Source organism: Phoenix dactylifera, chromosome 1 (genome assembly GCF_051530095.1).
Source record: "Phoenix dactylifera cultivar Ajwa chromosome 1, Ajwa_hap1_PhDact_Kaust_v1.1, whole genome shotgun sequence".
NCBI lineage: Eukaryota > Viridiplantae > Streptophyta > Magnoliopsida > Arecales > Arecaceae > Phoenix > Phoenix dactylifera.
Window position 1 is genome coordinate 44,405,888 of NC_143190.1, and position 122,058 is coordinate 44,527,945.

General features: G+C 44.2%; 5 protein-coding genes, 1 long non-coding RNA gene and 2 pseudogenes across 6 annotated transcripts; 7 read left to right on the forward strand and 1 right to left on the reverse strand.

Annotated features, from left to right (window-relative positions):
• The first annotated feature begins 6,743 nt into the window (after window positions 1-6,743).
• On the forward strand, window positions 6,744-9,915 carry LOC149768689 (uncharacterized). The gene is made up of 3 exons (XM_089925151.1): window positions 6,744-6,839; window positions 7,015-8,203; window positions 8,660-9,915. Exons 1-3 carry the CDS (start codon window positions 6,744-6,746, stop codon window positions 9,913-9,915), a joined length of 2,541 nt encoding a protein of 846 aa, XP_089781277.1.
• Window positions 9,916-18,720: 8,805 nt separating this feature from the next.
• Window positions 18,721-19,586, forward strand: LOC148715315 (LEAF RUST 10 DISEASE-RESISTANCE LOCUS RECEPTOR-LIKE PROTEIN KINASE-like 2.1; annotated as a pseudogene).
• Window positions 19,587-35,781: 16,195 nt separating this feature from the next.
• On the forward strand, window positions 35,782-37,600 carry LOC120110545 (LEAF RUST 10 DISEASE-RESISTANCE LOCUS RECEPTOR-LIKE PROTEIN KINASE-like 1.2). The gene is made up of 2 exons (XM_039125808.3): window positions 35,782-36,627; window positions 37,455-37,600. The coding sequence occupies exons 1-2, from the start codon at window positions 35,790-35,792 to the stop codon at window positions 37,592-37,594; spliced, it is 978 nt and encodes a 325-aa protein (XP_038981736.2). The 5' UTR covers window positions 35,782-35,789; the 3' UTR covers window positions 37,595-37,600.
• Window positions 37,601-38,586: 986 nt separating this feature from the next.
• Window positions 38,587-39,791, forward strand: LOC103712812 (PR5-like receptor kinase pseudogene; annotated as a pseudogene).
• Window positions 39,792-53,213: 13,422 nt separating this feature from the next.
• Window positions 53,214-67,862, forward strand: LOC103712815 (LEAF RUST 10 DISEASE-RESISTANCE LOCUS RECEPTOR-LIKE PROTEIN KINASE-like 2.1). The gene is made up of 3 exons (XM_089924127.1): window positions 53,214-54,330; window positions 64,015-64,050; window positions 65,206-67,862. Exons 1-3 carry the CDS (start codon window positions 53,526-53,528, stop codon window positions 66,237-66,239), a joined length of 1,875 nt encoding a protein of 624 aa, XP_089780253.1. The 5' UTR covers window positions 53,214-53,525; the 3' UTR covers window positions 66,240-67,862.
• A 7,507-nt stretch (window positions 67,863-75,369) lies between these two features.
• On the forward strand, window positions 75,370-80,714 carry LOC148715317 (LEAF RUST 10 DISEASE-RESISTANCE LOCUS RECEPTOR-LIKE PROTEIN KINASE-like 2.1). Its single transcript, XM_088702655.2, has 3 exons — window positions 75,370-76,330; window positions 77,159-77,194; window positions 78,343-80,714. Exons 1-3 carry the CDS (start codon window positions 75,385-75,387, stop codon window positions 79,374-79,376), a joined length of 2,016 nt encoding a protein of 671 aa, XP_088558781.2. The 5' UTR covers window positions 75,370-75,384; the 3' UTR covers window positions 79,377-80,714.
• Window positions 80,715-86,803: 6,089 nt separating this feature from the next.
• Window positions 86,804-106,933, forward strand: LOC103712814 (LEAF RUST 10 DISEASE-RESISTANCE LOCUS RECEPTOR-LIKE PROTEIN KINASE-like 2.1). Its single transcript, XM_039125809.3, has 3 exons — window positions 86,804-87,999; window positions 105,481-105,516; window positions 105,762-106,933. Exons 1-3 carry the CDS (start codon window positions 87,138-87,140, stop codon window positions 106,787-106,789), a joined length of 1,926 nt encoding a protein of 641 aa, XP_038981737.3. The 5' UTR covers window positions 86,804-87,137; the 3' UTR covers window positions 106,790-106,933.
• Window positions 106,934-108,508: 1,575 nt separating this feature from the next.
• LOC113461946 (uncharacterized) lies at window positions 108,509-111,529 on the reverse strand. Its single transcript, XR_003384203.3, has 2 exons — window positions 111,046-111,529; window positions 108,509-110,910 (listed from the first exon to the last, which is right to left on the reverse strand). It is a non-coding gene; the product is annotated as an uncharacterized LOC113461946 (long non-coding RNA).
• Window positions 111,530-122,058: the final 10,529 nt, after the last annotated feature.

Consider the following 122,058-nt stretch of genomic DNA (forward strand, 5'->3'; position numbering starts at 1 on the left):
TACTCCTCGTCAACCTAGAAGTAAGGGTCCTGCCACTTCTGGCTCCCAGGCCAACATGGTGACCTGTGGGGCTGACTCCTTTGAGACTGCTAGAAGGTCTGTTTTCTTCATACCTGAAGTTAACATGACACAATTAGCACTTGACTGGTGGATTGATACCGGAGCTAGTATACATGTTTGTTCTGATCGCTCCTGGTTTTCATCTTATTAGATCTCATGTAGAGGAACTATGACCATGGGTAATAATGCTTTGGCGCGCATGGTTGGAGTGGGACGAGTGGATCTGACACTTACCTCTGGGAAGATCCTTACTCTGCAAGGCGTGCGCCACGTTCCAGACATCCATAGAAATCTAGTTAGTGGATCCTTGCTTGTCCAACAAGGATACCAAATTATTTTTGAATCAAATAAAGTTGTAGTAACCCATGGTGTCTCTTTTATCGAAAAAGATTTTCTTTGTGATGGATTGTTTAAACTCAATGTAATTATTCCATCTATGAATGAAAATTCTATTGTTCTTCATATTGACTCTCCTATTGTCTGGCATAGTAGGCTGGGACATGTAAACTATAGTTCAATTAAAAGATTAATGCACTTGAATTTAATCCCAAGATCAGAACTTAAGAATAATGATAAATGTGAGATATGTGTAGAGGCCAAATTACCTAAAAGACCCTTTCACGCTGTAAGTAGAGATTCTGATCTCCTTGAACTCATATATAGTGATGTATGTGACTCAGGAAGAACCTCAAGGGGTGGAAACAAATATTTTGTAACTTTCATAGATGACCTTTCTAGATACTGCCACCTCTATCTTATCAAAGCTAAAAATGAGGTCTTAAATAAATTCAAAGTCTATAAAGCAGAGGCTGAAAACCAACTAGATAAAAAGATTAAAATCTTAAGGTCTGATAGAGGAGGTGAATATACCTCATTTGAGCTGACCCAGTTCTGTGAAGAACATGGGATAATTCATGAAGTGACAGCTTCTTATTCACCCCAATCTAATGGAGTAGCTGAGAGAAAGAATAGAACCTTAATGGATATGGTTAACTCTATGTTAATTAGTTCAGGAGCACCAAAAAATCTTTGGGGGGAAGCACTAGTAACTGCATCTTATATCTTGAATAGAATTCCATTCAAATATAATGATAAAACTCCATATGAAATCTGGAAACATAGAAAATCTAACTTAAAATACTTAAAAGTGTGGGGGTGCTTAGCTAAAGTAAAAATTTCAGAAAATAAAAGAAAGAAAATTGGACCCAAAATAGTAGATGCAATATTTATAGGATATGCAATTGAGAGTAATGCTAATAGATTTTTAGTGTTTAACTCTCAAATAAATGAAATTAATAACAACACCATAATGGAAGCAAGAGATGCAATCTACTTTGAAAGTATATTTCCTTTTAAAACAAGGATAAATGATCAAATAAATACCAATAATAATTTAGGGACTAGTTCTAGCAGAACCAGATTTAGAGAAGAAGAAGAAGAAACTGAACCTAGAAGAAGTAAAAGAACTTTGGAGAAGACTACTACACATTCCTAATAGAAGACTCTCCTACTTCTTTAGAGGATGCCTTGAAATCTCTAGATGCCCCCTTCTAGAAAGAAGCAATAGATAATGAAATGCAATCCATAATCCAAAACCACACTTGGAAATTGGCGAACCTACCCCCAGGAAGTAAACCTATAGGGTGTAAATGGATCTTTAAGAAGAAACTTAGGCCAGATGGAACTGTAGACAAATATAAGGCTAGGTTAGTAGCCAAAGATTTTACTCAAAAATCTGGGATTGACTTCTTTGATGTTTATGCCCCTGTAGCTAGAATTACTACCATTAGGATTCTTATTGCATTGGCTTCCATTCATAAGCTGGTTATACATCAAATGGATGTTAAAACCGCTTTCTTGAATAGGGACCTAGATGTAGAGATCTACATGAACCAACCCGAAGGTTTCATTATCCCAGGTCAAGAGAAAAAGGTATGTAGGTTGATTAGATCTCTTTATGGTCTAAAACAAGCCCCTAAACAATGGCACCTTAAATTTGATGAAATAATCCTAACTAATGAATTTAAAATTAATAACACAGATGAATGTGTATATTATAAAAAGAAGAATAACAAAATTATAATCTTATGTTTATATGCAGATGATATCCTAATTTTTGGAACAGACTTAGAAATTATTAATGAAGTAAAACAATTTTTATCTCTAAAATTTGACATGAAAGATTTAGGAGAAGCAGACCTAATCCTTAATACTAAAATCATGAGGAATAAAAATGGAATAACTTTGTCCCAAAGCCACTATATGGAGAAAATTCTTAAAAAGTTTTACTACTCTGATTGTCATCCTGTATCTACTCCCTATAATCCATCTCTTCATCTAAAGAAGAACTTAGGTGATCCAGTCAATCAAAGCTTGTATGCCCAGATCATTGGTTCTTTAGGATTTCATGCAAATTATACCAGACCTGATATTGCATACTCTGTGAACCGACTGAGTAGATATACTCACAATCCTAATAATGATCATTGGACTGCTCTAGAAAGAATTCTCAGATACCTTAAGGGTACCATATCTCTAGGATTACACTATTGTGGTTATCCTGCTGTTCTGGAAGGCTATAGTGATGCCAACTAGATCAGTGATACAGTTGACACCAAATCTACCACTGATTTTGTCTTCCTTTTAGGAGGTGCAGCTGTATCATGAAAGTCTACCAAACAAACTGTAGTGGCTAGGAGCACCATGGAATCTGAAATGATTGCCCTAGATACCACTAGCATTGAGGCCGAGTGGCTTAGAGATCTACTGATAGATTTGCCTCTTGAGACTTCACCATTACCTTCTATATCTATTCATTGTGACTGCAGATCTGCTATAGATAAATGCAATCAAAAAAATGCAAATGTGAAAATAAATAGGCACTTGAAAGTGCACCATAAATCATTGAGATACAAATTAAAGAATAACTTGATTGCACTAAATTTTGTAAGATCCGAAAGGAATCTAGCTGATCAGCTTACCAAAGGATTGTCTAGAACAGTGGTTCTAGAGTTGTCGAGGGGGATGGGGCTAAGCCCATAAGTAAAGTCACCACGGTGGTAACCCAACCTGAAAAGGTTCAATGGGTAGAAACAAGCTAGATAGGTGACTAATGAGGAGCACTATTTATTTTTTCCATCCCTATGGTAACAGTGCTCATAAAAAGCAAGGGTTAGGTTGAGTTTTTACTCTTAATGGATCCGAGACCCATGAGGCAGGGTACCTACTTGCTCGTATCCTTTTTTAGGATTCACCTATATGCGTGTAGTCGTGAGGTCGCGACTGTGGAAAGTGGGCTGTTCCCTAATAACACACATGAAAAGTACCTGCACATGGCCGTAAAGTGCAAACCCGCTTCGAGCATGTTCACGCTATATTATGTGTGCTGTTGATGAAATCTGAGCCATGGACCAAGGTTCAAGGCCTAGTCCACCTTGGCTCCACAGAGGTAATCAATTGTCACTTAGTGAAGGTTCAAACAGAAAGGTACCTATACCTATTACATAATATAAGATACTCAGCATTTTATTTCAATTTTTTTTAATTTTATTTTGACTTTAAATTTTTTAAATATTTAATTTATGTGGGGGATTGTTGAATTAAATCAAATAATTTAAAAATTTAAAAACTAAATTAGTCAACGGCCAAGTGGCAAGCATCCGTGCACAAGCAAGAGAGCAAACATGGAAAAATTCCCAAAGAAAGCAAACCATGACAAGTGTCATGCATCCAGCGCAAGAGCAAGCATGGAAAGGCCCCTCGAAGAAGGAAGGAAACGTGGACGGCCAAGATGCAATAAGCCGAAGAATCAAAGGAGCACAAGAAGATACGTCATCAATCCGCGGGAGGGGAATCTTCTTCTTTTGACGTGCCTGAGCCTATATAAAGGGCTCTAGGGATCATTTCAAAGGACAATCAAAATTTTCTCTTCTCTCTATTTCAAGAGTCTAGATAAAAAGGGCTCTAGGGATCATTGGGGAGAAAAGAAATAATTTTTTTTTTCTTCTCCTCATAATTTTTCTAAGTTTCTTTTGAGGTATCTGCAAGTATAAACGTGCTCTACTTTCTTCCCTGGAGGCTCACTGACGGGGAAGACGTGGTTCTGCATTGGGTCGTCGTATCTCTAGGAGATCTGTGCCAGCAGACCCGTGCGTGGGGGGCATAAACTTTTCTGGGACAGCGCATCAGCGTGCTTCGATCCACAGGCCATCTTCTCTCTCTTTCTTCATTTTATTATTATATTGTCAAGTTAATTATTTGCTAGTTTATTCCTCTTATTTATTATTTTTTGAATATAAGAAATATTTAATTTATCAATTATATTTGTGCATCTAGGCTAACACTAAGCACCAGGGACATTCTACAAACAAAAAAATCAGCGCACGTACTTGCGCGGTTGTGTCTTAAATCAAAACTCTGCATTCTTCAACTATCATTCCATTGCTGCATTGAGGGGTCTGTCTTAAATATACTCTTCTGCTCGACGACTCTGTTCAAAGGCTGCAACAAACTTTTGGTCTCCAATGGTTGAAGCCAACAAGGACACGAATCTTTTGCAGTAACCTTCCGGGATTCATATCTCCTAATCCCCTCTTCGTTTCCTTTCCTTTCATATGGGTAGTGTTAGGGGAAAAACTAAGTTATCCCAGAACAACCGGAAGGCGCCCGATCTAGAGGCGCCCGACCTGGAGGCGCTCGACCTGGAGAACGCTCGACCTGGAGGCACTCGACCAGAAAGCGCCCGACCAGGAGAACGACCAATCTGGAGGCGCCCGACCAGAAGGCGCCCAGCTCAGCTCGGCATCATATCAGACGCTGGATTCCGAGATGCCCCACCAGGGCAGTCGATCTCAATCAAATCTCCTTCGGGAGTCCAACTTTTAAAGCCCAATTTCACCACTCGCCTGCTATAGTCACATCCCTCCGTAACTCGGTCAGGGACCATACCCTGCTTCGCCGCCTACAATTAATGCGCATGGCCTGAGCTGATCTCCAACTTACTCAACCATTATTGCGTGCGGTCTCCGCTGATCTTGGGTTCATTCAACAATCAATGCTCGTGTTATCTACAGACCTCAGGCCCTCCACGACAGACAGTTGAACTACGCCATGTCCGATCAGCCACGACGGCTCACTGACTCCGGTCTGATTTTCCACGACACTATTAATGCACACGATCGTGTTTAATTATGACAAAAAGAACCATCTGCCCTGTCACCTCACAGGTAATACAATCCCCCTCTATAAAAGGAGAACCCCTCCATCTTAGAGGGGGTTGGACTCTGAAACCTGAAAAAACATCTTCTATCTCCTCTTACATATTAGCCCCCTCTGACTTAAGCATCGGAGGGCCGGCGCCGGAAACCTCGGCCACCGACTCCTTGCAGGTCTCCCGGAGGACGTCGCCCGCCGACTGACCGCCACCCCCCATTCAAGCACCGGAGCTCCTCCTCCTCAGCCGATGGCCGCCTTCGGATCCAATTTCCAGCAACAGTTGGTGCTAGAGGAAGGGCCCGAGTCGTGGCCATGAAGTTGAGAAGTAAAGGAGCCTCCAATGCTTCCCGGCGTCTCCCATAAAGTCCCGGACACTCTGTCCGGAACTTGCCATCTCCGGCTGATCCAACTTCCCAAGTCCAACCGGAACAGTTCAACATCCTGGTGCAGCAAGTCCAGGCTTTTGCCGCCGCCGTCCAAGGCCTACGGTGTGAGGAAGCCCCACCAACGCTACCTCCGCAGGCCCAGGTCCAGTCGGTGCTTCCTCCGAATGGCCCGATCCCCTAGGGCCAAAATCTTCATGGCTCCTCCAGGGCTAACAATGAAAAACGAGTATCTCCCCGGAGAGAATTACCGGAGAGGAGCACAGACAGGAGGCTACAGTTTTCAGAGGCTGAGTCGGCCCCGGACCGCCGTGAGCCGGAGCAGACTACTGTGGCAACCCCCCAGGTTGGGGAACTTGACAAAAAGGTCGAGAACCTTGAGCGCCGGATTGAGGCGCTCCATAGCAAGAGGGCGAGGCGCGAGGGTGACTTTGAATTTACCACGAAGTCCTCCTTTTCCCACCAGATCGAGGATGAGCCGGTTCCACCCAAATTCAAAATGCCCCAAGTGGAGCTCTACAATGGGACTACCGACCCCCTCGATCATTTGGAGAGCTACCGAGCCCTTATGGCATTGCAAAGGTCTTCAGAGGCTGTGCTCTGCAAGGCCTTCCCAGCAACTCTTAGAGGAATGGCTCGGTTTTAGTTTTCTGGGCTAAAGCCGAGCACGGTCTCCTCTTTTGAACAGCTCGACTGGCAGTTTGCCACTAACTTTGCTGCCAGCCGGCGCTAGCGGCGAACGTCGGACTCCCTCCTAGATGTCAATCTGCGGGAGGGTGAATCTCTCAGGAAGTACCTCGACCGCTTCACTGCTGCGACCTGGGAGGTTTGCGAGCTCGACCAGTCGATAGCCATGTCGGTGCTGAAGACTGGGGCTGGCTCCTACAAATTCCTCTTCTCCATCGAGAAGAGCTTCCCCGCTGACTTCACCGAAATACTGGCCCGAGCTCGAAAGTACGCAAAGGCTGAGGAGGCCATCGCCTCCAGACGGGGTGCGACCGAGCAGGCTTCAAAGAAGCAAAAGAAACGCCGCGAGGAGCACGGCCGTCAGCGAAGCCCGTCTCCCCATCGAAACAAAATTTTGCCATGGCTAAGGAGTCCACCTCGGCAGCAGGGACAGCGCAGACCAAGGTCCCCGCCCCGACCAAGATCTCCAACATGGCCATGGGTTCCACCGGGGAGGTATGAGAATTACACTCCCCTCAACGCTCCCCGGATGGAGATCCCAATGGAGATCAAGGGCCGAGATTATTTCCAGCCTCCACCGCCGATAAGGGATTCCGGAGCTTACCATAATCCTAGAAAGTATTGCCGCTTCCACCGAGACCACGGCCATAATACGAAGGATTGCTTCTAGCTCCGGGACAAGATCGAGGCACTCATCCGTCGTGTAGTACTGAACCGGTTTGTACGGAACCGACGCGAGGAAAGGAGGCCAGCAGAAAACGCCGAGCAGCCCGAAGATCCAAATGCCAATAGACCCATCGCAGGCACCATCAACACCATCGGAGGAATCTCGATCGGAGGGCCAGCCGAGGAGAGGGACCCCTCGAAGCACCTGCGCACTTCTGAAGCCATCTCGTTCTCGGACGAGGACTTGAAAGGGGTTGAAACCCTCCACGACGACGCGGTGGTCATCTCTATGATTGTAAATAAGTTTGATGTAAAATGCATCTTAGTTGATAATGAAAGCTCGGCAAACATTTTGTATTATGACGCCTATCAAAAGATGGGGATAACAGAGAACCAGCTTCGGAGAATGAATGCTCCGCTGGTCGGATTTACCAAGGATTCGGTCCCGATGGAGGGCGAGGTTGGCCTCCTGGTCACGGTCGGGCTCGCCCCCCGAGAAAGTACTGTGAGGACGGGCTTTCTTGTGGTCCGCCTGCCTTCAGCCTACAACGCCATTCTTGGACGACCAGGGCTAAATGCCCTCCGAGCCATGGTCTCGACCTACCACTTGCTCGTACGATTCTCCACCGACCAAGGAGTAGGCGAAGTTCATGGGAACCAGCTGATAGCTAAGCAATGCTACATGGCGGCCTACAAAGCGAAGCGGCCGACCGAAGCATCAGGCCAACAGGAGCTACCGGCCGAGGTGCCAACTCAAGCAATGGACCGCACGCTGCCCATTGAAATCTTAAAGGTGCGGGACGACCTTTGGAAGAAGCGGGTGAAACCTGGTGAGCTTCTTACTCAGGTTTCTATACAAGAAAATTGCTCAAAGCTAACTGTGCAGGTCGGCTCCGACCTGAGTTTCCTCGAGAAGGAGCAGCTGATCGGATTCCTCCGAGCCAACAAGGACATCTTCGCCTGGTCGCCTGCCGATATGCCGGAAATCGACCCCGAGGTCATGGTTCGCCGGCTCCAGGTGAAACCAACCTGCAGACCCGTGAGGCAAAAAAAGTGGGGCTCTGCCCTGGAACGACAGCGAGCAGCGGCCGAGAAAGTAGACAGACTTCTCGAGGCCAGCTTTATCCGGAAGGTCTCCTATCCAGACTGGCTCGCCAACATGGTCCTTGAGAAGAAATCCAATGGGAAATGGCGTATGTGCGTGGACTACATCGACCTGAACAAGGCCTGCCCGAAGGATAGCTTCCCCCTCCCCAGCATCGACCAGGTCGTGGATTCCATTTCAGGACATCAACTGCTAACCTTCATGGATGCCTTATTGGGATACAATTAAATCCAAATGGCGCCAGAAGATGAGGAGAAGATGGCTTTCATCACCGACAAGGGCACTTATTGCTACAAGGTGATGCCGTTCGGGTTGAAGAATGCAGGAGCCACATACCAAAGGCTGGTCAGCCAAATCTTCAAAGACCAGATAGGCCGAAACATGGAGGTCTATGTGGATGACATGCTGGTGAAAAGCCAGACAGCCGAGCACCATGTGGCTGACCTCAATGAAATATTCTCCAAGCTCAGGAAGTACCAAATGAAGCTCAATCCGGCAAAGTGTGCGTTCGGAGTCACCTCGGGCAAATTCCTGGGCTTCATAGTGACCCAGCGCGGAGTCGAAGCTAACCCCGAGAAGATCCGGGCGCTGCAGGAGATGGTGCCACCAAAGACAGTCAAGGAGGTACAGCGGCTCACCGGGTGGATCGCGGCTCTGCGGAGATTCGTCTCTAGGTCGGCCGAGCGGTGTCTCCCATTCTTCAAAATTCTCAAGCGACCGAAGGACTTCTTGTGGTCGGAGGAATGCCAGCAAGCTTTTGAAGAGATTAGGCGCCTTCTCGCCTCTCCGCCGCTGCTCACCAAACCCCAGCAGGGCGAGCTTCTTTACTTGTACTTAGCTGTCTCTCCGGTCGCGGTGAGCTCAGTCCTAGTCCGGAAGGAGGACAAGCTTCAAAAGCCTGTCTACTATACCAGCCGGGTCCTCAGAGATGCTGAGACCCAATATTCTAAACTGGAGAAAATAAGTTTCGCCCTGATTATCTCAGCTCGGAGGCTCCGACCCTACTTCCAAGCCCACACATTGGCCATACTAACCGACCAACCAATGAAGCAGATTCTGCAGCAGTCAAATCGTGCCGGGAGGATTGCCAAGTGGGCAGTCGAGCTTGGAGAGTTCGACCTCGAATACCGTCCAAGGCCGGCAATCAAAGCCCAGGCGCTCGCCGATTTTATCGTGGAGTGCACTTTGCCGGACGACCCCGAACACCCACTCATGCCAACAGAAGAAACCCCGGGGCAGCCATGGGTCCTATATGTGGATGGCTCCTCGACTTTGGGGGGTAGCGGAGCAGGTCTCATCCTCACTAGCCCGAATGGGGTTGTGGCCGAGCAGGCCCTACGCCTCGAATTTTTAGCCTCGAACAATAAGGCAGAATACGAGGCGCTTATCGCCGGGCTCAAGTTGGCAAAGGAGTTGAAGGCCGAAGACCTAAAGGCCTTCAGTGACTCACAACTGATCGTGAGCCAGATTCTGGGGAATTTTGAAGCAAAGGAGCCGTCAATGCAGAAGTATCTCCAAAAGGTGCGAGACCTCACCTCTACCATGAGCTCCTTCAACATTCACCATATCCCCAGAGCGGAGAACCTCAGGGCCGATCAGCTATCGAAATTGGCAACCTCCCGTATGAGCGAGCTCTCCAAGGCGACGGTACTTGAATATCTCCAAACACCCAGCACAGAAGAGCCTGAGCCGGTCATGTGCATAGACACCGAGCTGAGCTGTAAGATGAGCTCGTCAACTATCTACAAAGTGAAGTTCTCCCCAACGATGAGCTTGAAGCTCGCCGGATCAGGCGTCTAGCTTCCCGGTTCATACTATATGAAGGCAAGCTCTACCGAAAGTCTTTCACCTCTCCTCTCCTCAGGTGCCTCCGTCCGTCAGAAGCGGACTATGCTATGTGAGAGGTTCACGAAGGGATATGCGGGAACCATCTGGAAGGCCGAGCACTGGCTCATAAAATCTTGTGCCAAGGATACTTTTGGCCCACACTCCAGAAGGATGCAACGGATTTTGTCTGAAGGTGCGACCGATGTCAGCGAAACGCCAATATTCAGCGCCAACCTTCGGCCCCGCTGAACTCGATCAGTGCACCTTGGCCATTCGCCCAGTGGGGCATCGACATCCTGGGGCCATTTCTCCTGGCGACTGGGCAGAAAAAATTTCTGATCGTCTCCATCGACTACTTCACCAAGTGGGTCGAAACTAAACCGGTGGCCCGGATCACCGAGCAAAAAATGCGAGACTTTGTCTGAAAGTCGATCATCTGTAGATTTGGACTCCCCCGCATCCTTATATCTGATAACGGTCGTCAGTTTGACAACATCCGTTTCAGAGAATTCTGCTCCGAGCTCGGCCTCGATCACCGCTTCACCTCGGTCGCTCATCCTCAGACAAATGGAGAAACCGAGGTGACGAATCGCACCATCCTTCAGGAACTCAAAGCCAGGCTGGACCGGTCCAAGGGGCAATGGGTTGAAGACCTCTACAATATCCTTTGGGCCTACAGAACAATATTTCGGCTCCCCACCGGCGAGACCCCCTTTAACCTGACATACGGAACGGAAGCTATTATTCCTCTGAAAATTGGGCTCCCCTCACCAAGAGTTGAACACTACAATGCAGCCTCCAACTCCTCCCAACTCAGAGGAAACCTGGACCTCATCGAGAAAATTAGGAAGGCGGCCCGGGTTCGTATGGCGAGGTATCAACGAAAAATGGCACAGTACTACAACTCCAGAGTAAAAGCCAAGCTCTTCAAAGTAGGAGATCTCGTCCTCAGGAAGGCTGAGGCTTCTCAGCCCACCGAATAGGAAAAACTAGCCCCGAACTGGGAAGGACCTTACCGAGTCGCCCAAGTCCAGCAGCCCGGAGCTTACAAATTGGAGACTCTTGAGGAAACTTTTATCCCTCGAAGCTAGAACTCCGAGAACCTTCGGATGTACTACCAATAAACCCTTCGGGGGTCGTCGACAAACAGGAATACAACTCTCCCTCCACTTATGATGATTTGCTTATGATTCTCCATTAATTATTTCATACTCCTGATATTGGGACACTCATAAATCTTAGAAAATCTCGACTAAGCTCGGATGCCCGACTAAGCTCGGATGCCCGACTAAGCTCGGATGCCCGACTAAGCTCGGATGCTCGACAAAGCTCGAATGCTCGACCAAGCTCAGATGCTCCAGTCAAGCCTGAAGCACCTCGTTGCACTGCTATCAAGCTCGGTCTTGATCTCCCTCAAATACCTCGATAAAGTTCGGGATGCCCCGTGAGTAGTCCCAAACTTCTTCGACCTCAGGAAGCGTTACAGGTCGACAGTGCGTTCCCAAACCCCTCGACCTTGCGCATGATCCCTCGACTAAGGTCGGGATGCCCCGTGAGTTGACAGTAGAGTTTCAAACTCTCTCGACCTCGGGAAGCATCGCAGGTCGACAGTGTGTTCCCAGACCCCTCGACCTTGCGCACGATCCCTCGACTAAGGTCGGGATGCCCCGTGAGTCAACAGTAGAGTCCCAAACTTTCTCGACCTCGGAAAGCGTCACAGGTCGACAGTGCGATCCCAGACCCCTCGACCTTGCGCACGATCCCTCGACTAAGGTTGGGATGCCCCGTGAGTCGATAGTAGAGTTCCAAACTTCCTCGACCTCGGAAAGCGTCGTAGGTTGATAGTGTGTTTCCAGACCCTTCGACCTTGCGCACGATCCCTCGACCAAGGTCGGGATGCCCCGTGAGTCGACAGTAGAGTTCCAAACTCCCTCGACCTCAGGAAGCGTCACCAGGTCGACAGCGAGCCCGAGCTCCCTCAACCTCATGCTCGATTCCTCGACCAAGGTTGAGATGCCCTGTGAGTCAACAACAAGCCCCAAACTCACTCGACCTCGGGAAGCATCACCAGATCGATAACAAGCCCGAGCTCTGCCAAATTTGCGCTCGACCCCTCGACCTCGGGAAGACAACAACGGGATGGAACCTTCACGAACCCTCCAACGCGCAGGCGCGCCTAAGACAAGATGACTACATTCTCCCCTGATCGGCTGGAATGGGCTACGCTGTTGTGCGAGGCCCTGACCAAAGTGCCGTCTCACTCTGCAAACGGACAACATTGCCCGAGGAAGCGGACTACAGCCAAAGAATGCCTCCAAAGAGCTGACCGCAGAGCGGAATCGGCTACCTCTACACAAAATACTCAAGACTCCCAATGGTGCGAAAGGTACTCCTCACCTAGCACCTATGTTATTGCATTTATTTGCATATATACCATAATGTTCGACAAAATCCCGACTAAGCTCGGAAGCTCCCACGATTAAGGTCGAGAGGTCCATCTGATGCCCGCCTGAACCAACTGTAAGCCGAGGTCTATTTGACCTCAGGCATGCTTTCACCACTAGTCTACAGGTTGATCTATGCAGATCCCTGAATGAAGACTCGGCCGAATTTAGATGTCGGTCTAGGCTGGTGCCTACTTGCAGTGACGACCTCAAGCCTAAACACTCTAGCCGAGCCTAGCAGTGCCGAGTCTTTACGTTTCGATTCTACTAGTTGGTATGCTAGCCGAATTCAAGGTTAATTACCACGAAGGCCTTAACGATAGCTTAACTCTGGTTCACGATCCCGTCGGGGACCGACTCTAAAATTTTTGCAAGCCTACATCAGGAAAGCCGAGCCTAAAAACTCGGCCAAGACCTTCCGGAAGATTAACCTAAGGCCTGACGAAACCCCTCCGGGGGCCAAAAATCGAGCTCGGCGCTCCAAAAATTTGGATCCAAGTTCAGGAGCTCGGCGGGATTCGATTCCAAGCTCAAGGGCTCGGCGATATTCGAATCCGAGCTCAAAGACTCCAAAATGTGAACCCGAGCTCGAAAACAATAAAGCTCGGAACGGATTCCTATCAAATTTAAGTTCGGAACGTTCCCTAGTGGGTCTATGCTTAGCAAGCGCGAATGGGGCTCGGCCAAGCCCGAAAAACTTGTCGAAGGGAACTTTAGTCTAAATGATCGAAAACTTAATTCATGTAGAAGGAAAAGACGGAACAATCGCAAATTTAGAAAAAAGAAATTTTCATTAATAAAAGCCCGAAGGCTAAGTACAAGACCAAGGTTCGGCCATACACTTTCAAAGGGCCGACCTTGCTTACAAGGAAAAAAAAAACAAAGAAACAAGAGGAGGGTAAACAAAACCCTAGGAGACGGGCGCAGCTCCGAGGTCATCCACAGCAGTCGGCCCCGCATACTCTATCGGAGCTCCCTCGAGTCCGCCCGCAGTGGAGGTCTCGGCCTGGGCTTCATCGACAGCTTGGAGGGCAGCATCAGAAGCTCCTTCTGGATCCCCCTCAGTGGGAACCTCACCCTCCTCGGCCGCCTGAACTTCGGGCCCAGCCGGGTCTTCAGGCGCCTCGAGCTCTTCGACTCCTGCCCCAGGCTGGAGCAGATTAAGGTCGAACTCGAGGCAGAGCTGCCTCAGCTGATTACCAAAGTCCTCGAAGCTGCGGCCGAGCCCATTCACGGCTTCCTCCTCCAGTAGATCACGGAACTCTTCCAATTCCCGGAAGAGTTGGACCCCGCGCGGAGCCGCGTATCGAGCCTCCTCCTGGGCTCTTTCCACGCAGACCTCGAGCTCCTTAACCCTGAGCTGAGCACCCTCCGCCTCCCGCTCGCGTGCAGCGAGCGCCGATTGGGCCTTGCTCAGATGTGCCTCGGCGGCGCGCAGCTCCGACCTGGCCAAGGCATGCACGCTTTTCTCCTCCTCGAGCTCCTCGGTCCGCGACCGGAGCTCGCCTTCAACAGCCTCTACTCTTGCGAGCAGCTCCTTCTGCAAGAGTTCGACCACGCCGAGCCTCACCTCGGCCTGACGAAGTTTCCTTTCGGCCCCCTCCTGCCCGCGTTGGTATCATCGGCCCCAATCCCGATAGTCCGATGCTATGTGCATCAGAGTCTCGACCTCGTGGAGACGCTGTTAACAAAGGGAAAAATGAGTCAAGGCTAAAAATTAACAGATGAAAGCGAGAATCCAAAGGTGAACTTACCCGGACCGCGGAGCAGTAGATCCCGTCCAAGAAGCTGTTATAGCTCTGGGACCGGATCTTGGCCTGGTCGGCCGGAAGCAGCGCGACTTGGAAAATTTACCGCGCCACTGCAGGATCGTCGAGGGCCGAGTCACCCTCGAAAACCTCCCACGAGGGGAGGTAAGGCCTCTTCTCCGGTTGGGGATCGGCCTTCGAGGGACCAGGGAGACTCGGCCTCACTGGACTAGGTGGGGGCGGGGGCGGCCTCAGGGCCCCCTGGCTGCTCCCCGGATCAGGATTTGAGCGTCGCTGCTCGACAGGATGTCGATCAGGGCGCTGAGAGATAGGAGCCGGGCAGGCCAACATCGCCGAAGCTCCCGTAGATCCCGAGCCCCTATGATCGGTGCTCGAAACCTCTCGAGCAGGCCTAGAAGGCCCGACCTGGGCCGTGCTCGTCTCGGGGCCAGAAAGCCTGGCCTTCTTCCTCGGCTCGGGCGAGATCCCACTGATCTCGGCCGCCCTCTTCCGGAAGCGAGCATAGAGGGCTACGTTTGTCGTCACCATCTTCGCAACGTCTGTAGACAGGAAAGGGATTAAGTCAGAACGACAGGGAATAGACGAGCAAGAGCAACGTAAGAAAGAAGAGAGGAAAAAGAGAGCACCACCACCCTTACCCTGAGGGCGCGCCGAGCTCAAGCCTACGTTGACCAAAGCGTCCTCGCTTACGAGGCCGTTCAGAAGAATGTTCTCCTCGAGGCTATAGAGAGCGTCGAGGATCTTCTGCTCGGACCCGGACAACTTTGGGAGTCTGTTGGCAATCTTGAGTCGAGCCTGCCCCCATCTAGGGTCGAACCCCCACGTCCGCTCGGAAGACAAAAAGAAGAACTTCTCCTTCCACCCGTGAATGGAGGTCGGAGCATCCCGAAAAAATGACCGACCACCCCGAAGGGCTAGGTACAGCCAATCTCCATCTCCCGGGTTGGACTTCAATAAGAAGCACCATCGGAAGACATTAACTGAGGTCGGTATCCCATGTGCAAGGCACAGGGATAAGAAACCGATTATCGTCCTCCATGCGTTTGGAGCGAGCTGCGCTGGGACAAGTTGATAAGTCACAAGCAGCTCATTCACAATCCCGTGGAAGGGGAACCGCAGGCCGGCCCAGAGTGTTTCCAAATACACCCTGATCCGACCAGGCGGAGGCCTCGTTATCCTATCCCCTGGCTCCGCAGGTTCCAAACGGAACCTATGCCAAGGGAAAAACCACTCCTCAACCATCTTCATTTCCTCCTCACTCATGGTGGACCCGAATTCATCCGGACCACGACCCATCCCAAAGAAATAATCAAAAAGGAGGAAGAATCGAAAAAACAAAAACTCTCCGAGCAGACAGAAGAAGGGGGGAAGCACCTACTAAAACCTTGCCGGAGATGACAACGAGCGGTAGGGAAGCCGGAGTAACCGCTTCGGGAGGCCGCCGGAAGAAGCAAGGGAGTACTGGAAAACACTAAACTATGGCAACCAGATAGAAGCCCTAAAACCGGATCAAGGGTTTATATAAACCTCTTCAACGGCTCGGATCGGCGAGAAAGAATCCCGCCTCCCGTCCGGATTATGCCACGCGTCGGCCCCAGGAGGTCAAAACGGCGTGTCCTATTCAGATCGACGCTTTGAATACCGAATCAAGGTGGCGTCCCATCGGATCGTGGAATCCCATCATGAGCCCATGATGCGAGGCCTACGGTGAAAAGAAGTCGTCCCACCTTCTCCTATTAAATGACACCTTGAAACATGCGGAGCGCCGTAAAAGCTCGAAATCTTCTGGCCCCCACCGATGCAGCATTAAATAATATGGAAAACTATTAAAACAACTACTTCCTGCGTCCGAGCTCGCAAGCGGCTCGAACTAGAAAGTCGGAGGGTAATGTTAGGGGAAAAACTAAGTTATCTCAGAACAACCGGAAGGCGCCAGATTTGGAGGCGCCCGACCTGGAGGCGTCCGACCTGGAGGCGCCCGACCAGGAGAACGCTCAACCTGGAGGCACCCGACCAGAAGGCGCCCGACCAGAAGCACGACCAATCTAGAGGCGCCCGACCAGAAGGCACCCAACTCAGCTCGGCCTCATATCAGACGCTGGATTCCGAGACGCCCCACTAGGGCAGTCGATCTCAATCAAATCTCCTTCGGGAGTCCAACTTTTAAAGCCCAATCTCACCACTCGCTTACTATCATCACATCACTCCGTAAATCGGTCAGGGACCATACCCTGCTTTGCCGCCTACAATTAATGCGCATGGCCTGAGCTGATCTCCAGCTTACTCAACCATTATTGCGCGCGGTCTCCGCTGATCTCCGGTTCATTCAACAATCAATGCTCGTGTTATCTACGGATCTCAGGCCCTCCACGGCAGACAGTTGAACTACGCCACGTCCGATCAGCCACGACGGCTCACTAACTTTGGTCTGATTTTCTACGACACTATTAATGCACACGATCATGTTCAATTATGACAAAAAGAACCATCTGCCCTGTCACCTCACAGGTAATACAATCCCCCTCTATAAAAGGGGAACCCCTCCATCTTAGAGGGGGTTGGACTCTGAAACCCGAAAAAACATCTTCTATCTCCTCTTACATATTAGCCCCCTCTAACTTAAGCATCGGAGGGCCGGCGCCGGAAACCCCGGCTACCGGCTCCTTGCAGGTCTCCCGGAGGACGTCGCCCGCCGACTGACCGCCACCCTCCATTCAAGCACCGGAGCTCCTCCTCATCAGCCGACGGCCGCCCCCGGGTCCAATTTTCAGCAACAGGTAGTGTTTGACTCTGTTACATTGTTATCTCCTTTCTCCCTTTTCTTTCTTTTACTGCATACTCTCTGTTCTTATCTTATACATAATTTTATCTTAATAAATTGGGTGGCCTAACCTCCCTTCATCTCAAACTTATAGATGCAATAGGCAATGCAATGATAATAAAAAAAGAGTAGACACCAACATCATACCTCTAGTAGATATCATTGAAAGATCAAGGGACTTCACTTCTTTGTATTTGTGTCCCTGCTAATTCTAGCAATATTGTCAGGTTTCTCATTCCTTCTTTTCAGTTTTCTCTAAAAGCACAATTATGTATGCACGTCTTATGTTCATGAAAAATGGTTGTTTTGACAGAATATTTATAGAATAACAGACGATGTAATTATATATTTTTCTTAATTAAGAGGGTTGAGCTCTAACAGTGGAGGTAATTATTTTCTGATGCTGCAGGAAGTCACGATCCAAGAAAGATGGGAATCATGATAGGTAACCAACATACCTCTCCTAAACCTACCATTTTAAGGCTTTCGTCTTCTTCTATTCCATTACAAAATATTTTTTCTGGTTTGTTTATTCATGATACTCAATGAAGTAAATGAAGCATTATCCAAATTACCGATTGGAAAATTATCTACCTAATAGTTTTTGGATAGCCTAGCAATAATCCACCCTCCCCTCATACTAGGGCCTACCATCTTGCCTAGTTCCGCGAGTCTATAAATTATAAGTTCCTTATGTCTCCCTTGCAGCCTTATTCTGAGTTTCAAAAACCTAACTTAGTCATTTTTATTTCTTTCAGTTAAGTCAACCTTGCTAGTTCACGAGTAAACTGAACTCAACTCCCAATTATAGGACTGCAAGACAATAACTCTGGGCACTTTAAATTCCTTTAATCCCTTCATTGAACCTTATTCCATATTTCCTGGGTTTGCCACCTTATTCATTACGATAATTGCATCAAGATTTCAATGGCGTAACTCAACTTTAAGAGAACCCAAGCCTCCTGACATCATGTTAAACCCCTAGAAGCTTTTTTCCTTATGGCCAATTGCTACATAATTTATGGCCAAGAAATAAGTGATAACAAATCCAAGAAAAGAGTTATGGGTCATCATATTGGAAATGATAAGGACTTCTTCAGATTAAATTGTATAGTTTAAAAAGAGTCATGGCTTAAACACATCTAGAAAACTATAGCCATAGTCTGCTCAAAATTATTGGCAATTTGCCAAGTGGTCAAAAGCTATAGTTAAGAGTTATAGCATTCATAAGTATGAGAGGTATATTAAACGGGAAATAGTGGACCAAGGGGGTGAAAAATCAAATGTTAAGGAGTGATAATTAGTTAATCACTTTAAAAGCAAGTGCATGATGAAAAATCTTAATATCAAAATCCCAATCATTGGATGCCTTTTTTCACAAGAATTATAGCCTTGGGTGCTCATAAAATTTTATAGATGTGAAACGATATGTTTAATGTTGCTTGTGTTTATATGCAAATTATGAGATTAATGCTAAAGTTTTGAAGTAATGTATGAAATTCTTCCATAGAAATTATGAGATTAATAGTAGTTATGCCTTTCCTCCTTCACAGGTGCCATTGCTGCCGCAACAGTATTTTTTCTGGGGTTCTTATTCCTTGGTCTCTATCTTGTTCGTTATGGAAAGTCTCACTCAAAGAATGCGCAAAGTGTTGAAAACTTGAAGTCTCACTCAAAGAATGCACAAAGTATGGAAGACTTGCTACATAAATATGAATCCTTAGTGCCAAAAAGGTACCAGTATTCAGAAATTAAGAGGATGACCAAATCCTTTAGTCACAAGTTAGGGCACAGTGGTTATGGTAATGTGTTCAAGGGTAATCTTTGTGATGGTCGTTTGGTAGCAGTGAAAGTTTTAGGTGAGTCCAAAGGTAATGGCGAGAATTTATCAATGAGGTAGCTAGCATTGGCAGAACTTCCCATGTAAACATCGTTTGTTTAGAGGGGTCGAAGAGAGCTCTTGTCTATGCATTCATGCCAAATGGATCACTCGAGAAATTTATATACACGGAGACACCAGATGCAAAGATTAAACTTGGTTGGGAAAAATTATATGAGATTGCAGTCGGTATTGCTCGAGGACTAGACTACTTGCATCGTGGGTGTAGCACTCGCATAGTATATTTTGATATCAAACCTCACAACATCCTACTAGACCAAGATTTTTGTCCTAAGATTTCTGATTTTGGGTTGGCAAAACTATGCTCTCCGAAGGAGAGCATCATTTCAGTAGTTGGTGCGAGGGGAACAGTTGGGTACATTGCCCCTGAAGTCTTCTCTAGAAAATTTGGAGTTGTCTCCAACAAGTCTGATGTTTACAGTTATGGAATGATGGTGCTAGAAATGGTCGGTGGACGTAAAAATATAGATGCAAGAGTAGAGAATACTAGTAAAATTTATTTTCCACACTAGGTTTATGACCATCTCGATCATTATGATACCCTAGAAGCTTGTGGAGTGACTAGTGAGACTGAAGAGATTGCCAAAAAGATGATAATAGTTGGGTTGTGGTGCATACAGACGCTGCCTGCAGATCGACCTTCAATAAGTAGAGTAGTGAATATGTTGGAAGGAAGCATCAATGACTTGCAAATGCCACCAAAACCATAGTTAATTTCCATTTTAGAATCATCAATGATTCTAATGATTCATCGGCCTATATTCCTTATGGTGCAAAACTCATTGTATTTTTCAGCTCTGTTAAACAATAATCTCTAAGCTCATATTTTAGCTGCCATGAAATAACATGTTTAATCTCATTTATTTTGCTTCTTCTATTGTTGCAATAAGTATATATTATATTATATTATATAAATGGATCTTAATATTGTTTTTCGAAGCTTTGTGTTTAAAAGAACATGGTTAGGAGAAAAAATGATTTGGTTTTAGGGCTGAAATTTGATCAAATATGGATGAGACATCATTATATTCATATCTATATATGTTTTTAATTGGATATTAATTGGATGCTAAAATTCATACGCTTATTTGCTTTAAATGGATATATATGCAAATCAGATATTGACATGGATATAAATGCAGATATAAGTGTCACGCCCCGAACCCATCACCCGGGTCCGGTACGCGACCGGCCGCATGAGCCCTAGAGCAGTGCACTAAAGATCATGCAAGGCCTAAGATAAACAACAATTCCAATAAATCCATAATTAATGTATTTAAACCAAACCAACTAAAATGTACTGAATGATTACATAATTTTAAATGTCCATAAGCAAAAGATAAATTAACTTCTAACTATCTAGCAGTTTGACTCCAGATCGATCTCACTTCTTGTCCCACCCGACAAATCCTACGAATCCAGTGCCTTTGAAAAAAAAATGTAAGTGTAGTATGAGCTTTTTTTCCAGCCCAGTAAGAATCCCAACAGCCACACACAATAATAATAATAAAATCATCAAAACATCAAATAAATGTCATTTCATCTTTTCAAAAGCTCAACAAACAACAAGTGTATATAATTAGCACATATACACAAATCCTTTTTCACATTATGTGATTCATTCCCGTATTACTCTGATTTCCAAGTTTTCAGATTTTTCACTTCTGGCTTTGGACTAATCAAGATCATGACCCAGTCCAAGACTGCACAAATCCCACACATAAGCTCGTGGCAGCTATCCCACGCGTAAGCCCGTGGAGGCTATCCTACGCATAAGCTCGTAGAGGCTATCCCGCGCATAAGCTCGTGGCAGCTATCCTACGCATAAGCTCGTAGAGGCTATCTCATGACAAGGTTAGTCCAATCCATTTTACATGTCTAGTTTTACATGTTTAATCACATTTCAATCACGTCACATATTTTCATAATTTCTCAAAATATGTTATTCCTTCCCAATTTAATTATTCCAATACTTTCATAATAAACAAAATGCACACCTCATAGTGTCATACAAGCTCAAAAACAAATAGCAACATACTGATAAAAATATATCCAACGATAAATCCTATATATGCATAAATAAAAGTGCTCAGATGTAGGGATTCTTACAGAAATTGTAGACTGACTCAAATACGGATCCGAATCACAACCTACGCGCTGGGGTGCTGAGTCCCTTGATCTAAATCTCTTGGCACTGCTGACTCTTCCCCTACAACATCAATTATAAATCACAAACTAAATTATTTAATATTTAAATATTCTAAACCATGATCCACATCTACTATGGTGTCCATCACCAGGTCCCCAAACATCTCAATTCCTCCAGATCTAGGGCAGTCAGGGTAGTCCGACTCCCACCTTGTACCACCGGCCTACGTCGTCGCCAGCCATGGCCGCTGCCACGCCGGCGATGATGGCCGGTCCCGGTAAAGAGACCAACATAAAGGGATGATTCCTCTCTCTTCATGGTTGGGAGTACATCACCCTCCCTCAAATTCTTTTTGATCCAAGGGCAACAGCCATGGTGGCTGTGCCCTCTCCTTCCCAACCTGACAACACCACTGGCCGAACCATCGCCGGCCGTCTATGTTGCAGTCGCCGGCGATGGTGGCCGACCAAGAGTGGGAGAGAAGAAGAAGTTTCTTCTCCTTCTTCTTCTTCTTCTTCCCCCAAAAACCGACACTGGGTCCCCTCCTTTCCTCCATCATCAACCGAAGACCCACTGACAGTGGCTCGGCCCCCACCCGACGGCAACCCCAGTGGCCTCTCCCCCCCCCCCCCCCCGCCGTCGTCGCCGCCGGCGGCCAACCGACGCGAGAGGGAGGGAAGAAGAAGGTGGAACCACGAGGGAAGACCTCGGTCCACCAATCCCCATCCCCTCTAAAACCCTAGAAATCCATCTCCGACCCTCACACAAACCCGACCAACCCCACCGCCATGGATCTCGACCAATCCGGTGGCCGGCGGCGGCGGAATCCGGAAGAGAGAGGCCGAAACAGGGGTACCCTGTTTCGGATCCCTCTCCGACGGCTTCACCGGCCAAAACCCCACCAACTCGACCCAAAAATCTAGCAAATGAAATGCAAGGGAAGGAGCCATGCTTACCTCAGCCCGATGGGGCGCTCCGGCGACCTTTCCGGCAAGAAATCGGAGGGAAGAAACACTCGGATATGCACGCACGGATCCAAGATCCCTTCACCTGAATTGTGGGGATCTTCTTGAAGGGATGAGAGGCTTTCCGGCTTCCTCCACGGCCGGTTGGTTCTCGGCTCCGGCGATCGACCTCACGCCGCCACCCCCCCCCCCCCTCTTTGCGTTTCCCCTTCCACGATCGTGCCTAGGGCACGATCGTATTTGATAGATGGGCCCGGCTTCTTCGGGCCAGCCCATCAATCCACACATTTTTTTTTTGGGTTCTCACATTCTCCCCTCCTAAAAAAAATTTCATCCGCAAAATTAACGTACCTGAAATACCAAAGAGTTGAGGATGTTTGGCTTCTATTTTTTCCTCGAGCTCCCAAGTGGCCTCTCTTTCTGAGTGATTGCTCCATTGTACCTTTACATAAGGAATGGTCCGTCGTCGTAATACTTGATCCTTTCTATCCACAATCCGTACCGGGTACTCTTCATAAGTTAGGTCCTCATGCAGACTTATAGGCTCAAAATCTACCATACGGTTCGGGTCCGGAATATATTTTCTCAGCATTAAAACATGGAATACATTATGTACACCTGATAAAGCTAGTGGTAGAGCCAAACGATATGCCACTTCTCCAACTCTGTCCAGGATCTCGAATGGACCAACATACCTAGGGCTCAATTTGCCACGAACCCCGAACCTCATCACACCTTTAGTAGGAGATGCTTTCAAGAAAACATAATCACCAACCTGAAACTCCAGTTCTCTTCTCCTATTGTCAGAATAACTCTTTTGTCTACTCTGAGCTATAAGGAGCCGTTCTCTGATCATCTTTATCTTATCCACAGTTTGCTATACTATCTTTGGTCCCAGTACTTTTCTTTCTCCCACATCATCCCTGAGATCTCAAATAGTCTCCCTCTCGGAGTACCTACTCACAAGATTTTGACATACAAAAATCACAGCATCTCAAAACTTGATCCTTTCTATTTACCACACGTAGTAAGTTCTTTTGATCTCCTCCAAAAGAATTCCAAACTCCCAACCTTGGATTAAAATGCCATAATTATATCCCAAAGAAATTAATTTCTCTTGATTCTACATAGAGATCATAATTGGCTTAATAGAAATAGGAGAAATCTTTAGTATCAAATGCTCTTAATATTCTATAATCAATTTTTTTTTTCTTAACTTTGCCTGTGATTAAATGATCAACCTTCATCCTAAGAAAACTGTAAACCTGTTCAAATAGGTATATTAACAATGTCAGAGCTAGGAGTCGAAGAACTATGTTAAATCATTCCAGGCCCAAGCTTAATCACAGAGCTATCAATCCATTAACGCTAAATTTGAGATGCCCCAAAATTCTTCTTAGAATTATCAAAAATAGGAGAGCCATAACTACTTCCAGTAGGCAAAGAATTAACGACATTCCCCTCTACTAGAAAACTAACTCAAGTCCTCCATAATAATACCTTTCAGATCAAGGTATTATTTTATTTTATTTTTTTTAATCGGTTTCAAAATAACTCAAACCACTATACTTCCGCTGCGCACTCTGATCTAACTCATCAAATTCTCTAAAGTCACAAAATGATTTCTGACCAAAGTATCACTTTGCATTGAGACTAATAAAATACAAATTTTAAATTTTCAAGTAGAACTAGAGCAAAACCTCTAGATTTTTTTGTCCTCAATTTATATAGAGTGTACTTACCATAACTAACCCCCAATCTTTTAGTCAAGTTTAAGGTCACTACGTGATCTCCACAACCTTCTTAGAATCCAAAAATATCTAGGTTTAATTTAAAAGGGTAATTCTTGTATTTCCTTAGCAATTTAATCAGAAAATCTACATTGATTTTCCTTCCAACAGAATTTACTTCAAATTCAATAGGTTAGAACTATTGAGCCAATATCACTATGAGTAGGAATTAACTCTATCAACCTCCAAATCCTTCTTCACCAAAATCCTTAATGTCTATGATCAATGCTACACATAATAACTCACATAAGCATCTCAAAATCGAAATCTTTACTCAATATTTATTTTACAATGACAAAGATTTCTGGTTAGATCATAAACCTAGACTTGAGTTCAAGTTAACATATCCAATAATCTCCAACAATTATAAGAAAAATTCAGGAGCCCAATCCAAATATACAAATTCAAATAATTAGAATACTCCACCAATTTGCATACTATATGGCCTTAAGAATTTAATCCACTAATACAAATATGCCAATTTACAATATTCAAACATGTCAATTCCAAATATAATCCCCATACAGATTTAACCTCGAAAACATTCTGCAATAATACTACGAAAAATCTTTCTTAGCCCACTTCAATAATACGGAAGATCAATATATAAATCACACTCTAATAATTAGTAGCAAAACCAAAAGTATGATCATATCACAACCCATACCAAGTTTGAACTTCCAAGTCATTTAAATAATATCTGAACATGGTATAACCGATATGCCATTGTTGACCTTCCTACAGTTATCTTAGGTCAAACCTCTCTTATCATGATCAAAGACAATTTATACTTTTCTTCCACACTCATCGAAAACCAAACCCGATAGATACATTTTATCATAATGCACAATGATCTTACACCGTAAGCACTGAATTTAATTATCATGTTTCAAGTAATCATAACCTTAAGCTATGATATATTTCTGTCACAATACCTAGTGATCTTAAACATATGCTCATATTCCGATTTTGTCACTATCCCCAGTGATCTTAAACCTCAAACTTTAATGCCACTAAGCCCACAGTCTCTAGTGATCTTAAAACTTAGATTACAATATCATTCCTGTTACAATCTCAAATGATTATAAACCAAGTCTCTGATAGTTTTCCTATCATAATTCCCCACTCACACTTACCTGAACCTAAACCTTAGGATATCTTAACCTTAAGCTCTGATACCAAATCTGTCATGCCCCGAACCCATCACCCGGGTCCGGTACGCAACCGGCCGCATGAGCCCTAGAGCAGTGCCCTAAAGATCATGCATGGCCTAAGATAAACAACAATTTCAATAAATCCATAATTAATGTATTTAAACCAAACCAACTAAAATGTACTGAATGATTACATAATTTCAAATGTCCATAAGCAAAAGATAAATTAACTTCTAATTATCTAGCAGTTTGACTTCAGATCGATCTTACTTCTTGTCCCATCCGACAGATCCTACGAATCTTGTGCCTCTGAAAAAAAAATATAAGTGTAGTATGAGCTTTTCCAGCCCAGTAAGAATCCCAACAGCCACACACAATAATAATAATAAAATCATCAAAACATCAAATAAATGTCATTTCATCTTTTCAAAAGCTCAACAAACAACAAGTGTATATAATTAGCACATATAGACAAATCCTTTTTCACATTATGTGATCCATTTTCGTATTACTCTGATTTCCAAGTTTTCAGACTTTTCACTTCTGGTTTTGGACTAACCAAGATCATGACCCAGTCCAAGACTGCACAAATTCTACGCATAAGCTCGTGGTAGCTATCCCACGCGTAAGCCCGTGGAGGCTATCCTACGCATAAGCTCGTAGAGGCTATCCCACGTGTAAGCCCGTGGAGGCTATCTTACGCATAAGCTCGTAGAGGCTATCCCACGCATAAGCTCGTGGCAGCTATCCTACGCATAAGCTCGTAGAGGCTATCTCATGACAAGGTTAGTCCAACCCATTTTACATGTCTAGTTTTACATGTTTAATCACATTTCAATCACGTCACATATTTTCATAATTTCTCAAAATATGTTATTCCTTCCCAATTTAATTATTCCAATACTTTCATAATAAACAAAATGCACACCTCATAGTGTCATACAAGCTCAAAAACAAATAGCAACATGTTGATAAAAATATATCCAACGATAAATCCAATATATGCATAAATAAAAGTGCTCAAATGTAGGGATTCTTACAGAAATTGTAGACTGACTCAAATACGGGTCCGAATCAAAACCTACGCGCTGGGGTGCTGAGTTTCCTGATCTAAATCTCCTGGCACCGCTGACTCTTTCCTTACAACATCAATTATAAATCACAAACTAAATTATTTAATATTTAAATATTCTAAATCATGATCCACATCTACTATGGGGTCCATCACCAGGTCCCCAAACATCTCAATCCCTTCAGATCTAGAGCAGTCGGGGTGGCCCGACTCCCACCTTGTACCACCGGCCTACGTCGTCGCCAGCCATGGCCGCTGCCACGCCGGCGATGATGGCCGGTCTCGGTAAAGAGACCAACATAAAGGGATGATTTCTCTCTCTTCATGGTTGGAAGTACATCACCCTCCCTCAAATCCTTTTTGATCCAAGGGCAACAGCCGTGGTGGCTGTGCCCTCTCCTTCCCAACCCGACAACACCACTGGCTGAACCATCGCCGACCGTCTATGTTGCAGTCGCCGGCGATGGTGGCCGACCAAGAGTGGGAGAGAAGAAGAAGTTTCTTCTCCTTCTTCTTATTCTTCCCCCAAAAACCGACACTGGGTCCCCTCCTTTCCTCCATCATCAACCGAAGACCCACTGACAGTGGCTCGGCCCCCACCCGACGGCAACCCCAGTGGCCTCTCCCCCCCCACCGTCGTCGCCGCCGGCGGCCAACCGACGCGAGAGGGAGGGAAGAAGAAGGTGGAACCACGAGGGAAGCCCTCGGTCCACCAATTCCCATCCCCTCTAAAACCCTAGAAATCCATCTCCGACCCTCACACAAACCCGACCAACCCCACCGCCATGGATCCCGACCAACCCGGCTGCCGGCGGCGGCGGAATCCGGAAGAGAGAGGTCGAAACAGGGGTACCCTGTTTCGGATCCCTCTTCGACGACTTCACCAGCCAAAACCCCACCAACTCAACCCAAAAATCTAGCAAATGAAATGCAAGGGAAGGAGCCATGCTTACCTCAGCCCGACGGGGCGCTCCAGCGACCTTTCCGGCGAGAAATCGGAGGGAAGAAACACTCGGATATGCACGCACGAATCCAAGATCCCTTCACTTGATTTGTGGGGATCTTCTTGAAAAGATGAGAGGCTTTCTGGCTTCCTCCACGGCCGGCCGGTTCTCGGCTCCGACGCTCGGTCTCCTCCGGCGATCGACCTCACACCCCCCCCCCCCCCTCTTTGCGTTTCCCCTTCCACGATCGTGCCTAGGGCACGATCGTATTTGATAGATGGGCTCGGCTTCTTCAGGCCGGCCCATCAATCCACACATTTTTTTTTTTTTGGGTTCTCACAATAAGTTAGATAATTAAACTTTATAAACCAATTAGATATTGACATGGATATAATTATGTTAATAAATGCATATCTATTTTTCTTTGAGACATGTATGGATACGGATATGGATAGTAGAATACTTAAATTTGGATCGATATTCGGTAGATTCGGATATGGAAACAAACACAGACATATTATCTGCTTCAATTTTGCTCCTATTTGGTTTGCTACCACCTTGAATAATGTGAATTATATATCAGGGCATGTGCTGAAAATAAGAGCCATAATGGGTGTTTGCATATCTTTGATCTTTTCATTCATTCATTCATTCATCTTAAGGTTCATCCATTCTTCCTTTCATTCATTTTGAGGCTAGAAGGGAGTCCCATCATAGTCTAGGACTGGAACCTAGGATTTTTACCTGCAAGGAACTCCAACCCGTGTTTTGTGGTGAAATCTTGAGGGATAAAAACACTCAAGACTCGGACCATGAACCCTCCATTTGACACGGAGAGGTACGGTCAGTGAGCTATTGCTGCGCTCATCGTTTCAAGTGATATTCAAAGTTTGCTTTGCTGGATGGCTCCTTTTTGCCTCCCTTAGCATCAAAAAAGGAAATGTTTTTTATCTACCTTGTATTTTCTATGGGATACTCCTACAAAGAAAAGACAAGAAAAACATAAGTTGCTCTGCAATAACTTACTTTCTTTGGCTTCGTTTGCTGCCCAATCCAGATTGGACTCGCCATTGGATTGACTCTTATGTTCTACAATTTTTCTTTGAATATAAATAGAGAAAAAGAATGAACAGAGAAAATATCAGGAAAAGATAAGGAAAGTTCAACCCAATCAACTGCCTGATTGTTCTATCTCCCATAAATTAGGGAATTCTTCCAATATGAATTACTACCCGCATCTAATCTACCATGAAAGTCCACTTGCAATTTGCATTCTTCCCACTGCTAGAACTAGAATGAATCTAGTTACTCATAAAGCTAGATCACTTGGACCAAAAATAAGGCTGAGGCAATTATAGATAACAGTAGCAAACAGTGAGCATTAGATTCAATTTATAAGAGTTTTTCCCCCCTTTTCAATATACGTGACTCCAATTATTTTCTTGTCCATTTCATTGCAATTTAGCCTAGGAAAATTATGTTAGTGGGAAACAGGCAAGCATAGCAATACTAAAATGCAACCAATGCACTTTTAAGTTTGTAATATGAGGTCTACAGTTTGGAGTTAATTCAGATGTAGAAAAAGATTATGCATGAGTAGGACAAATCCTACATAAAAATAAAATTCTTCCAATTTTTCTATTTCAATTCTCTCTCTTCGCACTTTCGTCTCTCTTGTTGGCCAAGGGAGCATCCCACTGCAGGCAAGAGGAGAGGGTGAGAGCAAGAAGAGTGATGCCATTTTCTAAGAATTGTTAAAGAGTATGGTTTAGATAAGCCATAGTGATGGTATAACAATAGTGGCCACAACGGCTCTCAATGGTGATGGTGAAAAAGTCTCATCTCCTGCCCCTGTTCCCACCGCCATCCATTTCTTCCACTAACCAACGCCGGCTGCAGTGGTGAAGGAGGAGGACGAGGAGGTCAGAGCTCGTGGATTGGGCGTTGGATCTGGGTTTCCTTCGCTCCATCTATCCCACCAAGTGAAATCAATGAATAGGATCTTGACCCTACACGTGGAGATAAACTGGCGGTCCACGCCCTCTATCAGGGGTTAAAAGCCAGTCGTCCCACGAGACTCTTATGCGGATTTGCATACGCATAGATAAGCTATGCGTACTCCTTTTCGTAATGAGTTTGCTAATGTGCGCGTATCTGCGTAGAACGATAGACATAGACAGATGTCCGCATACTATTTCAATGCAGTTTTACGTCTTCATAGACATTCTATGAGCCCCCCTTCGCGGAATCTCAGCTCCCCTGGGACAATGTTTCCGGTGGTCGCTGACAGATATTGGCATGTTGTTTTTTATATACGGATATTGTTCCGAATTTTTTTTAAAAAATGATGTGCTCATTGAGCTCAGGCGCGCTCGTCCGCATACATACATATATGCAGATTTTCCTTTCCGCACAAATAGTTTTATGAGTATGTCCGCATACCTTAACTGAAACATTAAAAATATATGCCTATCCGCACGTCTTCCTGGGGAAAAAAGCCGAAGCTCCGAGCTCTTTGTCCGCCGCCGCTTCTCCGCTCACAAGAAATAGTCGTCGATTTGGCCGTTTAGATGGATTACCTAGTACCTACTCACAAGTGGAGGGAGAAAGAACTGAAGGAGGACGAAGAGGGAGGAAGAAGGCGAAGAAAACGACGTGCCATTGTTTGTGTAAATGTTTCCGTTTTAATGGGTTCACGGAGGTCGGTTCACGGATTCCAATGGGCCCGATCAGTTTGAGTCACAAACATGCAAACGCACAGCGCGCGCGCGCGCACGCACATGCGCGTCACACACTAAAATAAAGATTTTGCTTTCACAGAATTTTTCATTGGGCGCATGGGCTCTTATTTAATATAGTTATATATCAAAATATAACCATATAATATCATTAATAAGAAGCTTAATAATTTATTAAACAGTATTAAATAAAAAATATTTTATTAGTACTACTAGATTAATATAGAAATTAGTGATATTATTAATAAGCATATTTATTTAATGTATGATGAAATTAGTGAAAAATATTTTTTACTGTTATCATGCCATGACAACGTTTTTTTGCGGGTTATTAGATTACAATAATGCTTTATTAATTTCTATTTTATTTTTATGATCATTAACTTAATTAAAAGTAAAAGTATAAACACTACTAATCCCGCTATATTGCATTTAAATATTTTCTAAAATCAATATTATTGCTACTAGATTTCGAGCTAAGGCTCCAGTTGCGTGCTGAGGTCAGTAAGAACCAAAGTGAGCTGAGGTCGGTTGAGACTGATCAGATAAACTGGGACTAGTTGTAGCCAAGGTCGACCTACAAAAAAGTTCGCTTGTCGGAAAGTTTCTTTCTATACATAGATTAGATTATGATCTTATTATTTATAATAATATATTATTTTATTATATTTATATATATTATTAAAATTTTATATAATAATAGTATAATATAATATTAATATTAAATTTATTTAAAAAATTAACTAGGCTCTTTAAAATATTGTACCTATGCATCATATGGGTTATATGCCAGTAAAGTCCTAGAATTCTCAATCTGATCAACGTCATATTCTTCTGCTAGATCAAACCAAGATGGAAAAATAGTTCTTTTTCTTTTTTCAAGTCTTCAAGGAGGGGCCTAGAGAGGGGGAGAGAGAGAGAGTTGTTTTCTAGGTTCAGGTGAAATGAAGATTTGGGGCCCCGAAAACTATTGCAAACCTTAGTGTTTCAGGACTGTTGCATGCACAGGTCGTCGTTGCGACTGCAGCCAAACTAGCGATGCTACTTGAGTGTTCCGACTACTTCCCACCCAGATGAACTGCGCGACCAACTTTGCAGTTTACTGTCCTCTAAGGCATTTTTCACCCTGTCTTCTGTTTTATATCTTGATGGATTAGGTGAAACGGGATGGGTGAATTATTGTTTAGATCTAAGAGCCCAAGGATGGATGCAGTTGGGTTTCTACCATTATCTACTCTCCAATTGGAATAGTGTCTTCGTTGCCTTTATACTTGTTGAAATCAAGATAGGATGAGGTAGATTTATTTATATATTTTATATTTTCTTACACTCCTCGTGGGTCGGACTTCTCTGATACTAAGTTAAAATCACCACTTAATTATAAAAACTTAAGTTAATAGGATGAAGTAGATTTATTTATATATTTTATATTTTCTTACAATACTAAATGCATGAAATTCAACTTCCATAGTTTAATGACGACCCCAAGTAATTCCCTTTCATTAAAAGATTATATATTTCTTGTTTTCCAAAAACTTGAATCCATCTAAAGGTTCAGAGAGATGAGGACCAAAAGAGTATAGGTTGTTATATATTATTTGTTCAGTTCAAGAAATGCACTCGGATTATTTTCTTTTTATCGATTAGGTCATTCCTTTGCATAAGAGATGCTAGGGTGCGTTTCTCTTATTGTTTGTTTAATATAAGATTTGTGCTAAGATTTTATTTTTCATGGGTATTATTTTATAGGTCGAATGGCGAGAAAGAGTGCCCTTTTTTTTTATTTTTTGGTACAAGATGGGAGAGCGCATTTGGTACGTCGAGGAAGATGACCGCGGTTCCTGATGGGTGACGTTAGATGATGCCGAGGAATGAGGATTTCTGAAAATGAGAAGGCTTTTCTGGAAGATTCCTTTACGATTTGCGAGAGAAGAAATGGAAGGGGACCGGCTACAATGATCGTATGGGTTTGGAGTCGAAAATGCACTGCTAAAGAAATACTACTGCTTCACAATATCCGTAGATTTTTGAAAGAATGTAGCTCCTATCAGGCCATGCATATTTACATAGAGGCAAACGGTGCTGCAGACTAGGTGATTTTTTTTTACGGCTCACCACTCTGAAGGTTTTATTTGGACAAACTACATGTCCATGCTTGAGCCATTAGAAAATATAAGATTTAAAAATATGCCCATCACAGTTGGAAAAGCTATCAAAGGATGTTCTTGGTTTTGAGCCCCGCACCCATCACTTTTGGCTAGATTTTCCATCCTAGTTCTATTGCCCTGGGAGCTACTAAATTGCTACCGTAACAATATTGCCTCATTGGGCAAGGTTGTCAATACAACTGATCTGTGGGTTGCTAAATTGCTACGTTTTTTTTTTTTTTTTGGGTACATTCTATATAGCGTCTTAAAAAATAACAAATTTCTTCACGTTTAATAGCGTCTTGTAGGCAGGCAGGGATTGTCTTTCACATAAAACGGTTTACTTTTCTTTACATGTGATGGGGGGAAAAATGGACCACCCCACACATACGATTAAAGCATCCGAATCCGACGGCGGGCGTAATCTCGATAAGTATGATCTCAGCGAGTGCAACCTCAGCAGGCATGGTCTCGGCCTGCATGATCTCGGCAGTGGCAAGAATTGTGTCTTATAAGGAGGGGCCACCCCTTTCCTTCCAGAGGGCCCTTTTAAGAAGGACAAAGCCGTAAGGGGAATATTGCCCATTAAAAGCTGCACATGATACGTGTCGCGCGATACGTACGCACTTCCCCAAAGCGGACAATACTTCTGGTCGAGACGCAGTCACTTTTTCGCTCTAACAACATGAATCATCATTGGATTGCGCAATAGTGCCTTCAAGACCTGTGTAGATAGATGAAAAGAGTTTGAGACCTATCATCTTTTGCATGCCAAAGAATTCGAATCCATGGATGGTTGGAAAGACCATTTTTTTTGTGGTAGAATCGCGTAGTCTCTAGTCAGACTTTGATCCTAGATTAATAGTGAATAAACTCGGCTGCCTTCGAAGACTTTGACGCTAGACTAATAATGAATAAGACAAATGACTCAGGCCCTGTTTGGGGGAGCTTTTGGAGGGCCAAAAAGCACTTTCTGACCCTCCAAAAGTACTTTTAGATAAAAAAATTATGTTTGGTAAAATTTTCAGAAAGCTGTTTCAGCTTTTGCGGGAAGCTGAAAACAACTTTTGGGGAGAAGCTCCAATTTGGAGCTTTCCGAAAATGTTGTTTTCAGCTTTGTCGGGAAGCTATTTTTTGGACCAAAATACCTCCATTTAAATCACACTTTTTTCCCCCAAAATCCTTGTCCCGCATCTTCCTTTCTCCCTTTCCCTCTCAATCTTCTTCTTCCTTTCTCCCAGACTTTGATCCTAGATTAATAGTGAATAAACTCGGCTGCCTTCGAAGACTTTGACGCTAGACTAATAATGAATAAGACAAATGACTCAGGCCCTGTTTGGGGGAGCTTTTGGAGGGCCAAAAAGCACTTTCTGACCCTCCAAAAGTACTTTTAGATAAAAAAATTATGTTTGGTAAAATTTTCAGAAAACTGTTTCAGCTTTTGCGAGAAGCTGAAAACAACTTTTGGGGAGAAGCTCCAATTTGGAGCTTTCCGAAAATGTTGTTTTCAGCTTTGTCGGGAAGCTATTTTTTGGACCAAAATACCCCCATTTAAATCACACTTTTTTCTCCCAAAATCCTTGTCCCGCATCTTCCTTTCTCCCTTTCCCTCTCAATCTTCTTCTTCCTTTCTCCCTATTTGTTATAGAGATAAATGGTCATTAGAATGATGAAAAATTAATTTACACTAATAATTATAATATTTTATATATTTAATATTATATTTTACTATAAATATAATATTATATTACATTACATTGATATTATACTATATCATATATTTATATATTAATACATATTATATTTTATTATGCTCTATTATATAATACCGGCAATGTCCTTTATAGTCATTTTGTCACACAAAAGTACTTTCTCAGTATTTACCAAACATATGTTAAAGTGCCACAGTACTTTAGAAATGTAGTTACTAAACAGCAAACAGCTTTTTGTAAACGCTCTGCTTCAAACAGCTCTACTTCCAACAGCTCTACTTGCAAAAGCTCTACTGCTAATAGCTCCCCCAAACAGGGCCTCACTCAGCGACATACTTAAGATACGGAAAATATGAGTCCTTGGGACGCGCATATATCTTTTTTTCTTTTGCTCAATATGTCTATCATTATTGCTCATGTTACAGTTAAATCTTGTGGAAGCTCTGCAGTTGCATTTGGTTTCCCAACGGAGAAATTTTTTTTTTTTGTGTTAAGAAAAGAAGAAAATACTAAGGCCCTGTTTGGGAGAGCTTTTGGAGGGCCAAAAAGCACTTTCTGGCCCTCCAAAAGTACTTTTAGATGAAAAAGGATGTTTGATAAAAATTTCAGAAAGCTGAAAACAGATTTTTGGGGGAAGCTTCATTTTGGAGCTTTTCGAAAATGTTGTTTTCAGCTTTGTCGGAAAGCAATTTTTTTTACCAAAAGTACCCTCATTTAAAAAATATTTTCCTCCCAAAGTACCCCATCCCGCCGCCTCTTCCTCTTCCGCCCATGCCCCTTCACTTCCTCTCTCACCCATCCCCCTCCTCTCCCTCTCCCCCGCCGCCGCCCACGACGCCCTCCTCCTCCTCCATCCTCCTCTGTTGCTCCCTCTCCCCCGCCGTCGCCCCTGACGCCCTCCGCCTCTTCTCCCTCGCCAGACCACCTCTCCCTCTCCCCCGACCGCCTCTCCCTCTCCCTCGAAGCTTCTCCCTCCGGCTTCGCTTCCCATCCTCCCGTCGTCGCGCCGCCGGGAGCTTGATCGCCCCTTTCATGACCGTGCGGGAGAAGTGAGGCAAGGGAGGAAGAAGCGAGAGGAGAGAAGCTTCGGAAAGGAGGAAGAAGAAAGAAGAGAAGGAAAAGAAAAGAAAAAGAAGAAAAGAAAAATAAAAGAAAAGAAAAAGATAAGAAGAAAAGGAAATGAAAAAAATAGAGGAGATAAAATAAATAAATAAATAAAAATAAATATTAGTAATTGTTTAACCAATTTTATCATCTACCTAGAAAATTTGTTAGAGAGATAAATGGTCATCAGAAGAGTAAAAATTAATTTACGCTAATAATTAAAATATTTTATATCTTTATTATTGTATTATACTATAAATATAATATTATATTATATAATATCATAATACATTAATATGTTATGTTAAATAATTTAATATTATATTATATTATGAGAAATTAATTTATGCTAATAATTATAATATTTTATACCTTTATTATTGTATTATACTATAAATATAATATTATATTACATTATATCATAATATATTAATATATTATGTTAAATAATTTAATATTATGTTATATTATAGAAAATTAATTTATGCTCATAATTATAATATTTTATATATTTATTATTGTGTTATACTATAAATATAATATTATATTACATTATATCATAATACATTGATATGTTATGTTAAATAATTTAATATTATATTAAATTATTATCCTATAGTATACAATGTTATAGTATTATATTATAATATTATTATATTATATTACGATAATATTATATTATATCATATATTTATGTATTAATATATATTATATTTTATTATGCTATATTGTATAATACTATGTAATGTCCTTTATAGTCATTTTGTCATACAAAAGTACTTTCTCAGTTTGTTTACCAAACAAATATTAAAGTGCCACAGAACTTTAGAAATTTAATTACCAAACAGCAAACAGCTTTTTTATAAAAGCTCTACCTCCAACAACTCTACTTCCAACAGCTCTCCCAAACATAGCCTAACTCGTTGGAGTAGTCAAAACTTCGACTAAAGGTCTTATCGACCTTGTCGGCATGTTTACCCCCTTCAATAATGCCCTTGTTTCCCTCCCTAGCTTATCTTCTCAGCAGCTGCAGGGCCCGCCCAACATGACCGATTCAAAATGTAGAAACTATCTGAATGATATAGCTCTCCTCCCCACTAAGGCATCCTTCGCCCAACCAATTTATCAAGTATCAACCATGCCTTGTAGAATCCCCTCATCACCTCCTCCCCTCCTCCTCTTCCTCCTCTTCCTCTTATCCCTCCTCATCTCCACCAACGCTTACCCTGGAAACAACCCCCCGACCCGATTCTGTCCGAACTCGACCTGCGGCAAACAGGATATCGCTTACCCATTCTGGCTAGCTCCAAATCTATCCACCATCCCATCCACCTACTGTGGGTACCCAGGATTTGTGCTGATATGCCAAGATGACACCCCAATCCTTTCTCTCGGCCACAACAATTATACCGTGACCGACATCGATTACCACAGCCAAACCATCTCCCTTGCCGACACGGATGTCCTCGCCGCCGGAACCTGCCCCAGGCCCCGGCACAACCTCACCCTCGTCGACAACTTCTTCCTGAACTACACCACCTCGGAAACCTCCAACCTGAACTACACCTCCTACCTGAGCTACACCTCCTTGGACACCAACCTCACCTTCTTTCTCGACTGCCCCGACGGTCCACCGGACCACCGAATATCCTGCCTTTCCGGAAGCAGCAGTAATCGGTCTTACATCTTCGCCGACGATTTTTCGGCCATCAACGGATACGATTTGGTGCGGCAGTGCCAAGATGTTGTGGTGGTGCCGGTACTCCATCAGGAGGCGAACAGGGGAAACTTGACCGGTTCGTCTAGTGACTTTGGAGAGGTGTTGAAAAAAGGCTTCCAGATGGGCTGGTCTAACAGGACATTGGAAGAGTGCTATCGCTGCGAGCTCTCCGGCGGGCTCTGCGGGTACCAGACTACCAACACGAGTTTGTCCCTCGCCTGCTTTTGCTCCAACGGAGTCAGCGACCGCGATTGCGGTATGTTGTCGATCGTTTTACCCCCCTCTTTTTGTTATTGCTGCTGCCTTCCATTTTTTTTTTCTTTTTGTCTTGCTTCTTGGTGGATTGGTCAATTTTAGACCAATGGCCGGCTGGAAGCCGGAACGTGAACGTATGCTGACCTCTAGGCCTAGATTCATTTTGGAAGTCCCTACTAGCGACTAGTCCAAAGTAGAGAGCATATTAGCATAGCATCATCACACAAAATAGTTTATTCCATTCCGTAGATTCATTTTTTTTATTGGGTAAATTTGAATTCATTAAACAACTCTAGAGCAGATACATCCATAAGAATCTGAAAATAAAATATCTAACAATTAAGAAGGAAAACTGGTCACAAACATCCATAATACAATTCCTGTATGAATAGAAACGTATGTGCCATCCAATCCTGCAACCATTCTTAAACAATCCTGCATCAAAAGAATGACCGTAGAAATTCCACTAAAGTTTGGACATCATTTTACTTAAAACAGAAATTTCACTTCTAAATGTAAAAGACAATGCAATGATAATGGAAAAAGAGTAGACACCAACATCATACTTCTAGTGGATATCATTGAAAGATCTAGGGACTTCACTTCTTTGTATTTGTGTCCCTACTAATTCTAGCAATATTGTCTGGTTTCTCATTCCTTCTTTTTAGTTTTCTCTAAAAGCACAATTCTGTATGCACGTCTCTGTTCATGAAAAATGGTTGTTTTGACAGAATATTTATAGAATAATAGACGATGTGATTATATATTTTTCTTAATTAAGAGGATTGAGTTCTAACAGTTGGAATTAATTATTTTCTGATGTCGCAGGAAGTCACAATTCGAGGAAGATGGGAATCGTGATAGGTAACCAACATACCTCTCCTAAACCTACCATTTTAAGGCTTTCATCTTCTTCCATTCCATTAAACAATATTTTTTCTGGTTTGTTTATTCATGATACTCAATGAAGTAAATGAAGCATTATCCAAAGTGCCGATTGAAAAATTATCTACCTAATACTCTTTGGATGCCTAGCAATAATCCACCCTCCCCTCATACTAGGGCTTGCCATCTTGCCTAGTTCCATGAGTCTATAAATTATGAGTGCTCTGTGGTTGTGTCAATTGATTATAATAGCCTTATGTCGATAAATTATAAGTTCCCTATGTCTCCCTTGTAGCCTAACTCTGAGTTTCAAAAACCTAACCAAATCATCTTTATTTATTTCACTTAAGTCAACCTTGCTGGTTCACTAGTAAACTGAACTCAACTCGCAATTACAGGACTGCAAGACAATAACTCTGGGCACTTTAAATTCCTTTAATCCCTTCATTGAACCTTATTCCATATTTCCTAGGTTTGCCACCTTATTCATTACGATAATTGCATCAAGATTTCAATGGCGTAACTCAACTTTAAGAGAGCCCAAGCCTCCTGACATCATGTTAAACCCCTAGGAGCTTTTTCCTTATGGCCGTGCTACATAATTTATGGCCAGGAAATAAGTGATAAAAAATCCAAGAAAAGAGTTATGGGTCGTCATATTGGAAATGATAAGGACTTCTTCAGATTAAATTGTATAGTTTAAAAAGATTTTGGCTTAAACACATCTAGAAAACTATAGCCATACTCTGCTCGAAATTATTGGCAATTTGCCAAGTGGTGAAAAGCTATAGTTAAAGAGTTATAGCATACATAAGTATGAGAGGTATGCCAAACGGGAAATAGTGGACCAAGGGTGTGAAAAATCAAATGTTAAGTAGTGATAATTAGTTAATCACTTTAAAAGCAAGCGCGTGATAGAAAATCTTAATATCAAAATCTCAATCATTAGATGCTTTTTTTTTTCAAGATTATAGCCTTGAGTGCTCATAAAATTTTATAGATGTGAAATGATATATTTAATGTTGCTTGTGTTTATATGCAAATTATGAGATTAATGCTAAAGTTTTGAAATAATGTATGAAATACTTCCATAGAATATTCAAATGGCAGTTATGCATTTTCTCCTTCACAGGTGCCATTACTACCACAACGGGATTATCTTTGGGGTTCTTATTGCTTTTAGTCTATCTTCTTCGTTACAGAAAGTCTCACTCAAAGAATGCGCAAAGTGTTGAAGAATTGCTACATAAATATGGATCTTTGGTGCCAAAAAGGTACAAGTATTCAGAAATTAAGAGGATGACCAAATTCTTTAGTCACAAGTTAGGGCAAGGTGGTTATGGTAATGTGTTCAAGGGTAATCTCTGTGATGGCCGTCTGGTAGCTATGAAAGTCTTAGGTGAGTCCAAAGAAAATGGCGAGGAATTTATCAATGAGGTAGTTAGCATTGGCAGAACTTCCCATGTAAACATCGTTTGTCTGCTAGGCTTCTGTTTAGAGGGGTCGAAGAGAGCTCTTGTCTATGAATTCATGCCAAATGGATCACTTGAGAAATTTATATACACAGAGATACCAGATGCAAAGATTAAACTTGGTTGGGAAAAATTATATGAGATTGCAGTCGATATTGCTCGAGGACTAGAGTACTTACATCGTGGGTGTAGCACTCGCATAGTATATTTTGATATCAAGCCTCACAACATCCTACTAGACCAAGATTTTTGTCCCAAGATTTCTGATTTTGGGTTGGCAAAACTATGCTCTCCGAAGGAGAGCATCATTTCAGTAGCCGGTGCGAGGGGAACGATTGGGTACATTGCCCCTGAAGTCTTCTCTAGAAATTTTGGAGTTGTCTCCAGCAAGTCTGATGTTTACAGTTATGGAATGATGGTGCTAGAAATGGTCGGCGGATGTAAAAATATAAATGCAAGAGTAGAGAATACTAGTGAAATTTATTTTCCACACTGGGTTTATGACCATCTCGATCATTATGATAACCTAGAAGCTTGTGGAGTGACCAGTGAGACTGAAGAGATTGCCAAAAAGATGATAATATGTGGTGTATACAGATGCTGCCTGCAGATCGACCTTCAATAAGTAGAGTAGTGAACATGTTGGAAGGAAGCATTAGTGACTTGCAAATACCACCAAGACCATAGTTAATTTTCATTTTAGAATCATCAATGATTCTAATGATTCATCGGCCTATATTCCTTACAGTGCAAAACTCATTGTATTTTTCAGCTTTGTTAAATAATAATTTCTAAGCTCATATTTTAGCTGCCATGAAATAACATGTTTAATCTCATTTATTTTGCTGCCTCTATTGTTGCAATAAGTATATATTATATTATATTATATAAATGGATCTTAATATTGTTTTTCAAAGCTTTGTATTTAGAAGAACATGGTTCGGAGAAAAAATGATTCGGTTTTAGGGCTGAAAATTGGTCAAATATAGATCAGACATCATTATATTCTTATATGTATATGTTTTTAATTGGATGCTAAAATTCATACCCTTATTTGCTTTAAATGGATATTTATGCAAATCAGATATTGACCTGGATATAAATACAGAGATAAGTCAGATAATTAAACTTTATGAACCAACAAATTAAAATTTTAACTATATCAAAGGTAATTATGCTAAGAAAATGTTTATATTGTACAAGACTCAATAGGATTGCTGGCAGAACCGGATATTTGTGAAGAGATTGAGGTAGCTACCTACCAGGTGCATAGCTGTTTTTCTTTGAGACAGGTATGGATACGGATATGGATAGTAGAATACTCAAATTTGGATCGATATTTGGTAGATTCAAATGTGGAAATAAACACAGACAGATATTATCTGCTTCAATTTTGCTTCTATTTGGTTTGCTACCACCTTGAATAATGTGAATTATAGGTCAGGGCATGTGCTGAAAATAAGAGCCATAATGGGTGTTTCCATTGTGTTCTCGCACATAGACCATTCATTCACTCATTCATTCATTCATCTTAAGGTTCATCCATTCATTGAGTCCATTCTTCATTCATTCATTTTGAGGCTAGAAGGGAGTCCCATCATATTCTAGTACAGGAACCTAGGATTTTTACCTACAAGGAACTCCAACCATGTTTAATCTTGAGGGATAACTGTTAGCATGTCTCCTGATTTCAGAAGACTTGATGTGGCTCACTTGATCAAGTTTACCTACAGCAGGATAAATACAACCTTATTTAAATGGTGACTTAATCCAATCTGATTAGAGGTTATTCAGAGTTTATCTTATCAGGTAGTTTCTGTGATGGATGGAAACTAATTAGAGATAAACCTTAAAGATAAAGATCCGGGTTCCTAACCTAGCATCATAAATAGCCTGTGGATCTATCACCTAAGGCACTCAGGTCCTAGCTCCGGATCTCCCCTCTCCTCTTCCTCTCCCACAGGTCTCTTCCTCCTCGGGTGCTTAGTCTTCCTTCTTCTAATGGGGTTTTTTTCTCCCTCCTTTTGGTGTGACATCTACTTGCTTGAACAGCATGGACGGAGGTTAGTATAAATTAATTTTTATTTATCATTCCGCTGCGCGAAATTATCTTACAATAACACCACTCAAGACTCGGACCACGGACCCTCCATTTGACACGGATAGGTACGGTCAGTGAGCTATTGCTGCGTTCATCCTTTTAAGTGATATTCAAAGTTTGCTTTGCTGGATGGCTCCTTTTTGCCTCCCTTAGCATCAAAAAAGGAAATGTTTTTTTATCTACCTTGTATTTTCTATGGGATACTCCAACAAAGAAAAGACAAGAAAAACATAAGTTGCTCTGCAATAACTAACTTTCTTTGCCTTCTTTTGCTGTCCAATTCAGACTGGATTGGATTGACTCTCATGTTCTACAGTTTTTCTTTGAATATAAATAGAGAAAAAGAATGAACAGAGAAAATATCAGGAAAAGAAAAGGAAAGTTCAACGCAATCAACCATGAAAGTCCACTTGCAATTTCCTTTCTTCCCACTGCTAGAACAAGAATGAATCTAGTTACTCATAAAGCAAGATCACTTGGACCAAAAATAAGGCTGAGGCAATTGTAGATAATAGTAGCAAAAAATGAGCATTAGATTCAACTTATAAGAGTTTTCCCCCCTTTTCAATATACGTGACTCCAATCATTTTCTTGTCCATTTCATTGCGATTTACCCTAGGAAAATTACGTTAGTGGTGAAAAGGCAAGTATAGCAATCCTAAAATGCAATAAATTTCTCGGCATTTGCACTTAAGTTTGTAATATGAAGTTTACAGTTTGGAGTTAATTCAGCTGTAGGAAAAGATTATGCATGAGTAGGACAAACCCTACATAAAAATAAAATTCTCCCAACTTTTCGATTTTAGTTCTCTCTCGACACACTTTCATCTCTCTCGTTGGCCAAGGGAGTGTCCCGCTACATGCAAGAGGAGAGGATGAGCGCAAGAAGAGAGATACCATTCCACAGACGGTTATGTTGTAATTGATCCCATCATGCAGATGCTCCACCTCTCAATTTGTACGCGACCAACTTCATCTTTTTCTGATCCGGGATGTTCATGTAATCGAAGAATGTTTCTACTTCGGCCAACCAATCCAAAAATTCCTCAATATGAAGATTATCGTTGAAGGCATGGAGGTCCTCTTTCAATTTGAAATCAGGGGAGCCCATATTCCGAGCACCCCAATTGGCTCTGTATCCCACGAGTTCGGCGTTTCCCCTCGGTCGAAATGCATGGAACTCGTTGAATCTTCCGTCTTTATCAGGAAATCGACAGTAAGCCATGCCTCCCACAGAAAGTCTGCGGTCGAAGGCCCTTTGATTCTATTCACCCCCATGGAGCCCGCGTGCGCCTAGGTTCGGACGTGGTTCATCGAACGCTCCAAAGACCGCCTCATCTTCTTCCCCATCGGATGACTCCGGAAGAGCTCGCTGTCTATGCCGGTGGAGATCTCACGCCGGCACTGGTGGACCACGAGGAAAATCCTCGTTGGCCTCCACTCGTTCCCGGCTAGGAGCCCCAACAACCTCGATCCGCAGCTCTTGGATGGATTGCTGGATGTCACGCACGGCTCCCTCAAGGCCGCGAACCACTACCCAAAGGGCCGGCACCCCGCGATCGCCGTCGATGGGGTGAACGCTTATAACACTGTCATCCGCCATCGAACCAGGAGAAACCTCGCTCTGATGCCAAATGATGCAGCTGGAAGCGTGTGTTTGGGGTTCACAAGCCCTGAATCTGAAGAATAGGAAATTCAGATCGTGGGGCAAGCTATGAATCCCAAGCAATTGTTGTTTTTTGACTTGAAACAGAGCAAGAAACAGAGTTGATGATGTTCAGAAAAACAGAACAAAGTTTTCTCTGGGTTTTTCTTTTTTCATTTCCTGGCGGCTGGAAAACAAAACGATAAGAAGAAGCAAACACTCTTCAAATGATGCCTTATATAGGATCGCATGAACACCCTAACGGAAGCAAAACAATTAATGAGACCCCAAACAGAAATCAAATCCTAAATCAACATGGACTCCCTAATCCCAACTTAACTCGGAACCAAATATGAACTAATTTTAGCAATAAACAAAGACTCTAAACCGGCTTGATCAAATGAAAATCCAGAAGCAAACTAATCTGATTCGACTTTCCTTGAGCGTGTGATTGATCTCTCCTTGAATGGGATTGATCCAAACACCCCACAGAGAAGAGGCTTCAAATCTTCACGGCTGCAATTTCTACTCCCTGTTCCCCTGTTCCATGGCCCTGTTCCGTGGAAGGAACCCGTCCTGCATCACTCCATCCTCAGCAACACCTCCTTGGACATCAACCTCACTTTCTTCCTCAATTGCCCCAACGAAGAAGTTCTAATCCAAAACCAAATAACCTGCAGCCTTCCAGGCGGCAGCAGTGGTAAGTCGTCCTACATCTCCCCCGAAGATGATCTTTTGATCGCCAGAAAATACAATTTGGCGCAGCTGTGCCAAGGTATAGTGGTGGTGCCCGTCCTCTATGATCAGTGGCTCAGTGCTAACTGGAGCCATTTGCTCGGTGACTTCGGAGGGCTGTTGAAGAGTGGCTTCCAGCTTCACTGGCCCGACGAGATCTCGGGAGCATGCGACCGCTGCGAGAGCTCCGGTGGGCGCTGCGGGAATAACCAAACAAACAGCACTAGTTGGGTCTTCGTCTGCTTCTGCTCCGACGGGACGCGTTGCGGTACGTTGTCCTCTACATCTGTTTTTCAGTACTGCTTCCATTTGTCTCTAGTGGATTGGGTGAATAAGATGACATACGGTCAACGATGTGAGGTCAGTCATCCAGCGTAACCATCATCACACAAAAAAGTTCATTCCGCACCGCACGTTCTTCACTTCTTCCCTTCTCACCTATCCTTTCCCTTCCGCTTCTACTCTGCTATATCCTTCGTCTCAAATGAATTCCAAAATTTTACTATAGTCAAAAGGGATCTTTTTCCATCTTGTTTTTCCTCATCTCCTTTTAGATAGGAAGCGGGCTAATCTTTGGTACAAGTTCAATAATAAACATTAGCCGCCCATTCTAGGTTCCGGTTCAACAGCCATCTTATTGTTGGCATCCATCTTTTATGGTGACTTGCAAAAAGCTTCATCCCTGTTCTTAGACTCCTCGGCCATGACTGTCGTATCAGATGCAATTTCCACCATAGCCAAGCAGTTCTTGCCACCGATTTCATCCACAGCGATTCAGCGACTCAGTGAAACCTTTCTTGTGTTAACTCAACTAATGAGAACTTTTCTTTTCTCTTCCATTGCTTGGAGAACCTATTCAACTAGCAAGAAATATCTCGTTCTAATGATAGTGTTAGCAATATATCATCTAAATAAACAAATAAATCTATAAATTCAATTAATGAAAAATCTTAAAGGGAATAATATATATGTATATTATTCGGCATCCAAATAATTCTATTTTAATACAAAATAAATCTAATCTAGCACAAAATAAATCTATGCATTTAATAAATTTATATCATATCAAATCCTACAAATCTACTAATATTAAATTAAAAATAAAGGTAGAAGAAATTATCCTGATTGAAGGCAGGTCGAAGCGCGTAGACGTTGTCCCAAAGAAGTATTTACCCCCACGTATGGATTTTCTGGCAATCCTCCTCTGAGATATGACGACTTTACAACTTTTTCTTCGGCACGTCTCGAAAGAAATCAAAGCGAACCTGATCGGACTTACAAATCCAGCAAAGAGCGGAATGAAAAGAATAAAATAAACTGAATAAATATATAAAAACAAAAATCAAAAGTGGCTAAGAGGAGGAAGAATTTCTCCATAGTTTTTTTACTATTTTTCTGTAATTTTTCGTACCTAATAGGCTGAAATAGAGGGGTATTTATAGGGGTTATTATAGGGGCAAAATGGTCTTTTGCGGATGCATTTTCAAATGCGTCCATTTTCAAATGCGTAACGCCCACTGGCCGTTGCCTTTTTCTCAAACGCGCAAGCGGCCAAATCTCGGGCCATGTGCGTATTTAAATTTTTCCTAACAATCCCCCACAAAAATTTAAATAATTTTAAAATCAAAATAAAATGCTGGATATCTTATATTATGTAATAGGTATAGGTATCTTTCGGTTTGAACCTTCACTTAGTGACAGTTGATTACATCTGTGGAGCCAGGGTGGTCTTAACCTTGAACCTCAGTCCATTGCTCAGATTAAATCAACAGCACACATAATATAGTCCGATCTAGGTTCTAAGCGGGTTGCGCTAATATGGCCATGCGCAGGTATTTATCATGTGCTTTTTAGAGAATCGCCCATTTTCCATAATCGTGGCTTTACGACTGCACATATAGGTGAGTCCTAATAAGGAAGCTAGCAAGGAAGCTCCTGCCTTTTGGGTCTTGGACTCATTAAGAGTTATGCAAACAAACTCATCATACCGCTTGCTTTTATGAGCACTAGCGCCATAGGGATGAGGAAAACATAAATTAGTGCTCCTCTTAGTCACACTTCAGTTTGTTTCTACCCATTGAACCTTTTCAGGTTGGGTTCCTACCGTGGTGATCTATTTTTATGGGCTAAGCCCCATCCCCTCGACAACTCTAGAACTACTGTTCTAGACAAGTCTTTTGTAAGCTGATCAGCCAAGTTGTTTTCTGATTTTATAAAATTCAAGGCAATAACATTATTTTTCAATTTATATCTTAATGATTTATGATGCACTTTTAAGTGCCTGTTCATTTTTACATTGGCATTTCTATTGGCTGTATATCCTATGAATATAGCATCCACTGTTTTAGGCCCTATTTTCTTTCTCTTAAAATTAGGTATTTTTACTTTTACCAGGCACCCTCACACTTTCAAATAGCTAAGATTAGATTTTTTATGTTTCCAATCTTCATATGGGGTTAGATCATTATTGTTAGAGGGAATCCTATTGAGGATATAACAGGTTGAAACTAGAGCTTCCCCCCCACAAATTTTTTGATACTCCTGAGCTTACAAGCATGAAGTTCAAAACTTGGATGAAGGTCAGGCCTCTTTGGGTATGGCTCAGAGTCTTAGTAAAATCAGACCAGGAGTTAGGTAGTTTATCTATCAGACAGGCTACTTGGAATGGTTCAACCAAATTGGTTCCATTAGCCCTAAGCTGGTGGATCAGAATTTTAAAATCATGGATTTGGTCATTCACGGGCTTTGAGTCCACCATCCTAAAGTTGTTAAAGTCAGAGGCCTTGAACATCTTCACCCTAGCATCATTTAGACCATATTTGCTTTCTAGGGTGTTCCAGAGTTCTTTGGCACTCTTGGCTATGTAATAGATATCATACAGCCTCTCATAAAGGGCACCTATGATTCTATGAATACAATGATAGTCTATTTCATCAGGTGTTCTAGAGGGTGTGCTAGTAGAGGCAGAAGGTTCAGTGTTGGAGGAGGTTGAGTTTTGGTGAGTAGCATATCGTGAAGTAGTTTGGTTGGACCTGTTATCAACTTCAGTAATGCTTTCATCTATGGCTGAGATTAACCCTAATATGATAAGCCAGAACTGCATTTGGTTCTGCCACCTCCCAAAGTTATGGCCATCAAATTTCTCAGATTTGGCACTAAAGTGGTCACTAGTGTTTGAGGCCATAGGATCAGGGTTATAGAATAGAGACAGAAACCTGAGTGAAGGCAAAAAATCTATGTCAAAAGATTGCACTAATATTTATATTGAACTTTGGATGTTTAGTTGATATATCCAAAAAAAACTAATAACCAGATCAGCTCCAGATCGGTGGTGGAGCACTAGGCTCACTTAAGTACCAGCCTTTCTTAGGCACGTATGCCTTTTTGACAAGCTTTTCTTTGACACTATTAGTTAGTGGATATAGTCACTAGAAATCACACAAATTCAATTTTTAGAAAAACCTAAGTGCAAACTTTAAATTAGTTATTGTGGATTAACTAATTTCAGAATTTTCCGTTTGAATTTTTCAAATTAGTAATAATTGATTATTAATTTAGCGGTAGCAAATCAATTATTTTTAATTGAGATCTAAAATGTCAATTCAATGAATTATATATTAGAATTGATTTATTGTCTTATTAGAATAATTGATTACTAATTTCGCGGTAGCAAATCAATTATTGTAATTGAGATCTAAAATATCAATTCAATGAATTATATATTAGAATTGATTTATTTTCTTATTAGAATAATTGATTGAGATCTAATAAGTCAATTCAATGAATTATAAGATTTATTCTTTTATTAGAATAATTGATTGAGATCTAATAAGTCAATTCAATATATTAATTATTATGTATTAACCAATTTTCGAATTTTTCGTTTGAATAGGATCTGAAAATTACTCCTTAAGGAGTCCAAATGGAGGTATAATAAATCTCTTGAAGGTTAAACAAATTATTACCTTTTTAGAATAATTTATTATTAATTATGTACTCGCAAACATGATTATTGCAATTAAAATCTAATATGCCACAATTGCAATAAAGGATTTAATGAATTATATATTACTAAAAAAAATAATCAAATACTTCTTTGGATTGTTGGCAATATATCATCTAAATAAACAAATAAATCTATAAATTCAATTAATGGAAAATCTTAAAAGGAATAATATATATGTATATTATTCGGCATCCAAATAATTCTATTTTAATGCAAAAGAAATCTAATCTAGCATAAAATAAATCTATGCATTTAATAAATTTATATTATAGAATTTCAAATCTTTCAGATCTACTAATATTAAATTAAAAATAAAGATAGAGAAAATTAGCCTGATTGAAGGCAGGTCGAAGTGCGTAGACACTGTCCTAAAGAAGTATTTGCCCTCACGTACGGATCTCCCAGCAATCCTCCTCTGAGATACGACGACCCTACAACTTCTTCTTCGGCACGTCTCGGAAGAAGTCAAAGCGAACCCGATCGGACTTGCAGATCCAGCAAAGAGGGGAATGAAAAGAATAAAATAAACTGTATAAATATATAAAAACAAAAATCAAAAGTGGCTAAGAGGAGGAAGAATTTCTTCATAGTTTTTCTACTATTTTTCTGTAATTTTTCGTGTCTAATAGGCTGAAATAGAGGGGTATTTATAGGGGTTATTATAGGGGCAAAATGGTCTTTTATGGATGCGTTTTCAAACGCGTCCGTTTTCAAACGCGTAACGCCCACTGGCCGGCCGTTGCCTTTTTCTCAAACGCGCACACGGCCAAATCTCGGGCCACGTGTGCATTTAAATTTTTCCTAACACATTGGCATATATATTTCGTCGGATAGTAGTCGATGTCAGTGTCACGCTCCGAGCCCAACATCTAAGTCTGGAACACAACATGGCCACATACTTCCTATAAAAGAGTCCTAGAGATTATGCTAGATCTGAAAAACTTATCACAACCTTAATATTAGTGAATAATAATGATCTTAATTCATACTGAATAACAAAATTGGTCCAATTATAAAATTTGATCATTCAACCAGTATCAGTGATGCTTTATCTAATCATCTCCTCCACCTATGATCTCAACTATAGCCAAATACTATGCAATCTGCAACTCTGAAAAAAAGAAAGAGAAAGGGGTTGTGAGCTTTACAGCCCAATAAGAGTTCCAAACTGCTGTACCATAAATAATAAAAATATAATCAATTAACAATACCAATTATGAAGAAAATTGTATCAATACTCGGAAAGCCCATACAAATAATAAGCACATTATTATTTTATCATAAAACATATGTATACATATATATATATATATATGTATATATATATGTATGTATATATGTATATATATGTATATGTATATATATATGTATATGTATATATATATGTATATATATATGTGTGTATATATATATGTATATATGCATATATATATGTATATATATATATATATATATATATCTCGATGTATCTAATTATTCAACAATAATTTTTTATGTCATTTCATCTATTTTTCATTAAACTTGATTTTTATTTTTCTCTTTAATTATCTTTCGGCCGTGGACTAACCAAGATTATGACTCAGTCTAAGACCGAAACAATCCCATGCGTCAGCTCGTGGTCGCTGTCCCAAGTATAAACTCATAGAGACCCCATGCGTCAGCCCATAGTCACTATACCATGCTTAAGCCCGTGAAGGCTATCACACGCATAAGCTCATGGAGGCCCCATGCATCTGCCCATGGTCATTATACCATGCTTAAGCTTGTGGAGACTGTCTTATGCATAAGCGCATAGAGGCTATCCTCGTGTGTCAGCCCTTGGGCGCTATGACCTAGTTAGTCTACACTATTTCTTATCTGTTTGATTTATATATTACTGTTGTCAAATTAGTTACCACTTATACAATGACTTTCTCTCGAATTTAAGGTATCTTTGTTCACATAATCATGTTCTCAATATCTGGTATGTATAATAATCATATAAATATATTTATACTGAAAATTATATAAAAACAAATCATCACAAGTCAAAGAAATAAACCATCCGAGGAGACGCAGAAACTGCATAAAAGAAGCTATAGTTTTTGTGCTATCAATCAAAGCAGCCGCTTGGGTGAATTCTTGGGCTAAAGTAAATACTCTGCATCAAAATCAATCTTGGACTCCTCTAAACACTTTGGAACACATCTTTATTTCTAACCAACCAAATCTGAGACTGAGCACTCGCTTTTAGGTGACATACGACGCATGCTGTGGGAGTACTGTATTGCTCAGATTAGACACGTCTTTCATGAGGTGAACCAAGTTGCGAATTGGATTGCTTCATTTGTTGCTCATCATTTTGAAAAAAATTTTCGAATCCAGCAGTCCTCTGTTTCTTTTGCTTTGTATAGTTTTCTTACTAGCAATGTAGCTGGCCGTGCTCATGCGAGAGCAGTGTAAGCAGCCGATGTACCAAAAAAAAAAAATCCTCAATAGATAGTGATAGAATAATAGCTGCATTAGTAATAGGAGCCTATCTCCATATCTAAATAGCTAATTTACAATTCGGAATGGCATGCGAAATTGATTCTTTCATACTCGGGCAAATATCATAATAATTAGAAATATGTAAATCATGCTAGTGTAACAAACTATGAAATTGAAGCAAATTTCAAGCAATTTCTACATAAATGAAGCAATTCTAAGATGAGCATTAATCTTCCATATCCAGCCAAAACAACGAGGAGATGGAGGTTCCGAGCATTACAAGCTTATAACGGACAACCCTGAAGATGGACCCCACACCAACCTATCAACACTATTTCCACACAGTATCGGTATGGAAAGAATTCAGTTTGCCACATTTAAAAAAAAAAAAAAAAAATGCTGCCTTTCATTCCTGCTCACCATCCACCATAAGGTCTTTCACTTTTAAGATTCTGCAACGCCCTGACATCTACTGGGACAAGCCATCGTGCAATAGGAATGGAGGATATCTATAGGTTCTGAACAACAGGAATAAAGGCCCCATTGCCAAAAAAAAAATTAAGATTAGAGTATACCAACGGCGCCAAAGAACACATCATCATCCAAATAGGGGAACTATTCTGAGTCTGCACCAGGTAAAATAAGAGAGACCAAGTTCCATATTTTGCTCTCATAAAAAAGATCTACTAATCTTCACTCGTCAATATAAATCTTGCAGCATGTGTGGCTAACAATGCTTTGCTCCTCGCAATTAACATTGGTTAGCAAACACAATCCCAAGGTACTAGATGTACTGAAAAACTCCTGAATTTACCTCAAATACACCTTTGAGCAATATAAGTGCACAATCATGCTCATCAATAACCGGTTATGAGTCAACTTGACCAACATTTACATTTTAAACAAACCCTACATCTAAATTGGTCTAGAAAACTAGGATTTTGTATGGTTCATCATGTATTTTTAAAGATATCATTGTGATTTATAATTCACATCTTTTTAAACAATGAAAGAGCCTTTTTTATCTGCAAAATCTCCTAGCTCGATCTATATGCTTTAGGATATATAAAAAATACATTTCATCTGTCACGCCCCCGCCTGCGCGAGGCACGTGAGGCACCCAGTGCTTACATGGGGGCCACATGAGGGGGGAACACGGGGCTTCCCTGCCAGATATTGTTCGCTTCTGGGGCTTCACGCAAGCGTCCTTCATCCCTCTCCGGTTTTGTTTTCCTCCCAAAACGCGTCTGCAGGATTAGGAGATACCCGCCTCATATGCCCAGGCTATGGAACGAGTCTTTCCGATATGGGACTATTGGGCCTCACACCCTTCCCACCATCGGACAAGAGCTGTCCTCGGCTCTGATACCAAATGTCACGCCCTCGCCTCCGCGGGGCACGTGAGGCACCCAGTGCCTACGTGGGGGCCATATGAGGGAGGAAATACGGAGCTCCCCTACCAGATATTGTCCGGTTCCGGAGCTTCACGCAAGCGTCCTTCACCCCTCCCCGATTTTGTTTTCCACCCAAAACGCGTCTACAGGATTAGGAGACACCCGCCTCATATGCCCAGGCTCTGGAACAAGTCTTTCCGATGTGGGACTATTGGGCCTCACACCCTTCCCACCATCGGATAAGAGTCGTCCTCGGCTCTGATACCAAATGTCACGCCTCCGCCTCTGCGAGACACGTGAGGCACCTAGTGCCCACGTGGGGGCCACATGAGGGGGGAACACAGGGCTCCCCTGCCAGATATTGTCCGGTTCTGAGGCTTCACGCAAGCGTCTTTTACCCCTCTTCGGTTTTGTTTTCCTTCCAAAACGCATCTGCAGGATCAGGAGACACCCGCCTCATATGCCCAGGCTCCGGACCGAGTCTTTCCGATGTGGGACTATTCGGCCTCACACCCTTCCCACCATCGGACAAGAGCTGTCCTCGGCTCTGATACCAAATGTCACGCCCCCGCCTGCGCGGAGTACGTGAGGCACCCAGTGCCCACGTAGGGGCCACATGAGGAGAGACCGCGGGGCTCCCCTGCCAGATATTGTCCGATTCCGGGGCTTCACGCAAGCGTCCTTCACCCCTCTCCGGTTTTGTTTTCTACCCAAAATGCGTCTGCAAGATTAGGAGACACCCGCCTCATATGCCCAGGCTCTGGAACGAGTCTTTCCGATGTGGGACTATTGGGCCTCACACCCTTCCCACTATCGGACAAGAGCCGTCCTCGCTCTGATACCAAATGTCACGCCCCCGCCTCCGTGGGGCACGTGAGGCACCCAGTGCCCACGTGGGGGCCACATGAGGGGGGAAACACGGGGCTCACCATCGGAAAGACTCGTTCCAGAGCCTGGGTATATGAGGCGGGTGTCTCCAAATCCTGCAGACGCGTTTTGGGTGAAAAACAAAACCGAAGAGGGGTGAAGGACGCTTGCGTGAAGCTCCGAAACTAGACAATATCTGGCAGGGAACCCCCGTGTTCCTCCTCATGTGGCCCCCACGTGGGCACTGGGTGCCTCACGTGCCCCGCGCAGGCGGGGGTGTGACATTTGGTATCAGAGCTGAGGACGACTCTTATCCGATGGTGGAAAGGGTGTGAGGCCCAATAGTCCCACATCGGAAAGACTCGTTCCAGAGCCTGGGCATATGAGGCTGGTGTCTCCAAATCCTGCAAACGCGTTTTGGGAGGAAAACAAAACTGGGGAGGGGTGAAGGACGCTTGCGTGAAGCCCCAGAACCGGATAATATCTGGCAGGGGAGCTTCGTGTTTCCCCCCTCATGTGGTCCCTGCGTGGGCACTGGGTGTCTCACGTGCCCCGCGCAGGCGAGGGCGTGACATCATCCAACGTGTATATTTTTAGACTACATATGAAATCAAAATGTATTAACATGCCACTATTTTTTTTATTTCGCATCCATTTAATACATGAATAAATTATCTCAAAAGTGTAAACTTTATTTTTGTATCAAAGCATTTTATATATTTTAGATAACGGACAACAATGTAGATTTTATTTTGAGAGATATTGATTCTTATTGAAAAACATTTGGTGCCATATGCTATAAATACATTCTAGCCCAACCCAACTAATATTTATCTAATATTTATAAGTCTTCTTACCATGTCCTAGAAATTTTATGGTATTTAAATTATCAATTCTTTATAGAAAAAGAAATTTTAATTTTTACTAGCTATTCATTATTTTATATATTATTGAAAATGACATATGAGAAAAGTTTAAGATTCTTCGAATTAGTCTATTCAATTATGAGAGAAGGCTTAGTTCTGAATCTAATCATTTACTTATCACTCAAAGCAAACTTAAGCTGAAATTTGAACTGAACAAGAGCTAGCTCATCAACAGTTCACCCGTTTGACAACCTTAGAACTAGTTTCTTGCGGACAATTCTTACCCTCTTTCCTCGAAGCCAACATAAGGCCAAAGATGGGCCAAGGGGAATGGGCATATCTTTCCAGCAAGCAGTCAAGCACCAAGTCAAGACGCCCGCCTTCCATTGACTCCTAAAAGTATCCGAGGGCCAAGCCTTTCTTTCAGCGCTCATACTCCTGCACCACAGCCACGGAACCATGGCTTGTGGAATCCTCTCATCACCTTCTCCCCTCCTCATCTCCATCGTCTTCCTCTTCCTCCTAATCTCCATCAACGGTTCCCCTGTCACGAACAGTCCCACAACCTCATCCTGTTCCAACTCGACGACCTGTGGCAAACAACATATTACTTATCCATTTTGGGTAACCCAGAATCCCCCCTCCTACTGCGGTAATGAAGGATTTATGCTGATATGCGAAGATGATGACCGCCTAATCCTTTCCCTCGGCTCCCACGACTACACCGTGACCAACATCGATTACTCTAACCGAACCATCTCTCTTGCCGACACCGATATTGTCCTCGACGCTGGCATCTGTCCCAGGCCCAGCCACAACCTCACCTTCGAGGGTAACTCCGTCCTCAACTACACCTCCTTGGACATCAACCTCACCTTCTTCCTCAATTGCCCCTCCTCCGGAGAAGTTCTAATCCACAACAAAATAACCTGCAGCCTTCCAGGCAGCAGTGGTAAGTCGTCCTACATGTTCACCGACGAATATCTTTCGACCGCCATAGAATACAATTTGGCGCAGGTGTGCCAAGGTATGGTGGTGGTGCCCGTCCTCTATGATCAGTGGCTCAGTGCTAACTGGAGCCATTTGCTCGGTGACTTCGGAGGGCTGTTGAAGAGCGGCTTCCAGCTGCACTGGCCCGACAAGATCTCGGGAGCATGCGACCTCTGCGAGAGCTCCGGTGGGCGCTGCGGGTATACCCAAGCAAACAGCACTAGTTGGGTCTTCGGCTGCTTCTGCTCCGACGGGATGGGCGAGCACAGTTGCGGTACGTTGTCCTCTACATCTGTTTTTCGGTGTTGCTTCCATTTGTCTCTAGTGGATTGGGTGAAATAAGATGAGTGCGATGGGGTCGATGGTGCATTGAGGTCAGTCAACCAACCACTAGCCTGTGGTCCAAAATTAAGATCATATCAGCGTAACTATAATCACACAAAATAGTCCATTCCGCACCGCACGTTCTTCAGTTCTTCCCTTCTCACCTATCCTTTCCCTTCCGCTTCTACTCTAATATATCCTTCGTCTCAAATGAATTCCAAAATCTTACTAGAGTCAAAAGGGATCTTTTTCCATCTTGTTTTTCCTCATCTCCTTTTAGATAGGAAGCGGGCTAACCTTTGGTACAAGTCCAGTAATAAACATAAGCCGCCCATTCTTGGTTCCGGTTCAACAGCCATCTTATTGTGGGTATCCATCTTTTACGATGACCGGCAAAAAGCTTCATCCCTGTTCTTAAACTCCTCGGCCATGACTGTCGTATCAGATACATTTTCAAGCAGCTCTTGTCACCGATTTCATCCACAGTGATTCAGCGACTCAGTGGAACCTTTCTCGCGTCGACTCAACTAATAAGAACTTTTCTCTCTCTTCCATTGCTCAGAGAAACTATTCAACTACCAAGAAATATCTCGTCCTAATGATTGCACGTCGGCATATATATTTCATCGGACAATAGTCAATGTCAGTGTCACATCTCGAACCCAGCACCCGAGTCTGAAATACGATACGACCGCACACTTCTTAAAACAGAGGCCTAGAGAATATGCTAGGCTTGAAAAATTTATCACAACCCCAATATCCGTAAACAATAATGATCTCAATTCATATCGGATAACAAAGTTGATCCAATTACAAAATTTGATCATCTAACCAGTATCAATAATGCTCTATCCAATCATCTCCTCTATCTATGATTTCAACCATAGCCAAGTAGCATGCAACTTGTAACTCTGGAAAAAAAAAGGAGGAAGGGGTTGTGAGCTTTACAGCCCAGTAAAAATTCCAAAACACTACACCATAAGTAATAAGAAAATAATCAATTAGCAATACTAGATATAATGAAAATTGTATCAAAGCTCATACAAATAATAGGCACATTAACATTTTATCATAAGGCATATGTGTTTGTGTGTGTGTATAATGACCGAGTACATAAATTCTTATTTCTATCGAAGATTGATTAAACACAATAATCATTGGCCTACTTCACGGTCTACGAGCTGGGATGCAGAGTATCTGATTAGAACCTTCTTGTGCATATGACTCTTCATTTACAAAATCAAACTCGATTATCAAAAGAAAATCAAATACTAGACTAGTAACTTAGACCGCCTATCGATATGAACCAGCGATCCATCACCAAGTCCCCTGAGTCCCTTCTACCACCTATCTAGGTCAACTAGAGAGAGACACCAAGTGAGAGAAAATATAGAGAGAGGAGAGAGAAAATAAAAGAAAAAGAAGGAGAGAGTTGTGATGCCCTCTCTCCTTCCTGAAGTCGAGGATCGCCCTCGATGGCATTTGTAATCGGCGACCCCTAATGGTCGACAACCCACGGCGGTGCCGGTGGCTTGCCACGCCCGGCGACGACCGGTGAAACAAAAGAAAGGAGTATCAAAACATGGGAGACTCTGTTACCAGCAATTCAGCGACTCGCCGACCAGATTCAAAGCTAAAACGACAGCTGTGGTGGTTGCTGGGGTTAAGGGGCCCATGGGCCGTCGATGGTGACTGGCGGCCGACAACACCTATTTCATCAAAGAAACAGAGGTTCCGACCCCTTAGATTAAGGAAATCAAGCATCCCCATGGTCGGAGTTCTAGTCATGGTCTCCGGCCACTGCGAGGGATCAGAGGAAGACCCCGGCGGCGAGTACCATCAGTGAAAACGACCAAAACATGGGTTTGACTAGTCAAAAGAGTAAAAATAGAGCTTTCCCCTTCTTGGCCAAAATTTGGCGATCACCAGCGGGTCATCAAGGCTTCAAAGAATCCAAAAAAGGGAGAGAGAGTAGCTTGAGAGGGAAAGTTAGGCCTTTACCTAGTTTTCTGGCGAGGACTGGCTGCGGCGGAGGTGTGGACGACGATCGACTTCGGGGAAGAAAACTACAAAAAAATGTTAGTGGTGAGCTCTGATCACAGCCGGAACTCCGGTGGGGGGAAGAGAGGATGGGGAGGAGCCTCTAAAAAGGCTTGGCTACGACAGGAATCCGACTCGGAGTCAGTTTCGATCTGGTGAGATCGAGAGGGAGAAGACTTCCGTCGGCAATCCTCTTTCTCTCCAAACACGTGCGCGGCACGTGCCGTTATTTTCTTTTGGGCCAATTTAGCCAGGCCGGTCAAGTGGACCAGGCCTAGCTCGCTTAAAAGGCTGGGTATCACAATCAAATCAGCTAAATTTCTTTTGCAGTATATGTAAGTGATTGATGCCCTCAAGGGGAAATATAGTGGGGCTGACTTCTGACGTTATGGCCTGAGAGACTCTCCGCCCAGGCCCAGTTTGCTTAAAGGGCCGGGTATCACAGTCAGCTGAATTTCTTTTGCGGTGTATGTGAGTGACTGATTCTCTCAACGGGAAATATAGTGTTGCTAACTTTCGACGTTATGGCCTGAGAGAGACTCTGCCATTCTTGTTCTTCTCCTCCTTAATTCTGGCCTAATATTTTCCAATAATGGAAGATTTTGCTTGATTGAAGTACATAATCAAGCAGTCGATTGGATTGGATCTTTTTTCTTCCTCTTTTCTTTACCTTATCTTCGTGAGAGGAAAGAGTTTTAGGACTTACAACGAATACTTGGGCCAAAATCCGAATTGCACAGTAAAAGAAGGCATAGTAACTAAGTTACTGCGGTTTGCAGAGCAGATTGTAAAGATGGATGATACGCCATAGAGATATTTAAGCGTATTATACTTATATCCTGTAGAAATATTTGCATATTTGGTGAAGAGTGTGCACCATAGGGCAATTGAATATTTGAAGGATTTCTGGGTTTCATACAATAAGCGGTTTTAATAGGTTAACTGTTTCCATGTGCTCCTTTGTTATGCAGAACAAATTCTTCTAGTTTTCATGAATTTCTTCAATCATTTATACCATCCAACGAAGTCAGCTGGAAGAGCAGCATGCATTCCAAGACCTTCCTATCATATCACACTGAAATAAAGATACATTGTATGTATGAAATTGGGAAGATTTTGGCTCAAAAAATATCACCTGATAGGTTAAATTACTACATCTACATCATGCTTATCTTAAATAATTGGACAAGCCCAACTACGAAGAAAACATGTACTATCTGTAGCTCTAGTAAATTTTTCACTCTAACATGTTTGCTTCATAAATTCAAAGATACCACATTCAGTTATTCTCTTCCATAATCGATCTTTTTCTATTCTTCACTACCTGTCTAATTCACCTCGATACATCTTACTTCCATCTCAACAAATCTGTTATATATTATAAGGACAAGCTTGCATGAAGACCACCACTAATCTTACCTTGATGCACCCAGCAGAAAAGGAGTTTTTTATCGCAATTTTATCATCGTCTTTTTTAACAATTCATCCAACTTCTAGTTAAGAAGTCAAGACAGATGAGACAAATCAGGATCTTGTTGACTTTTCTTTTGATCAACTCAGCAATACAATTTGATCAAAAAAAAAAAGAGGGAAAAGCTCAGTAATATAAGTAGTTGGCCTACTCCTGTTTTCCAATATACTTCTAATCCTCTGGCAATCAAGTCTAAAGTTGTCCTTAAAATGCAAAAATAAGTCCATCAACATTAGGTTTGCCTTGGAAAATATCTAGTGTTTCTTCCTTCCCTCTTCATAGAGGAATATGTTTGCATAACATGTTTTTGTTGCTTCCTATGTTTACTTCCTTTTCTTTCTCCTTCGCTACTTCCTTTATCCAACTTTCATTCTTGTCCTACAACCTTGTGTCCTCCGATGATAGAAGCTGTTAGCTTAGCTGTGACATCAGAAAACCCTGTTGATTGTCTAAAGAACCTGAATAAAGTTTCTGATTTAATCAAACTTGAGTTGCTACAGCAGAGCTCATAAATCAGATGTGCAGAGGGTAACAAAGGCAATATTCTGAAGGGATTTTTCTTATGTCTTTTAGACTTCCTTACAAGACAGCAGGGCTTACAAATTTTCTTAAAACACATTGAACATATCTGAAACATTAAAGAGAGAAGACATGATCATAGAGAAATGAAGAGACACATTGACCATACAACTTGGACTGCCTAGGAAAGACAACAGTAATTAAAACAGGTTCTAAGTGCATTAACTTCCAACACTCCCCCTTAATGCACTTTCTTCACAACTCCAATGAGATTTCTGAGATAACAAAACTTATGCTTTGGGAGTGCCTTTGTCAGTATATCTACTAGCTGCTCTTCACTCTTGCAATACTTAAGCTGAATTTCACCGTTCTCTATAGCTTCCCTTATGAAATGGTATTTGATTGCAATATGCTTGGTACGATCATGACTGATTGGATTTTTCCCAATAGCAATGGCTGATTTGTTGTCACAAAACAATATGGTTTCTTCTTCCTGTCTTTCTCCAATGTCTTCAAGAATTCTTCGCAGCCACACAGCTTGTGAAGTTGCTTTTGCTGCAGCCACATATTCTGCTTCTACTGAAGATTGTGCCACAATGTTCTGCTTCTTAGATGCCCATGAACATATGCCTGAACCAAGAGAAAAAATATAGCCACTTGTGCTCTTCATATCATCCAAACAACCAGCCCAATCACTGTCACTGTAACCAATTAAACTTGCACATTCTCCAGCCTTGTAAAGAATCCCATCATCAAGAGTGCCTCTCAAGTATCTAAGAACTCTTTTCCCAGCTCCATAATGGTTCTGACTTGGTTCTTGCATGTAGCGGGAAAGTAAATTTGCAGCAAACATTATGTCTGGTCTAATGGTTGTAAGATACAAGAGGCCACCAACTAAACTTCTATACATTTTAGCATCTGCCTTCTTAGCACCATCATCCTTCTTCAACTTTTCATTTGCAACCAAGGGAGTAGAAACTGACTTGCATCTGTCCATATTGAATTTTTTAATAATGCCTTCTGCATACTTCTTTTGATAAATGAAAATCTCATTTTGTGTTTGGGATACTTCAATTCCCAAAAAATAATGCATTAGCTCCATGTCACTCATTGCATAAGCTTGCATCATATCTCTTTTGAACTCTTGAATCAAGCTTTCATCATCACCAGTAAAGATTAAGTCATCAACATAAATTGAGACTATCAACATGGAAGCTTTTTTCTTCATGACATAGAGAGTGGGTTCACTTTGGCTTTTCTCAAAGCCCTTCTTGGTGAAGTACTTGTCAATCTCACTATACCAAGCTCGCGGAGCTTGCTTCAGCCGATAAAGGGCCTTTTTCAGTTTGTATACTTTATGTTCTCCCCCATTCACCAAGAATCCTGGTGGTTGCTCAACATATATCTCTTCTTCAAGTGTCCCATTTAAAAAAGCAGATTTAACATCAAGTTGGCATATTTTCCAGCATCTTTGAGCAGCAAGAGCAATGATAGTTCTTATAGTTTCAAGGCTTGCAACTGGTGCAAAAGTTTCATAGAAGTCAATACCTGGCTTTTGCGCAAATCCTTTGGCAACAAGCCTTGCTTTGTGCTTTTGAATGCTGCCATCTTGATTAAACTTAGTCTTCTATATCCACTTCACTTCAATTACATCTCTTCCTTTAGGCCGATCAACAAGCTCCCATGTATGGTTTTTTTTCTATCATACCCATCTCTGCTTCCACTGCCTTGACCCAAACTTCTTGCTGTTTTGCTTCTTCAAAGCTTCCAGGTTCTAGGACAGAAAAATTGCATGCCTCATACACTTCACTCAGACTTCGCATCCTTCTTGGAGGACTTTCAGGTGAAGAGCTGATGGGAGAAGACAATCCCGAGCTTGAGCTTGGATTTGATGGGGTTGTAAATGGCTGAGAGGAGGCTCCATCATCTGAAATTTCTGGAGTATTGTGCTTCACTTCGCATGTTTCAGATGGAATCTCCTGCACTCTATTGTTAGTCCACTCTCATGAAGCTTTTTCATCAAAAATAACATCTCTACTGATGATTAATTTTTTTAGTTTTAATATTATAAAGCCGATACCCTTTTGTCTCCGAGCTATATCCAACAAAGATACATTTTTCACTTTTCATATCAAACTTTGCTCTCTTCACACTAGGAATGTGTGAGTAGCAAATGCAACCGAAAACTTTGAAATGCCTTACCGATGGCTTGATTCCGCACCAAGCTTCAATTTGAGTCTTGTTCTTCACTACCTTTGTTGGACTTCTGTTGAGAATATAAGCTGCTGTATGAATAGCTTCAGCTCAGAAGGTTTTTGGTAAGCCTTTCTCATTTAACATTGAGGTAGCCATTTCCACAAGAGTCCGGTTTTTGCGCTCAGCCACTCCATTTTGCTGTGGGTTGTATCCTGCCGTCAATTGCTTCCAAATGCCTTCATCTTTGCAATATTCTTCAAAATTTTCTGAAGTGTACTTGCCTCCCCTGTCACTTCGAATAGTCTTAATAGTATTGCCACTTTGTTTCTCAACAAATGCCTTGAATTTCTTGAACACAAGAAAGGCCTCTGATTTTTTTTTTCAAAAAATAAACCCAGGTCATCCGAGAGAAATCATCAACAAAAATAAGAAAGTACCTATTATGATTCAAAGAGGGAGTTCTCATTTGTCCACATATATCCGTGTGTATAAGCTCCAATGTTGCCTTTGCTCTCCATGAGCTTTGTTTTGGAAATTATCCACAGTGTTGCTTGCCCATTATACACCCTTCACATGGATCCAAACTGATTTCAATGTCAGACAGCCCATTCACCATATTTTTCTGCTTTAATAGCTTTAGCCCAAGGAAGTTTAGATGACAAAATCTTTTATGCCATAGCCAAGAATCTTCAACAACTTCTCCTTTAAAAGCTGAAACTGATTCATACTTGAATTCAATAAAAAAATTTCTGTTCTTGGTCATCTTGACAGATGCAATTGCCATAGTCTTATTTTTTCAATCATAAATTATGCAGCCATCATCTTCAAAGCAGAGACGATAGCCATTCTCCACTAGTTGCCCAACACTTAGCAAGTTCTGTTCAAGGTTAGGAACAAGCAAAACATCATGAACATGCTTCATTCCTTTTCTAGTTTCAACAGCAATGCTTCCTTTTCCTTTGGCTTGAACAATAACTCCATTTCCCAACCGTACCTTAGGTGTGACTGTAGTATCAATACCAACAAATATTTTTTCATTTGGTGACATATGATTACTACACCCGCTATCTAGGTACCATACACTATTCTTTTCTTCACAAGCTACTTGGCAAGCATAAAATAAATTTCCTTCATCATCATCCTTTTGCTCAGTGAAGTTAGCTTGATTGTTTGTCTTAAATCTGCAATTTTTTTCAATATGCCCAAACTTCTTACAGTGATTGCATTGAGGCTTTCCACGATGCCAGCAATTTGAGGTATTATGGTTTGTCTTTTTGCAAATCTTACATGACATTTTAGAGTCATTGGAGAACATACCTTTCTCATATTTTCTTTCTTCCTTCTTTGAGTCATTCTTCTTCCATCTTCTTTGTTGATTGCTTGAATCACCTTTCTTGAAGGACCTTTGAGGCTTCAAGTTGAACTTTGATTGAAAAGCACTTTCAATCGATTGGTCTGAACGCCATTGTCTCCTCTGCTCATGAGACTCCAAGGAACCCATCAATTGCTCAACGGATAAGGTGCTGAGATCTTTTGACTCTTCAATTGCTGCAACAATGTAATCATATTTTTCAGGCAAGCTGATTAAGATTTTCTCAACTATCTTCTGATCAGAAATATCTTCACCATACGTCTTCATCTGATTGACCACATTAATGACTCTGGAGAAATAATCTTTTATAGATTCAGATTGCTTCATTTTTAAATTTTCAAACTCCCTTCGTAAGAATTGGAGTTTTACTGTTATGGCCTTACTGTCACCTTGAAACTCCCGTTGCAAGGTCTTCCAGGCTAGTTTGGCTCTGATGATTCTTGGAAAAAATGGTTGGAGAAACTCCATTTTGAATCTTGGAGAGGGCTCTAGCATCTGTCATTCTGTTTGCATCAAATCTCTTCCTTTGGGCATCAGAAAGTCCACTCTCATCATCAGGATCTTCGAAACCTTTTTCAATAATGTTCCAAAGATCTTCAGACAAGAGCAAAGTCCTCATTTTCACCTTCCAAAATTCATAATTTTCACCTCCAAAAACTGGAATAACAGAGAAAGAAGGAGCAGGATTTTCTGCAGCAGAGGAAGCCATCTGGTCCTGTAGTTGCTGTCTTCTTTTGTGGGAGAAATACGCCCAGATATATCTATTGAAACACAGCTCTGATACCAGTTGTTGGTTGTCTAAAGAACCTGAATAAAGTTTCTAATTTAATCAAACTTGAGTTGCTACAGCAGAGCTCATAAATCAGATGTGCAGAGAGTAACAGAGGCAATATTCTGAAGGGATTTTGCTTATGTCTTTTAGACTTCCTTACAAGACAACAGGGCTTACAAATTTTCTTAAAACACATTGAACAGATCTGGAATATTAAAGAGAGCAGACATGATCATAGAGAAATGAAGAGACACATTGACCATACAACTTGGACTGCATAGGAAAGACAACAGTAATTAAAATAGGTTCTAAGTGCATTAACTTCCAACAAACCCTTCTCCACAAACAATACTGCCGCAGAATGCCAAAAGTTTCATTGCATCAAGTGTATCAATTTGACACATCTAAAAAGCATCTCATTGCCTGAAAAAAGCCATTCATAATTCATATCCTTAATTCCTCTTGTCAAATCATTGTAGGAAATTAAAGCACCATAAAAGGTCAAATATTTTCTCTGGCTTTCTCTAATGAACAAACTAAGCACTAGGGACATTCCACAACCAAAAAAACTAGGAAGGTACTTGGGTGGTTGTGTCTTAAATCAAAACTCTGCACTCTTCAACTGTCACTCCGTTGCTGCATTGAGGGGTCAGTCTTAAATATACTCTTCTGCTCGACGACTCTGTTCAAAGGCTGCAACAAACTTTTGGTCTCCAATGGTTGAAGCCAACACGGACACGAATCTTCTGTAGTAACCTTCCGGGATTCTTATCTCCTAATCCCCTCTTCGTTTCCTTTCCTTTCATATGGGTAGTGTTTGATTCTCTGTTACATTGTTATCTCCTTTCTCCCTTTTCTTTCCTTTACTGCATACTCTCTGTTCTTATCTTATACATATTTTTATCTTAATAAATTGGGTGGCCTAACCTCCCTTCATCTCAAACTTATAGATGCAATAGGCAATGCGATGACAATAACAAAAGAGTAGACACCAACATCATACCTCTAGTAGATATCGTTGAAAGATCAAGGGACTTCACTTCTTTGTATTTGTGTCCCTTCTAATTCTAGCAATATTGTCAGGTTTCTCATTCCTTCTTTTCAGTTTTCTCTAAAAGCACAATTATGAATGCACATCTTATGTCATGAAAAATGGTTGTTTTGACCGAATATTTATAGAATAACAGATAATGTAATTATATATTTTTCTTAACCAAGAAGGTTGAGTTCTAACAGTGGAGGTAATTATTTTCTAATGCTGCAGGAAGTCACGATCCGAGGAAGACGGGAATCATGATAGGTAACCAACATACCTCTCCTAAACCTACCATTTTAAGGCTTTTGTCTTCTTCCGTTCCATTAAACAATATTTTTTCTGGTTTGTTTATTCATGATACTCAATGAAGTAAATGAAGCATTATCCAAATTACCGATTGGAAAATTATCTACCTAATACTTTTTAGATAGCCTAGCAATAATCCACCCTCCCCTTATACTAGGGCCTGCCATCTTGCCTAGTTCCGTGTGTCTATAAATTATGAGTGCTCTATGGCTGTGTCAATGGATTATAATAGCCTTATGTCGATAAATTATAAGTTCCCTATGTCTCCCTTGCAGTCTTACTCTGAGTTTCAGAAACCTAACTTAGTCATCTTTATTTCTTTCAGTTAAGTCAACCTTGCCAGTTCGCTAGTAAACTGAACTCAACTCCCAATTATAGGACTGCAAGACAATAACTCTAGGCACTTTAAATTCCTTTAATCCCTTCATTGAACCTTATTCCATATTTCCTGGGTTTGCCACCTTATTCATTACGATAATTGCATCAAGATTTCAATGGCGTAACTCAACTTTAAGAGAACCCAAGCCTCCTGACATTATGTTAAACCCCTAGAAGCTTTTTTCCTTATGGCCAATTGCTACATAATTTATGGCCAAGAAATAAGTGATAACAAATCCAAGAAAAGAGTTATGGGTCATCATATTGGAAATGATAAGGACTTCTTCAGATTAAATTGTATAGTTTAAAAAGAGTCATGGCTTAAACACATCTAGAAAACTATAGCCATAGTCTGCTCGAAATTATTGGCAATTTGCCAAGTGGTCAAAAGCTATAGTTAAGAGTTATAGCATTCATAAGTATGAGAGGTATACCAAAGGGGAAATAGTGGACCAAGGGGGTGAAAAATCAAATGTTAAGTAATGATAATTAGTTAATCACTTTAAAAGCAAGCGCATGATGGAAAATCTTAATATCAAAATTTCAATCATTGGATAACTTTTTTCTCAAGATTATAGGCTTGAATGCTCATAAAATTTTATAGATGTGAAATGATATGTTTATTGTTGCTTGTGTTATATGCAAATTATGAGGTTAATGCTAAATTTTTGAAGTAATGTATGAAATACTTCCATAGAACATTCAAATGGTAGTTATGCCTTTCCTCCTTCGCAGGTGCCATTGCTGCCGCCGTAGGATTATCTCTGGGGTCTTTATTGCTCTTAGTCTATCTTCTTCGTTACAGAAAGTCTCACTCAAAGAATGCACAAAGTGTTGAAGACTTGCTACATAAATATGGATCCTCGGTGCCAAAAAGGTACAAGTATTCAGAAATTAAAAGGATGACCAAATCCTTTAGTCATAAGTTAGGGCAAGGTGGTTATGGTAATGTGTTCAAGGGTAATCTTTGTGATGGCCGTCTGGTAGCTGTGAAAGTCTTAGGTGAGTCCAAAGATAATGGTGAGGAATTTATCAATGAGGTAGTTAGCATTGGCAGAACTTCCCATGTAAACATCGTTTGTTTGCTAGGCTTTTGTTCAGAGGGGTCGAAGAGAGCTCTTGTCTATGAATTCATGCCAAATGGATCGCTTGAGAAATTTATATACACGGAGATACCAGATGCAATGATTAAACTTGGTTGGGAAAAATTATATGAGATTGCAGTCGGTATTGCTCGAGGACTAGAGTACTTGCATCGTGGGTGTAGCACTCGCATAGTACATTTTGACATTAAGCCTCACAACATCCTACTGGACCAAGATTTTTGTCCCAAGATTTCTGATTTTGGGTTGGCAAAACTATGCCCTCCGAAAGAGAGCATCATTTCAGTAGTTGGTGCAAGGGGAACGGTTGGATACATTGCCCCTGAAGTCTTCTCTAGAAATTTTGGAGTTGTCTCCAGCAAATCCGATGTTTACAGTTATGGAATGATGGTGCTGGAAATGGTCGGTGGACGTAAAAATATAGATGCAAGAGCAGAGAATACTAGTGAAATTTATTTTCCACACTGGATTTATGACCATCTCAATCATTATGATACCCTAGAAGCTTGCGGAGTGACTAGTGAGACTGAAGAGATTGCCAAAAAGATGATAATAGTTGGGTTGTGGTGCATACAAATGCTACCTGCAAATCGTCCATCAATAAGTAGAGTAGTGAATATGTTGGAAGGAAGCATCAGTGACTTGCAAATGCCACCAAGACCATAGTTAATTTCCATTTTAGAATCATCAACGATTCTAATGATTCATCAACCTATATTCCTTATGGTGCAAAACTCGTTGTATTTTTCAGCTCTGTTAAATAATAATCTCTAAGCTCATATTTTAGCTGCTATGAAATAACATGTTTAATATCATTTATTTTGCTGCTTCTATTGTTGCAATAAGTATATATTATATTATATTATATAAATGGATCTTAATAGTGCTTTTTGAAACTTTGAGTTTGGAAGAATATGGCAAGAAAAAAAATCAATTTGGTTTTATGGCTGAAAACGATCAAATATGGATCAAACATCATTATATTTATATCTATATCCATTTTTTATTTAACATATATAGATAATGATAAGAATATCAATTGGATTCTAAAATTCATATCTTATTTGCTTTAAATGAATATAGATGCAAATTGAATATGATATGGATATAAATGCATATATAAGTCATATAGTTAAATTTTATGAACCAACAAATTAAAAATTTTATTATATCAATGATAATTAAGTTAAGAAAATATTTATATTGTCTCTTGTTTTCTATTTATAGAAATTGTACAAGACTCAATAGGACTACAAACAGAACTGAATATTTGTAAAATGATTGAGGTAGCTACCTACCATATGCACATCTGCGTTCCATTGAGACAGATATAGATATGAATAAGGATAGTAGAACAACCGAATTGTATCGATGTTCGGTAGATTCGTATGTAGAAATAAACACAAACAGATATTATCTGCTTCAATTTTTCTCCTATTTGGTTTGCTACCACCTTGAATAATGCGAATTATGGGTCAGGGAATGTGCTGCAAATCAGAGCTATATTGGGTGTTTGCATTATGTTCTCACATATAGACCTCTCTTTGATCTTTCCATTCATTCATTCATTCATTCAATCACTCATTCATTCATTTTGAGGTTCATCCATTCATTCAATTCATTCTTCCATTCATTCATTTTGAGGCTAGAAGGGAGTCCCATCATAATCTAGGACTCGGAACCTAGGATTTTTTACCAAGAAGGAACTCCAACCCATATTTCGTGGTGAAATCTTGAGGGATAACACCACTCAAGACTCGGACCATGGACCCTCCATTTGAAACGGAGAGGTATGGTCCGTGAGCTATTGCTGCGTTCACCGTTTTAGTCATATTCAAAGTTTGCTTTGCTGGATGGCTCCCTTTTGCCTCCTTTAGCATCAAAAAACGAATTGTTTTTTATCTACCTTGCATTTTCTATGGGATACTCCTAAAAAGAAAAGAAAAGAAAAACATAAGATGCTCTGCAATAACTTGCTTTCTTTGCCTTCTTTTGCTGTCCAATTCAGATCGGACTCATTATTGGATTGACTCTTATGTTCTACAGTTTTTATTTGAATATAAGTAGAGAAAAAGAATGAACAGAGAAAATATCAGGAAAAGAAAAGGAAAGTTCAATCCAATCAACTGCTTGATTGTTCTATCTCCCATAAATGAGGCAAATCTTCCAATGTGAATTACTACCCTCATCTAATCTACCATGAAAGTCCACTTGCAATTTCCATTCTTCCCACTGCTAGAACTAGAATGAATCTAGTTACTCATAAAGCAAGATCACTTGGACCAAAAATAAGGCTGAGGCAATTATAGATAACAGTAGCAAACAGTGAGCATTAGATTCAATTTTTAAGAGTATTTCCCCCTTTTCTTGTTCATTTCATTGCGATTTACCCTTGGAAAATTATGTTAGTGGGGAACAGGCAAGCATAGCAATACTAAAGTGCAACAAATGCACTTTTAAGTTTGTAGTATGAAGTTTACAGTTTGGAGTTAATACAGCTGTCGGAAAAAATTAGGCATGAGCAAGACAAACCCTACATAAAAATAAAATTCTCCCAGCTTTAATATTTCAGTTCTCTCTCGACACGCTTTCATTTCTCTCGCTGGCCAAGGGAGTGTCCCGCTACATGCAAGAGGAGAGGATGAGAGCAAGAAGAGAGATACTATTCTCTAAGAATTGTTGAAGACTACGATTTAGATAAGCCTTGGTAATGGTATAGCTATGGTGCATTGACTTGGGGTGAAATATTTATTAGGAATGAAATCCCCCGACTGAGAGCCGCCTTCTGCTTTAGTTGCTTTGAAGACACACTTGAGAACTACATTCCTTGCCTTATTAGCAACGTAAGTGGTCTTGCACCTTCACCAACGCAACAACCTTGCAAAAGCTAGGTTGACATGATTTGGTAAAATTTCAATTGCACATTGACACCTAAACCCAGATAGTCTGTAATATAATAAACTCAAAACTAAATATATCCCACAAGATGGGAACGGGAGATGTTGGTACTGACAACTAAGATGCATTTACCGAATATGACGGCATTAGAGAGGATGGGTAAAAGCTCCATGATTTCGGTCTATTCTATATCCACCCTATATGTGATGATGTGTACGTGCATGTGTTTATTCTCACATCGGCTATGCAATAAGCAGATCTTGGATATTTATACAGAACCAAGAAATTTAAATAATATCTTATGGCTTGCCTTTTTACGTAATATCCTAAGTTGTTACACATAGTACTAGAGTGGATCCTGCCAATAAACCTGTAAACTAAAGGATACTGTAGTATGGGTCTAGATTGAATTTATGATACTTATAATTGGATTTGAATGGATTTTGGATTTTATCTTAACAAGGACATCAGAGCTTAAATAGCAGAGTATGTCAAGATCCACATGTGTGTATATTTAATCTCACATCAACCATGCAATGGATAGTTCCTAAATACATTTATAAGACCCAAAAAAATCAAATGATATTTTTTGGCTAATATTATTTTGGAGAGGTCCTAGTTTGTTGCAATATAAGTCATAATATGAGTATCTTTTCTACTGGTTTATTGAGCTTCTTCAGAAGTTTCTCTATTTCAGGTCTCTGCAGCTGTCGTCGAAAGAGCTGAAAAAGTCTCGTCTCCTGCCTCTATTCCCACCTCCATCCGTTTCTTCCACCGCCAAACGCCGGTAACGATGGTGGAGGAGGAGGACGAGAAGGTCAAAGCCCGTGGATTGGGCATTCGGATCTGGGTTTTCCTTAGCTCCATCTTACCCCACCGAGGGAAATCAATGAATAGGATCTTCACCCTACACGTGGAGATAAACTGGCGGTCCACGCCCTCTGTCACGGGCTAAAAGCCAGTCGTCTCACGAGACTCTTATGCGGATTTGCATACGTATAGATAAGCTATGCGTACTTCTTTTCGTAATGAGTTTGCAAATATGCGCGCATCTGCGTAGAACAATAGACACAGACAGATGTCTGCGTAGTATTTCAATGCGAATTTACGTCTTCATAGACTATCTATGCGCCCCCCTGCGCGGAATCTCCACTCCCTGGGACAATTGTTTCCCGTGGTCGCTGACAGATATTGGCATTTTTTTTATATATATACGGATATTGTTCGGGATTTAAAAAAAAAATTTATGTGCTCCTTGAGCTCAGGTGCGCACGTCCGCATACATACGTATATGTAGATTTTCTTTTCCGCACAAATAGTTTTCTGAGTACGTCCGCATATCTTCACTAAAACATTAAAAATATATGCCTATCCGCACGTCTTCCCAGGGGAAAAAAGCCAGAGCTCCGAGCTCTTTGTCCACCGCCGCTTCTCCGCTCACAAGAAATAGTCCTCGATTTGGCCGTTCAGACGGATAACCTACTCACCAGTGGAGGGAGAAAGAACTGAAGGAGGACGAAGAGGGAGGAAGAAGGCGAAGAAAACGACGTCGTTTGTGTAAACGTTTCCATCTTAATGGGTTCCGGGGGGTCGATTCACGGATTCCAATGGGTCCGGTCTGTTTTGGGTCACAAGCATGCAAACGCACGCACAGCACATGCGCGTCGCACACTAAAATAAAAATTTTTCTTTCACAGAATTTTTCATTGGGCATGGACTCTTATTTGATATAATTATTTATCAGAATATAAAAATATAATATCATTAATAAGAAGCTTAATAATTTATTAAACAATATTGAATAAAAAATATTTTATTAGTACTACTAGATTAATATAGAAATTAGTGATATTATTAATAAGTATATTTATTTAATGTATGATGAAATTAATAAAGAGTATTTTTCACTGTTATTATGCCATGACCACGTTTTTTTGCAGGTTATTAGATTATAGTAATGCTTTATTAATTTCTATTTTATTTTTATGATCATTAACTTAATTAAAAATAAAAGTATAAACACTACTAATTTCGCTATATTGCATTTAAATATTTTCTAAAACCAATACTGCTGCTGCTAGATTCCGAGCTGAGGCTGGTATCTGCTAGTTGTGTGTTGAGGTCAGTAAGAACCGAAGTGAGCTAAGGTCGGTTGAGACTGAGATAAAGTGGGACTGGTTGTAACCGAGGTCAACCTGCAAAAAAGTCCGCTTGTTGGAAAGTTTCTTAGATTAGATTATGATCTTATTATTTTATAATAATATACTATTAAATTTTATTTAAAAAATTAACTAGGCTTTTAAAAATATTGTACCTATGCATCATATGGGTTATATACCCACTGCCGGCTCGAGCCTTAGGCGACTGAGGCGGTCGCCTAAGGCCCCCGGCCCAGGAAAGGCCCCCAACCCAGCCACGTTTTTTTTTTTTTTTTATTCCTCCATAAAGGTCTGCAGACGGGGAGTGGGTTTGGGCGGCGACGTGAAAGGCTGCAGACGGGCTGACGGGAAGTGGGCGGTGGCGTCTGTGGTCTAGCAGACGGGGTCACGGGGACTAGCGACGGGCGACGGGCGACGTCTACCGGCAACGTCGAGCCGTCGAGTCGTCGACAAGCAACGGGCAACGCAACGGCCAAGTCCGACGGGCATTTCCTCCCCGGCTCCCCCCTTCTCTCCCCCCTTCTCTGCCTTTTTAATGCCGGAACCTTCTCCGGTTCTCGGCAGAATCAGTTTGCAGAGTGAGAGCGGCGAGTGCAAAACCCTCTCTAGCTCTCCTCGCCGACGTCGCCGTCCTCGGCTCCGAGCTCTGGTCCACCGTGCGTCCGTGACTCCGTGCAGTCCGTGCTGCCTCCTCCTCGGCTCCGAGCTCCGGCCTCCGCTCCGGGCCTCCGGCCTCCCGTCCTCTCCTCGCCAACTCCGAGTCGCCGTCCTCGGCTCCTCCGACCTCTGGGCTCCGCGGCGACCGAGGCGGCGAGGCCTTCCGAGTTCCGAGTCCCGAGTTCCGAGTTCCGACTTCCTCCTCAGGCTCCTCGGGTCTTCCGACTTCCGAGTCTCCGACCTCCTCCCGAGTCCCGGCCCAGGGAAGCCCCCACCTACGGTCCTCCGCTGCTCCGACCTCCTCCCGTGACCCCATCCTCTACTCCTCTCCTCAGCTCCTCCGCCGCTCCGGCCTCCTCGGCTCCTCGGGGTTCCTGGTTCCCGAGTCTCGACCTCCTCCCACGGTCCCACCTCCCGACCTCCTCCCCTGTTCCCACTTCCCAAATCCCACTGGCCACTGATCGCGGCTCCCACTGATCCCGGACCCCGGTTCGAATCGGCGGTTCACCGTGAGTGTGACTGTGTGAGGCAGGTGGGTTAGTAAGTAACTGTAGTTACTTAGTTTATTAACAAAAAAAATTATTATTTAAATAATAATAAAAAAGGCCTTTTCTAATGAGTTTGCCTAGGGCCTCCAAATGTATTGGGCCGCCCCTGTATATACCAGTAAAGTCCTAAAATTCTGAATCTGATCAAGGTTATATTTTTCTGCCAGATCAGGCCAAGGTGGAATAATAGTTTTTTTTCTTGTTCCAAGTCTTCGAGGAGGGGCCTAGAGAGAGAGAGAGAGAGAGAGAGTTGTTTTCTAGGTTCTGGTGGCATAAAGCTTTAGGGCTCCGAAAACTATTGCAAATCCTAGTGTTTTAGGACCGTTGCGTGCACAGGTCGTCGTTGCAACTACAACCAAACCAGCGACGCTACTTGGGTGTTTCAACTACGTCCCACCCAGATGGACCCGTGCGACCAGCTTTGCAATTTATTGTCCTTAAGGCATTTTTGACCGTGGCTTTTATTTTATATCTTGTTGGATTAGGTGAAACTAGGGGTGGCCCAATACATCTGAGGGCCTAAGGTGAATTCAGTAAATGAGGCCTCTTTTTTTAAATAATAATTTTTTTAATAAATATAAAATACTTAAAAAAATGTTATGGAAATAAATTTTTGTCAAGTACACTATTTCAGCAAAGATGCATGAATCTAATAAAGATAGACAAAAAGCCTCTTCAGTTTAATATAATTTTTGAATGAAAGTAAAAAAAAAAAAAGATTACTTTAAAAAAAAGCCCATGAAACTGTTCTAGGCAATACTGTTTATCATGTCAAGCATCAAAGAATTTGTCCGAAAGGATCTCTCTATAAGAGAAAGTAGGGTCATTATGGAAAATTCACTAGGGTCATTATGGAAAATTCACTCCATCTAATTAATAAAAGTCCCATCCCACCATCTCCCCTTCAAGTGGGTACCCAAGCAGCCACTGCAACATCACGGCACAGCAGCCATTCAACCCCCCCTCCCTCCTTTTCTTTCTCTACCCTCCTTTTCTTTTGCTAAAGACCATCTCCCCCTTCAAGTGAGCACCTAAGCAGCAACTGCAACATCACGGCACAGCAGCCATTCAACCCCCTCCCTCCTTTTCTCTCTCTACCACCCAAGAGGGGAGAAGAAACAGAGAGGAGAAAATTAAAAGAATCTCCACCCTCCAAGAAGTCCATCTCCAATCCCCCTATCTTTCTTCCTGATGGCCCAGCTGGATCAGGAGTAATGACCTGTGAGGGAAGGAAAACCAAGACCAAAACCAAAAAAGAGAAGGGATGAAAGATAAGAGTGGCTTCAGGCGTGTATCAAGCCAACCAAATCCCTCCTCTCTCTCTCTCTCTCTCTCTCTCTCTCTCTCTCTCTCTCTCTCTCCATCCACCCAAAACAAAACTATTGTCCCCAACTTCCCCAATTGCCCCTCTGCAGGCTAGGAAACCCTCCACCTCCCTTCCATCAAGGGGGAAGACTCGTAGCCAGCTTCTGCTCCCGGAGGCCTTCCATTGGTCCAAGGCCTTAGGCGACCGCCTCGGTCGCCTAGAGCTCGGGTTGGCCCTGGGTGAAATAGGATGAGTGAATTATTGTTTAGATCTAAGAGCGGAAGGCTGGATGGGAACCTCCCAGCTCATGGCTTCGGCTGTTCGGTTTCTACCATTCTCTACTCTCCAATTGGAATAGTGTCTTCATCGCCTTCATACTTGTTGAAATCAAGATAGGATAAGATAGGTTTATTTATTTATTTTATATTTTCTTACACTCTTCCTCACATGTGGGCCGGACTTCTCTGATACCAAGTTAAAATCACTATTTATTCTAAAAACTCAAGTTAATAGGATGAAGTAGATTTATTTATATATTTTATATTTTCTAAATGCATGAAATTCAACTTCAATAGTTTAATGACGACCCTAAGTAGTTCCCTTTCATTAAAATATTATATATTTCTTGTTTCCCAAAAACTGGAATCCAGTTCAGAGAGATAGGGACCAAAAGAGTATAGGCTGTTATATATTATTTGTTCAGTTCAAGAAATGCGTTCAGATTACTTTTTTTTATCAATTAGGTTGATTAATATAAGATTTGTGCTTGTATTATTTTATAGGTCGAATGGTGAAAAAGAGTGCCATTTTTTTTATTATTTTTTGGTACAAGGTGGGAGAGCACATTTGGTACGTCGAGGTAGATGACCGCCGATCCTGATGGGCGACGTTAGATGATATGGAGGCATGATGATTTCTAAAAATGAGAAAGCTTTTCTGAAAGATTCCTTTATGATTTGTGAGAGAAGAAAATGAAGGAGACCGGCTACAATGGTTGTATACTGCTGCTGCTTCATTGCATCTGCAGGCTTTTGAGAGTGTGTAGTTCCTATCAGACCACCTAAAGAGGCAAATGATGCTACAGACTGGATCAAAGATTTTTTTTTGGACAAACCACGTGCCCATGCTTGAGCCATTGTGTGATATCTTTTTTCTAATTTTGTTGATCGTATTCACACTTGTTGCGTTTGAGCTGCCGTTATAAAAAAAAAAAAAAAAACAAATGAGACCAGGGTAAATTATTATATCAAAAATATATGACTTGAAAAAGGAACAAAATAAATGATGAGATGGAAAATAAAATATATTAAAAATATGAATATTTTAGATATACTTGGAAAATATTTGACCGTGCTACCCGGCACAGTTGGAAAAGCCATCAAAGGATGTTCATGGTTTTGAGCCCCGCACCCATGACTTTTGGCTAGATTTTCCATCCTAGTTCTACTACCCTGGGAGCTACTCAATTGCTACCGTAACAATATTGCTTCATTGGGCAAGGTTGTCAATACAACTGATTTGCGGGTTGCTAAATTGCTACGTTTTTTTTTTTTTTTGGGTACATTCTATATAGCGTCTTAAAAAATAACAAATTGCTCCACGTTTAATAGCGTTGGAGATCGCGTAGGCAGGAAGGGATTGTCTTTCACATAAAACGGTTTACTTTTCTTTACATGAATCATCATTGGATTGCGCAATAGTGCCTTCAAACCTGTGTAGGTAGATGAAAAGAGTTTCGAGACCTATCATCTTTTTCGTGCCAAAGATAGAATCCGAATCCATGGATGGTTGGAAAGACCTTTTTTTATTTTTATTTTTTGTGGTAGAACCGCGTAGTCTCTAGTCAGACTTTGATCCTAGACTAATAGTGAATAAACTCGGCTGCCTTTGAAGACTTTGACGCTAGACTAATAGTGAATAAGACAAATGACTTAAGATACGGAAAATATGAGTCCTTGGGACGTGCATATATCTTTTTTTCTTTTGCTCAATATGTCTATCATTATTGCTCATGTTACAGTTAAATTTTGTGGAAGCTCTGCCGTTGCATTTGGTTTCCCAATAGAGAAGATTTTTTTTTTTTTTTTGGTGTGTTAAGAAAAAGAGAAGATACTAACTCGTTGGAGCAGTCAAAACTTCGACTAAAGTTCTCTATCGACCTCGTTGGCATGTTTACCTCCTTCAATAATGCCCTTGTTTTCCTCCCTAGCTCATCTTCTCAGCAGCTGCTGGGCCCGCCCAACATGACCGATTCAAAATGCAGAAACTATCTGAATGATATAGCTCTCCTCCCCATTAGGGCATCCTTCGCCCAACCAATTTATCAAGTATCAACAATGCCTTGTAGAATCCCCTCATCACCTCCTCCCCTCCTCATCTTCCTCCTCTTCCTCCTATCCCTCCTTATCTCCACCAACGCGTACCCTGGGAACAACCCCCCGACCGGACTCTGTCCGAACTCGACCTGCGGCAAACAGGATATCGCTTACCCATTCTGGCTAGCTCCAAATCTATCCACCATCCCTTCCACCTACTGTGGGTACCCAGGATTTATGCTGATATGCCAAGATGACACCCCAATCCTTTCTCTCGGCCACAACAATTATACCGTGACCGACATCGATTACCACAACCAAACCATCTCCCTTGCCGACACGGATGTCCTCGCCGCCGGAACCTGCCCCAGGCCCCGGCACAACCTCACCCTCATCAACAAGTTCAACTACACCACCTCGGACACCTTCTTCCTGAGCTACACCCCCAACCTGAACTACACCCCCAACCTGAACTACACCTCCCTGGACACCGACCTCACCTTCTTTCTCGACTGCCCCGACGGTCCACCGGACCGCCGAATAACCTGCCTTTCCGGAAGCAGCAGTAACCGGTCTTACATCATCACCGACGATGATTTGTCGGCCATCAACGAATACGATTTGGTGCTGCAGTGCCAAGATATTGTGGTCGTGCCGGTCCTCTCTCAGGAGGTGAACAGGGGAAACTTGAGCGCTTTGTCTAGTGACTTTGGAGGGGTGTTGAAAAAAGGCTTCCAGCTGGGCTGGTCAGACGAGACATTGGAAGAGTGCTATCGCTGCGAGCTCTCCGGCGGGCTCTGCGGGTACCAGACAACCCAGACGAGTTTGTCCCTCGCCTGCTTCTGCTCCAACGGAGTGACCGACCGCCTTTGCGGTATGTTGTCGATCGTTTTACCCCCCTTTTTTTGTTATTGCTGCTGTCTTCCCTTTTTTTTTCTTTTTGTCTTGTTCCTTGGTGGATTTGGTCAATTTTAGACCAATGGCCGGCTGGAAGCCGGAACGCGAACGTATGCTGACCTCTAAGCCAATATTCATTTTGGAAGTCACCACTAGCGACTACTCCAGAATTAAGAGCATATTAGCATAGCATCATCACACAAAATAGTTTGTTCCACACCGTAGATTCATTTTTTTATTGGGTAAATTCGAATTCATTAAACAACTCTAGAGTAGATACATCTATAAGAATCTGAAAATAAAATATCTAACAATTAAGAAAGAAAATCGGTCACAAACATCCATAATACAATTCCTGTATGAACAGAAACGTATGTTCCTATCCAATCCTGCACCCATTCTTAAACAATCCTGCATCAAAAGGATGACCGTAGAAATTCCACTAAAGTTTTGACATCATTTTACTTAAAATAGAAATTCCACTTCTAAATGTAAAAGACAATGCAATGATAATCGAAAAAGAGTAGACACCAACATCATACTTCCAGTGGATATCATTGAAAGATCTAGGGACTTCACTTCTTTGTATTTGTGTCCCTACTAATTCTAGCAATATTGTATGGTTTCTCATTCCTTCTTTTTAGTTTTGTCTAAAAGCACAATTCTGTATGCACGTCTCTGTTCATGAAAAATGCTTGTTTTGACAGAATATTTATAGAATAACAGACGATGTAATTGTATATTTTTTTTTAATCAAGAGGGTTGAGTTCTAACAGTTGGAGGTAATTGTTTTCTGATGCTGCAGGAACTCACGATTCGAAGAAGACGGGAATCATGATAGGTAACCAACATACCTCTAAACCTACCATTTTAAGGCTTTCGTCTTCTTCCGTTCCATTAAACAATATTTTTTCTGGTTTGTTTATTCATGATACTCAATGAAGTAAATGAAGCATTATCCAAAGTACCGATTGGAAAATTATCTACCTAATACTCTTTGGATAGCCTAGCAATAATCCACCCTCCCCTCATACTAGGGCTTGCCATCTTGCCTGGTTCCATGAGTCTATATATTATGAGTGCTCTATGGTTGTGTCAATTGATTATAATAGCCTTATGTCGATAAATTATAAGTTCCCTATGTCTCCCTTGTAGCATTACTCTGAGTTTCAAAAACCTAACCAAGTCATCTTTATTTATTTCACTTAAGTCAACCTTGCCAATCCACTTGTAAACTGAACTCAACTCCCAATTATAGGACTGCAAGACAAATAGCTCTAGGCACTTTAAATTCCTTTAATCCCTTCATGGAACCTTATTCCATATTTCCTGGGTTTGCCACCTTATTCATTACGATAATTGCATCAAGATTTCAATGGCGTAACTCAACTTTAAGAGAGCCCAAGCCTCCTGACATCATGTTAAACCCCTAGGAGCTTTTTCCTTATGGCCGTGCTACATAATTTATGGCCAAGAAATGAGTGATAAAAAATCCAAGAAAAGAGTTATGGGTCGTCATATTGGAAATGATAAGGACCTTCAGATTAAATTGTATAGTTTAAAAAGATTTTGGCTTAAACACAACTAGAAAACTATAGCCATACTCTGCTCGAAATTATTGGCAATTTGCCAAGTGGTGAAAAGCTATAGTTAAGAGTTATAGCATACATAAGTATGAGAGGTATACCAAACGGGAAATAGTGGACCAAAGGTGTGAAAAATCAAATGTAAAGTAGTGATAATTAGTTAATCACTTTAAAAGCAAGCGCGTGATGGAAAATCTTAATATCAAAATCTCAATCATTGGATGCTTTTTTTCTCAAGATTATAGCCTTGAGTTCTCATAAAATTTTATAGATGTGAAATGATATGTTTAATGTTGCTTGTGTTTATATGCAAATTATGAGATTAATGCTAAAGTTTTGAAGTAATGTATGAAATACTTCCATAGAACATTCAAATGGCAGTTATGCATTTTCTCCTTCGCAGGTGCCATTACTGCCGCAACAGGATTATCTTTGGGGTTCTTATTGCTTTTAGTCTATCTTCTTCGTTACAGAAAGTCTCACTCAAAGAATACGCAAAGTGTTGAAGAATTGCTACATAAATATGGATCTTTGGTGCCAAAAAGGTACAAGTATTCAGAAATTAAGAGGATGACCAAATCCTTTAGTCACAAGTTAGGGCAAGGTGGTTATGGTAATGTGTTCAAGGGTAATCTCTGTGATGGCCGTCTGGTAGCTGTGAAAGTCTTAGGTGAGTCCAAAGGTAATGGCGAGGAATTTATCAATGAGGTAGTTAGCATTGGCAGAACTTCCCATGTAAACATCGTTTGTCTGCTAGGCTTCTGTTTGAAGGGGTCGAAGAGAGCTCTTGTCTATGAATTCATGCCAAATGGATCACTCGAGAAATTTATATACACGGAGATACCAGATGCAAAGATTAAACTTGGTTGGGAAAAATTATATGAGATTGCCGTCGGTATTGCTCGAGGACTAGAGTACTTGCATCGTGGGTGCAGCACACGCATAGTACATTTTGATATCAAGCCCCACAACATCCTACTAGACCAAGATTTTTGTCCCAAGATTTCTGATTTTGGGTTGGCAAAACTATGCCCTCCGAAAGAGAGCATCATTTCAGTAGTCGGTGCGAGGGGAACGGTTGGGTACATTGCCCCTGAAGTCTTCTCTAGAAATTTTGGAGTTGTTTCTAGCAAATCTGATGTTTACAGTTATGGAATGATGGTGCTAGAAATGGTCGGTGGACGTAAAAATATAGATGCAAGAGCAAAGAATACTAGTGAAATTTATTTTCCACACTGGGTTTATGACCATCTCGATCATTATGATACCCTAAAAGCTTGTGGAGTGACTAATGAGACCGAAGAGATTGCCAAAAAGATGATAATAGTTGGGTTGTGGTGCATACAAATGCTGCCTGCAGATCGACCATCAATAAGTAGAGTAGTGAATATGTTGGAAGGAAGTATCAGTGACTTGCAAATGCCACCAAGACCATAGTTCATTTTCATATTAAAATCATCAATGATTCTAATGATTCATCGGCCTACATTCCTTATGGTGCAAAACTCATTGTATTTTTCAGCTTTGTTAAATAATAATCTCTAAGCTCATATTCTAGCTGCCATGAAATAACATATCTAGTTTCATTTATTTTGCTGCTTCTATTGTTGCAATAAGTATATATTATATTATATTATATTATATATGGATCTTAATAATGCTTTTTGAAACGTTGAGTTTGGAAGAATATAGCAAGAAAAAATCGATTTGGTTTTAGGGCTGAAAACTGATCATATATGGATCAGACATCATTATATTCATATCTATACCCATTTTTTATTTAACAGATATAGATAATGATGAGGATATCAATTGGATTCTAAAATTCATACCTTATTTGCTTTTAAATGAATATAGATGCAAATCAAATAATGATATAGATATAAATGTAGATATAAGTTAGATAGTTAAACTTTATGAACCAACAAATTAAAAATTTCATTATATCAAAGGTAATTAAGTTAAAAAAATATTTATATCGTCGCTTATTTTTCATTTATAGAAATTGTACCAGATTTAATAGGACTGCAAACAGAACTGAATATTTGTAAAATGATTGAGGTACCTACCTACCATGTGCACATCTGCTTTTCATTGAGACAGATATGGATATGGATATGGATAGTAGAACACTCAAATTGCATCAATGTTCATTAGATTCGTATGTAGAAATAAATATAGACAGATATTATCTGCTACAATTTTGCTTCTATTTGGTTTGCTACCACCTTGAATAATGTGAATTATAGGTCAGGGCATGTGCTGCATATAAGAGCTATAATGGGTGTTTGCATTGTGTTCTCACATATAGACCTATCTTTGATCTTTTCATTCATTCATTCATTCATTCATTCACTCATTCATTCATTTTGAGGCCCATCCATTCTTTTTAAGGTTCATCCATTCATTCAATTCATTCTTCCATTCATTCATTTTGAGGCTAGAAGGGGGTCCCATCATGATCTATGACTCGGAACCTAGGATTTTTACCAAGAGGGGACTCCAACCCATATTTAGTGGTGAAATATTGAGGGATAACACCACTCAAGACTCGGACCATGGACCCTCCATTTGAAACGGAGAGGTATATATGGTCAGTGAGCTATTGCTGCGTTCATCCGTTTGGTGATATTCAAAGTTTGCTTTGCTGGATGGCTCCTTTTTGTCTCCCTTAGCATCAAAAAAGGAAATGTTTTTTATCTACCTTGTATTTTCTATGGGATCCTCCTACAAAGAAAAGAAAAGAAAAGAAAAAAGATGCTCTGCATTAACTTACTTTCTTTGCCTTCTTTTGCTGTCCAATTCAGATTGGACTCATTATTGGATTGACTCTCATGTTCTACAGTTTTTCTTTGAATATAAATAGAGAAAAAGAACGAATAGAGAAAATATCAGGAAATGAAAAGTTCAACCCGATCAACTGCGTGATTGATCTATCTCCCATAAATTAGGGAAATCTTCCAATATGAATTACTGCCCGCATCTAATCTACCATGAAAGTCCACTTGCAATTTCCATTCTTCCCACTGCTAGAACTAGAATGAATCTAGTTACTCACAAAGCAAAATCACTTGGACCAAAAATAAGGCTGAGGCAATTATAGATAATAGTAGCAAACAGCGAGCATTAGATTCAATTTATAAGAGTTTTTTCCCCCTTTTCAATATACGTGACTCCAATTATTTTCTTCTTCATTTCATTGCGATTTACCTAGGAAAATTATGTTAGTGGGGAACAGGCAAGCATAGCAATACTAAAGTGCAACAAATGCACTTTTAAGTTTGTAATATGAAGTTTACAGTTTGGAGTTAATTCAGCTGCAGGAAAAGATTATGCATGAGCAGGACATACCCTACGTAAAGATAAAATTCTTCCAGTTTTTCTATTTCAGTTCTCTCTCGACACGCTTTCGTCTCTCTCGTTGGCCAAGGGAGTTTCCCGCTACATGCAGAGGAGAGGATGAGAGCAAGAAGAGAGACTCCATTTTCTAAGAATTGTTAAAGAGTACGATTTACATAAGCCCTGGTAATGGTATAACTATGGTGCATTGACTTAGGGTGAAATATTTATTAGGAGTGAAATCCCCCGACTGAGAACCGCTCCTTTAGTTGCTTTGAAGATACACTTTAGAACTACATCCTATGCCTTATCAGCAACGTAAGTGGTCTTGCACCTTCACCAACGTAATAACCTTGCAAAAACTAGGTTGACATCATTTGGTAAAATTTCAATTGCAAATTGATACCTAAACCCAAATAGTCTGTAATATAATAAACTCAAAACTAAATATATCCCACAAGATGGGAATGGAAGATATTGGTACCGGAAACTAAGATGCATTTGCTGAATATGACAACATTGGAGAGAGTAGGTAAAAGCTTCGGGATTTCGGTCTATTCTATATCCACCACATATGTGAGGATCTATATGTACATATATTTATTTCCATATCGGCTATGCAATAAGTAGATCCTGAATACTTATACGGGACCAAGAAATCTAAATAATACCTTATGACTTGTCTTTTTACGTAAGATCCTGGGTTATTACAAATGATATTAGAGTGGATCCAGCCGGTAGCTTCTGTGAACTAAAGAATGCTGCAACATGGATTTAGATGGAAATTATGGTATTTATGATTGGATTTGAATGGATTTTGGATATTTATCTTAATAAAAACTTCAGAGCTTAAATAGTGGAGTATGTCAAGATCTGCGTGTACGTGTGTTTAATCCCACATTAGCTATACAATAGGTAGCTCCTAAGTACTTATATAAGGTCAAAAAATCCAAATGATATTTTTTGGCTAATATTTTTGAAAGGGGTCTTAGGTTGTTGCAATATAAGGCATAATATGAGTATCTTTTCTGCTAGCTTATTGAGCTTCTTCAGAAGCTTCTCTATTTCAGGCATATGTAGCCGTCGTCGAAAGAGCTGAAAAAGTCGTCTCCTACCTTTGTTCCCACCACTAAATGCTGGCGTCTGGCGGTGGTGGTGGAGGAGGAGGATGAGGAGGTCAAAGCCAATCCACGGGCTTCCTTAGCTCCATCTTACGCCGCCAAGGGAAATCAATGAATAGGATCTTGATCCTACACGTGGAGATAAACCCGCCGTCCACACGGGCTAAAAGCCAGTCGTCCCACGAGACTTTTATGCAGATTTACATACGCATAGATAAGCTATGCGTACTCTTTTTTTTAATGAGTTTGCATATGCGCGCGCATCCGTGTAGGACCTCAGACAAAGATGTCCGCATAGTATTTCAATGCGGATTATTTCCTCATAGACATTCTATGCGCTCCATGCGCGGAATCTCCGCTCCCTATGACAATTGTTTCTCGTGGTCGCTGACAGATATTGGCATGTTTTTTTTTTATATATACGGATATTGTTCCGCATTTTAAAAAAAGATTATGTTCTCATTGAACTCAGGCGCGTTCTTCCGCATACATACATATATGCAGATATTCTTTTCCGCACAAATATTTTCATGAGTATGTCCGCATATCTTCACCTGAAACATTAAACATATCTGCCTATCCACATGTCTTCTCGGTCAAAAACGCCTGAGCTCCGAGCTCTTCGTCCGCCGCCGCTTCTCTGCTCACAAGAAATCGCCGTCGATTTGGCCGTTCAAATGGATTACCTACTCGCAAGTAGAGGCGGTCGAGACGGCTCCGGTTTTGAGGAGAGAGGCCCTCAATTCGTCGCCATATATTCGACTAGAAGAAGACAAAGGAGATCGAACTGAAGGAGGACGAAGAGGAAGGAAGAACGCGAAGGAAACGGCGTGCCATCGTCTCTTAAGGGGCTTTGTGTAAATGTGTCCGTCTTAATGGGTTCAGAGGGGGCGGTTCAAGGATTCCAATGGGCCCATATCTGTTTGAGTCACAAACACGCAAATGCACAGCGCCTGCGCACGCGTGCACATGCGCGTCGCACACTAAAATAAAGATTATGCTTTCACAGAATTTTTCATTGGGTGCAGGGACTCTTATTTAATATAGTTATTTATCAAAATATAACTATATAATATCATTAATAAGAAGCTTAATAATTTATTAAATGATATTAAATAAAAATATTTTATTAGTACTACTAGATTAATACAGAAATTAGTATTATTATTAATAACCATATTTACTTAATATATGCTGAAATTAAATGAAAAATATTTTTACTATTATCATATCATGCCCATATTTTTTGTGGGTTATTAGATTATAGTAATGTTTTATTAATTTTTATTTTATTTTTATGATCATGAACTTAAATTAAAAGTGAAAGTATAGTCCCTACTAATCTAGTTATATTGCATTTAAATATGTTCTAAAATTAATCCTATTGCTGCTAGATTCCGAGCTGAGATTGGTATCCACGTGTTGTGTGCTGAGATCGATAAGAACCAAAGTGAGCTGAGATCGGATGAGACTGAAGTAAAGTGGGACTGGTTGTAACCGAGGTCAACCTGCAAAGAAGTCTGCTTGCCGAAAAGTTTCCGGCAGGAGACTCTTCGATGTTTAAGTCAAAAATCTAGAGCAACACTAGAAGAAAGAAAATATGCTGAAATGTCTGTGATAGCTTACCTGAGAATCCCCGAGTCATTCCTATATATAAGGTAAGATAAGTGTTCATTACTTGATTTGGCGTAACGTGCCATAACTGCATAATGATGGTTGGTTGCGCATTAATGACATAGTAACTACTCCATGCGAGTAGCACGCGGTGACAATTGCGCTGATCATGTGTTAATTGCAGCTCTGGTGTAACTATTAATTTTTATTGCATCGAGCAGAATAGCACCTCGGTCTACATTGAAATCATTCACATCGATTACGGCCGAGGTTAAAGAGGTCGTCGGTCTAGCACAAAGTCAAGATGTCCAATATTCTCCTAATCAAATACTTTTCTATTTCTTTTATACATAGATTGGATTATGATCTTATTATTTTATAGTAATATACTATTTTACTATATCTATATATTATTAGAATTTTATATAACACTAGTATAATATAATATTAATATTAAATTTTATTTTTAAAAATAACCTGGCTTTTAAAAATATTGTACTTATACACCATATGGGTTATATGCCAGTAAAGTCCTAGAGTTTTGAATCTGATCAAGGTCATATTCTTCTACCAAATCAGGCCAAGATGGAACAATAGCTTTTTTTTTTCAAGTTTCAAGGAAGGGCCTAGAGAGAGAGAGAGAGAGAGTTGTTTTCTAGGTTCAGGTGGAATGAAGCTTTGGGGCCCCGAAAACTATTGCAAACCCTAGTGTTTTAGGACTGTTTAGCCATCGAGCAGAGCATCAGGCATAGGCTGGAGGGGTGGTAAGCGAGTGCTTTATCAATGATAGGGAGGATCACCCTTGTCAGATCGGTTATTAGCTCGATTCTAGTTTACAACACCATTGTGTAGATGGCATCTTTGAGGTCTCTGGAGTAGATGTTCCGAAGTTTTATTTGGGGGAGGCGAGGAGGGGGAGGGTGTTGCACTCACCTCCTTGCTTATGTGATCTATGAGTCGACTAGGTGGGGAGGTTTGGGTGTTCATTCTCTGATAACCAGGAGAGATATTATGCAACCAAACATGTGGCTAGGTATCTTTTGGAACCTGAGAGCCTATGGTGTATACTAATGAGGGCAAAGTATGGAGAGCGGGTGGCCGGATCGGTCCTTCACACTGGACGTCGTTGTTCTTTCATTTGGCAAGAAATCTGCGCTTGTGCTCCGATGATGCTCTATGGATCAGATGCGCCATTGGGGATAGTCGAGCTGTTGGCATGCTAGAGGATTATTGGGTGTTGGAGCTGCCTCTCGATCGATGGCCCACCATGTTTGACCCAGAGTGCCTAGCAAGAAGAAGGGTATGTGATTTGCTCGCACCTAGGGAGAGAAGATGAGATGTAGATCATGTTCGTAGAACTTTTGGGGAGCAACTGGCGAAGAGGATATTGGCCTTACCAGTTTCTACTGGGGAGACAATAGACAGAAGGGTGTAGAGTGTGACTGGAGGGACGAGGGTGGGTGCTCGAAACCTACAGGCCCTAGTCAGTGAGGGGTCAACTTAATGGATGGAGGGAGGGTGCAGAGTTGAGAGCTGCATGGGAGGGCATTTTTTTTTCTAGATTGGTTCTAGGGGCGAACTGTATCCATCTTGAAGGTGACGCAACCCTGGTGATCAACTGGAATCAGGAGAGTGTTGACAGGCACGTACAAGCGTTTGGATAGGCATCCGCTCCTATGGGATATACAAGAGGTTGTAGGAGGGCTTACAGCTTTCCGAGCTATCTATATTTATCGGAAGGCGAACAGTGCGACTGACTAGATTGCCTCCTATGTGGCGCACCATTCAGGAGAATTTTACTAGGAGAGTCCGGAGTGTGCTCCCCCACCCCTTCTCGGCTACTTCTTTTTGACTCTTTTGGGTGTACTCATGCGCGCATGGTGTGAGTTGTCGCTATATATATATATATATATATATATATATATATATATATATATATATATATATATATATATATATATATATATATATATATGACCGTGTTACCTAGTACAGTTGGAAAAGCTATCAAAGGATGTTTTTGGTTGTGCCCCGCGCCCATGACTTTTGTCTAGATTTTCTATCCTAGTTCTATTGCCCTGGGAGCTACTAAATTGCTACCGTAACATTATTGCTTCAATGGGCAAGGTTGTCAATACAACTGATTTGTGGGTTGCTAAATTGTTACTGGAACAATATTGCTGCATAGCATCTTAAAAAATAACAAATTGCTTTAAAAAAATAACAAATTGATCCACGTTTACTAGCGTCGTAGATCTCATAGGCAGGCAGAGATTGTGTCTTTCACACGAAATGATTTATTTTTCTTTGCACGTATCCATCATTGGACTACGCAATGGCGCCTTCAAGATCTGTGCAGTAGATGAAAAGAGTTTGGAGATCTATCATCTTTTGCGTGAGAAAGGTAAAATCTTTATCTATGGGCAGTGGGGAAGACTTTTTTTTATTTTTCTGGTAAGACGGACAAGTCAACATACTTAGGAGTACATCCATTAAAATTAAAAAATAAAATATTACGGGAAGAAGAATGAATCGTCTCGTAGTCAGCCCACAAAAGTCTATCAAAATATTCTGCCATATAGATGCAATTCATTCCGCCGCCGTGTCTCGTGAGAAATATAGGTGGCATGAAAAGCATGGTCAATAAGCTCGGCGGCCTCCGGAGACTTTGATGCTAGACTAATAGTGAATAAGACAAATGACTCACTCAGCGGCATACTTATGATATGGAAAATATGAGCCCTTGGGACGAGCATATATCTTTTTTCTTTTGCTCGATATGTCTATCATTATTGCTCATGTTAAATCTTGTGGAAGCTCTGTACGTGGTTACATTTGGTTTCCCAACAGAGAAGATTTTTTTTTTTTTTTTTTGTTAAAAAAAAGAGAAGATACTAACTCGTTGGAGCAGTCAAAACTTCGACTAAAGTTCTCTATCGACCTCGGCGGCATGTTTTCCTCCCTCCCTAGCTCTGGTTTTCCTCCCTAGCCCATCTTCTCAGGAGCTTTAGGGAAAGCCTGCCCAGCATGACCGATTCAAAACGCAGAAACTATATATCTGAATGATATAGCTCTCCTCCCCATTAAGGCATCCTTCGCCCAACCCATTTATCAAGCATCAACCATGCCTTGTAGAATCCCCTCATCACCTCCTCCCCTCCTCATCTTCCTCCTCTTCCTCCTATCCCTCCACATCACCCCCAATGCTTACCCTGGGAACAAAACCCAGACCCAATTCTGTCCGAACTTGACCTGCGGCAAACAGGTTATCGCTTACCCATTCTGGGTAGCTCAGAATCTATCCACCAACCCTTCCACCTACTGTGGGTACCCGGGATTTGTGCTGATTTGCCAAGATGACACCCCAATCCTTTCTCTCGGCTTCAACAATTATACCGTGACCGACATCGATTACCACAACCAAACCATCTCCCTTGCCGACACGGATGTCCTCGCCGCCGGAACCTGCCCGAGGCCCCGGCACAACCTCACCCTCATGGATCCCTTTTTCCTGAACTACACCTCCTTGGACACTAGCGCCACCCTCATGAACCCCTTCTTCCTGAACTACACCTCCTACCTGAACTACACCTCCTTGGACACCAACCTCACCTTCTTTCTCGACTGCTCCGACGGTCCACCGGACCACCGAATAACCTGCCTTTCCGGAAGCAGCGGTAACTCGTCTTACATCTTCACCGACGATGATTTGTCGGTCATCAACGAATACGATTTGGTCCGGCAGTGCCAAGATATTGTGGTGGCGCCGGTCCTCTCTCAGGAGGCGAACGGGGGAAACTTGAGCGCTTTGTCTAGTGACTTTGGAGGGGTGTTGAAGAAAGGCTTCCAGCTGGGCTGGTCTAACGAGATCTCGGAAAAGTGCGATCGCTGCGAGCTCTCTGGCGGGCGCTGCGGGTACCGGACAACCAACACGAGTTTGTCCCTCGCCTGCTTTTGCTCCAACGTAGTGACCGACGGCCATTGCGGTATGTTGTCGATCTTTTTACCACCCTTTTCTTGTTATTACTGCTGCCTTCCATTTCTTTTTTTGCCTTGTTTCTTGGTGCATTTGGTGAAATTTAGACCAATGGCCGGCTGAGAGCCGGAACGTAAGGCTGACCTCTAAGCCTGGAGGAGAGAATCGGGATGATACTATGGTTTTCGCTTTAAATGGGTTAAATTTTAAGTCAAAAGTTGGAGCCTGAGAGACCGGTTCGGCGGAAAACGAGAGTTTTTTTCTATTTTGAAGGAACGACGGAAAACAAGGGAGTGTTGAACCGAATATAATAGTAGTGGGTGGAGAAACTTCAAGCCTGATGTCTCACAAAAGCCTGGATTGGGCGAAATAAGATGAGATAGGGCGGGTTCACGGTGTGTCCGGTCCTGTGGCTGGTTCACCGCTGGAAACAGGGGGTGATTTGTTCCCCTGGCCAGATGAAGAATAGGATTCCATCCGCAAGGTTGCCTATAAAAGGTCCAGAGTTACAGTAAATACTTTTCTGACCGCGTCAACATGGAATGATCGAGGTTCTTCGGTCACCACTAGCCACTAGTCCAAAATTAAGAGCATATTAGCATAGCATCATCACACAAAATAGTTTATTCCACATCATCGACTCTCTTTTTTTTTTGGGTAAATTTGAATTCATTAAACCACTCTAGAGTGGATACATCTGTAACAATCCGAAAATAAAACATCTAACAATTAAAAAGAAAAATCAGTCACAAACATCCATAATACCGTTTCGGTATGAACAGGAACAAATGTTGCCATCCAATCCACTGACTACTAGCTTCTCTAAAAGCATATTTAGCTTTAAAAGATTGAAGAGGTGTACCCATTCTTAAACAATCCTGCTTCAAAAGGATGACCGTAGAATTCTAAAGATGTGGAATCCATCAACCACTTTATAACTATCAAAGAATCTACCTCCAATATAATGCTTTCTAGGGATGAAGGGAACTTGAGCTTGAGGATTTATATTGAACATGTTCCCGTCTCGAAGGCATTGAAGGAAGTGGGGTGTCATCTTGAGCTGAGCTTGTCATAATGATAGCACACCGGCATTTTTCGTCGGAGATCAGCTTACACTACATGAGAGTCTGTAATTGCGCCCATGTTTTTGGATTCTGAGATGATCAGCTGGAACTATGTGGAGCATTTGAAGCCTGGTTTCTGGTTGGACTGGACCGCAGAGGATTGCGCAGAGTGCAGAACAAGCGGTGGCCAATGTGGACACAATAACAACATGAAGAGTTTCATGTGTTAATCTGCCGTGACAGATCCCATCTGAGAAGTTGCAGTGAGTCCGCACCTCACCTAAAGGATTTCACGTAGGGATTCTGACAAGATAGATGTTACTTTATAGTTCCTTTGTTCTCTGCTGATAAAATCTTTGCATGCGAATTTGAACATTTTGAAGCATAAGATGTAGCATGGTTTAGTTTATAAAGTTGATGCATGTGGTCAATTAATGACTGGTTCCTCTTAGGTATCTGCAAATATAATTACAAGATGCCAACTTTTTGTGTATCTTCCCTGATCAATCCCAATTGGGAAGTTGCCGTTTATTAGACTACGTTCTGTTCGGTTCAGCTGTAAGAATTTCATAGAGATTGATGGAAATATAAATTAGTTAATTGATTTCAGAGTATTTCCAAGGATGCTGATTGGTTTCGGTTGATCAATTGATACCTTTATATGTTGCATGACAGTTTTCAAGCCTAGGAAGCATGCCCTTGATCAACACTAAAACCTCTCTGCTTCTAGCATCTTCAATCTTATAAGCATAGCAAGCATTCACCGTCAAACACTTAATCTTCATGGCTTGGTCCTCTTGGTCATACATAGTTCCTCTTTAGTGTTTGTGTCTATATATGTTTCTGTGTGGAGTGTGCATGCTTTTCAAAAGAATAATAAAAATGAGAGTGTCTAGACGATATCGTGTCTACAGAAGATTTCTTTTTCCTTCTTCCCTACTTCCTCTATCCAACTTTCACTCTTGTCCTACAACATGGTGTCCTGTGGAGATCTAATCTGTGACATCAGTTGACCTTTCTTCAAAAACAAAACAGCTGCATAAGTTTCTTTGCACCAAGTATATCAATTTGACACCTCTGATCAAAATTTCATTGGGCTAGGTTGCTTGTACCTTCCAAAAAGCATCTCATTCCCTATGTAAGAAAATATAAAATATATAAATAAATCTACCTCATCCTATCAACTTAAGTTTTTGAGACAAATGGTGATTTCAACATAATATCAGAACAGAGGTCCTGAGTTTGAACCCTGTCTCCGCACACTTTAACCCCATTATTAAAAATTTCACATATTGGACTCACTCATTGAAGAAAAGTCTGGCCCATATGTGAGGGAGAGTGTAAGAAAATATAAAATATATAAATAAATCTACTTCATCCTATTAACTTAAGTTTTTGGAACAAGTGGTGATTTCAACACTCTGAAAAAGGCCATTCATCATTCACAACTTTAATTTCTTTTGCTCTTTAAGATAATTTTATTCTCCTATACAATTCGAGAGCCTCTATCCCTCGATCCATCAAGGGTGACCAGAAAGATAATGATTATTATCAGAAATATCTTTCATGAGATTAATGGTTCTACTCTTTTCAATGATTGAAATCTCTTATTTAGATATTACATACTGTTGCTGGAAATTGGACCCGGGGGCGGCCGCGAACCGAGGAGGAGGAGCTCCGGCGAACACTGGCGGACGGCGATCCGTCGGCGAGCGGCGTCCTCCGGAGGACCTGCAAGAAGCCGGTGGCCGGGCTTTTCCGGCGCCGGCCCTCCGATGCCTAAGTCAGAGGGGGGCTTAATTTTGGAGAAGAGAGAGGGACTGTATGTGAAGTCCGAAAAATCCCCTTGGGAGGAAGAAGCCCCCTCTTTTTAGAGGGAGAAGCTCCCCTTTTATAGGGAGAGTGGCAGGGTTACCTGTGATGTGACTGGCGAATTAATGGGTTACCGTCACGATTGGACGTGGGCGTGGAAGTAATGAGTTGCCGTGGATGGCCCGTTTCCATCATGGGGGGAGATGGCGTGCAGCCAGAGCTTGCTTGAGGCGCGCAGTGCAGTACATTCTTGGGAATGATGAGGCGTTGACAGTCATAGCAGAGTATGGTTCCTGATTAATATGTCGTGGCGTGGCCGGCAAGTAAAACATGGTGCGGTAAGGCTGCTGCAGGGCATGGCCGCAGCATATAGACGACGAGGTCGGCCTTCTGAGGTCAGCTCAGCCTTCTGGTCTCATCCTGCTGGTCTTAGCCTTCTGTGCTCGGCCTCCTGAGCTCGGCCTTCTGTGCTCGGCCTTCTGGGCTCGGCCTGCTGTGCTCGGCCTTCTGTGCTCGGCCTTCTGTGCTCGGCCTGCTGTGCTCGGCCTTCTGTGCTCGGCCTCCTGAGCTTGGCCTTCTGGTCTCGGCCTGCTGTGCTCGGCCTGCTGTGCTCGGCCTTCTGTGCTCGGCCTGCTGTGCTCGGCCTTCTGTGCTCGGCCTTCTGGTCTCGGTCTGCTGTGCTCGGCTCGGCCTATGAGCTCGATCTTGCTGATGGATTTGGGTGCTATAATTGCATTTGTGGGGTGGTCCATTTTTCCACCAACACTACCCCCCGACTTCCGAGTTCGAGCTGCTTTTTGGCTCGGACGAAGGAAGTAGTCCAGTCGTCGATCATCCTGTAATATAGCCAAATATGTATAGAGATGTACGTGCCAAGTAGGGTGTACCTCTCATGCAGTTGGAGTTAAGTGCTCCAGGTTGACTCAGCGGCCTTCTTTGGCCTTGTCTGTTGGCGATCAAGCCGAGATCGAGCCGAGCTCGATTAGTCGACGGAGATCGAGCCGAGCTCGATTAGTCGACGGAGATCGAGCCGAGCTCGATAGTTGATGTAGCATGACGTTAATCCTTTAACTGGGGGATCCGAGCTTGGTCGGAAATCCGATCTTGGAGACATACGGGAGATGGACTTCATTCGTTGGCGATCGTGCGCCCTTATTCGGAGCGGGGCGACGTTGGAGATAGAGATACCCGTAGGTCGTTTTTTGGATTCTCTGACCTGAAAATAGATAAAATATTGAAATTATTTGAAGCCAAAGTGGCGTCCTGTATCTTTTGGAGATATTTTGATGGCTCTCGAGCTTCGAAGTCCCTCAGGACTTGGCTCAGCACCGGCCTTCTTTGGCTCGATTTTCTGGGAGGGGTGTTCTGCGCTCGGGCTTCTGAGCTCGGGCTTATGAGCTCAGCAGCCTTCTGGTCTCGGCCTTCTGAGCTCGGCCTGCATGAGCTCGGCCTGGATGAGACTGCTGCAGGTCGTGGCTGCAGCATGTGGATGACGAGCTCGGCCTTCTGAGCTCGGCTCGGCCTGCATGAGCTCGGCCTAGATGAGACTGCTGCAGGTCGTGGCTGCAGTATGTGGATGACAAGCTCGGCCTTCTGAGCTCGGCTCGGCCTGCATGAGCTCGGCCTGGATGAGACTGCTGCAGGTCGTGGCTGCAGCATATGGATGACAAGCTCGGCCTTCTGAGCTCGGCTCGGCCTGCATGAGCTTGGCCTGGATGAGCTCGGCAGCCCTCTGTGCACGGCCGGGGCTTCGGTGATGGCGACGCTCTGAAGGAGAGCAACGTCACGAGCGCCGTCGTAAGGACTTACACCCATGAGGAGGGAGTACATAACTCTCCTTCTCCAGACCTCAGCTTTTATTTCTCTTTCCTTCCAACTCGTTGATGTGAGACTTGGGCTACTACTTCTCACTAGTTGCCCCCACGTACGTCGTTGTAGCGGGAGCCATGCCTGATTCGAGATGGCTCGGGAGAAAGTTTCTTCCTCTGCTTAACATGAACCCGTGGAGGCGGCACAGGAGGAGCCTCCACTTGTTGCAGGCTTTGGGCTGCAATGGCTAGCGCTTGGACTTGCTGCACTAGCGCATCGAAGTGCTCGAGTTGGACTTGTGGAACTTGATCTACCGGAGATCTTGGTGGTGAATTCTGGACTGAGCATTTGGGACTTGGAGCATGATGCTGAGAGGCGTTAAAGACTCCTCTGCTCCTTAGTTTCATGGCCGCAACTCGGGCCATTCCTCTAGCGCCAACTGTTGCTGGAAATTGGACTCGGGGGCGGCCGCGAACCGAGGAGGAGGAGCTCCGGCGAACACTGGCGGACGGCGATCCGTCGGCGAGCGGCGTCCTCCGGGGGACCTGCAAGAAGCCGGTGGCCGGGCTTTTCCGGCGCCGGCCCTCCGATGCCTAAGTCAGAGGGGGGCTTAATTTTGGAGAAGAGAGAGGGACTGTATGTGAAGTCCGAAAAATCCCCTTGGGAGGAAGAAGCCCTCTCTTTTTAGAGGGAGAAGCTCTCCTTTTATAGGGAGAGTGGCAGGGTTACCTATGATGTGACTGGGCGAATTAATGGGTTACCGTCACGATTGGACGTGGGCGTGGAAGTAATGAGTTGCCGTGGATGGCCCGTTCCCATCATGGGAGGAGATGGCGTGCAGCCAGAGCTTGCTTGAGGCGCGCAGTGCAGTACATTCTTGGGAATGATGAGGCGTTGACAGTCATAGCAGAGTATGGTTCCTGATTAATATGTCGTGGCGTGGCCGTCAAGTAAAACATGGTGCGGTAAGGCTGCTGCAGGGCATGGCCGCAGCATATAGACGACGAGGTCGGCCTTCTGAGGTCAGCTCAGCCTTCTGGTCTCGTCCTGCTGGTCTTAGCCTTCTGTGCTCGGCCTCCTGAGCTCGGCCTTCTGTACTCGGCCTTCTGTGCTCGGCCTTCTGGTCTCGGCCTGCTGTGCTCGGCCTTCTATGCTCGGCCTGCTGTGCTCGGCCTCCTAAGCTCGGCCTTCTGTGCTCGGCCTTCTGGTCTCGGCCTGCTGTGCTCGGCCTGCTGTGCTCGGCCTTCTGTGCTCGGCCTTCTGGTCTCGGTCTGCTGTGCTCGGCTCGGCCTATGAGCTCGATCTTGCTGACGGATTTGGGTGCTATAATTGCATTTGTGGGGTGGTCCATTTTTCCACCAACACATATGTTGCTGGTGGTCCAAACCGAGAACGATTGGCACAGCGGTGTGAACGGGGTTCCCTTGGAGTTGGGTTGATTGCGCTCCACCTTCCACCGGGAAACCTGCAGGCAAGCCTCGCACCACCACTGGGGCAGTGGGGGCCCTCCGACGATCAAGTCAGAGGAGATTGAAGGAGAAGGAGAGATAGTAGTAACGGATAAGAGAATACTCTGGAAAACCTCCTTTTTCCCCCTCCCCCCCAGCCCCATATATATCAGGCTGGGGGGTTTTTCCGGGGATTCGTCATCGTGTGGCACGATGGGGCTGCCACTGACATGGCCGTTACAGGGCGTCGTGGGGCAGCGCTGGGTACGGCCCTGGCAGGGCATAGTGGAGCTCCGCTTCGTACGGCTGTCACAGGGGATCGTGGGGCAGCGCCGGATACGGCCGTTGCAGGGAGTAGTGGAGCAGAGGGCCGCGGCGTGCCTCAGAGGAACAGTCTGTTGTTGTCGAGAGATTGCCGACTCGGGTCGGATGACTGGATCAAGGGGCAGCCGACTCGGGGTCGGGCTGCGGAGCCGAAGATATCCGACTCGGGGTCGGATTGCTGGATCAAGGGGCAGCCGACTCGGGGTCGGGCTGCGGAGCCGAAGATATCCGACTCGGGGTCGGATTGCTGGATCAAGGGGCAGCCGACTCGGGGTCGGGCTGCGGAGCCGAAGATATCCGACTCGGGGTCGGATTGCTGGATCAAGAGACTGCCGTAGTCTTCCTGGGCGCGCGTGCCGGTCACGTGGGGCATGGTGGCTAAATTCCTCCGTAACAGTAGCCCTCCACTTCCGAGCCTGGAACCAGGAGGGGAACGGGTGAAGGGAGTGATGCTTCGAGATTACCACCATCCCTCGGAAAGGCGCGCGCGCTTCGAGCTCCCCGCCTCCTTTATGGTGTATAGCGGTTGTCGCTGATCTGGCAGTCTGCGGATTTCGGCGGACATCCTTCCTTAATGGCGTCGATTCGCCTTTGGGGCGCGAGCGATCCTTCGGCAGCCAGGCGTCCTCTGGCGTCACCGAGGCGTCACCCGCCCCTCCGCCTCCCTACCCCTTGCGGACGTGCCCGGCGTTCCCGACCCAGGGGTTCCTCCAAGCTGACCCTCTGTACCTTTCTTTGTCCTTTTCTTTGTATGTTGGCGTTTTGCCAAGTTGTATGGGTCTCGACCCTGAAACAATGAAAGTTAATGCAAATAGAGTGTTTCTTCATTTCACTTTCGTCCTTCCTCTTTTTAACTCTTGGTAGCGTCTCGCCGACTCCTAACTCTTGAAGTTCTTCCGGCGCTAGGCCGGGCATCCGAGGGTTAGGCCTCAGGAAATTCTTCTGGCACCAGGCCAGGCATCCGAGGGTTAGGCCTCAGGAAATTCTTCCGGCGCTAGGCCAGGCATCCGAGAGTTAGGCCTCAGGAAATTCTTCTGGCGCTAGGCCAGGCATCCGGGGGTTAGGCCTCAGGAAATTCTTCCGGCGCTAGGCCAGGCATCCGGGGGTTAGGCCTCAGGAAATTCTTCCGGCACTAGGCCAGGCATCCGAGGGTTAGGCCTTAGGAAATTCTTCCGGCACTAGGCCAGGCATCCGAGGGTTAGGCCTCAGGAAATTCTTCCGGCGCTAGGCCAGGCATCCGAGGGTTAGGCCTCAGGAAATTCTTCCGGCACTAGGCCAGGCATCCGAGGGTTAGGCCTCAGGAAATTCTTCCGGCGCTAGGCCAGGCATCCGAGGGTTAGGCCTCAGAAAATTCTTCCGGCGCTAGGCCAGGCATCCGAGGGTTAGGCCTCAGGAAATTCTTCCGGCGCTAGGCCAGGCATCCGAGGGTTAGGCCTCAGGAAATTCCGCTCGTTAGTCGGCCTAGGCTGGCGCAAGCCGAGGCGACCGGTCGGGGCTTCAGGCTAGTCTGCTCCCGGGATGATCATCGGGTTAGCCCGGCATCCGAGGGCCGAGCCTCGAAAAATTCCGCTCGTTGGTCGGCCAAGGCTGGCGCAAGCCGAGGCGACCGGTCGGGGCTTCAGGCTAGTCTGCTCCCGGGATGATCATCGGGTTAGCCTGGCATCCGAGGGCCGAGCCTCAGGAAATTCCGCTCGTTGGTCGGCCAAGGCTGGCGCAAGCCGAGGCGACCGGTCGGGGCTTCAGGCTAGTCTGCTTCCGGGATGATCATCGGGTTAGCCTGGCATCCGAGGGCCGAGCCTCGGGGAATTCCGCTCGTTGGTCGGCCAAGGCTGGCGCAAGCCGAGGCGACCGGTCGGGGCTTCAGGCTAATCTACTCCCGAGATGATTATCGGGTTAGCCTGGCATCCGAGGGCCGAGCCTCGGGGAATTCCGCTCGTTGGTCGGCCAAGGCTGGCGCAAGCCGAGGCGACCGGTCGGGGCTTCAGGCTAATCTGCTCCCGGGACGATCATCGGGTTAGCCTGGCATCCGAGGGCCGAGCCTCGGGGAATTCCGCTCGTTGGTCGGCCAAGGCTGGCGCAAGCCGAGGCGACCGGTCGGGGCTTCAGGCTAGTCTGCTCCCGGGATGATTATCGGGTTAGCCTGGCATCCGAGGGACCGAGCCTCGGGGAATTCCGCTCGTTGGTCGGCCAAGGCTGGCGCAAGCCGAGGCGACCGGTCGGGCTTCAGGCTAGTCTGCTCCCGGGATGATCATCGGGTTAGCCTGGCATCCGAGGGCCGAGCCTCGGGGAATTCCGCTCGTTGGTCGGCCAAGGCTGGCGCAAGCCGAGGCGACCGGTCGGGGCTTCAGGCTAATCTGCTCCCGGGATGATCATCGGGTTAGCCTGGCATCCGAGGGCCGAGCCTCGGGGAATTCCGCTCGTTGGTCGGCCAAGGCTGGCGCAAGCCGAGGCGACCGGTCGGGGCTTCAGGCTAGTCTGCTCCCGGGATGATCATCGGGTTAGCCTGGCATCCGAGGGCCGAGCCTCGGGAAATTCCGCTCGTTGGTCGGCCAAGGCTGGCGCAAGCCGAGGCGACCGGTCGGGGCTTCAGGCTAGTCTGCTCCCGGGATGATCATCGGGTTAGCCTGGCATCCGAGGGCCGAGCCTCGGGGAATTCCGCTCGTTGGTCGGCCAAGGCTGGCGCAAGCCGAGGCGACCGGTCGGGGCTTCAGGCTAGTCTGCTCCCGGGATGATCATCGGGTTAGCCTGGCATCCGAGGGCCGAGCCTCGGGGAATTCCGCTTGTTGGTCGGCCAAGGCTGGCGCAAGCCGAGGCGACCGGTCGGGGCTTCAGGCTAGTCTGCTCCCGGGATGATCATCGGGTTAGCCTGGCATCCGAGGGCCGAGCCTCGGGGAATTCCGCTCGTTGGTCGGCCAAGGCTGGCGCAAGCCGAGGCGACCGGTCGGGGCTTCAGGCTAATCTGCTCCCGGGATGATCATCGGGTTAGCCTGGCATCCGAGGGCCGAGCCTCGGGGAATTCCGCTCGTTGGTCGGCCAAGGCTGGCGCAAGCCGAGGCGACCGGTCGGGGCTTCAGGCTAGTTTGCTCCCGGGATGATCATCGGGTTAGCCTGGCATCCGAGGGTTAGGCCTCAGGAAATTCCGCTCGTTGGTCACGCGCCTGTCGCTTGCCGCTCGACGAGATTTCTCCGTGGCCAGCTACGATTGTGTTTCTCCTCTTCTCCAAGCGTCGCCTGGGGAACACCAGAAGGGTATTAAATGCTAATTGAGGCGTTACCTGGAAAATCGGATCGCCAGTTGCTGCTTGCAAGGAGTGTCAGTTAAGCGGCCGCGATACGCGCGTTCTTCGAGGCGGATGCGGCCTGGGCGCGAGCGGAGATACGTGGGCCGTGGGATACACACCGCCCGGAGTGTTCTGCATGAAGAATGCAATTAAGGAGAACGACGCCTCGAGAGCTGGAACGGCTCCGGATTCGGTGCGCCCGCCTTTATTGGAGCCACCCGCATCGGAACGACCGGGGGGCCACAGTTTGGCTATAAGTATAAGTGCAGGCGCGGTGGAGCCTGCCAAGCCGGAGCTATTCAGGTTACCATGGATCGTGGACCTCCTCTCCGGCGTGTGGCTGGGAAACCCCCGACGGAGGAACGGGAGGCGCGCCCCTCGCGACTTCCGCCAACTAGCCGTTTCATCTGGGATCAACAAGGAGGTTCTCCCCGGCGGAACTCCGCTCTAGGCGTTTCATCCGGGATCACATCCCCCCTCCTTTCAGCCCCGCCTCCCGATTGAGCTCTGCGCCAGACGCTTCATCCGGGATCGCGCCTCCTCGCGCTCTTCTCCCTTGTATTCCTCCCCTCCCCTTCTCCTGGGGAGGACCGGGATATCCCTTGGAGGTGGCGTTTCTCTGGAGGCAGCGGGAACTCCTCCTTCGTCCACTTCTTCTTCATCCGCGCCGGCTCTTCGTCCTTTGCGTGAGGCGTGGATGGCGCCTCCGGGGAGAAGCACCCACGCCCGTTGGGATTGCAGCTGCTTCGGATGGAGGGTTCGGGGTCCCAGATCTTCAGCTCCACGGAGTCTCCACCCCTTCCTTGTTTTCTTTACTCCCCAATTCTCCTCTGGGAATTCTTTGTAATCACACGAACACACCGTTGTAACCAGGAATTATTGAAATGAAAAGAATTGTACATTTTTCGAACCGTCTTCCTGGCTTTGTCGCTCTACTGGTGATACACCCGCAGGTTAGCGGAATTCCAGCTCCTCGGAATTTCTCGACCATCTAGGGCCTCCAACTGGTAGGAGCCAGGTCGGTTTACCCAGCGAACCCTATACGGGCCTTCCCAATTTGGCGCCAGCTTCCCACCTTCCGCGGGTTGAGATGCTTTGGCTCGCCTTAGCACCAGATCTCCGATTCTGAAAAGTTTCAGTCGGACCTTGGAGTTATAATATCGGGCCACCCTCCGCTGATACATCGCCATCCGAACCTGCGCCATTTCTCTTGCTTCTTCCAAAAGGTCCAGGTTCCCTCGGAGTTGCTCCGAATTGGCCTCGGGTCGGTGCGCGGCGACCCGGGGCGAGGGGAGTCCGAGCTCCACGGGAACAACCGCTTCCGTGCCATAGGTTAGGCTGAAAGGCGTCTCTCCGGTAGGGGTCCGATGCGTGGTCCGATACGCCCAAAGGACATTCTCGAGTTCTTCGACCCAAGCTTGCCCCGTCCGACCGATTCGCGCCTTAATTCCTTGGAGGATTGTCCGATTTGTGACCTCGGCCTCACCGTTGGTTTGGGGATGCGACACAGATGTGAACCGATGCTCGATCCCGAACTCCTCGCAGAAGTCACGAAAATGCTTGTTGTCGAACTGTCGACCATTATCCGAGATGAGGACCCGAGGTACCCCAAATCGGACAATGATGTTTTTCTTCACGAACTTCCGGACTTGCGCCTCCGTGATAGTGGCTAGCGGCTCTGCCTCCACCCACTTGGTGAAGTAGTCGATTGCAACAATCAAAAATTTCCGCTGGGCTGAAGCGACGGGGAATGGTCCGAGGATATCCATTCCCCACTGTGCGAAGGGCCAGGGCGCGGTGATTGGTGCCAAGGGGACAGAAGGGACTCTCTGGACATTGGCGTGGCGCTGGCAGGCGTCGCATTTCCGTACGTGATCCTTCGAGTCCTCCAACAAGGTAGGCCAATAATAGCCTTGCCTCATGATCTTGTGCGCTAAGGACCTAGCCCCCAAGTGCGATCCGCAGACGCCCTCATGGACTTCGCCGAGGACGTAGGCCGCCTCCGAGGGGCGGAGGCACCTTAAGAGGGGGGCGGTGAACGAGGTCCGATACAGCCTCCCTTCATAGAGTACGTAGTGGGCGGACTTCTTGACAAGTCGCCGAGCTTGATCTTTATCTTCAGGGAGGATCCCTTCGGCGAGGTAGGCGACGAGCGGGTCCATCCAAGACGGCTCCGGATCAATCGCCATCACCGCCCCAGCCTCGCCGATGCTCGGGGCATCCAGGATCTCCAGGTAGATTGCCCTCGACAAGTTGTGGGCCTCTGTGCCCACCAAGCGGGACAACCTGTCGGCCCTGGCATTTTCGCTTCTGGAGACCTGCTGAATGACGACACTGCCGAGGTCGGGAATGAGTGCTTGCACCTTCCGGATGTAGTTCTGCATGGTCGGGCTCCGGGCCTCGAACTCCCCACGAACCTGCCCGACCACCAGCTGGGAGTCGGTGAAGACCTTCAAACACCGAATGCCGAGCTCTCTGGTGAGTTTGAGTCCCATGACTAGGGCCTCGTACTCCGCCTCGTTGTTGGTCACTGGAAATCCAAACCTCAAGGCATACTCGGCTATCACTCCATCAGGACTGGTAAGGACCAGCCCGGCCCCTCCACCCTCGGGGTTCGACGACCCATCGATGTGAAGCGTCCAAATCGGGAGGTCGAGGCTGGGCGTTTCCGGCGGTCTAGGTTCCGCCTCCTGCACCGTGCACTCAGCGAGGAAGTCCGCGAGCACCTGGGCCTTGATGGCGGGTCGAGGCTGGTAGCGGATGTCGAACTCACCGAGTTCTACTGCCCACTTCACCAGTCGTCCCGCATTCTCGGGGTTGCTGAGGATCTGCCGTAGTGGTTGATCGGTTAAGAGGGTGACCGAATGAGCCTGGAAATAGGGGCGAAGCCTCCTGGTCACGGTCAGCAGCGCGAAGGCGATCTTTTCAGCCTTCGTGTACCGCGTCTCGGCATCCCGTAGGACCCGGCTGATGTAGTACACAGGCTTCTGGAGCTTTGCCTCTTCCCGAACCAGCACCGCACTGACCGCGGTTGGGGAGACCGCCAGATAGAGGTAGAGCATCTCTCCTTCTTGCGGCTTGGACAGTAGGGGAGGAGACGCCAGGTATTCCTTGAGCTGGTCGAATGCTGCTTGACATTCGGCCGTCCAGAGGAAGTCTTTCGGGCGTTTTAACACCTTGAAGAATGGTTGGCAGCGTTCGGCCGATTTTGCCACAAATCGTCCAAGCGCGGCGACCCTTCCAGCGAGCTCCTGAACCTCCTTTACTTTGGTCGGAGGGGACATACCTTGGATGGCCTTGATTTTGTCTGGGTTGGCTTCGATACCCCGCTGGTTGACAATGAAACCGAGGAACCTCCCGGCCGAAGCGCCGAAGGCGCACTTCGCTGGGTTCAGCTTCATGCGAAACTTCCGCAAGGTGGTGAAAGTCTCCTCCAAATCCGCGATGTGCTGGTCTGCATGGCGGCTCTTCACCAGCATATCGTCCACGTACACCTCCATGTTCCGGCCGATTTGCTCTTTGAAGATTTTGTTGACGAGGCGCTGGTAAGTGGCGCCAGCATTCTTCAGACCGAAGGGCATTACCTTGTAGCAGTACAGCCCCCGGTCTGTTATAAAGGCAGTTTTCTCCTCGTCCTGTGGGGCCATCATTATCTGGTTGTAACCGGAGAAGGCGTCCATGAAAGACAGCAGCTGATATCCGGAAGTCGCGTCGACCAGTTGGTCTATTCGCGGAAGCGGAAAGCTATCCTTAGGGCACGCTTTGTTCAAGTCGGTATAGTCGATGCACATCCTCCACTTTCCGCTCGCCTTCCGGACAAGTACAACATTTGCCAGCAACTCGGGGTAGCTTACCTCCCTTATGAATCCTGCCTCCAAGAGCTTGTCTACCTCCTGGTCGACCACCCGGATCCGATCTGGGGCACAGTGTCTCTTCTTCTGCTTTATTGGTCGGTGGGTCGGGTCGACGTTGAGGGCGTGAGAAATGACCTCCGGGTCGATCCCAGGTACATCGGCCGCCGACCAGGCAAATACATCGGCATTGGCTCGGAGGAATTCCACCAACCGGGCCCGAGCTCCCGGGTCGAGATTGGCGCCGACCCGGACCGCCCGGTCGGGGCGGCCTTCCTCAAGGGGGACTTCGACCACTCCCTCGGCCGGCTCCCCGTGCCGCAAGGCCACCTCGTCTCTGGCATCAAGGGACTCGACGCTTAGGGCTTCCACGGGCTTCTTCCCTTTGAGGGTTGCTAGAAAACATTGCCGTGCGGTCGGTTGGTCACCTCGGACCTCTCCGATCTCGACCGCCGTGGGGAACCGCATGAGCAAGTGGTACTGGAGACCACCGCGCGAAGGGCGTTCAGCCCGGGTCGCCCGAGGATAGCGTTGTAGGCCGAGGGGATGCGGACGACCAAGAACCCGAGTCGCACCGTGGCTTCTGCGGGTGCGACGCCCGCAGTCACAGGCAGCTCAACGACACCTTCCGCCGGGACTGCGTCACCGGTGAATCCTACGAGGGGGGTGGACACTTTGTGCAACAACTGTCTGGACAAGCTCATCTTTTGGAAGGCCTCGTAAAACAAAATATCAGCTGAGCTTCCACTATCCACAAGAACACGTCTTACATCATAGTTTGCCATAGTGAGGGAGATCACCATGGCGTCATCGTGGGGAGTCTGAACCCCCTTTACATCCTCATCAGAAAAGGTGATTACATTGCCGACCCTCTGCCTCTTTACGACGGCCGTCCCTGACGCTTCCGTCGAGCCCCCTGCGTTCCTCACGGGCCAAGAGCAGCCCCCAGTGATAGTGTGGATCACGCCCGCAACGGGTCGATTCTGCTCCCGAGGCTCCGGAGGAGCCGGGTTGGCCGGACGCGGGTCTGCGGGGGGACGTCGGTCGCTCACATACCGACCAAGACGCCCCCGACGGATAAGAGCCTCGATCTCGTCCCGAAGCTGGAAGCAGTCCTCTGTGTCATGGCCGTGGTCTCGGTGGTACTCACAGTACGCCCGGGAGGGCCTCTTTCCAGGGATCCTTCGTATCTGTCTCGGGGCCGGGAGGTCCTCCCGCCCCTTGATCTCCATAAGGATCTGGGCCCGGGGAGTCAGGAGAGGGGTGTACCGGTTGAAACGTCGGGGCGGAGAACGAGGGCGTGGGGCGCCGTGGTTCTTCGCCGGCGACGGGCTTCTGCGCCGACGCTGGGGCGTCGGGCTCCTCCTCTGGCGTGCCTCTTTCCGCCTTTTCTTCCCAAGCTTTTGTGGGATCTCGGCGGCCTCCTTGCTCCGGTGGGCGGCCGCCTCCTCGGCGTCCGCATACTGGTTCGCCCGGGACAACAGCTCTGGGAAGCTCCGCGGCAGGCGTTTGTCCAGGGAGAAGGTGAGTCTGCCCTTCCGGAAACCACGCTTCAGGGCTGAAAGAGCTACCTCCTGACTCAGGTTCCGGACCTCCAGCGTGGCCCTGTTGAAGCGGGTAAGATAATCCCGCAGGCTTTCTCCCTCGTTTTGCCGGACATCAAAGAGGGAGTCGGAGACCAGTCGCCGCCGGCTGCTGACGGCGAAATGAGTGATGAAGAGGCGAGTGAACTGGTCGAAGGACCGGATTGAGTCAGCCTCCAGCCCGGCGAACCATGCCCTCGCCGGGCCACGGAGGGTTGCCGGGAAAGCCTTGCAGAGAAGGGAATCTGATGCTCCGTGGAGGAGCATAAGGGTCCTGAAACTCTCGACGTGATCCCGCGGGTCCGCCGCCCCGTCATAGGGCTCGATCGCCGGCATTTTGAACCCCGGCGGATTCGGGGTCCGCAGGATCCTCGAGGCGAGCGCCGGCTGGGAGGAGATCTCTAAGTCGGCGAAGGGATCTTTGGAATGGCCCTTCAGGACCTGGAGTTGTCGGTGGAGATCGTCCACCCGCCGGTCCAGGGAACGCGACCGGTGGGTGGGAGACAAGGAGCGGCGAGAGGGGGATCGACCGGAGCGCGGGTTCCTCGAGGACTGGGGGGTCTAGGAACGCGCCCGGGCCCGCCTCTTGTACCCCACGCAGCTCCGGTGGGAAGGTCCCGGCAGAATGGAGCGTGCTCGAGAATCCTCCTCGCGTCGGCGCTCCTCCCCATGGGAGAGGATGGAACGCGGGTTAAGGAGGACAGGCGAACGCTCAGGCAGCGGCGGCTCCTGAGCCTGCTGCGGCGCCCGGGACATCGCACCCTGCAGATTCTGCACCGCCTCTGCGAGGGTGCGAACCTGCTGGGTTAGCTGGTCGAACTGGGCGGCATCGACCATCTGAATGGGCGGTGGGGCGGTGGAGTGTTGCTGAGAGCGTGTTGGGGATGCAGCGGCCTCCCGGCCAGTGGCGCGAAAGGCCCCGCGACCGGAAGCATTGGAAGCTCCACGACCACCTCGCCGTGCCATTACGATCGCTCTGAGATCCGGCCCTTCCTTTAGCGCCAACTGTTGCTGGTGGTCCAAACCGAGAACGATTGGCACAGCGGTGTGAACGGGGTTCCCTTGGAGTTGGGTTGATTGCGCTCCACCTTCCACCGGGAAACCTGCAGGCAAGCCTCGCACCACCACTGGGGCAGTGGGGGCCCTCCGACGATCAAGTCAGAGGAGATTGAAGGAGAAGGAGAGATAGTAGTAACGGATAAGAGAATACTCTGGAAAACCTCCTTTTTCCCCCTCCCCCCCAGCCCCATATATATCAGGCTGGGGGGTTTTTCCGGGGATTCGTCATCGTGTGGCACGATGGGGCTGCCACTGACATGGCCGTTACAGGGCGTCGTGGGGCAGCGCTGGGTACGGCCCTGGCAGGGCATAGTGGAGCTCCGCTTCGTACGGCTGTCACAGGGGATCGTGGGGCAGCACCGGATACGGCCGTTGCAGGGAGTAGTGGAGCAGAGGGCCGCGGCGTGCCTCAGAGGAACAGTCTGTTGTTGTCGAGAGATTGCCGACTCGGGGTCGGATGACTGGATCAAGGGGCAGCCGACTCGGGGTCGGGCTGCGGAGCCGAAGATATCCGACTCGGGGTCGAATTGCTGGATCAAGGGGCAGCCGACTCGGGGTCGGGCTGCGGAGCCGAAGATATCCGACTCGGGGTCGGATTGCTGGATCAAGGGGCAGCCGACTCGGGGTCGGGCTGCGGAGCCGAAGATATCCGACTCGGGGTCGGATTGCTGGATCAAGGGACTGCCGTAGTCTTCCTGGGCGCGCGTGCCGGTCACGTGGGGCATGGTGGCTAAATTCCCCCGTAACAACATACTATATAGAGAATTGACGAAAACATGATCTTCCTGCTCACTGTTCAACCTTCAGCCCTCATTGGTTTCTCGTGTAACGGGCGATTCACCTTGAATGCTTTAGTTGCTGAACTATTGGTGGCAGTTATAGGAGTAGGGCTGCTGCAACAAATTCCACTCATACATCATTTTACTTCAAATAGAAATTCCACTTCTAAATGTGAAAGACAATGCAATGATAATCGAAAAGGAGTAGACACCAACATCATGCCTCTAGTGGATATCATTGAAAGATCTAGGGACTCCACTTCTTTGTATTTGTGTCCCTACTAATTCTAGCAATATTGTCAGGTTTCTCCTCCTTTTCAGTTTTCTCTAAAAGCACAATTCTGTATGCACGTCCATGTTTATGAAAAATGGTTGTTTTGACAGAATATTTATAGAATAACGGATGATGTAATTATATATTTTTTTTAATCAAGAGGATTGAGTTCTAACAGTTGGAAGTAATTGTTTTCTGATGCCGCAGGAAATCACAATTCGAGGAAGAAGGGAATCATGATAGGTAACCAACATATCTCTCCTAAGCCTACCATTTTAAGGCTTTCGTCTTCTTCCTTCCCATTAAACAATATTTTTTCTGGTTTGTTTATTCATGATACTCAATGAAGTAAATGAAGCATTGTCTAGAGTACCGATTGCAAAATTATCTATATGTAAATTATGAGATTAATGCTAAAGTTTTAAAGTAATGTATGAAATACTTCCATAGAACATTCAAATGGTAATTATGCATTTCCTCCTTCGCAGGTGCCTTTGCTGCCGCAGCAGGATTATCTCTGGGGTTCTTATTCCTTATAGTCTATCTTCTTCGTTACAGAAAGTCTCACTCAAAGAATGCGCAAAGTGTTGAAGACTTGCTACATATAAATGAATCTGTGGTGCTAAAAAGGTACAAGTATTCAGAAATTAAGAGGATGACCAAATCCTTTAGTCACAAGTTAGGGCAAGGTGGTTATGGTAATGTGTTCAAGGGTAATCTCTCTAATGGCAGTCTGGTAGCTGTGAAAGTCTTATGTGAGTCCAAAGGCAATGGCGAGGAATTTGTCAATGAGGTAGTTAGCATTGGCAGAACTTCCCATGTAAACATTGTTTGTCTGCTAGGCTTCTATTTAGAGGGGTCGAAGAGAGCGCTTGTTTATGAATTCATGCCAAATGGATCACTCGAGAAATTTATATACACGGAGATACCAAGTGCAAAGATTAAACTTGGTTGGGAAAAATTATATGAGATCACAGTTGGTATTGCTCGAGGACTAGAGTACTTGCATCGTGGGTGTAACACTCGCATAGTACATTTTGATATCAAGCCTCACAATATCCTACTAGACCAAGATTTTTGTCCGAAGATTTCTGACTTTGGGTTGGCAAAATTATGCCCTCCGAAAGAGAGCATAATTTCAGTAGTCGGTGCAAGGGGAACGGTTGGGTACATTGCCCCTAAAGTCTTCTCTAGAAATTTTGGAGTTGTCTCCAACAAGTCTGATGTTTATAGTTATGGAATGATGGTGCTAGAAATGGTCGGTGGACGTAAAAATATAGATGCACAGAATACTAGTGAAATTTATTTTCCACACTGGGTTCATGACAATTTCGATCAATATGATACCCTAGAAGCTTGTGGAGTCACTAGTGAGACTGAAGAGATTGCTAAAAAGATGATAATAGTTGGATTGTGGTGCATACAAATGCTGCCTGCAGATCGACCTTCAATAAGTAGAGTAGTGAATATGTTGGAAGGAAGCATCAGTGACTTGCAAATGCCACCAAAACCATAGTTCATTTCCATTTTAGAATCATCAATAATTCTAATGTTTCAATAGCCTGTATTCTTTGTGGTGCAAAACTCTTTGTACATTTTGGCTCTATTAAATAATAATCTCTAGGCTCATATTTAAGCTGCCATGAAATAACATGGTTAATCTCATTTACTTTGCTGCTTCTATTGTTGCAATAAGTATATATTATATTATATTAAGTAAATGGATCTTAATATTGTCTTTCGAAGCCTTGTGTTTAGAAGAACATGCTTAGGAAAAAAATGATTTGTTTTAGGGCTGAAAATTGATCAAATATGGATCAGTCATCATTATATTCATATCTATATCAATTTTTAATTGGATATTAATTGAATGCTAAAATTCATACCCTTATTTGCTTTAAATGGATATAGATATAAATCAGATATTGATATGGATATAAATGCAGATATAAGTCAGATAATTAAAATTTATGAACCAACAAATTAAAAATTTCGCTATATCAGAGGTAATTATGTTAAGAGAATGTTTATATTGTAAAAGACTCAATAGGACTGCAAACAGACCCGAATATTTGTGAAGTGATTGAGGTAGGTACCTACCATGTGCATGTCTGTTTTTCTTTGAGATAGGTATAGATACGGATATGGATAGTAGAATACTCAAATTTGGATCCATATTTGGTAGATTCGGATGTGGAAACAAACGCAGATAGATATTATCTGCTTCAATTTTTCTCCTATTTGGTTTGCCACCACCTTGAATAATGTGAATTATATGTCACGGCATGTGCCGAAAATAAGAGCCATAATGGGTGTTTGCATTGTGTTCTCACACATAAACCTATCTTTGACCTTTTCATTCATTCACTCATTCGCTCATTCATCTTAAGGTTCATCCATTCTTCCTTTCATTCATTTTGAGGCTAGAAGGGAGTCCCACCATAGTCTAGGACTGGAACCTAGGATTTTTACCTACAAGGAACTCCAACCCGTGTTTTGTGGTGAAATCTTGAGGGATAACACCACTCAAGACTCGGCCGTGGACCCTCCATTTGACACGGAGAGGTATGGTCAGTGAGCTATTGCTGCGTTCATCCTTTTAAGTGATATTCAAAGTTTGCTTTGCTGGATGGCTCCTTTTTGCCTCCCTTAGCATCAAAAAAGGAAATGCTTTTTTATCTACCTTGTATTTTCTAGGGGATACTCCAACAAAGAAAAGACAAGAAAAACATAAGTTGCTCTGCAATAACTTACTTTCTTTGCCTTCTTTTGCTGCCCAATTCAGATTGGACTCGTTATTGGATTGACTCTTATGTTCTACAGTTTTTCTTTGAATATAAATAGAGAAAAAGAATGAACAGAGAAAATATCAGGAAAAGAAAATGAAAGTTCAACCCAATCACCTGCTTGATTGATCTATCTCCCATAAATTAGGGAAATCTTCCAATATCAATTACTACCCGCATCTAATCTACCATGAAAGTCCACTTGCAATTTCCATTCTTCCCACTGCTAGAACTAGAATGAATCTAGTTACTCATAAAGCAAGATCACTTGGACCAAAAATAAGGCTGAGGCAATTATAGATAATAGTAACAAACATTGATCATTAGATTCAATTTATAAGAGTTTTTTCCCCCTTTTCAATATACGTGACTCCAATGATTTTCTTGTCCATTTCATTGCAATTTAGCCTAGGAAAATTATGTTAGTGGGGAACAGGCAAGCATGGCAATACTAAAATGCAACCAATGCACTTTTAAGTTTGTAATATGAGGTCTACCGTTTGGAGTTAATTCAGATGTAGAAAAAGATTATGCATGAGTAGGACAAACCCTACATAAAAATAAAATTCTCCCAATTTTTCTATTTCAATTCTCTCTCTTCGCACTTTCGTCGCTCTCGTTGGCCAAGGGAGCATCCCACTGCAGGCAAGAGGAGAGGGTGAGAGCGAGAAGAGTGATGGCATTTTCTAAGAATTGTTAAAGAGTATGGTTTAGATAAACCATGGTGATGGTATAACAATGGTGACCACAACGGCTCTCAATCGTAGTCATCGCCGGCAACGGTAGCTGACGGTGGCGAAACCCGAAGAAAAGAGGGCCAAAATAGGGCACCATGTTTCGGATAGTTTTCCAGCAATTCATCAGCCCAAATCTCATCTCAAATAGCAAGACAGAGAGAGAGAGAAAGAAGAAGAAGGCCTACCTCGGTCCGGCGAGGTGGTCAGGTGGCTCCTTTTGGCGACAAATTGAGGAAGAAGATCAAAGGAGGAGCTTGGGATCAGTGGTTCGATCTTGGGTGAACTCGAAAGAGAAGGAAGGGGGTCTTTAAATAGGCAATCCCGGCCTTATCTGGACAGTTTTTGGGTGGCGATGGGACTCCAATCACCATCATGATCGAGGAGGAAGAAGACTCCCAAGCAGAGTCTTCCTCCTAATTTGTCCATACGCACATCGCACGTGAAGCCCAGGGCCAAGATATAGCTTGGCCGGTCAAGTAGACCGGTCCCAATCCACTAGTTTCACAGAGACAAACCTTACATAAAGATAAAATTCTCCCAACTTTTCTATTTTAGTTCTCTCTCGACACACTTTCATCTCTCTCATTGGCCAAGGGAGTGTCCCGCTACATGCAAGAGGGGAGGATGCGAGCAAGAAGAGAGAAACCATTTTCTAATAATTGTTAAAGAGTAGGATTTAGATAAGCCATGATGATTGCATAACTATGGTTTATTGACTTAGGGTGAAATTTTTATTAGGAATGAAAGCCCCCAACTGAGAACCGCTCCTTCTGCTTCAGTTGTTTTGAAGACACTTGAAAACTACATCCCTTGCCTTATTAGCGACATAAGATGTCTTGCATCTTCTCCAACGTAATAACCTTGCAAAAACTAGGTTGACATGATTTGTAAAATTTCAATTGCTAATTGATACGTAAACCCAAATAGTCTATAATATAATAAACTCAAAACTAATTATATCTCACAAGATGGGAACGGAAGATATTGGTACCGACAACTAAGATGCATTTGCTGAATATGACAACATTGGAGAGGGTAGTTAAAAGCTTCGGGATTTCAGTCTGTTCTATATCTACGATATGTGCCCTTCTGTACGTGCATGCATTTAGTCTCAATCGGCCATGCTATAGTAGATTCTAGGTGCTTATACATGATCAAAAAATCTAAATAATACTTTATGGCTAGCCTTTTTAGGTAAGATTATAGGTTGTTATAAATAATATTAGAGTGGATCCAGCCGATAACTCTTGTGGACTAAAAGATATTGCAACACATGTCTAGATTGAATTTATAATACTTATATTTAGATTTGAATGAATTTTAGATCTTTGTCAATAAATTTATGGTACTTATAATTGCATTTGAATAGATTTTGGATCCTTATCTTGACAAGGGCGTCAGAGTTTAAATAGTAGAGTATGTCAGGATCCGTGCGTATATGTGTTTTTATTCTCATGTCAGCTATACAATGGGAAGCTCCTAAGTACTTATATGAGACAAAAAAGGTCCAAGACTAATCTTTTTTAGAGAGGTCCTAGGTTGTTGCAATATCGAGTCATAATTAAGCATAGATAGCCACTGCCAACTTGTTAACTACAGAATGTGAGAATTGGATTTTAAGACTTATCAAGCTATTTTCCAATCCTATTTAAGAATAACTAAACTAAAACAAACATTTGCAAGGAAGTGGCTTATCCCCATCCAAATTCTACCTAGTTTTGACCATTTACCACGGCTACTAAATTGGAGCTCATTCGCTAATTACGAAGAGTGGATCCCATAAACTAATATGTGCTTGAACTCTGTAATATGTTTGTTGTTGACCTGCCTTTTCTCTAGCAATCTAAATGTATGCAAAGATACACAGATTCATGTTAGGTATTCATTCATTATTACAAATGTCTTAATCTTAGTGATGAACAATTCAAGCCACATATTGTGCTGACCTCTACTCCACCAGTGCTCGGCTCATCATCGTTCACACCATCATGTTCCAAAAAGCTAGCTCCAAAAAGGTTACCCTTCGGAATGCTTCGAAGAGGAACTCTTCCATTTGGGGACCTTCCACTTCTCTGCCGTACTTGGTCAATGGCAGCCACTAGAGAAGGTCTCACCTATCATAGAACTTATAATTCTTTTATCAATAATGATTAATAACAACAGAATAAGATTATTTTTTCGCGAGGAAGCATAAGAATAAGATTGGCCTAAACAAAAGGCATAAACGAATAAACAAATAAAATCCTAACCAGGACACTCTGATTCTTTAATAGAGGCCGGTTGTTTATAAATATCAACGCGGACAACAATTTCACCATCTTCGCTCTGCAAAAGCACGTACAATTAAAGTTATTCTTCGAAATCATCAACAAAGCAAAGGACGCCAGACTTTTAAATTTAACTATATAAACGAAAACGCTAAAATTAGTACAGCAGGTAATATTATCTTTTCTGCTGGCTTATTGAGCTTCTTCAGAAGCTTCGCTATTTCAAGCGCCTGTAGCCGTCGTCGAAAGAGCTGAAATGGTCGCGTCTCCCGCCTCCGCTCCTTCCACTACCGAACGCCAGCCCACCATCTCCTCCACCGGCGGTGATGGAGGAGGAGGAGGACGACGAGGGGGTCAGGGCTGGTGGATTGGACGTTGGCATTCGGGGTTTCCTTGGCTCCATCTTACGACAGCCCACCAGCCGTACACGTGGAGATAAACTGGCCGTCTACGCCATCCATCAAGCCAGTGGCCCCATGAGGCTTGACGCAAATTATAGGAGGTTCTGAACGGAGCTACACATATAATTTGCTCATTAGATGACAAATTTAGAAGGCTGCTGGTAGGTGCAGCTCAACCATCTGATCACTTCTCGGTGCTTACTGAATTTGCTAAGCATGTACTCGCAGTAGCATAAACACCTACCATATGTAGGTCGCCAGATGCACAACTCTTTGTAGACTGAAAGAGAATAAGATTGGTAGAAATCAAGCCAAATCGCAAAAGAGACTCATAGCCAATTACGCTTCTCTTTTGGTTTTATGTAATTTCTTCATAAACTATTCATAAAATTTTCTCAAAAATATATTATTCCGTTAATTCCTCTCCTTTATCCCGGGTTACAGAATTCTCTTGCTATTCTCTCAGAATGATAGCTAAAATCTAGTTGATTGAATCATAGTGGCATGTGGACCAAGCATTAGGTGGGGCCTTCTGTTGGCCGAGCTGTGACTGCTGTTTGGCAGTCGCAGCTGATTCTGAGTGATTTTAAACAATGACCCAAAGCTGCTCATCCTTGAGGTTTTTGTTATGGCAAGCATTAGGTTAGCAGAATGAACTTATTTCATTTGGAATGGGTGAAATCTACGGCAAGTCAAATATAAACTAAGCAGAACAGAATCAGTCGATCGTGTTCTTGCTTAGCTACTGTTGATATTAAAACATTATCATGTTTAATTAATATACATAATTCGGTCAAAATAAGCATGTTAAGGACAAAAAGGTGCAAAGGGAAATATATGTATATAACGGATCTAAAGAGGCCATGATTTGAAGACTCATGTTTGCTATCTGTTCCCCGCCGCCTATCTGGACCGGGTACAAAACTGTCGCTTGCTCTGTAATTTCAAGGTGGAAATTACAACTTTGGGCCCTATCCCCCTCCCTTTGTTGACTCTTTCCAGGGCCACGACCAAGCAGTCCATCCTGCACGGCATGACGTAAGAGCAAGCCATTATTAGTAAACTCTTCCTTTGACGGCAACGCGCTCGTTAGAATCTTTCATTATTTTTTCTTCCTTTTTTTTCGAAGAAGGATCCAAACTATGGTTTAAATCTTTGAACAGCATGCCGTGGCTGTTATCTTTTCCACCCAACTTGTTTAAGACTTTAGAAAGTGATCTACTCATTGACCGCTAGCAATGAACCTAGGATTGGAAGACCAAACACAATCTCATTCACCTTCCAATCTCCATCCCCTCTTCCTCCTCCAGTTTGTTCCGTTGGTTTACTAATACTACCCACTGGTTCGGTAACACTATCGACCGAACCAAATGCATCCCCCGTCTCTCTTCATGACCTAGTGACAATCCTCTTCTTTCTAAAATTGTCATCGCTGCCGGTTTCCTTCTCCGGAAGCTACTACGGCTACGAGAATTACGCACCCGTCATGTATGCATGCGACAAGATCAAATTCGACCTAAGCTACCCTTTCCACGTTGATGGCCTTCATGACTACTGCGGGCACCCCAATTACTACCTCCGCTGCAGCGAAAACAACACCACTCTAATGATCAGCATCAACAACAACTGGTACCTGGTGAAGGACGTCGACAGCTTAAACCACTTGGTCACCGTCGTGGAGCAGAGCCTCATCAGCCAGTCATGCCCTGAACCATATGAGAACACGACCATCGATCCCTCCCTTTTCGATTACTGCGACCGTGATCAGAATGTCACTTTGTATGTCAACTGCACGGCCTCGTCTTGGATCCCCACGCCGTACGACATTGGTTGCTCGTTGGGTGTCGCTGGGCAGCGCCGGTCTTACTACAGGCTCGACAACACAAGTTTTGTGGACGTGTTGGGCGAGTGCAGGTCCACGGTGCTGGTGCCGATGAGCCGGACGGCAGCGGAGCGGCTGCCGAATGGGAACTTTTTGGAGATGCATTGAAGGAGGGGTTCATTTTGAATTGGACGACGGGGAGGGGGTGGTGCAGGGATTGCATCCGTTCTGGTGGGCGGTGTGGTTATAATTTTAGCTCTCCCGATGATCATACGTGCCACTGTCCTCATGGTTCGGCTCTTGGGTCATGTCTTTCAGGAAATAGAGGTATGCCTTTAGATGCTTTCTTCTCTCTCTCTCCCTCCTCAAATCCATTGGTTTACATCTTATTTCGTCCTAATACCAAGTATATTAATTCGGTGGGCAAAAAGTTATGTTCAAAGAATCAGAGCCAGAGGCTCAAATGGATTTGAAGGTTGGAAATCTGATAACTAAAAGATCACGGAATCTCAATAAGTTAACTGGTTTCGGTTTAGAGGATGCTGAGACAGCGCAGAGCGCAGGGCCTATTGGAATCATCTGGCGATTGATATAAAGACATGATGAAAAATAACTTAACAAATAGCCCTCAACGATTCTCAATGTCCGCTCGTTACCTGTTCATGTATAGGTAATTGATTAATGGCCAAGTAGTATAATAGATCGTCTTTCTGATTTAAGTCGCATCTTTATTACTAGGGTAAAAGTGGACAGGATAATATTTGTCCAAAACCATTTTCATGTTTGAGTCCAACCAAATATGGGTATAAATTTTAACATTTGATTATAATAACAAATCTATATATACATTTGGGTTTAAAAAAAATAGATGCTAATATAAATAGACAATCATCTAATCTGTATCAGTCTATTAAAATACCCAATTATATCTGCAATCTTATTTAGTCTTATATAGCTCTTATGAACTTCAAAATAAAGTAAGTGACAAAATTAGTATTTTGAACTTGAATCATCTTTCATATTGTGATATTTTTGATCCGATGATTCATAAAGTTCAACAATTTTATTCATGTCCATGTTGATATTTGTGCTGTCAATAATCAATCTGTAAATGCATCCATTTTTGTCTCTCCTCTCTCTCTCTCTCTCTCTCTCTCTCTCTCTCTATATATATATATATATATATATATATATGTATGTATGTATGTATGTATGTATGTAACTTGCTCTATTCAAGCTGGAATTAATTTCTATCTCAATTTAGGATTTTCAAGCTGACAATGATCCTTCCATTTGACTTGGTTTGAATTTAAACTTGAATCAAGATTAAAATAATGATAAATAAATCAAGTCTAATCTGAATCTTTAAGCTTAAAATTAATTTTATATCAACCTTGATTAGACTTAGACTGGGTCAAGCACAGCTTGACCATAAAATAATCATCAGGCTGGGAATGACGATGGTGATGACACCTATGCATATAATCGTGGGTGACGGGCAACTGTGTGCTCCGATATCTCTGTCTGTATCCCAGGAGAAGTTGAAGGTTTCAGATTAGGGTCAAGAATAGCCGATAAAGAAAGTAACCCGCGTTGTCGGCATCGACCTTTCCTTCTTCCAAATCCTAATCCTTCCATTTTTTTTATTTTTTTTTTTATGTCTGTTCAGTCCGTTTCGTTGGCTTAGTCAAACGACAACTGGTCCAATATTAGAAATGGGGAGGGGGAACGTGTCACATCATCACCCCACAGAACGAGCCCCTCCACCTTCAACTTCTTCACTTCTCCAACTCTTCTTCCCTTTCCTCTTCTTCTCTCCTATTCTCTTCATCTAATAAGATGAATCCCGGAATCTTACTGCAATCCAAAGGTTCCTTCTCTATCTTCTTCTTCCTCATCTCCTCTTTGTTGAGAGAGGGGCCAGTCTTTGCTGCCGACCCAACAGCAGAAGCCTGTGAGCCAAAGAACTGCGGGAATGGCTTAAACATAAGCTACCCGTTCTGGATCCAGGATCAGCACCCGTCTTATTGTGGGTTTCCGTCTTTTCTGGTGACTTGCAACAGCTCCGTCCCTGTCCTTAAACTCCTCGGCCGCGACTATCGTATTAAGTGCATCTTCTACGATAGAAGATCACTTCTTGTCACTCAAGCAGATTTCCTGGACAGCGATTGCCCGTTTCCACGCTACAATCACGCTCGGCCGAACCCTGTTTCGTGTTAACTCAACTAATAAGAGTCTCTTTTTTCTCTCCAATTGTTCGGAGAGGCCACACAACTAAGAAAGAAATACCTTGTCATAATGATATCACGCCGGCGTATTTCGTCGGAGATCAGCTGAATTTTTACAGTACGTGCGAGTCTGTTATTGCGCCCGTGTTGGTTTCTGGGATGGTCAGCAGTAACTATGCGAGGCTTTTGAAGCATGGTTTCTTGTTGGACTGGACCGCAGAGGATTGCGCAGAGTGCAGCACTAGTGGTGGCCAATGTGGAAACAATAACAACACAGCGGGTGTTGCTGGAAATTGGATCCAGAGGTGACCGCGGACCGAGGAGGAGGAGCTTCGGCTGGTGGTGCGGCGGCGGACGGCTGTCACTGGCGGACCTACAAGAAGCTAGTGGCCGGGGGTTCCGGCGCCGGTCCTCCGATGCTTAAGTCAGAGGGAGTTTTTAATGGAGAGAAGTAATGGAAAGAAGCAATGGAGAAAAATAATGGCCGAGGGCGAAGGAAAAAGAGAGAATCCCCTTGCCTCGAGTTCTCCCCCTTTTTATAAGATGGGTGTAGGGGTTACTTGTGATTGGACGTGATCGTGCGAATTAATGAGTTGTCGTAAACGGTCCGAAATTTTGGGATGGCTAGTGATCCATTGAGATTGTGTGCATTTAAATATTGACAGTCGTTGAGGCGGAGATCGCGGGATTTGATCTCGGATGAGAAGGAGGAGGACTTGATTTTCGGTGGAGTGGGGAGGTCTACTTCTCTCTTTGACTGGGTCTTCCTTGGCCTTGAGGTCGATCGGGCTTAACTCAGCCGAGATCGAGGTTGTGAGCTCTGAGGTCGCCGGTGCCGAGACCGGATGTTCTGAGGTCGGGCGCTCTGAGGTCGGGCGCTTAGAGAGTATGCTTGTTGTCACCACGTTTGTCATCAAGTGCCGGCGATTTGACCACGTGCTTTGAGTGATCCATTTTTCCCCCAACACTACCCCTCGACTTCCGAGTTCAAGCCATTTACGAGCTCGGGCGAAGGAAGTAGTTATTTTCATCATGCTGGTGATATTAGACAGCTTTAAATTGCTCCGTCGTTTTGAGCGCTTTAGAGGCGTCTTCAATGAGAACACGAGGCGGTGGCTCTTTGCTTTTCGAGGCGGTTTCGAGTCGTGGGCTCATGATGAGGCTCCAATATTCGATGAGATGCCGCTTCGATTCTATTTTTAAAGGGACAATCCGATGTTGATATGGATGGGAAGTGTGGCTTAGCCTTGTCGATCTGAACCGTCGGGAGGATCTATGTAAACCCTGACCTGGCCCTAAAAACCTTTATTTGGCTGCCGTAGCTCTTGCCTTCTTCCTCTTTCACCTTCTTCGTTTTGCTCCTTTCCGATTGTTGTTCACATTCTCCGGAGATGCCTCTGAGTATTTTTTGGAGGTTTTTTCCCTTCCATTTCTACTCACTGGCACTTTCGACGGGGACCACGGTAGGTTTTTCGTCCACGCTTGCTCGAAGGCTTGTTCTCTTTTCTTCTTTTTCTTCCTCGGTTTTCTTTTCCTTCTTCTTCATTTCTGAGCGGAGAGGGTGTCTAGTGGTGCCTCATCTCCTGTTGGTAGGGACCTTTCCCTTGGGAGGAAGGTCGTATCGGAGACGGGCCATGGCCCAGACGAAATCGGGTCAGACTTGGCCGAGGAGGAATTGAACCTGATCCGAGCTCAGTTTTTTCCTCAGCGGGAACCCTTGAGCCTACAAGGTCGGGAGACAGGGTTACGAGACCTCCTCCGGGTCGGATTGGAGTGTACGTGGAAACACTTTGGGCCGGCCTGTGATTCCCCCTGCACGGGTTCGTGAACGAGCTCCTGGCGGCGTTCCAGCTCGTCCCAGTGCAGCTTGCTCCGAACTCGTGGAGGACTATCATCGGCTTCTTATCACTTTGCCTCGCGCACGAGACGGTAAACGTCTTCTGCTGGTGTTTCATGTTGAAATCCAACCCCGCGGATGGAGAATGGCTGTATCTTGCCCTTCAGGGTGGTAGGCCGTTTTTCCAAGGTGCTCCTTCCTCCATTTGTAGGTGGAAGGAGAAATTTTTCTTCCTCTCCTCCGAGCGCATGTGGGAGTTTGACCCATCGTGGGGGCTGCCCCAGCTCAAGGCCATCAACAAGCCCTCCAAGCTTTCGGTGAGCGAGAAGAAGATTCTCGATGCTCTTCGCAGCCTCAAGGTGGACATTCTTCTGAGCGACCTCCTGAGCAAGGAGGCTCTGGTGAACGTTGGCGTAAGTTCAGTGCGCACTATGGGTTAAGGGTGGTCTTAGTGTTCCTCCTCTATTCCATCGCCTTAATATTTCTTTTCCTCTTTATTTTCTCAGTCGGTTTGGGACTTTGCTTGGCTTTAACTCTTTTCTTTTTTTCCAGAAGTCTCGAGGATGGTGTCCAGCAACAGCGCTCTCCTCGCCCGGTACAACAAGAGAGTGGCAAATGCTGGCGGAGCTCGTCCAGTCCCGAGGAGGGGCCCTAGGCCGATCTTGATTTTGGCTTCCATGGAGATCGGGGATCTCGAAGCTGAGACCTCCAGCCTCATCCACAAGATCAGCAAGAAGAGGGCTGGGGAGCCCAGGTCGGAGGAGGCTCCTCCTCCAAGCGCGCTGCTGCCGCCGAGGCCGTCGAAGATTCGGCAGCTCAGGCTGGTTCGTCCTCGAGCCCCCAGGGGGTTCGCAAAGTCGTCCACCTCCGGCGTTCGGGCCCCGAGCCTGGCAGTGGCCTCGGGGTCCCAAGTCCTTCTTTTACTCCTCCGCCAAGCTCATCAAGACCCGACCTTCCGAGCTCTTCGGAGATCGCCGAGCGTCCAGAAAGGAGGCGGTACCTCCCCGAGTGGATGGTTTTTGAGGGCGACTCAGCCCTTCACAGTAGCGAAGTCGCACAGGAGGTAGTTTGGTGCTCGCTACTTCCTGCTGATCGAGCCGAGCTCGAAGCCGGCAACGTCAGTGACTTTATCGACCAGACCTATTGCTCAGTCATTCGAGTAGGTTTCTTTGCGCTTCCATACCCCTCCCGATCTTTGATCTCTGCTCAATCTCACCTAACCTTTTACTTTCCTTCTTTGCAGCACCTTCATGAAATTGACATGTTGGCCGCCGCCTCGGCCACCTTCCAGAACCAGGCCACGACGAGCCGAGGGGCCCAGGAGCTTGCTGAGCATAGGCTTGCTGAGGCCGAGGCCAAGTGCAAGGAGTTTTCTGTGAGGGCAAAAGCTGTTGAGTCCGAGCTCAAGTCTAAGACTGAGCTCCTAGAGGAGGAGGAGGCCTCCCACGCCCTCACCAGGTTGACGCTTCGTGCCTCCGAGGCCCACCTGGCCGATGTCCAGTCCGAGTTTGCTGAACAAAAATATGAGGTGGGGACCCTCCGACGGAAGGTCGAGCAATTGAAGGCCCGGGAGAAGAAGGCGATAGAGCAAGCTCGGAATGTGGTGCAGATCTTCCGCGAGTCGGCCGAGCATCAAGAGGAGCTAGAGGAGGAGGCCGTCGATGGGCTTATTCACGGCTTTGAAGATTTTTGGAGTTAAATGCTGAGGATTTGCCCCAAGCTCGACCTCCATAATCTTCGGCCTCGTCTAGGGGTCGTCGCAGATGACAGCGAACCCAAAAGTCCCGAGGATGACGGCGCGCTCGACAGTGCGCTCGAGGGCCCTGAGGCCGAGCAGGGGGTCGTCAAGGCTGAGACCGAGGCGGCTGAGCAGGCTGCTCGGAGGCCCTGTCCGAAGGAGCTGCCGAAGGTGCTCCTGAAGAAGCTTCTGAGGCTGCTCCCGAGATTGCACCTGAAGTTGCTCCCGTGGTCGTTCCCGAAATCAGCTCTTCTTCGGAGGCAGCTTGATCTTCTTTTTCTCCTTCTCCTGTTTGCATTTTTCATTTTGCCAGTGAGGTTGGCGCCGAAAGCATTGTACGGGCCAACCTCAATTTTTGTACTTAGCCTCAGGGCTTTCCATTAATGAAAGCAACACGTTTTCCAATTTTGTTATGCTTCTGAACTTGCTTCTGCTTGCTTTTTCAACAAACCCTTGTCTTCGACAGTTTGGGTTGGACCGTGCACATCATCGATTTTCATAGGTGATTCTGACATTTGTTTTGGAGAATTCCATTAAGTCATCATGCTCGGAATTTTGAAGAGTTTCGCTAGGTCTTTAGGCTTGGACTCAGTTGTAGTGTGAGTTGAGGCGAGGTTGATGTTCGGCCATCGAAACTTGAGTGCTTCTTGACCCGTAGTCTTTGCCTTAGGTATTTCGGACTATAGCCCTGAGTTCGTTCAGTAACGCCCGAGGTCGAGGGGGACTCGATGCAGCGGGGTGTCCCGAGCTTGGTCAGGACATCATTAGATAGGACTCGAGGTCGCCACAGCAGGTCATCTTGGACCTGATCGTGGCATTCGAACTTGGTTGGGCATCGCGAGCTTGGTCGGGGCATCGCGAGCTTGGTCGGGGCATCTCGAACTTTATCGAGGCATCCGAACTTGGTCGAGCATCCGAACTTGGTCGGGCATCCGAACTTGGTCCGGGCATCCAGAGCTTGGTCGGGACATCCCGAGCTTCGTCGAGGCATCCGAACTTGGCCGGGGCGCCACTAGATCTCCCCTAAGGACTCGAATCACTTCAGGGACACCCTGGAGTTCACAAGCAGATTATCATTAGAAGAAGCGTTGAATAATTAAGAGAAAATCTTGAGAAATACCTTATTGGTTGCGTTTTCAGACATCGAAGATCCTTAGAAGGGCTTCACTGGTAGTACATTCGGAGGCTCTCGGAGTGCCAGTTTCGGGGAATGGGGGTCCCATCAAGGGACTCCAACTTATATGCTCCGGGCCGTTGGACTCGAGCAATTCGATATGGTCCTTCCCAGTTCGGGGCAAGCTTCCCTTGCTCGGTAGGTTGAGAAGCTTCAGCTTTCCTCAGGACGAGATCTCCCACTTTGAAGAGCTTGACTTGCACCCTGGAGTTGTAGTATTGTGCCGCTTTCTGTTGGTACCTTGCCATGCGAATTCGGCCGGCTTCTCGCGTCTCTTCAAGGAGGTCTAGGTTACCTGAGCTTTGATGAATTGGAGGCTGCGTCATAGCTCTCTACCTCAGCGATGGGAGCCCAATTTCTAGGGGAATGACCGCTTCCGTCCCATAGGCTAGGTTGAAGGGGGTCTCTCCGGTTGGGATTCGGAACATCGTTCTATAGGCCCAAAGGACGTTGTATAGATCTTCGACCCAATGTTCTTTGGACCTGTCGAGTCTGGCTTTCAGCCCCTGGAGGATTGTCCGATTAGTCACTTCCGTTTCTCCATTAGTTTGGGGGAGAGCGACCGAGGTGAAGCAATGGTCGATGCCGAGCTCGGAGCAGAACTTTCTAAAGCGGGCATTGTCGAACTGACGGCCGTTGTCGGATATGAGGACGCGGGGGAGCCCAAACCTGCAGATTATGAATTTCCAAACAAAATCTCGCATTTTCGGCTTAGAGATTTGTGCCACTGGCTCAGCCTCGATCCACTTGGTGAAATAGTCGATGGAGACAATAAGAAACTTTCTTTGTCCCGTGGCCTGGGGAAATGGCTCCAAGATGTCGATCCCCCATTGAGCAAATGGCCAAGGGGCACTGTTCGAGGTCAGCGGGACTAAAGGTCGGCGCTGAATGTTGGCATTTCGCTGGCATCGGTCGCACCTTTGCACGAAGTCCTCAGCGTCTTTCTTAAGTGTAGGCCAATAATATCCTTAGCATAGAATCTTGTGGGTCAGGGCCCGACCTCCTAAGTGATTTCCGCAGATTCCTTCATGGACCTCTCGCATGGCATTGTCGGCCTCCGAAGGACGGAGGCATCTAAGGAAGGGAGAGGTGAAGAACCTGCAATAGAGCTTGCCTTCGTACAAGAAGTATTGGGAAGCCTGACGCTTGATTCGGCGGGCTTCGAGCTCATCGTCGGGGAGGATTTCATTCTGCAGGTAGCTGACGAATGCATCCATCCAGCTTGGTTCAGTTTCAACGTAGAGAACTGGTTCAGGCTCCTCGGTGCTTGGCGCTTGGAGATACTTAAGCATCGTGGTCTTCGGGAGCTCGCTCATACAGAAAGTTGCTAGCTTTGACAGCTGGTCCGCCCTTGCATTCTCTGCTCTGGGAATGTGCTAGATGTCGAAGGCGTTTAGTGTGGAAGTGATATCTCACACCTTTTGGAGGCATTTCTGCATTAATAGCTCCCTTGCCTCAAAATCTCCCAAGACCTGGCTCACGATCAGTTGGGAGTCGCTGAAGACCCTCAGGCTTTTGACCTCGAGCTCTTTTTGCCAACTTGAGCCCAGCGATGAGCACCTTGTACTCTGCTTCGTTGTTAGAGGCAGGGAACTCGAAGCATAGGGCCTGTTCCGCGACCACCCCATCCGGGCTGGTAAGAATGAGGCCTACGCCGCTACCCCCGAGGTTGAGGAGCCGTCTATGTGTAGATTCCATGGCTGCTCTGGGGTATCCTCTTTTGGTGTGAGCTCGATCTCGGGGTCGTCCGGTAGGGTGCACTCTACTATAAAGTCAGCGAGCACTTGCGCCTTCA

What these genes read in the sequence shown, in the direction of transcription:
- LOC149768689 (XM_089925151.1), top strand. Translation starts at nt 6,744, where the DNA reads ATGGCTAAGGAGTCCACCTCGGCAGCAGGGACAGCGCAGACCAAGGTC. An exon ending in CCATGGGTTCCACCGGGGAG is followed by an intron (nt 6,840 to 7,014) that starts GTATGAGAATTA and finishes GATTGCTTCTAG; the next exon opens with CTCCGGGACAAGATCGAGGC. An exon ending in GAAATCCAATGGGAAATGGC is followed by an intron (nt 8,204 to 8,659) that starts GTATGTGCGTGG and finishes TGGGCTTCATAG; the next exon opens with TGACCCAGCGCGGAGTCGAA.
- LOC120110545 (XM_039125808.3), top strand. Translation starts at nt 35,790, where the DNA reads ATGCCTTGTAGAATCCCCTCATCACCTCCTCCCCTCCTCCTCTTCCTC. An exon ending in AGTCAGCGACCGCGATTGCG is followed by an intron (nt 36,628 to 37,454) that starts GTATGTTGTCGA and finishes CTGATGTCGCAG; the next exon opens with GAAGTCACAATTCGAGGAAG.
- LOC103712815 (XM_089924127.1), top strand. Translation starts at nt 53,526, where the DNA reads ATGGCTTGTGGAATCCTCTCATCACCTTCTCCCCTCCTCATCTCCATC. An exon ending in GATGGGCGAGCACAGTTGCG is followed by an intron (nt 54,331 to 64,014) that starts GTACGTTGTCCT and finishes CTAATGCTGCAG; the next exon opens with GAAGTCACGATCCGAGGAAG. An exon ending in GAAGACGGGAATCATGATAG is followed by an intron (nt 64,051 to 65,205) that starts GTAACCAACATA and finishes CCTCCTTCGCAG; the next exon opens with GTGCCATTGCTGCCGCCGTA.
- LOC148715317 (XM_088702655.2), top strand. Translation starts at nt 75,385, where the DNA reads ATGACCGATTCAAAATGCAGAAACTATCTGAATGATATAGCTCTCCTC. An exon ending in AGTGACCGACCGCCTTTGCG is followed by an intron (nt 76,331 to 77,158) that starts GTATGTTGTCGA and finishes CTGATGCTGCAG; the next exon opens with GAACTCACGATTCGAAGAAG. An exon ending in GAAGACGGGAATCATGATAG is followed by an intron (nt 77,195 to 78,342) that starts GTAACCAACATA and finishes TCTCCTTCGCAG; the next exon opens with GTGCCATTACTGCCGCAACA.
- LOC103712814 (XM_039125809.3), top strand. Translation starts at nt 87,138, where the DNA reads ATGCCTTGTAGAATCCCCTCATCACCTCCTCCCCTCCTCATCTTCCTC. An exon ending in AGTGACCGACGGCCATTGCG is followed by an intron (nt 88,000 to 105,480) that starts GTATGTTGTCGA and finishes CTGATGCCGCAG; the next exon opens with GAAATCACAATTCGAGGAAG. An exon ending in GAAGAAGGGAATCATGATAG is followed by an intron (nt 105,517 to 105,761) that starts GTAACCAACATA and finishes CCTCCTTCGCAG; the next exon opens with GTGCCTTTGCTGCCGCAGCA.